The sequence below is a fragment of the Cornus florida genome, unplaced genomic scaffold (assembly GCF_030987335.1).
Source record: "Cornus florida cultivar Cherokee Brave unplaced genomic scaffold, ASM3098733v1 CherokeeBrave_3.0.0_Hap2_Chr11, whole genome shotgun sequence".
NCBI lineage: Eukaryota > Viridiplantae > Streptophyta > Magnoliopsida > Cornales > Cornaceae > Cornus > Cornus florida.
The window spans coordinates 92,054,524-92,198,702 of NW_026775581.1; the positions used below are offsets into that span (position 1 = coordinate 92,054,524).

General features: G+C 36.5%; 3 protein-coding genes, 1 long non-coding RNA gene and 1 pseudogene across 4 annotated transcripts; 3 read left to right on the forward strand and 2 right to left on the reverse strand.

The window, feature by feature from the left end:
* The first annotated feature begins 33,940 nt into the window (after positions 1-33,940).
* LOC132285090 ((S)-N-methylcoclaurine 3'-hydroxylase isozyme 1-like) lies at positions 33,941-35,926 on the forward strand. Its single transcript, XM_059787256.1, has 2 exons — positions 33,941-35,017; positions 35,113-35,926. Exons 1-2 carry the CDS (start codon positions 34,112-34,114, stop codon positions 35,716-35,718), a joined length of 1,512 nt encoding a protein of 503 aa, XP_059643239.1. The 5' UTR covers positions 33,941-34,111; the 3' UTR covers positions 35,719-35,926.
* A 5,744-nt stretch (positions 35,927-41,670) lies between these two features.
* LOC132286032 (uncharacterized) lies at positions 41,671-66,699 on the reverse strand. The gene is made up of 3 exons (XR_009472652.1): positions 66,357-66,699; positions 65,315-65,362; positions 41,671-41,893 (listed from the first exon to the last, which is right to left on the reverse strand). It is a non-coding gene; the product is annotated as an uncharacterized LOC132286032 (long non-coding RNA).
* On the reverse strand, positions 52,590-52,688 carry LOC132287543 (small nucleolar RNA R71; annotated as a pseudogene).
* Positions 66,700-67,931: 1,232 nt separating the features above from the next.
* LOC132286031 ((S)-N-methylcoclaurine 3'-hydroxylase isozyme 1-like) lies at positions 67,932-71,469 on the forward strand. Its single transcript, XM_059788286.1, has 2 exons — positions 67,932-69,120; positions 70,680-71,469. The coding sequence occupies exons 1-2, from the start codon at positions 68,221-68,223 to the stop codon at positions 71,283-71,285; spliced, it is 1,506 nt and encodes a 501-aa protein (XP_059644269.1). The 5' UTR covers positions 67,932-68,220; the 3' UTR covers positions 71,286-71,469.
* Positions 71,470-82,214: 10,745 nt separating this feature from the next.
* LOC132285813 ((S)-N-methylcoclaurine 3'-hydroxylase isozyme 1-like) lies at positions 82,215-84,711 on the forward strand. The gene is made up of 2 exons (XM_059788040.1): positions 82,215-83,233; positions 84,009-84,711. Exons 1-2 carry the CDS (start codon positions 82,334-82,336, stop codon positions 84,612-84,614), a joined length of 1,506 nt encoding a protein of 501 aa, XP_059644023.1. The 5' UTR covers positions 82,215-82,333; the 3' UTR covers positions 84,615-84,711.
* Positions 84,712-144,179: the final 59,468 nt, after the last annotated feature.

Below are 144,179 nucleotides of genomic sequence, written 5' to 3' on the forward strand. Positions count from 1 at the left end.
CCAGGTTGGAAGGACCATCCGAATTTTTCGTGGAGGCAACAAGCCCCACAAAATTCCCAACTTCAAAATCAAGGGCCTCAAAATCAGCCTTCTTCTCAATATCAAGGTAGGCCTTTCCAAGCCTCTTCAAGCTACCAACCTCCATACAATCCAAATGTCTCCACTCAACCTCCTGTGAATCCAATTGATGAGATAGTGGCTGCAAACAAGCAAATGATGGAATCATTAAATGTGCAAATGATGGAATCATTAAACAAGCAAATCATGGATTCCAACAAGCATCTCTTGACATCCTTGCAACCTACTCTCCAAATGGTTCACTCCCATACTCAATCCATAGCTAGGCTCGAAAATCAAATGGGACAAATAGCTAACCAAGTGAACCAACTTCTTCAAAAAGACAAGGGTAAGCTTCCCGCTCAACCATTTAAAAATCCTAGAGGAATGCATGTAATTGATGAAACCCCTCCTCCGAGTGGGCCGACTCATGAACAAGTTCAAGCTATCACCACACTTCGGAGTGGTAGAATGGTTGACAACAAGGTTGATGGAGACACAAGTGAGAAAAACCCTCCTTTGAAAAATCCAAATTCAAGCTCTTCTTATCCAAATACCATTCACGGAAAGCCCACTCATATCACCCCAAATGTGGAAACTTCTTATGAGCTAAAAGCTCCGTTTCCTCAACGTCTCCAAGAGTCGACACATTTTGGGAATAAGAATTGCAAAATTCAAGACATGTGGGAAGTTTTCAAGCAAGTAAAGATCAATCTTCCTCTCTTGGATGCTATCAAGCAAATTCCTCCCTATGCAAAATTCCTTAAGGATTTGTGCACTCAAAAGCGCACTTCCAGAAGTCATTTACCAAAGAAAGTGAGGTTAACCGAAAATGTTAGTGCGATCATTCAGTACAACACTCCTCCAAAGTATAAGGATCCGGGTGCCCCCACAATCTCTTGTGTAATTGGTGACAACAAAATCGAGAGGGCCCTCCTTGACTTAGGAGCTAGTGTGAATTTGATCCCATACTCGGTTTACTTACAACTTGGGTTGGGAGATCTAAAGCCAACTCTGATAGTGTTGCAATTTGCTGATCGATCTATTAAGCAACCACGGGGAATTATTGAAGATGTGATCATAAAAGTGGACAAATTCTACTTCCTGGTAGACTTTGTGGTTCTTGATACGGAACCAGTCCATGATCCAAGAAAACACATTCCCATAATTCTCGGACGTCCTTTTCTAGCTACAGCTAATGCTTCCATTAACTGTAGATCCGGATTGATGGATATCTCTTTTGGGAATATGAATGTTAAGCTCAATATTTTTAATGTTGTGCATCTTTCTCTGGATGAGAGTGAGTGTTTTGCAATCACTATTGCTGATGAACTCATTGAAAATCCAATTCCACCTCCTTTAACGGAGGATCCCCTACAAGCTTGCTTGGTCCACTCTGATTTTGAGGATTTTGGTGTGGACAAATCCATTCAGGAAGTCAACTCCTTGCTTGATATTCCATCACCATTTTCCTCTCCTTTATGGGAAGCACCAAATCCATCTCTATCTTGGGATTGTCCATGTCCTTCCATTTCTTCACCGGAGTTACCTCAACATTTTGAAGATGAACCACCGGACAAGGGTAAGGAGAATGTTGGCAAGTTGCTGGAAATTCTTCCAATCATTCCGGCCCAATCTAGAATCATTGTCCATGATACTCAACCTATGAACAAACCATTTGAGTACAATGAGGTATATGACTTGGAGATTGCAAATATGAAAGGTCATGATCCTCCCATTGTTAGTCAAGACAGTGACATTCAACGAGCCTCCATAATCTCGAACAAGCAACACCTTTGCTTAAATCTGAAAATAAAAGAAATGAGATTAAAAGCGATGCTCAAATCCTCTAAGACCAAACTTGTTTCTCTTCGGAAGGATCAATATCCCTCACCATTTATTGATCCAAGTTTGAGACCATATGAAAAAGGCAAGTTGCATACGGAGCGTTAAGGATCCATCTTTCCAATGGATCCCGATCCTGGTTCGTCTAGCTATCGACATTAAATTTAGCAAAGCAAGGGAAGAAATTCTTTCGATGTTCCAAGCTTCCCTACCTTCTCAAATTGCTCGTGCCTTGAAATTTTCTGGGAAACGGTTTAGAAAAGCCAAAAATTTGATTTTTCTTAGACCTTCTCAACTCTAATTTTCATTCCCGGAAACTTCATCGCTTCCTAGCAATTTCATCGGATCTTGGGAATGCTACTCATGTGCATAATGTCTCATTTGTAATACATTCTTGAAAATTTTCGCAAAATCATCCATGCATTGAAATTCTTGCACTGTTTAAAATTTTTCCATGCATTTGCAATGTTTGAAAATTTTTCAAAATTCCCCATGCATTGTCCCATGCAAAATTTCAATTTCTTTCCATGCATGCAAAGCTTCAAAAATCCATCCATGCATTAGATTGGAATAATGTGCAAAGTTTTAAAATTTTCCATACATGGCTTGAATTGAAGCTGCTGCTTGCAATGATTTTTCAATGCATGGGAATGACATGAAAAATTTTCGATGCATGGAATGGCATGCAAAGTTTTCAAATATTTTTCCCACTGCCATGCAAAGCTTTAAAAATCTTTCTATGCATGGGAATGGCATGCCAAGTTTAAAAATTTTCCATCCATGCATTGGAATGGAATGAATTTGCAAAGTTCAAAATTCATCTATACATTGGAAATGTGTTACATTTTGAAAAATTTTCCAATTATATTCATGCATTAGCAAGATGTTGCAAAGTTTGACACATTTGTTTCAGCAATTGCATCCACTCAAAATGCTCACTGGGCCAAGATTCTAGTGCTCGAATGATCTAACCAAAATTCCATGAGCTACTACCCATTTTGGAGCACTCTAAATTCCATTTGGATTGCTCCAAATGTCTTCATCATCAATCCCAAGCTCACTGCCCATTTTTGGAGCACTCTAGCTTCCATTTGGATTGCTCCAAATTACCATACCAACTTGCCGAAGTCACTGCCTTCATTTCGAGCAATCTAGATCCATTTTAGAGTGCTCCAATTGTGAACCAATCTTGCATGCACCACTGCCCAATTTTAGAGCGCTCTAAATTCCATTTAGATTGCTCCAAATTTCAGTCCTCACAGCCGAGCTCACCCCCTAGCCTACTGAGCCATTTTCGAGCACTCTAAATTCTAGTTTGAGTGCTCGAATTTCATGCACCAACCCACCCAACTCACTGCTCTCAGTTCGAGCACTCGTCGATCCTATTTGGAGTGCTCGAACTCCACCTTCTTTCTCTCTCCATAGCCAACCCCAACATACCCAACCTACTGGCTCCATTTCGAGCACTCGAGCTCCCCCTAGCGAGTGCTCGAACACCTCATGCCAACGCCCCGAGCACTCGTTGCCTCACCCTCATCGCCTTCTCTTCCTCTCGGCCATCTCATCCAGGCCAACCCAAGCATGCAACCACCCCTGCATGCCAACTAACCACCACCCTGCCACCAACCTACCCATACCAAGCAACCCAACTCCATCACTCCTCTCGGTTCACACCACCCTCCTCCAAAACCTCAACCATCCTCACCCCAACCCAACCAACTCTCGGCAACTCCTCCATCAACTATCCTCACTCCAACAACCCACTTCCACAACCCACCTTCCCAACCCAATCAACTCCAAACCATCACCTTTTAACAAACCCCAAACACCCACCATCCCTCTATCCTCACCACTCTCCAACACCAACGCATCACCACACACAACCCATCTCTCCACCTCACAACCATCCCAACAACCACCTCACAACCATCCTAACCAATCGGCATCCCTCACTTCACTACCCCAACTCAACCCAACCCTTCCCTCGGCCCTCTTCACCTCACCACTCTAACCAAACTACAACACCCCCCACAACCCCCCACACATCCAACCCTCATGCATGTTTTCATATACAAAAAAAAAAAAAAAAAAAAAAAAAAAAAAAAAAAAAAAAAAAAGAATGAAAAAAAAAGAAGAAAACTAAAATGACATACTTTTGGCATTCTTTTGCTATCCATTTTAAACTTGTGGCTAATGTGTGCCAATTTATGTTTTTGTATAGATTTCTATCTTTCAATAACATTCATGTTCGTATTATTTGTTCTGTTCCTGTTTTTCTTAAGAGACCTATGCTTTTACATGTATATTTTAGTTGTATTTTGATAGGTCTTCATGTCCAAGTTTGGGGGACGCAGTTGCGCACTCACATAGCTGAACATCTTCGCTTTTGTCACTCCACTTGGTATTATTGTTCCTTTCCCCCTTTTTTGCTCTTATTTTGATTTACTTGTCTTCTCACATTGAGGACAATGTGATATTTAAGTTTGGGGGTGCATTTATGCATTTTTGGTTTTGCATTTTTGCTAAGCAATGATAGTATAACTTGACACTAGTTGGAGATGAAGCATATGTTTAATACCTTGTGTATAGAAGCAATTGACATTTTTGAAAATAAAGAAAAATTTAAGTTGAAATGATCATGTGGATTCAAATTAGTCTGTATAAATGTCTCAATTAGATTCTTGCTGGATTTGACACTCTTTTAAGCTTCACAATGCACATATGCACAGTGGAAACTAAACTGTGAGGCATGCAACTTGATCGACCTTGACCTTGGCCTAGTTAATTTGATTTGATGAACCTGATAGATGAATATCTTTGGCATGATTTAAGTTGTCTAAAAAAAAAAAAAACTGAGAAAGAAAGAAAAAAATGACCAGTTGACGTTCGTAGCCTTTCCAACTCGAGCTATTAAGCCCTAGGAGTGTCTCTACACTTAGCACCCTAAAGCCGTCTGGTTTGGGAGTTGTTGGCCTAACACTTGCTACAAGGGTTGGTTAGAAAGCTTAAGGGACTTAAACATTGCATGGTTATTCAAAAAAATAAACTAGTAATAAACATGGTTCGTTGGAGTTCGTAGCCTTTCCAACTTGAGCTATTAAGCTCTAGGAGTGTCTCTACACTTAACACCCTAAAGCCATCTGGTTTGGGAGTTGTTGGCCTAACGCTTGCTGCATAAGTTGGTTAGAAAGCTTAAGGGACTTCAGCATTGCACAACCATTCTATGTTTCGCTTATGAGTTACAATAAATTGTCAATAAGCAATAAAAGTTGTCTTGTAAATAAAATCATGCCTTAAGGACCTCATTTAAAGGGGAATTCAATGATTTGAAAACTTGTGCTTTGGAATTGGAAAAGAAAGTAAAAGCCGCATGTTGAGAATCCAATTCACTTTCACTGAAGTTAGAGTTGATTTCCATTCAAAAGATGATAATTGAGTTATTTATATAGTCTATGATGTTGATACATACATGTTGAAATGTGTTTAGTATCAATGCTCCATATATGCAAGGTAGTCTTCCTAATGACCCCATCTCCAGTTCTTTGTTGTTTCAAATTGTATTTGAGCTATGTTTGCACTTCATTTCACCATGGATGATATTTTTGTGGTAGCATGCCCATGGTTGTATTTTCATTGAAGTATTCATTTTGGTTTTGCTAAGGGACTAGCAAAATGTAAGTTTGGGGGTGTGATAAGCGCCGAATATTGCATATTCAAGCGCCCTTAATTGCATTATTTAAGTCCATTGTTTGTTTAATTATGTAGATTACCTTCATATGCACGTTTTTGCGTATTTTTAGGTTCATTGGCCAAAAAGAAGCAAGAAGGATGCTTTGTGGAGTTTTGAACATCAAAGGTCACAATACTGAATTTCAGGCAGCAGTGGAACCTGGACTTTGCTCACCATTTTGACCTTGAAAATCGAGAACTGGACTTCCCTCATAACATGACATATTTAGAGCTCTGAATCAGCTTTCCAAATCTTTAAGTGGTTCATCATTCGAAGTTCGGAGCAGAGAGTTATGATCTTCTTATCATAGGTACTCAGAACTGCCTGGCAGCAATGAATTTCTGCCTTGCTCTTCAATTTCGACCAACCATCCTTAAGAATTGGATCTCCACCAAACATTAAGTTTTTAGAGCTCTGAATTAGCTTTCCAAATCTTCAAACGGTTCATCATTTGGAGTTCAGAGCGCAAAGTTATGGCCGTTTTACCAAAGTAGGTCCGGGCGGAGCAAACCAAGCATAAGGCATTCTGGCCAATTTTCGAGTGCTCGAGGCCTTATTTCGAGTGCTCGAAATTAGGGCAGATTGTTTCACGAGATCAGCAGTGGAGTCAGGACTTTGCTCGCCATTTTGACCCAGAAAGATCGAGAACTGGACTTCCATCATAACATGAAAGATTTAGAGCTTTGAATTAGCTTTCTAAATCTTCAAACGGTTCATCATTCGGAGCTCGGAGCAGAGAGTTATGGCCTTGTTACCAGAGGTGCGCAGAACTGCCTGGCAGCACTGAAGTACTGCCTTTCTCCCCATTTTTGACCAACCAGACTTGAGATTTGGGTCTTCATCAAAACATGAAGTTTTTAAAACTCTGAATCAGCTCTCTAAATCTTTAAACGGTTCATCATTCTGAGTTCGGAGCGCAAAGTTATGGCCATTTCATCAAAGTAGGTCTGGGCGGAGCAAGTGAAGCATGGAGCTTTTTACACTAAATTCGAGTGCTCGAGGCCCTATTTCGAGCACTCGAAATTTGGGCAGTTTGCTCTATGAGACAGCCCACTTGTGCTCTGAAATTTCCAACTTTGGATTTCCCTATTAATGAGGTGGTTGGGGATGTTTTTTTGGAGGAGAGAGAGGGTTTTGTTGGAGGACAAAAGGCAACCAAAGGCCACACATTTCATATCCTGGAATTTTGGCAAGATAGAGGAGAGAGAAGAGAGCAAGAAAGGTGTGTTCTTGGAGCTAGAAGAGGGGAGCACGAAAATGGAGTCTTGGATGGAGCTTCTTCCTTCTTCTAGCTTAGCAATGGGTAACTAACTCTTTCTCTAGGGAGGTGATGAAGTCCTTCCCTTGTAAGCATGTCCTAGGATAGTCTATTTTGGGGATTTGCCATGTATATTTTATGGTCTTTTCATAACCAAGAGCACCTCATTTGTTGTAATGAATGTTGATACATGTATGGATGATTTCTTTAAGTTGATTATCTTGTCTTAGATGATGTCTTAGGGTAATCATATTGCTTGAGTTTTTCATGGTGAGAGTGGAAGCAAGGTTATGAAATGGTTTCATGGCATGTCGATAGGTGACTTTAATAGACCATTGCTTAGGAAATCCTTTGATGGTGTATGCTTAATCTCTAACTCCATGTGCTTTATCATTTTGTCAAGAACTTGATAGTCTCTCATTTAAGTAAATGTGTATAAGCTACACCTTAGTTAGGTAGTCTAAGCATGTTTATCTTTTGATGGATTATACTTGTTTGAGACCTAATGTACCTCTTGATTACTTATATGGCAACCATGTGTTGCTATGTAAGTCTTGACCATCATATGTTGTGTTTCCCCTAATTTAGGTCTAATCTAGCATATGTATAGGGATGGAGGCGGATTCACTTCCCTAGTCTCCTCTTCTTAATCTTTTCATCCTAAATTCCTTGCAAATTAGTGTTTTATGCACTTTGAATTCCTAATTTAAGTGACAACAAACAAAACCTCTATGAACACCCCTTCATCATCCTAAGAATGACTCTAGACACTTAGGTTGCCTTAGACTAGCGCAGTCCCAGTGGTTCGACTTACCCGACCAATAGCCCTATTTTACAATGATTCGTGCTATTGCGAAAGTTGATGTTAATTGACCAACCGATCACTTGCTCATTAGGTTCACTTTGCACTTGTCCATGAGGACAATAAGAAGTAGAATGAAGAACACTAGAACAAGTCATACATGTTTCATTTGATGCACGATGAGAATGGTTAGGGAAGGAAGTTACTTGGTTCGCCGAGTTTTGGTTAATCAAAAATTGATCAAACCTTTGAGACAAAGACTTCATTTCGGCGGCTATTTCATTTGAATGTTCGACTTGATGTGGACACTTCCTCACTAAAGTTCCTTGGTTGAACTAATTGCCATTTGGGCATGTCATGATGTGGACACTTCCTTAGCAATTTATTGAAGCGTTCCCATGCCTCATGAAATGTTTCTCCATCCCCATGTGAAAATTCTCGAATTGAGGTCCTCATGGCATTGGTCTTAGAAACCGGATAGTACTTCTTCAAAAACTCTTGTTGCATTTCTGCCTTAAGACTTCTTCCGGCATGTCCGTGTATTTCACGGTAGAACAAACTTCAAGAAACTCATCCAAATGCTTGTAAGGTTCTTCACTAGGAAGTCCATGAAAGTTAAGAAGCATTTGAATGGTTTGTGCTTTAATTTCATAATGGTGTGCTCGAAATGGTGGCAAATTGAATGCATGTGGGTGCATTGTATTCATTAGGCACATAGTGATCTCTTAAAGCAAGAGGTGGATTAGCTACTTGAGGTGTAACATGAACACCTTGGTTATGAATTCCTTGATTAATGACGGGAGGTTGTGGAGCATACATCGGCCTTGGCATTCCATACAGAACTTGGCCTTGTTGTTGTGGTGGTTGGATGAATGGCCTTGGCATGTCTAATGGTACTTGAATGTTTTCATTGTGCACATTTGGATGAAGGATGCCTTGTTGGTCTATGTGACCAATGTCCTCAATATGGTCATCATTATGGTCATCCATTGAAAGATTGGCTCTATTCGAACTTCCTCTTCCCCTAGGATTTCTAACGATAGATTCAAGATGCAAATCAAGAAACACAAAGAATGACAAACACTATGCCTTCACAACAATGTAATGAAACTCCCTCCACAAACACTTAACCCATATTTGAAACAATAATAATGCAATGACAAGAAAAATGCCTCTACGCGGGCTCACGATTTAACTAAGGAGATTAAGTCAAGAAAGTCTCACAAAGGTCCTTTAGCACTTCAACTCCAAATTTTAAAGCTTAGCTTAGCAATTTTTTTTTTAAGTTTTTAGCATTTTTCCTTTCTTTGCTTGCTTGAATTGAATGCTCAATGGCTCCTTTGCTTGCTTCCTCTCCAATAATGCATCTAGTTAAGTAAGAACAACACAATAAGTAACCAAAAAGAAAAATAAAAATAAAGTAAAAACACGATCAAAAGAGTACTAATCCTAATCAATTCCACAAATACGACGTTGCCTAATCCCCGGCAACGGCGCCAAAAACTGATGGTTGTCGATTTACCATAAGCTTAAGAATGTGCAATTTAGGCGAGGGCCAAGTTTTACATTTATAAAGCCACTACTACCTTTACTAAAAATATAGCTAAGGCGAGTAGGGATCGTCCCAAGGGATTGGAGTCGTACTTGAATGTGGAATCGCAACTAGGGTTAGTAGGTCGAATGATCAAACAAATGATTGATTGGTTGTTTAAACTAGAAAACAACTAAATTAAATTAAGTAAGATGCAATGCTAAAGAGAGTAAGTAAGGGAGAGAGAGATCTTGAGGTTTAGAGATCACCACCAAGTAATGCATTTCTATATCATTGACAAGTGATTAATAAGGGCAAATAGTGGGTTGCAATAGTGGTGTGTTTGTATTTGGTTGATTCAATAAGCAAGGATGACTAGTTAAGCATGTATTGTCTAAACATCATGTGAAAGGCACAATATATCTAAGTTATGAAGCATATATTGTCTAAACAACATGTGAAAGACACAATAAATCAAAACAAGTTATTAATCCTTTCATTAAGCTCACAATCCAAATACAACATAAGGATAGAGACATATGCTAATTGCATTCACAAGCTTGGATCATCAAATAACAAGCATAGATTATCCTCCCATTTAACACTACACTACAACTACACTACATCTACACTACTAGCATGAAAATAAATTAGGGGAGAGGCACAATCCATCAAGAGGTAAGCATGAACCATCAAGAAAATCAGAAAAGCATTCTTTTAAGCACAATGTTTTGACAATCTCTAAATCTATAGCATCAATACACATAGACATGTATCAATAACACAAAATCTAGAGATAAACACATGAACATCTATTTTAGCATGCATAGACATATGGATAGAATGAAATGACCAATTGGAAGCATTAAACCACATAAGTCATTGAATAAACAAGATCTATATATATCAAAGTGTCAAAACATCAATTACAACATTAATCCCTCAATAATACACAAGATTAAGATATAGAAAGCATGCTTGGGGCTAACTCTAGCCCTAAGAGGATGCCTAGCCACTCATGGTGATGATGCTCCAACCCTCAAGGGCTAACTCCATGCAAGAGGTTTGCTCCTTGTTGATGAAGATCTCCAATGGTGTCTCTAACCTCCTCCTCCTCTAAACTTCCTCTCCAAGAGATGATATGAAAGTAATGTTGGCTCTCTTTTGAAAAAATAATCCTTATCCTTATATAGGTAGGTCAAAATGACACCCAAAATGAGCTAGGGCTGTGCACACAATATTCCCCAATGATTGGATAAAGGACAACTTTCAATGAGTTGGAATTTTAACTTTTTCGCACTGGAGGAAGTTCAATCGATCGAAAGGAAGTGAAATCGATCGAAAGTAAGTGAGATTGATCGAACTTAGGTTGGATCGATCCAACTGGCTGAGCTTTTTGGAAAAAGACAAATCCGAGATATTTATGGGAGATATTTATGGGAAAAGGACAAAAGTGGTTGGTGGGTGGTACAGCCGTGGATAGGATCAATCATTTGGATAAGGACAAAGGTGTTCGATCGATCGAAGAATGATGTTGGATCGATTGAACTTTTGGACTTAAGTGCTTTGGGTCAAAGCTTAGATCTATCTTGAAGTGCTGAGATCGATCAATGTTCGATCGATCGAACCTTGGACTTGGATCGATCGAACTTGCTGCTTTGCTTCATTTTGCTTCTTTCTTCCTCCACTTTGCTCCTTTCTTTGTTCAATCCCAGAATTGCTTCAATTAAGCTCTTATTTGGCTGAGTTAGCTTATTTTTGGGATAAGTGCCTGAAAATGGAAATAATACGAAATCAATCTAAAATGGTAAAGTAAGATAGATAAAGGTACTAGAATGCCTAAGCTTAAGGGGTTTAAATACGCACTTTTCAGTGCTCGTCACTGTTGCTCCAAAATCTTTATAAAGCTCCTTCGAAATAGCACTTTGCATCCATTATAATAGACATCAACATGCTATAACACCACTATCGCTGTACTATAGAACTACTATGAAGCTCTAAAATTGCCTCCAATTAATGTCCTCAAGCGAACTTTCTCAATCCATCATTCTTATTCCAAATGGAAAATTGAAATTCCAAATCAATGTCGATAATTCCCACCAACCGTTCACTCCTATTTAGTTTTACTTCCATATTTGTTATAGGAAGTGGCTAAAGATTCCTATGATATCCGATGATCAACTTTTCACCTTTCGAGTAGGTGTTACACTTAGGGCAATCATATACATATCCATATCCGTACCTGTTCACCAAAACCGATATTTGATGTCATGATGTACCTTTTGACCGTCTGAGTGCACCGAGAAAAATTATAGACTTTCCATTTCAGTCGCCCGACCATCATATCACTATTTACAAAAACTACTAAATCATTCTCTAGTACCTTAAACTCCATCTGAGTAGGGTAACATTGGCTCCAGGGTAAGCTCCAATATTTAAAGTTGACCTTCTCAACTACCTTAGTAATATCGAGTGTTATTATTACACATGCTATAAATTTATCTGATAACTCATCAACTAACCGAAAGATTTAAATATTCTATCGTTTGTTGAGAGCATCCATTTCCACCTTCGCTTCTACCAGACGGAACTTGATGCAAAATGTGAATCACCACCGTAATCCATCTAAACCGTCTCATAATCCATTCTATTCGTATGAACTGAAGTCCTGCCAGTTCAAAATAGACAAGAATTAAGCTAACCTAATTTAGCAGTCAACTAATATCCCATCCAGAATCCTAACCCTTGTGTAAAATCAGCAATCCCTCAACTAAATGTGTAAAATGCTCTCTCATTTCTACTTTAGTATAAGAAATGGCTGCAAGGATCCGGTGGTCTCTGATGGTCCATCTCTACTATCTAATAAATATTAGACTTGGAGAAAAATCACTATGTCCCTCGTCCTGTCTATCTTCCAAACATCTACTTCATATCGTGATACATCGTATCTCCACTTGGATGACCAGAGAACTAAGAGACAAGATTAAAAATGAATGTGTGAGGAGAATTTTAGGTGTAACACTTATAAATGATAAAATTAGAGAAAGTAGATTTAAGTTGTATGATTATATTCAATGCAGACCCGATAATGCACCGATTAAATGAGAAATAGTTATTTGCATAAAAAGGAAGCGACAAAAGGGCCGACCAAATCCATTTCGGATATGGCCCAGCGGTTTACTCACTGAACTTTGGAACTAAGTAAGTCCAAGGTCTGGGGTTCAAGTCCCGCTAGGTGTTCTTTGTGGCTAGCCTCCGCTGCCCCTGCAGTGACTTAACTGGCCCGGGTGGGGAGGTTCCCTTCTGAATCCTCGGGGATTAATCGGGTTGTTGAGAAGCCCTAAGGGTTCGTGACATCCCAGACACCTCAGGTTTACTAAAAAAAAAAAGGGCCGCCAAAACTTATATAACCAGAATGAAATAATAAAGAACCGTTGAAAAATACTAAATTTAAGAGAATAGATCTATTCATATAGAATAAAGACAAGAATGTCACCGCGACTTTCTAACAAGTTCAATAATTAATGTTTTGAAAGTAATAAAATTATACTACGTATACAACTTACTACTGAAGTGTTACGAATTTACATTTCCAAATTCGTGTTCACCACCACCTACCATCTCCATCTGTTGGCCAATTTTTTATCTGCCAAATGTCTTGAGCTACCTTTCTTCTTTGTCTACATGCCCTAATCGCTGGACTATATTTTCATCATAACTTATTATTTATATAACTGAACTTTACTAAATTATTTTTTAACATAGAAATTGACTTTTATTTATAAAATAGGATGTTTTACGGTTGGATTTTAAAAAATGACCCATTAAACTTTTGTTTTAAAATTACTATTTTCTTTTACAAATATGAAAAAGGAAATCTCCTTTACATACATACATAATAATAATAATAATAATAATAATAATAATAACAACAACAACAATTATAACTTCTGATTCCTCCATTTCTGAATCCATTTGGACTCCATACTTACCAAGTGAAGCAAGTTTGTATATATTTAAAAAAGTATGGTAAGTAAAGATACAAATGAGCCTACCTATTCATGAACACTAGTGTGTCTTGTAAGCATGCAAAAGACCCCGACTTTTCATCAACAGTTTGCACTTGATTTGAGTTCCATTACCTAGCAAAAGAAAAATATTGAGGTATGCATTTTATGGAAACTGAAAAAACCTACATTATAAGGTTCAACGATAATGTTTCTATTGTGGTTTGTGGAGTCTGATTATTTTTTGTGAATGTTTAATTATATGGAAACTCCAACACTGCTGAATTTTAGGAAAAATTTAGTTTCCTGATCTGATTTAACTTCCTTATTGGTTTAAGGAAAATTCAGTCTCCTGATCTGATTTAACTTCCTTATTGGTTTTGGATTCTACAAAAGGCAAGTTCTTGTAGGACAAGTTTGGGACTCTATAAATATCAACTCTAATAAGATTTTAGAGAGTGTAAAAAGTTATAGATAAATTTGTGTCAATACAAGAGAGAGCAATTAAGAAAGATTGAGAGAAAATTCTCCATTGTAATTATTCATCTTCTTCATATTAAATTTGTTCGGTGTGCTCCATGGACGTAGCCCTAAGATTTGGGTAAACCATGTATATCTTGTGTTCTTGTGTGTGATTTTTTTTTCTTCGTAATTGCTTGTTTATTCCTTGAATAGTGTTGTTTATTTTGCGTTTCCGCTACAACAACTGGTATCAAATTCAGTTGATTGTGAAATACAACTCCAACAACTGGTATCAGAGCCTTTGGTTGAGAACCTAGGGCATAAAAGGTATTTGACGAAAAGTCTTTCGATCAAATCTGTCCATTCGAGTGGGAGTAATGGCATCAGAAGATGTAAGACCCCTAATTTTAAAAGGATAGTCCTGGTATTTATTTAATTGTTTAATTGCATTTTTATTTTATTTAATTGGTTATTTGTTTGTGTGTTTATTTAATGGTTATTTTAATTGGATTTTGTTTTGCTTTAATTGATTAATTATTTTATTTAAATTGGTTTATTATTTTATTTGTATGTTTATTTTAGTTTCATGGTTTATTTTAGTTGGATTAAGTTAAATGTTTTATTTATTAAATTAGGTTAAAGTTTTAACTGTAGAATAAATTCACGTGTGTAGCCGTCACTGTTTTAAAATGTCGGTTTTGTTATGGGCCGACAAGGATTAGGATTAGGGCTCTGTCTCTACACATACAGGGAATAGGGTTTAGTTAAGTCTCTATATATATAGAACAGTACGTCCACTTAGGGTTTTGAGAATACACAACCCCTATTCACGTACCAAAGATACAAAGATAAAAGAGACTTGTGAGAGAATTGAGCGAGAGAAAACAGAACAAGGCTTAGAAGGAGAACAGAGAGGACTAAGGGAGAGTTGTGGTGGATTAAACCAAAACCATAGGAGGCTTGAAGGTGGTCAGTGTTTGCCAGAAATTAGGAAGACGGCGACAAAGTTTTGAGACCAAAACTGCAGGCAAGTTCTTTTCTTTCTCCTTCCCTTTGGCTCATGTTCTGTGCACCTAGATAACCTCTAGGGTTTTAATTAATCAGTAATCGGGATTTACGTGTTTAGTATATGCTATATTGATGATATGTTTGTATTAAAATCAAATCTACTTACAATTTGTGCATGTCTACTTCCGGTTTTGTTCCTTAAAGCATGTTAAGTTCTGCTATGATTTTTGTTATTGTACTTGCTTCCATCTTCTATAAACGAACCATGGGGATGTTAATGGGATGATATAAGATTTTAGGTTCAGTATTTATGAGGAACAGAGGGGTTGGAATGGAACTATTGTTACTAAAATAGTTTCAGTTTGTTCCTAAAGCATGTTTAGTTCGGTGGCAAATTTAATTTTTGTTTTTAATTCCAATTGTTGTTATTAAACCATTGGGATGCTATTTGGTATTAATAAGACCCTTAGGATTAGTTTTAGAAACCAACTGAAGGGTATAAAATGGCCAGGGTCGAAGCAGATCATCGGAAACGGAGAAAGAAGTGGAGCAGTGGGCTCCCCCTTTTTAGAGGCGGCTCCAAAGTGTTTTGGAGGCGGCTCCAAGCACTTTGAGCCTGCTACAAAAGTTTTTAGAGCCGGTTCAATGTTGATTTGAGCCTGCTCTATTTTTTTTTAGAGCAGGCTATTTCCATTTTGATGCGTACTGCTTGTTTTCAGCTACTGTTTAGGCTCTTGGGGTTTCTAAACAGTTTTAAAAATTTAATGGGGTTTTCAATAATTAATTTAGGATGTAATTAAGGTCTTGTATTGCATAAAATACCCCCTTTGTGTTAATAGAATTAATAATGCGCTATTTAACAACTATGCGTACGGTTAACGACTAGAAGGAAATTAATTGTCTAGTTTTAATTCGACAATTTAAGATACTATAACATGATTCTAAATTAAGTTTTAGGTGCACGGTGGAGTCTTTTAATTAACAAATTAGACTTGTGGCATAGTGTATGGCTCTGTGCTAAAAGATAGAACAGAATACAAGTATAGAACTTAGTACACTGTTACCAGATGGAAATAACTAAATTGCTTAAATTAATTTAGCAAATTTATTGGACTATATATGATTTTAAAACTTATTTATAAGCATGATAGAGTTGTTAATTTATTAAAACTGATCTGTTCATGCTCTGGATGCTAGTTGTTGAACTGTTAAACAATACATGGTTTAACTCTTGGATTTAAATTGCTGAACCTTTAAACATTTTTCTGCAATTATTTGGATATTGGTTTTGGACTGTAAATTGCTAAATGATTATATATATGTTGTAATTTACATAGATATGGAGGACTGTATGCACCGGTATGGGACGGTGACATACTAGGGATGGTTTAGCTCAAAACGCCTAAACCTAACCTAATGGATTAAAGCAATGGATTGAAAAATATTGAATCCTAATTGTGACTAAGTCAGATCAACTGCGACTAAGTTGAATGGCTTCCTGGATTAATTGGTTTGTAGTTAAGTCATATCAACTGAATAAGTTGAGTGACTAACTAGTTTGTGTATTGTATGTTAGCTCAATGAACTATTGAATGATATACTCTGTTGGATGGACTTTAAATATATGTTTATGGTACCACGAGATGAGCTTGAGTCTCAGACTCGTTGGTTAGGGTGCGTATATGCAGTGGATGCGTAGCTGGCTATAATAGGTTGAGGTGTACCCTGTTGGGTCTAGGTACTCATGCCCACCCTTGGATGCGTTTTCGCATGTTGCCTCTATTCAGGTTGAGACCCCTACTGTAGTCCAGTGAATGTCCCTTAGTGTGGATATATATATATATATAGACTAGGTGGATATTGTGAGGTATCTACGGTGTATCTGCGTATCGGGTCACTGTATGGATTGCAGTTAGATTAGAATTTGTTTATGGGCCTGACCCACTCTTACATTTTTCAGGTATCGGACATTACCAGTCTTTGGTTTGATCGTGCTGAGCAGAGACTATTATTCACTCTACCGACAATGTAGGATTTTGTTCCATGTTTTAGTTTTGGTTTTATGCCAGTTATTTTAAAAGTTCAGTTGGGATTTTATTTAGGGGTCCACTAGATGGATTCCCGAGTTGTATTCTTGGAGGATAATTTTTAAATTCTTTCGGTTTCATTATTTAATTCTTAATTCTTTATTATTCTGTGTTCGTTATAAAATACTTTAATTGTTTGATATTCCCTTGGGTTTGGGCCTGGGCCTAATCAACCCGTGTCTCGGATCCGAGGGTATCATAGAAGATAAGATATCCATATCCATGATCAAAAAGTTCGATGGCACAAACTTTAGTTTCTGGAATATGCAAATTGAAGACCTTTTGTTTCAGAAAAATCTGTATCAACCTTTGGGAGAGAAACCAGAGGATACAAAGGATGCTGAATGGGAATTACTTGATAGGAAGGCTCTTGGCATTGTCAGATTGACGTTGTCAAAGTCAATCGCCTTCAACATCAAGGACGAGAAAACGATGATGTCTCTCATGGCAGCCTTTTCTAGTATACATGAACAACCTTCTGCAGTGAATAAGGTACACTTAATCAAGAAGTTGTTCAACATGAAAATGGTCGAAGGTGGTAAGTTCAACGAACATCTAAATGCGTTTAACAAGATAGTTGGGCAATTAGAGTCTATTGATATCGACTTCAAAGACGAGGTCCAAGTACTGCTAATTCTAGGGCAGTTACCTGAGAGTTGGAGTGGCACAATTACAGCGATCAGTAGCTTTGCAGGGAAGACCAATTTGAAGTTTGATGAAGTTGTGAGTATGATTCTAACTGAAGAAATTAGAAGGCAAACAGCAGGGGTTTCCACCAGTGGTTTGGCGTTAAATGTTAAAAGCAGAGGCAGGGGTTCAAACAAGAAGAAGGGCAACAGTAATAGAAATAGAGACTGATCCAAGTCAAGGAATGGAAGGACACAGTCTCAAAATTTTAGGAATTCCACAAATCTCAGTGACGTTGAGTGTTGGAATTGTGGAAAGAAAGGACATTATCGTGTTGATTGTAGACTTCTAAAGAAAAGAACTGAAAGAAAAACTGAAGCAAACATTGTCTCAGAAGAATCAGATGATGCATTGATATGCTCTTTGGATAGCAAGGCGAAGTCATGGGTTTTAGATTCCGGCGCAACATTTCATGGCACCTTAAGCAAAGAACTATTTAATAGTTATGAACCGAGTAACCTTGGTAAGGTGTATCTTGGTGATGATTAGCTTTGCAACGTCGTTGGCAAGGGTGAAATGCAAATCAAGTTGAATGGATTAACTTGGAAGTTAAAAGATGTGAGACACATCCCTGACTTGAAAAAGAATCTGATTTTGGTGAGACAATTGTCATATGAAGGTTTTGTTATAACCTTCACTGGAGACTCGTGGCAAGTTTCCAGATACGTTATGACCATTGAACGTGGTAAGAAATCTGGCACTCTATACACAACTACCAATGCTTGTGGGTCTATAGCAGTTGTAGAAAACAGAGAAGATCATAACCTTTGGCACCAAAGACTAGGTCACATGAGTGAAAGGGGGCTCAAGATTATGCACTCAAAGGGAAAACTACTAGGCATACGGGCAATTGATATTAACTTCTGTGAGAGTTGCGTGATGGGCAAGCAGAAGAGGGTTAGTTTCAAGAAGAGTGGCAGAGATCTCAGAAAGGAGAAACTTAAGCTAGTTCACACAGACATTTGGGGGCCAGCTACTTCGTGACTTTCATTGATGATCACACAAGAAAGGTATGGTTTTATTTTTTGAAGCATAAATATGAAGTATTTGATGTGTTTAAGAAGTGGAAGGCATGGTAGAGAATGAGACAGGTTTGAAGATCAAGAGGTTGAGGTCAGACAATGGTGGTGAATATAAAGACATCGGATTCAAAAAGTTCTGTTTTGATAATGGGATCAGATTAGAGAGGACTGTGCAAGGAACCCCACAGCAGAATGGGGTTGCAAAACGGATGAACAGAACATTGACAGAGAGAGCCAAAAGTATGTGCATACATTCGGGTCTACCCAAACAGTTTTGGGCAGAAGCAGTCAATACAACATCCTACCTAATTAATCGTGGACCATCGGTGCCTTTGGAGCATCGAATACCAGAAAAAGGTATAGAGTGGCAAAGAGGTAAATCTTTCATGGTTGAAGTTGTTAGTTGTATTGCATATGCGCATATTAGTGACCATGGTAAGGGAAAGTTAGACCCCATGTCACTAAAATGCATCTTCATTGGGTATGGCAGAGATGAGTTTGGTTATCGACTCTGGGATATCAGAACAAAAAAATTATCAGAAGTAGAGATGTAATTTTCAATGAGAAGGTAATATACATGGATAGAGATGCAACACATTTAACTAGTCATGTATAGAGTAAGCATGAGTTTGTTGTGTTGGATGATGATCCAGAGAGCATTGACGCGGAGTAGACAGATGAGGGTTCTTGGAGAGAACTCACAGGAGCATAGTTCACCGTAGATTCTAACTCCTATACCTGCACCCAAAAGGTCTACGCGACCTCATGTACCGAATAGGATATATTTGGATTATATGTTGCTCACAGATGATGGTGAGCCTGAATGCTATGATAAAGCATGTCAGGTTGAAGATGCTAGCAAGTGGGAGCTTGCAATGGAAGATGAAATGAAGTCCCTTATCTCTAACAAAACATGGGAACTAGCCAAGTTGCCCATGGGGAAGAAAGTTCTTCACAACAAATGGGTGTACAGGGTGAAAGAGGAACATGATAGTTCCAAGAGATATAAGGCAAAAATGGTGGTCAAAGGCTTTTAGCAAAAGCAAGGCATTGACTACACAGACATTTTTTCCCCGTTTGCGAAACTGAGTACCATTCGCTCAGCTCTTAGCATTGTTGCAGTAAAGGGGTTGCACCTTGAGCAGTTAGATGTCAAAACTGTTTTCCTCCATAGTGACCTTGATGAGGAAATTTACATGCAACAACCGAAGGGTTCTCAGTCAAAGGGAAAGAGAAACTAGTATACAAGTTGAAGGAAAGCTTATATGGTTTAAAGTAAGCCCCGAGGCAGTGGTATAAGAAGTTTGATGGTTTTATGAAGCGACATGGCTACAACAAGTGCAACGCTGACCATTGCTACTACTTCAAGAGATTTAAGTCAAGTTTTATTATCATTCTACTTTATGTTGATGACATGTTAGTGGCATGTTCTGATTTTGAAGAAATCAGTAAATTGAAGAAGCAGTTGTCTAGTGAATTCAAGATGAAGGATCTTGGTGCAGTGAAGCAAATTCTTGGGATGAGGATTAGCAGAGACAAACAGAAAGGTACTTTGCAGTTGTCTCGGGCTGAGTACATTGAACGGGTTCTGAAAAGGTTCAACATGAATAATGCTAAGGCAGTGAGTACTCCTTTAGCTAATCACTTCCGATTATCTCAAGATTAGTGTCCGAAGACAGAGGATGAGAAAAACTTCATGACTAAAATTCTATATGCCTCAGCCATTGGAAGTTTGATGTATGCCATGGTATGCACAAAACCAAACATTGCATATGCAGTTGGAGCAGTAAATAGGTTCATGAAGGATCCGGGCAAACTACACTAGGAAGCAGTGAAGTGGATATTAAGATATCTACGGGGTACCACAAACAAATGCCTATGTTTCAAAAGGGGTGAAGTGAAGCTACATGGTTATGTAGATTTAGACTTTGCTAGTGAGATGGACCACAAAAGAAGTACTACCAGGTATGTGTTCATGGTGGGTACAACTGTAGTTAGTTGGGTTTCGCAAATACAGAGGATTATAGCGTTATTTACTACAGAGGCAGAGTATGTGGCGATGATAGAGGCTAGTAAAGAGATGATTTGGTTACAAGGTTTGTTGACATAGTTGGAATTCGAAACAGGTGAAGAATGTTTTGCATAGTGATAGTCATAGTGCGATACATATGGCAAAGAATTCAGCATTTCATTCAAGGACCAAGCATATAGGACTTTGGTATCACTTCATCAGATCTTTGTTAGAAGATAGGGTATTGACACTTGAGAAAATACTTGGCACCACGAAATCCGGCTAACATGTTGACCAAGACAGTGACTATGGAGAAACTGAAGTTGTGCGCAACTTCAGTCGGTCTTCTAGCTTGAAAACAAAAAGAAGCACACCGACATGCATGGGACATGCATGAGAAAAAGATGAAATGGGTTTACAAGTGTTCCAGTCTCCAAGTGGGAGATTGTTGTGGTTTGTGGAGTCTGATTATTTTTTAGGAATGTTTAATTATATGGAAACTCCAACACTACTGAATTTTAGGAAAAATTCAGTTTCCTGATCTGATTTAACTTCTTTATTGGTTTATGGAAAATTCAATTTCCTAATCTGATTTAACTTCCTTATTGGTTTTGGATTCTACAAAAGGCAAGTTCTTGTAAGACAAGTTTGGGACTCTATAAATATCAACTCTAATAAGATTTAGAGAGTGTAAAAAGTTAGAGATAAATTTGTGCCAATACAAGAAAAAGCAATTGAGAGAGATTAAGAGAAAAAATTTCCATTGTAATTCTTCATCTTCTTCATAGTGAATTTGTTCGGTGTGCTCTATGGACGTAGCCATAAGATTTGGGTGAACCATGTATATCTTGTGTTCTTGTGTGTGATTTTTTTTTCTTCGTGATTGCTTGTTTATTTCTTGAACAGTGTTGTTTATTTTGTATTTCCGCCACAACAACTGGTATCAAATCCGGTTGATTGTGCAGTTAAACTCTAATAGTTTCAAGTTATTAAAATTAACAGTTTTAACCTACATGGGTGGCTCAGTGCTAAGGGGTTCAATAATGGCATAGACGTAAGCTTTGACGTCCAGAGCTAGACTCTCACCCGGCACAAAAATATCCAAGTTTAAATAATTTGTATAATTCGTGATTAATTGCATATATTCAAAATTTACATTACAACTATAAGTTCAAAGTACTGACGATCAGATAAAGAAAAGAGTGACAACTTTAACCAATGCATCAGAAGTGAGCTACAATTTGAATTTCAGTTGCTTTGAAATCAAATATGCTTCTTTTCTCAATCTACAGGGAATTAATTTTCTTATTCGATAGTCGTCTTCCATGCCATCTAAGTCATCCGAACACACTTTTTGATATTCAATGCCATTGATAATTTATTTGACTTCCATGCCTCATCTTTATACATGTTTGGCATAACCACATATTTCAATTCATGTTAATATTCTTCGCTTTACGTATACATAATTCGTTTAACTCGTATAAATATCATCTACTTTGTATATTCTTATTTATGATATTATCTATATCTGTCACCATCTGTCTCAATTCATGTAGATATTATCTGCTTTGCACACTCTCTTCTTGATGTTTTATTCAAAAATGAGTTTGCATGGTTAATTATTTTTCATGATAGTTTAAAATATAATTCTTAACTAAAATTGTTAAGTATTTGTTTATACTTGATTTTTCTAAAATTGTATCATAAATTTATTCAAGATTAATTTTTTAAAAAAAGAGTATGCATAGCCCCGAATCCATCTGGGCTCCATTCCTACGAAGCAAAGTAGTGACGTAAGCGGAAGTCATAAATTTGTTCACAAAGAACTACTTATTTTGAATTCACAAAACAAGAGATAAATTCAGATAAATCTGATAACTATATTAATTGAATGAATGATTCTGATCTCTACATTACATATTTTTATAATAAAAGAAAACCATAATTCATACTGAAACTAACTGCAAACACGAATATCCTTATAATATAAAAAATCTAATCTCGAAAGGATACTAATACTCGAAAATAAGTCTAAAAATAAAATTTCTTTAAAAAATTTGAAAAAATAGAGAAAGAAACCTAGTCAAATAAAATATTAAATATAAAATATGAGTGCAATCCGAATTCGTTTATATAACGAACAAAAATCTCGAAATATTCAACAGGCTTTCTATAGGACAGAAAATCCCGTTTTAAGGCCCTAAATGATGTTATTTTACAAAAAATATGAGTTACATTATGACTTAGCGATGAGTCTTTAATCGTTGGGCCATTTCCAATAAAAAAAATAAAAAAATAAAAAAAAATAAAAACTTTCCTGTCAAAAATGAACACTTCAAAATCAATCCAAAACATCTTTATGCTCCAAGATGACTGGACTTCCTACTTTACATGGTTCAAAAGTGAGTAATTTTCAAGCTATTGAAACTAACAGCTTTGACCAATTAATGTACTAACTAGGAATAGTCAATTCATGAAATTGACAGTTTTCTAAGAATATCCCCATCTTTTCCTTTTAGGTTTTATTGGGGCGGCTGGACCCTTAGGGTCAGTTTGGTGCAATGGAAAATGAGGGAAAGAAAAAGGAAAGGTGATGGAGGGTGATTAAAAATATTCAGCAGGCTTTCTATAGGACAGAAAATCCCGTTTTAAGGCCCTAAATGATGTTATTTTACAAAAAATATGAGTTACATTATGACTTAGCGATGAGTCTTTAATTGTTGGGCCATTTCCAATAAATAAAAAATAAAAAAAAAAAACAAAAAAAAAAACTCTCCTGTCAAAAATGAACACTTCAAAATCAATCCAAAACATCTTTATGCTCCAAGATGACTGGACTTCCTACTTTACATGGTTCAAAAGTAAGTAATTTTCAAGCTATTGAAACTAACAGCTTTGACCAATTAATGTACTAACTAGGAATAGTCAATTCATGAAATTGATAGTTTTCTAAGAATATCCCCATCTTTTCCTTTTAGGTTTTATCGGGGCGGCTGGACCCTTAGGGTCAGTTTGGTGCAATGGAAAATGAGGGAAAGAAAAAGGAAAGGTGATGGAGGGTGATTAAAAATTTGTGTTTGGCATAAATGGTTAGAAGGAAAAGAAAGTGATGGTTTTGGAATTGACAGTTTTCTAGGAATATCCCCATCTTTGCCTTTTGGGTTTTATCAGGGCGCCTAGACCTTTATGGTCAGTTTGGTGCAATGGAAAAGGATGGAAAGAAAAGGAAAGGTGATGGAGGGTGATTAAAAATTTGTATTTGGCATAAATGATTGGAAGGAAAAGAAAATGATGGTTTTGGAAGGTTATCAATAGGCTTAAAAAGTAGCTTCTTTATCCTCCCAAAAATGGAAGAAAAGGAAAGGAGAGGCTTGATGTATTATTTCTGATGTCAAATTTACCCTTCCACAAAATTAATATTACACTTTATTTTAGTTTGCAAAACAAGAATTACAGACTTGAATAGTTGATTTAGAAAAAAATTTAAAATAAAACCCATACATACAAGTTATCAGTTGCACAGAGAGAGAGAGAGGGGGGCAAGCTTGAGAGTTGAGAGACAGCAGCTGAAGCTTGCGAACGGCGCACCTGAACTGGAACAATGGGCGATGGAAACTGAAAGATATGGATTTTGATTTTTTGAACAATCCGAAATTATATAATATAAGTAATAGGTTTTGAACTTATAGATAAACTGAAATATATGGGTTTTGAACTTCTGATTCCTATAAATTTTGTAGTTTGCAGTTGTAGAGAGGGGGGGGGGGGGGGTGTTGGTTTAGTGAGAACGAGAATAAAGATGGAGGCAGCGATTCGGGAGGGTGAAATGATTTGCCCTAAAAATTATTATTATTATTATTTTTCTGGTGGCCGTATAAATTACATAGTTAAGTCTATAAATATATCTTTTAAAATATAAAAAGGTATAATAATAATTTTATTAAAATAGTTTCATTTCCTTTCTTCTCTTTTCTTTTTCCAGACTTCATTATTATCTTTTCATTTCTTTTCCTTTATTAATCAACCAAATACGATAGAGGGTTAAAATAATTATTCCCTTTTCTTTCTTTTCTTTTCCTTCATAACTAATGTTATCCTTTCTTTTCTTTCCTACTGTACCAAACATAGCCTTAGGCAACCTAGGCGATTGCCTAAGCCCAACCAATAAGAATGCCTCAATTTTTTTTTTTATTTCTTTATATTATATTCTACCTAAAATTTTTATTTTCTTTCTATTATCACTTCAGCCAATATAAATGCCTCAAAATTTGTATTTCCTTATATTATAACTTTCAAAAAAATTATTTGTTTATATTATAACCTTCTTAAAAATGTTATTTCCTTCTTATTATTAAACTTTGCCCAATAAAAAGTCCCCAATTTTTTTTTATTTTATATTATAACTTCCTTAAAAATTTTATTTGTATCGATTATTAAACCCTAACCAATAGAGATTTAATAGGGGCCAAAATTTTTTTATCTTTATCTTATATCTTTTTTTCTCTCTTAGCTCCTCATTCATGTTTCTTTTTTCTCTAGAATTTGTAAAACTTTTCATATTCTTATTTTAACTTTTTATCTTCTTTATTTTTTTTTCTTTCTTATTTCTGACATATTTTTCCTCATTTAGTATTAATTGTATGACTCTAGAATTAATTATGTGACAAAAAATATTAATTAGATTGAATATATGTACTCCCTCCGTTCCTTATTAGTAGTCCATTTTTCTCTTTTTACATGTCCCAAATTAGTTGTCCTCTTTGAAAAGTCAAATCATCTTTTCTTTATATTTCCATCATTGTCCTTTTTCTTTTTAAAAAATTTCAAACTTTATAATTATATATATTTAAATTAAAAAGGACGATTTAGTAATTTTAAAAGATGACAATGCATTAATTGCATATCTTCTTAAAAAGTTATAAAATCAAGAATGGCTCATTAAAAAGGGACTAAGGTAGTATTAGATATTAAAAGGCCATTTTTATATTTTTTTCATAAGGCCAATTATGTTGAGTCGGCCTTAATTTTGTATGGTTGCCACTTTTGATAATTTTAAAAACCCTAATTTAATTGGACAACGTGTCTTCGATTTTTTTTGTATAGAATAATAGTTACGATTAAGACGGATGATCTGACTCCGTACATGTTTTAAGTCAATTTATGCACACACGTGCTGGCGTGCTGCCGACGAGGTAAGAAAAACAAGCGAAAGAAGACAATTTCATGTCATAAGCCATGACCGCATTTTTTCCAACACTTCATGTGATATTTTGTTACACTTTTGAGGCAAACCTATGTTTTTGAAGAAAATCCAGTATAGTAAACATAGTAAGAACGAACTATTCCAAAACACGTGGAGTACTCCAAGACACGTGTTTGATTCTCAGTATGTTTTTGAAGAAAGTCTAATAACAGTACTATCTCGTCCCTTTTCTTGTTGTCTGTTTTGTAAACTATGACAAACAATATATGAGGCACCGTTTACGAAACGGTATGTGAGTCATAGTTTACAAAGGGACGGAAGGAATAGCAATCATAGTAGGAACGACTTATTCCAAAACACGTGCAAAACTCCGTGGGACTGTTTGGTTAGAAAAAAAATTTTATGGAAAATAAAAGAAAGTGAAGTAAAAGAAAGAAAAATTAAGTTTTCATTCTGCATTTGGTTAGTATGAATTTTTTGAAGAAAGTTGTGAGAAATAATTATTTTGTTAGTTTTGATAGTATGAAAATGAAAAGAAAATGATTTTACTTACTGAAAATATCCTTATAATTTTAAATAATAAAAAAATAAATAAATTTATGTTAGATGAATATTATTTATATTTAATTATTTATTTATTTTAGGAAGGAAACAATGAAATATGAAATAGAATAATATGTAATATCATAATACAATCTTTTATCTTTTAAGGTAAGAAAAATAAGCTTTTGGAAAAATGGACAATTAAAGTTCAAGTATTTGTTTTCTCTTTTATGTTAGTTTTATTTTTATTATTTATTATTTTTTTTATAAATGATGTAATTGGATACTCAAGGCTGATAAAATTAAAAGTCATGGACGTAGACTATTTAAGAATCATCAATTATTTATTTTAAGATAATGTTTGATGTTAAGTATGAAACAAATTGTGTTAAGATAATGTAAATTAGTTTTCACCTAAACACTATTGCTATCAACAAATAGTTATGTATACATATAATAACATCATTATCAATTATAGAAAGAAAATATCTTACTTATTTAAGACGTTTCAAAAATTAAAAACAAAAATCAATAATAATAGGAAAAAATTAATTAATTTTGGATGCACACATAAAAAAAATACAAACATTTAAATTAGTAATATATGATTGTATAAAAAAGTAATTTACAAAACAAAGAAACTTTCATTTTTCAAGGAAGTCTATGTAATTAAGTAAAGAAGAAGATAGTCAACTAGCATGGGTATAATAGGAAAGTAAAATATAAAATGCATAATTTTTGTGAGAAAATGAATTTTCGTGTGTTTTTTGCATTAAAAATTTTGAGAAAAATTTTCAAATGCGGGAATCCTACTTTCTCCAAAACTTTCACTTTCTCTCTAATCAAACATTCGAAAAATTTAAATATTTTCTTCTTTTATTTCCCTTTCTGATTACTTGACGCTAACCAAATGGACCTAAGTGAAAATTCATGAAGCAGTTGTGATGGTAAACATTCATGAAATTGACAATTAGCTTTGACCAATTTTTTTTATGCTTACCATCACTACTCAAGTTTTAAATTATGTTGTTTCTAAGTATTTTAAATTATTGGGGTTTAAAATTCAACTTTTTATTTTTTCGATAAATATCTAAAATAGTAGCATAAACTATTGATGGAGTGACAAATTTTTTTGCTTGGTTAGAAGGAAAAATATAATTTTTATATATTTTTATCAATATACCCTCATCAATGAAGTTGATTTGCATCATACTGCTACCAAGTATTGCCACGTAAGAATTTTTATATACTTTTACTAATATACCTGCATTAATTAAGTTGATTTACATACTCCACCTACCAAGTATTTCGAAGTAGGTAGCATCAAAAATAATTTATTTTTGCATGACACATCATTTTTTTTAATAGAAACATTCGCAAGAAAAGAATAAAAATAATCTGCAACCAGTATCAAAAAAACGAGATGTAAAGTATCGCAATTACAACAAAACAAAACAAAACAATATAACCAGAACCAAATTTAATTCGGTAGAGTTAAAATTGATGGAGCTTAAAATAACTCATTTTGTAATTAAATAGAGGTCAAAATAGGTATTACACCATTATAAGAGCATCTACAATGTTAAAAGCTAAATTCGGATGCCAAATCTATATTTTGACAGGTGCTACAGTGTCAAAATACTACAAACTACAAAATCTCGTTCTCAACTTTGAGAACTTGCCCTCTCTCATCTCTCTCTGCAACTGCAAACTACAAAATCTACAAGAATCAGAAGTTCAAAACCCATATATTTCAGTTTATCTATCTGTCTGCGAGAATCCAAAGTTCAAAACCGTTCATTCCTCAGCCTACTCCCCAAGGAAATAAGCATCCAAAAACCATCCTGTTAAATGGCCAAATGCCCATAAACAAGAACAACAATTCAGCTCCAAATCATCAAATTTATGCCTAATAAAATAATTTTTTTTAAAAAAAGGAACATACAACAATCACACACATATACCAGCTACAAAAGGGTCAGCCGTTCGGCCAGATGGATTTCGGGCTATGCATACTCTTTTTTTAAAAAAATAATTTTGAGTAAATTTATGATAAAATTTTAGAAAAATCTAAGTATAAACAAATACTTGACAATTTTAGTTAAGAATTATATTTTAAACTATCATGAAAAATAATTAACCATGCAAACTCATTTTTGAATAAAATTGTGAATGCCAAGAGGATAGTGTGCAAAGTCGATAATATGTACATGGATTGCGACAAGTGGTGACAGATATGGATAATAACATAAATGAGAGTATACAAAGTAGACAATATCCATACGAGTTTATACGAATTAGAAGTATGTAAAGCAATGGTGGATCTAGGGTAGACTTGAGCTCCCCCTAAAAAATATATATATATATATATTAATATAGGCAATTTTAGCCCAGCTAAAAAAAAAAAATAATTATTACCATTCGCCCACCCAAATATTAGTTCACTTAAACAAGTTTAAGTCATCTAAATTTATGTTTAATATTAGCCTATTCATTAATAATTTGTAAATCTAAATCTAATAATATCAACATGAATTAAAACACGTGGTAATATCAAACATGTATAAGGGTGAGGCACGGAAGTCAAAGAAAATATCAATGGCATGGACTATCAAAAAGTGTACTAGGATGACTAAGATGGCATGGAAGACGGCTCACGAATAAGAAATTAAATGCCCCTGCAGATTGAGAAAATAAGCATACTTGATTTCAAAGCAACGTATGAAATTGAAATTATAGCTCACTTCTGATGCATTGGTCAAAGTTGCGTCTCTGTGTTTTTTTATAGGATTGTTAGTCCTTTGAACTCATAATTGTAAGGCTCACGAATAAGAAAATTAAATGCCCCTGCAGATTGAGAAAATAAGCATACTTGATTTCAAAGCAACGTATGAAATTGAAATTATAACTCACTTCTGATGCATTGGTCAAAGTTGTCTCTCTGTTTTTTTTATAGGATTGTTAGTCCTTTGAACTCATAATTGTAAGGTAAATTTTAGATCTATGTAATTAATCACAAACTATACTAGTTATTTAAATTTGAATGTTTTGTTGACTCATGAGAGTCTAGCTCATGACGTCAGAGTTTACATCTATGCCATTATTGAACCACTTGTGACCCTTAAACACTGAGCCACCCGTGCAGGTTAAAGCTGTTAATCTCAATAACTTGAACATCATCATTGAACCTTATACAGTAGGTTTTATCAACTTCCATAAAATGCCTACCTCAACATTTTTCTGTTGCTAGAAAACTGAACTCAAATCAAGCGCAAACTGCTGATGAAAAGTTAGGCTCTTTTGCATGCTTACATCTTTACATGTAAGTGTTCAAGAATAGTCCCGTTCATTTGCATCTTTACTTACCATACTTTCTTAGATATATACAAACTTGCTTCACTTCGTAAATATGGAGTCCAGATGGATTCAGAAATGGAGAAATCAAAAGTTATTATTATTATTATTATTATTATGTATGTTTGTAAAGGAGATTTCCTTTTTCATGTTTGTAAAAGAAAATGGTAATTTTAAACCAAAAGTTTAATGGGTCATTTTTTAAAATCCAACCTAAAACATCCTCTTTTATTAATAGAAGTCAATTTCTATGTTAAAAGATAATTAAGTTACTAAAGTTCTTAATAATAGGATAATTTACAGTGATACCCCTTGAGATTTGAGTTTATTACAAACAGATACAACTTGATCCTTTTTTAAACATGACATCCCTCAGATTTAATAAAGTTAACAAATACATCCCCAATGATATTATTGCCCTTTGACCAATTAGTTAACCTATTTAAATATTGAAATTAACTTTTTAACCTTTACAAGTTATTTTATTGAACCAAACTAACATTCTCCAACAACTTATTCTCTCATCAATTAATAGGGCAAATTACATAAACCACCCCCTCAAGTTTTCAATTCATACATCAAGATAGAATGTGGACCAATATTTTGGTCAACAACCCTTATAATTTCGCTGACCAAAATATATGATATGGGTGTTGGCTTCAAACTAAAATTTCAATAAACAAAAATCATATGGGTGTAACAATTTTTTATTTATTAATACAAATTCTTAAATTCAAAACATATGATATAGGGTTCCAAATGTTTAAATTATGAATTAAAGTTATTCTAATCATCTTATATTATAGCGGACTAAGCTAATTTAGGAGATCTCTAAATAGTCTAGTTGACTAATATATACTTGCTCCCATTCTTCTACAGTTCTAAAAGAAAATTAAGTCAAATTATTTTTCTTCCTTAAATTTCAATTATTTGTTGTTGATGTTATTTTAATATCATATTTTGTTTTTATATTTTTTTTCTACTTTTTTCCAGTATTTTCATCTTTAATAATTTAAGACCATTCTTTTATTTTATCTATATTTTTAGAAACATATGTGTGTGTGTGTGTGTGCGCGTGTATATATATATATATATGTGGTTCAACTTATTCTTTCAGCTTTTGTATTTTAATCTTGTGGCTCTGCTGGCTAGTGGGGATGTGTTGGCTTTAGTTTTGTTCTCTGTAATCGGAAGTTTCAGTCATGGTGGTAAATTGGATATCTCTCTCTCTATATATATAATACAGCAGTGGACTGGGTGTGGACGGCGATGGTGGGAGGTGGTTCCCTCGAGACTTGCTCACTAATCTAGAAATCAACTTCAATCTAGTTGGCTATGGTTTTGAATCTAGTTTTTTTTTTTTTTTTTTTTTTTTTTTTTTGTGACAATGCATTAATCTGGATCTATCATTGTCTTCAAAAATTACTTATATATATATATATATATATATATATATATATATATATATATATTAGATGTATATGTATATATTAGATGTATATGCATAGATCTACATCCTATGGGTGAGAGGAGGTAGAAAAGAGAAGGAGACAGTCTTTTCCCACCAACCAAAATGAGCTGCAAAGGGAAAATGGTTTTATGCATTAGGTGGGGCAAAAATGTAACTTACCAATACCAAACTCATTCTCAATTTTTCTCTTATTTAGCCTAAGGTCATATAGGTAAATTTATGTTGATTCACTAAGGTCAATTACTCAACTAGGACCTTCCTATTATATCTCGGCTACTACTTCTATCTTAATGTATGAATTGAAAATCTGAGGAGTGGTTTATGCAATTTGTCCTAAATAATAAGTTATGATGAAAATATAGTACTGTGATTAGGGCATGTAGACAAAGAGGAGAGGTAGCTCAAGACGGTTTGGCAGATAAAAAATTCACCAACAGATGGAGATGGTAGGTGGTGGTGAACGTGAATTTGGAAATGTAAATTCCCAACACGTTAGTATTAAGTTACATATGAATTATATTACTTTCAAAACATTAATTATTGAACTTGTTAGATTTTTGTCATTGTTCTATATGAATATCTGATCTCTTCTCTTAAATTTAGTGTTTTTCAATTGTTCTTTATTATTTTACTTCCGAAATGTAAATTTTGGAAATACGGATCCTCTCATGAGAGTATCTCTTTCCTCTCTCTCTCCTCAACCTCTTTCTCTCTATAAATATTAGATACACGACCAAAATTTTCGCTTCCCTTTTAATAATTTCTGTACATACCCAAATTTCGCTTGCCGAAATATGCTGCCGGGTTATTCTTGTGCTTGCTGTTTAAGATAATATATTTATAAAAATAACATACATATATATATATATATAAAAGAAAAAATATGATTAATTCTGGAAACAAAAATAATAATAATAAATAATAAATGGAGTCGACAACGATGTCTTCGACGAGATCAGACAATGTTGATGAACTTCCTCAGCCAAAAAAAAAAATTAAAAAAAAACTTCCTCACACCTCTTAAACATGTCTCCTTACTGTTACTGTCATTAATGATGTTCCTGAACGAATTGAAGATGGTTTTCCTCGTGCAGAGAGTGATCTAAGATTCTCATCTACCTTTTCATTATTTATTTTGTTTCCAGAATTAATCATTTTTTTTTTCTTTTATATATATATATTTGTGTATTATTATCTTTATAAATATATCATCAAGCACAATAAGAACCCCGGCGGCGGATTCCGAATGCGAAATTTGGGTACATATGGAAGTTATTAAAAAGAGAAGATAAAAATTTGGTCTTATATCTAAGATTTAGAGAGGAAAAGAGGTTAAGGAGAGAGAGAAAGAGGGAGATAGAAATGTGACAAATGACGTGCTTTAATGAATGACTGTCTTAATATTAGCACACATGAATAATAAAGAACGATTGAAAAATACTAAATTTAAGAGGAGATCTAGAATGTCACTGGTAAAAAAAAAAAAAAAAAGACAAGTGAAAGGAACCATTTTTATGGTTTTAACATTCCAGACAATTTTTATTTTTATTTTCATTTTTTTTTCGAAAATAAAAAATAAAAAATCTAAACAAATTAATAATATTAATGTGAATCATGCGCAATTGAATAGTGGGTGTACTAGGTTGGATTAGCAATGCAAGAGCCTGCTTTTGATGTTTTGCCTTTAATGGAGAGCTTCCCTACTGATCCTTTTTGTATATATTCATCATTGGATCTTCTTGTGCCATGTCCCCTTTCATAATTCAAGGTAATATATTGTATGCATAAATTTCTTTGTGTAATAAATAAATTTTATTGTTGCTGGATGGAGATTGTTGGGTTAATTAGAAAAAAAAACAAAGCATCCTTTGTATTTGAGCCCAATGGACCAATTAATGAACGGCCGGTAACGTGGGAATTGGTCTATTGACTTATTGTTTTGAGCCGAAGTGGACTACTGAATACTACAAGACTATTCTCCCTAGTGTTATCTTTAGGTTGCCAGAAAGAAAAAAATACTACAAGACAAAATTACCACACTAAATTTATGGTGGTGGGGAATCAAGTCTACCCCACTGTTTAAAAACTTGAACCAAGTCTGTACCTATTACTTGTCAAGACGTAATGCTTTCACTGTGATAGGGCCACCTCAACGTGTAATGTCCCCTTTCATAATTCAAGGTAATATATTGTATGCATAAATTTCTTTGTGTAATAAATAAATTTTATTGTTGCTGGATGGAGATTGTTGGGTTAATTAGAAAAAAAAACAAAGCATCCTTTGTATTTGAGCCCAATGGACCAATTAATGAACGGCCGGTAACGTGGGAATTGGTCTATTGACTTATTGTTTTGAGCCAAAGTGGACTACTGAATACTACAAGACTATTCTCCCTAGTGTTATCTTTAGGTTGCCAGAAAGAAAAAAATACTACAAGACAAAATTACCACACTAAATTTATGGTGGTGGGGAATCAAGTCTACCCCACTGTTTAAAAACTTGAACCAAGTCTGTACCTATTACTTGTCAAGACGTAATGCTTTCACTGTGATAGGGCCACCTCAACGTGTCGGTTGATAAATAATTTGCGCATTTACAATTATACCTATTACTTTTTTCAACCGAACTCGCAGCTCTCTCGTTGCTGTCGCGGGCCATCTTGCTTACTTGAAGTGGGAGGCCTGAATACCTCCGGACACGTTACGGTCAAGTCACCTTGTCTACTTGGAGCAGACAGACCTGAACACTTCATAGGCTGGATGCTTGATGCGTGACACCGAATTAATGATTGAATTAAGCTATTAAATAGTGCGAACTATCAACCCATACATACCCAATTATTTTTCCATCCGAATTGGACGACAAGACCCTCTAACAATAGTTTACTTGATCAACCAACCACGGCTATCCTAGCAGGAATTGCTGACTTTAAACATGCATGCATCCTCTGTATATGCTAGTAAAATTAAGGTAATTGATAACAATACAATTACACTGCAAAAAGCCAGTTCTTGTTAGTACTGCAAGTCATGGCTAAAACTATTGCAAGTGAAGCAACCAATCTCTTCTTTCCTATAGCACTCCTCTTACCCATCATCTTTCTCATCCTAAAGCATTTCAAATCTTATTTCCTATCAAAAACTACCCTACCACTTCCACCAGGACCAAGTCCATGGCCAATATTAGGCAATGTTCTCGAAATGGGAAAAAAGCCTCACATCTCTCTAGCAAACCTTGCTCAGTCATATGGTCCAATCATGTCACTGAGACTAGGAACTGGAACCATGATCATCGGATCATCGAGAACTGCTGCAGAGGAAATTCTCAAGACCCATGATCGTATGTTGTCTGGACGACATGTTCCTCATTCAGTACCAGCTAAGTTCTCAAAATTAAATGATGCATCTGTTGGGTGGGCAGTGGAGTGCAATGATAGATGGAAGAATCTAAGAACAATATGCCGAACTGAGCTCTTCTCGGCCAAGGCAATGGAGTCTCAAGCATGTTCGAGAGAAAAAAAGGTGTTGGACATGGTGCAGTTTTTGAGTGCAAAAGAGGGAAATGAAGTGAAAATTGGCGAAGTGGCTTTTGCCACTGTGTTTAACATATTGAGTAATCTTCTATTATCGAGTGATTTTATGAGCTTTGAGAAGGAGATTGTGGATAAAGGGATGAAGGCTCTTTTGGCAAAATATGTTGAGCTGATTGGAGCTCTAAATGTGTCCGACTTGTATCCAATTTTAGGTGCATTAGATCTTCAGGGTATAAACAAGAAGACAATGGAAGTGTTTATGAGCGTCTGTTCCATGTGGGAGCCCATTATCAAAGACAGAAGAGAAGGAAGAAGCAGAGGCAATGCTTCAAGCCAAACGGACTTCTTGGACGCCCTCATTGACATTTCTTGCACCAATGAACAAATCAATTATCTGCTCCTGGTTTGCTCTCTTTTCTCCTCTCTCTCTCTCTCTATATATATGCATTTATTTATGCACAATCAATTATTCACACGTATGATGCGTCATTGTCACAGGAGCTATTCGCTGCTGGTACAGACTCTAGTACCAATGCTATTGAGTGGGCGATGGCAGAACTGATAAAAAGTCCAGAATCCATGAAGAAAGTCCGCGAAGAAATGACGAGAGAAATCAAACAAGATGTGCTAAAAGAATCACATCTACCTCAGCTACATTACCTACAAGCCGTTTTCAAAGAAACTCTAAGGCTGCACCCTCCAGCACCACTTCTGATTCCTCGCCGTGCACCTGACTCGTACAAAGTGATGAATTACTCCATTCCTAAGAATTCTCAAGTAGTAGTAAACGTTTGGGCGATTGGGCGAGACCCCATGTATTGGGACGATCCATTGAAATTTAAGCCAGAGAGGTTCCTCAACTCGACTTTGGATTTCAAAGGGCATGATCTTGAGTTCTTACCCTTCGGTGCAGGAAGAAGAATCTGCCCTGCCTTACCCTTGGCAGCAAAGTTTGTTCCTTTCGTACTTGCTTCATTGATTCATACTTTTGATTGGTCACTTCCACATGGAAATGATCACAATGAGCTAGACATGAATGAAAAGATTTCTCTGTTATTGGTGAAGGAAATACCCTTGGTCCTCATTCCCACACTTAGGAAATAAGCAACGGATTGCTAGCTCCAATCTACCTTATCTTCCTAGCTATCATATACTACTATTACAATAATCACACTTGTTTGTGTTCATCAAAGATATGGCTCATTACATCAGTTTTCAACTATGAAAGCTTAAGTTTATTTCAATACATACTTCTTGTATCAATAAAAGATATATCATATGATCACTAGCATCAATGGTACTTTTGTGTGTTCATCAGGAAACTAAGCTCATGAGCAATTGTTTATCTCAGTTCAAATTTCAAGTGGTGAGTTTAAAAAAATCGTGTCTTAGAAGGTCAATTTGTATGCACTTGGTTGATCTGTGATGTTTCCAATTTTCCCATTTTTCATTTTTTGGAATTTTGTTGCCGTGAGGGTATTTCTGTCTTTTCACATTTTTCGTACGGGATTTTAGTTGGGTCCATTTGCATTTCACACATTTTATTTTAGTAGCAAAATTCACATGCGATGCAAGTGGTGAATTAATTATGATTTTTTTTTTTTTTTTTTTTTTTTTTTTTTTTTTTTGCACACACTAAAATCAAATTGAAATATACTTAAATCCTGAAATAAACACCATTACAAAATATTTGAAGTATAAAATCGAAATTGAACTCAATTTATACAATCATAATTTACACAAATCCATGTAATACAATGATATACTATGATTTCAATTCGAATAAACAATTAAAGAAAATACAAAAAAAAAAAAATTATTAATAAATACAAACATATGTATATTGAGTATTTTCGAACTGATTATAACTAACTTATTAAATATGATTATATAAATAACAAATGCAATGGGATTGAATATGGTTCACACCATGCACTAAAAAAATATTTTATTTTACAAATACTAAAATCAAATTGAAACACACTTAAATCCTCAAAAACTACCATCATGAAATATTTAAACTATAAGCTCCGAAATAAACTCAATCGATTCAATCAAAATTTACACAAACGCATACAATACAATGATGTTTTGATTTCAATTCATATAGACAATTAAAATGCGTATAAATAATTAAATTTTTAAAAAATACAATTATATATAAATTTAGTACCTTTAGAGTTGATTATAGCTGACTTCATGTTGATGGGTTAACTTGAATCCTTTGGTTGAGACTAATCCATTTGAACGTTATTCACATTCAATGTAAGTAAGGTTATATTCAACCATAAATGAAAAAATATTGAATGGAACCTAACTTTTTAAAGGCTTACCGAGATAATTGGATAATTAATTTATTCAGTTCTTAAAAAAATTAATCTGTAGCAAACAAGTATCAAAAATTCGATAATGAATTGAAAAGGCAAACACCATTCACTTGCATGACCAATATTTTTTCATAAACAATATCATATGAATAATTTTTTAAAAGACACTAACTGATAAAAGAAAAAAATGAAGAGTTTTAATAAATAACATATATAAAAAATGACTTGAATTAAGGGTAAGGTTACCTAATATTGATGTCATAGTTGGAGAGTTCTTCAAGAATATCCTGCAACAAATAAAATTTTATTTTCTTCAATTCCTTGTTTTAGGTAACAAAACTTCCAATTTTATTGGTTGGTTAGAGATCCAAATGAATCTATATATGTGCATTTTTTAAATCATATACCCAGTTTTTTATGGAGGAAGAATATGTACTCTGGGCAAAAGTGATGGGAGGTAGCTTGTTTTTGCCAAAAGAAAAAGGAAAAGAAATGAGAGATTTTATTTTAGTACTAATACATGAACATGTACAAATGTTCTTAAGCTAATGAAAACGAATATCAGATATATATATATAGCATTCTTCTTCCATTTTTCATATTCCAAATGAGGATGCCAAATACATTACTCCCATTGCTATAGAAGGCAGTAATGCATCATCTATATATATATATATAGCATTCTTCTTCCATTTTTCATATTCCAAATGAGGATGCCAAATACATTACTCCCATTGCTATAGGAGGCAGTAATGCATCATCTAACCCCAACTAAACAAAAAGATGAAGATTCTGGTAAATCACAAGACATACCTTGCAACAATGAACCATCACATAATTTAAGAAAAATAAATGTTAGAAAACTCTGTAGACAATGAACCATCACATAATTTAAAAATACTATTAATAATATTTTTTAAAATTAAAAATAGTATAAAAATGTATTGAAATAATTAACTTTTTACATTTTTATAAGTATTATAGATAGATAAGAATATTATATTGAAAATATAAGTGACTATGAAACTGAAGTTGGGTGGACGTCTGTTTTAAAAACAAAAATAGTAGTCGCTTCTCAGCCTTTTTAGTTTTTAATTTTAAAAACAAAAATGGTAATTTATTTTTCCATTTACATTTTTTTTTTCCTTTTTTGTTTTAACCTTTCTGGAGCCATTATAAACCATTATATATAGTTGATATATATGTTAATAAATTTTCTAAATTTAAAAAAAAAAAATTGGAGATAGAGAAATTTTTTGAAGTTGGGTGGACTGTGTTTTAAAAACAAAAAATGGTACAATTTGTTCTTTCCCTTTTATGTTTTCTTTTTCTTTTTGTTGTGTGTGTGTCTGTGTTTTTTTTTTTTTTTTTTTTTTTTTTTTTTTTTTTGGAATAATGTGAATTAGGCTCTAGAATTTTTTGGGAGGAAATTTTTGGGAAGGAACGGGTTTGTTTTTAAATAGTGGAAATATTATAATTTTTTTTTCCATGTAAGTTTTTTTTTCTTTTCTTTTTTATAGTGAAGAATATAAAGAATAAAAAGTATAATTAATTTGATTTAAAAATACTTTTAATATTCTTTTAATATAAAAATTATGGTTTAAATATATACATGTTGAAGAATCTGAACAATCCAATAGAGTAATTAATTGGATTAAAAAACATGTTCTTTTGGTCTTCCTCAACCTTTTTTTTTATAAAATATTAGGTCATATATAATATATACATTTATATATCGTTATCTATCTCTCAATAGGACTCAAGTGTTGTATTTACATATAATAAAAATAAAATTTAAAAAAATTATAACTTTATATGGAGAGAGTTGTCCTACCCAAAGAAAAATAAATTCTTAAACTATCACAAGCAGAAGAAATCCAATATTACCAACTTAACCATAACTTTAAACTAATTTATAGATAAAAAATACTATAAACTCCGATATTTTGTTCACAATTCATCCTCATCACAAAAGAATCGGAAATTGTGTCATACAAAAGATTTACATTGTGGAGTCACCCAATTTTTGTTTGCCATTTATATCGCTATAAATAAGGATCTCCACTTGCTCGCATCTACAAAATCAATTAAAAATCTTCTTATTCCAAAACACATAAATTCCAAAATATCAAATTTTGTACAAAATTCAGTATATGTACATGTATATACCTACCCCTGTAATCTTTACTTCATAAAAATTATTGACAATAATATCTTCATAAAATATATTGTGTCACATATGTGCGCCCTATATATACACACATACACAAGATAACATATACATGCATACATAGATATCTATATTATAGAAGAAAAATAAAAGAAATTGGTGAAAGTAAGCTTACAGTTTACTTACCAGAATAAAGTTGACAATAATATCTTCATAGAATATCTTGTGTCGTATTTATGCGCCCTATATACACACACACACACAAAGATAACATAGACATGTATATATAGATATCTACATAATATAGAAAAAATTTAAAAGAAATACAAAGATAACATAGGCATGCATACATAGATATCTACATAATATATATAGAAGAAAAAAAGAAAAAAAATTGGTGGAAGTAAGCTTACGATTTCATTACCAGAACGAAGTTTTTCTCATACCCAGGCCTTTCTCAAGCAGTATCGTCTTCTTTATAAAAGTAGGAAAAAATAATAATTATGCAAGTGAGAAATTCGAACGGAAAATGAGAGCAAATATATTCTTATGCATGTATGTGTAACACAATTTATTAAAATTAAATAGAAAGATGGAAAGTCAAGAGTTGTAACTCTTGAAATAAATACAAGATATTTTTTTATTTGAAATAAATAAAAATGTATAAATGTTATATATAGAGAGAGAGAAAGATATTCGTGTTTAAGTGTAAGACAATTTATAAAAATTAAATAGAGAGATGGAAAGTCAAGTAACTCTTGAAATAAATGCAAGATTTTTTTGATATAAAAAAAATGTAAAAATGTTAAGAAATTCACAAAATGGCTTACACTTTTAGAATAAAATTAAGATAAGATATATATTAAGAAGAAATTTAATAAAGGTAATTTACCTTTAAAATGTATTAATTCTTGATTTTAATAAATATAAAATAGACTTGTGATTTAGGAAAAAAATTAATAAAGTTAATTTAGTTTTTAAAGGTATTACCTTTTTGTTTTAATTCATATAAAATAATTTATAATTAATGAAAATGTATCTAAATAATTGTAGAAAAAAATGCTTACATATAAGTAGTATTAATGCTGGACGGGGCAACTCAAATGACATAACTGTTGAATGATTAAAAGATTTTAATGTAAAGTATTTAATAAAAATTATTTTGTATTTTTTAAAAATCTAAAAATGCTAATAAATTATCTACACTTTTAGAATAGTATCCTTTAAAATGTATTAATTCTTGATTTTAATAAATATAAAATAGACTTGTGATTTAGGAAAGAAATTAATAAAGGTAATTTAGTTTTTAAAGGTATTACCTTTTTGTTTTAATTCATATAAAATAATTTATAATTAATGAAAATGTACTCAAATGACATAAGTGTTGAATGATTAAAAGATTTTAATGTAAGGTATTTAATAAAAATTATTTTGTATTTTTTTAAAATAAAAAAATGTTAAGAAATTAGCTACACTTTTAGAATAGTATAGATGTGAATTAAGTGGCATTTACTTGGTGGTGCATGTATTTAAATGTGTGGTGTAATTTTGAGGAAAAAAAAAAAAAAAAAAAAAAAAAGAAAAAAAAAAGAAAAGAAAAGAAAATTGGTGGAACCCACCACTACCACATACGTGGTCTAGAGACCACACATGGTCTCTCGTCCTTTCTCTCTCCCTCTAGTTTTCTTTCTCACTCTCATTTCTCTTCATTTTTCTTTTCTCTTGGAAGCAAACTTCAAGCTTTGATTCCTCTCTCTGTACTTGGAAATTTTAAGTGTCGTTTGAGGTAAAACGGAGAGCACGACGAGCTCTACGCGTGAATACCAACAATTTCAGCTTTGAGTCTCCTTAGGGATTTCGAAATTGGAAACCCATTTTAAGGGTTTTGCATCAATTTGAGGTAGGGGTTCTTAATTCATGTTTTTCTTGCTCCTTAGTGAATCATATCTCATAAAGTGTTGCAAGTATGCTTAATTTGAATGGTAATTATCTTAAAGATCTTCTACATGTTGTTTAGAAAATGCATGATTATGAATATGGGTTGTTTGGTGTGAAAAGCATGCTTAGATGTTGATTTGTTATGTGTATTCTGTTAATACATTACTCTAGATGATGAATATGGAATATGCTTAATTGTGTAGTATAATTTCTCTAAATTCTATGACATTTAAAGCATGGGACATATACATGTGCATATCATTGGGTTTTTCATGAAGGAAATTGTTTTGAAATGAAAAAGGGAATTTTAGGGGAAATGTTTTGATGAATTGATTTTATAAAAACCCGGTCGCCACGGGGGTACCAAAAGGCCGGAGGGTTAATATAGCTTAGAGGGAATTAGGGAGATTGCCCTAGCGTGGTTGAGCTAGTTGGGCCCAAAATGACGCCGCAGGGGTATCAAGGGTCAGGGACACTAGTGTGATACCCCTCGATTCTAGAGCCACGGGTGATCAAGTCTGAGCACAGATCCGAAGGATACCAACTGTCAATATGTAAACAAGCAGGAATAAAAACTGAATTAAGAATAAAATAATAATACGCTAAAAGAAATCTAAAATAAAAATCCTCAAACTTTAAATAATAAATTAATATCATTTAAATCCTTCCAATCCGTACAACTCGGGAATCCATCTAGTGGACCCTTAATAATCCCCAAACAATAATTAAAATTACAGAATGTAAATACAAAGCTAAAAAGGAAGAATATCCTATGTAGTCAGAAGAGTGGGTGTCTGTATCTGCATCAACACGATCAAGCTCTACGCCTGGTACTGACGAGTACCTGAAAAATAGGAGTGGGTCAGGCCCACATGCAAGTTCCATTATATCACAATCCGTACATAAATCCGATACGCAGATACATCCTAGATAGCTCGATAATATCTAAAATAGTCCATATAGATATAGATACACACTATAAGATATTCACTAACCTATAGTCATCACACCTGAGTAGAAGGTAACACGCAAAACGCCGTAGCGTAGTCATGCACACCTAGACCTACCAGGGAATGCCATTAGGTCTAGTTATCCATCCAAGCGATATACGCACCTTAACCGTGATCAGGAGACTCAAGCTCGTACCACGGTACCATAAGTACATATATAATTTCCTTCCTAGTGTAGAAAAATAAAATAAATATCCATTATATCGTTCAACTGTTTTAGTTGACAAGACATGCATCCATGTAGGATTTAACTGTTTTAGTTAATCCATTCCGTATGTATGAATGGGTAGGGATTAGCGTTTTGATCTAATCCATCCCTCTGTATGCCACCGTCCTATACCGGTATCATGCAAATGATCCGTAAATGATGCAATATTTTTTAAGTAGTTCATCACATAAAATCCACATAATCCAAATAGTTGATAAATACAGAATTTAAACAGTTCATCAACTAAAAATCCAGAATCCATCCATGTACTAACGAGACAAAGTTTAATAAATCATCAAGCTAAAATCCAGCATCCATCCAGTTAATTGACAGAAAATATATATATAATTCTCCAATTAATTCCAGGCCACATTCAATAGTACTAGTTCAGCAATTTAAATCCAAACCCTAATCCAAATAATTGCAGTGTAATGCTTAATATTAGAGCAATTAAAATTCCAAGCTTAAATCCCTGCATTGTAGAAAAGAATTTAGTATTTCAACCACTAACATCCAATTATGCATAGACCAAACTTGTTAATTAAATGATCCTAGCATACAACCAAAACAAGATTTATAAATATATACATATTCCATTAAATTGCTAAAATTAAATTAGGCAATTTAACTCCTTCCATCCGTTAACCGCCTGTATCGTTATATACTTTCCTACGGTTAAATCCATGAGTACTAAGACCTTAATTTATTAAAGGTGGCTCTAATATAGCATGGTATAATGTTTGGGATCCATGTTCCAACCCTCTTTAATTGCTAGACACAGTTTGCACAATTAAATCCTTCCGGTCCGTTAAGTCCGTAAACCACATGCGACTCGGTTTAGACTTTCCTTCGGTTTAAAACATTAGCATATAAACAAATTAATGCATCCTAGGCTGTTAATACTCCATGATTTAATGTTTAAACCATCACATTAACCCAAACACAGTGGAAAAAACACAGTTTGAACCAAACAACACATAAATAGCTGCAGTACACACATAAGATCACAGAGCCTGCTCCCAAAACAAATGGAGCAGGCTCTAACCTGCCTAGAGCCGGCTCCCATAACCTTGGAGCAGGCTCTAATAGAGTGGGAGCCGGCTCTTTGCTTCCTAGAGCCGGCTCTCCCTCTTTGAGAGCCTTCTCTGCTTCAGACTTCTTCTCTGCTTCGTCCAGTTGCCTTCTATGTTTCCAGCGACGTCCAGTGTCCTATTCCAGACCTTTTTAAGATTTTTAGGGTTCAATTAAAGTTCTTAAATCCCTAGAGACTCCTCTTATTCCAGTGTGAACCGATTAACGAAAAGCTAAAACAACACACAACAGTTTATACAAGAAAAGCCAACTTCAGTTTAACGAAGCATACGAACAGTTTAAAGTCTGAAACATGTATCAACATTCTGTTTTAAAGTTTTCAGTGTTAAATTATAGTCCAAACCATCCTAGAAACTCCTTGGATTTCCTTACGAATTAATTTACAGAAGTCTAAAACCATAATCAACACAGTGTTATGCAAGAACTAATTTCAGTACTTTTAAACAAAAACATATTATAGTCTGGTATAATATGCATCAACCACCATGTTTTAACAGTTGAATTAATCCCTGGAGACTATAAAGAATACATAGAACACAAGTTTACAGGAAAGAAATAAAATGAAACTTGCCTTAAGATTCCAGTTTGAAACCTTCATCGCCATCTCTAAGTTTCAGAATTTCTCCAAGACTATTCCTTTCTCTACTCACTGCTTCAGTTCTATCTCACAGTAACCATACGACCTTCAGTTCCATAGCTGAAAGCCTTTCCCAGTTCTCCTTTCATGTTTTCCCTTCAACCTCTCTGTTTCTCTCTTTCTCTGGTTACGGGGAAAAGAGTTTTTGTTTTCAAACCCCCCTTGCAGAAAAACCACTTAGATATATATAGGCTCTATTACAACCCTAACCCTAATTCCACGACTAGTTATATGATGGCTAACTAATCCCCCTAAAAGAAAACCCTAAACCTACACTATATACAGCCAAATAAAACAAATAATTCATTTAAACCACAAATTAATCAAATAATTAAATTAACTCACAAATAAAACAATTATAGTTAAAACCACAAACTAATCAAATAATTAAATTAAAACAATTTCCATTCAATAATTAAATTAAACACATAAATAATAATTAAGTAATTAAGCAAATACATATAAAATAATTTCACCAAATAAAACAATTAATTTAAACAACTAAGTCATATAATCAAATAAAAATGAAATAAAAACCCAAATTTAAAATTAAATTCCAATTTTATCCTTTTAAAAACTAAGGGTATTACATTTTTCCCCCCTAACAAAAGGAATTCCGTCCTCGGAATTCATGAAACTCTGAATTAATGACTTTGCAAAATTCATTTCCGTTTTCGTGTGGCACAGCCATTTATATGAGCTCCACCAAATCCCAACACATCAAAAAATATCCAGGTTTTATGTGTAAAAACTCCCTAAATGTACAACTCCGAGGTTGTATCTAGCGACCATCCAATACTACCGAACATGTTAATGAAGGTAACGATCCCTATTCCTCCAAGTTCCAGAGAACAACCTCATAAAATCCCTATGCATCTAGCGCTTAACAATTTGGTAATGCTAAGCAATAGGCTACTGCCTAAATCGATAAAGAAAATCCGTGAAAAGTCAGCGCCATACGTAAAACTGACCTTCCTCCAAAACACATTGCTTCCGATACGGAAGACCTCCCAAACAACCATTTCCGAGTAGAAAACTCCTATATACGAGTTCAACTATCTACAAAATCCGACTATCGCCTCCAACCCGCGTGCAATCACTACCCAAAAGAGAGTACGTTTCTCTAATGTATCCTTAAAGAAAGACAAGGTCTTATTATATAATCTCGCCTCCATGCCAGATCAACCAGTGAGAGACCGATACAACATACTATCCAAAATCCCAAGCATTGTCGCACTAACCTCCTTGTGCCAACAATAGCACAGATAATAACAGACAAGCTAAGTACCGCTTTCAATTACCCATGCCAACCTAGGATATATATCCTAAGCATATTTGCTATGTGATCACACATTACATTGTGAACAAATTTCCCATCTAGGGATGTGAAGTGTAGTTGTTGCTTCAACACCTTCAAAATTCTGTTGATATAACAATGTTTAACCCCTATAAGAGGTAACCACATACTATAAATCCGTTATCAGTGCAATGTAGAACTGACACGACATGTCAAAACAAACCCGACACGTCAATCGAACTTACTTGATCCACGACTCTTAATCCATATGGAATTAAAATTCCAACCAATGTCGGTACTTTCGACCAACCATCCACTCCTGAGTAGTTCTACTTCCATGTTGATATAGGAAGTGGCTAAAACCTCCAATGATATCCAAGCCTCAATTTTCCACCTTGTTAGCAGGTGTTACCCGTAGAGATAGTGATATACGTGTCTCTATCCGTACCGCACCAAACTAAATTTGTATGTCGTGATGCAAATCATAACCATTTGACCGCACTGTAAAATTTTACTAATTTACATCTCAGTCACTCAGTCCTTCCTGGAATCAGTAAGAAAACTACCAATCCTCTTTCAGGACCCTAAACTCATCTGAGTATGGTACTACCTCCTGTGGGGTTAGCCCAAATATTCCAAGTTGACCGTCTCTATTTCCCTGGTAATAGCAAGTGTTATTATTCCCACGGGCTAAAATGCAACGGATGGCACAATAACCACCGCAGATTCAATTACCACACCAGTTGATACGATCTTCCTCCTCCCTATTACTTCCACAAGATGAAACTTAATGCAAATTGTGAACCATCACACCTATCCATCTAAGCCGTCTCGTGATCCGTGCTATGCGTAGGAACTGATATCTTTCCAGTTCCAAAATAGACAACATAAAGCTGATTTAATTGTAGCAGTCAACCAGAATCCTGACCCTTGTGTAGAATCAGCAATCTCTCATCTAGATTCGTCGAAACTACTCCGTCAGTCCTGCTCGAGTATGAGAAGTGGCTGCAAGGATCTAATGATCTCTGACGGTTCATCTCAATTATTTGCTAGATATCAGACTTTGAGACAAAATCACTATGTCCCTCCTCTGACCTACCTCCAAACATCTACTTCCCTTTGTGAAGTATCATGTTTCCTCCAGAACAAATAAAAACCAAGAGTTACAAACCTCAGTCCTTACATCCTCCTTCCAATTCGTCTAACGAAAGTATCGTTAGTCTACTAACACCAGCTTCTATAATTAGATGTTTGGCCTCACCTTCAATTTTTTTTTTTTTTTTTTTTTTTTAACACAGGTATGTGTCTACTAGACTTCCTGTCTAGCTTCGAGAAATATGAACTCGTTCCATCCTCCAATTAGTCAGAGATTTCCTAGTAACAACTAATTATTGCACTATGACCTAAAAAAAAATTTCCTCACCTTATTTGTGCAAATGAAGAAACTTTGCTTCCTTCTTGATATGGAACTCTGGTAACTTCTTCTAATGACACCTCCTCATGAATCAAATTCTTGATTTAAGAATAGACTGATGGGTAGTTAATCCGTCTACTATCCTTAGTCGGTGTCATCCTAATAAGTACTTAAACCAGTACCAAAATCCTCCTGCTGACTTGGAAACACTTGTTTAAAATTTCTGAGAAGATATTCAGCCAAGTCAGTTCCTCCGATAAACCATTGTGGTGTTACAGTTTATCAAATGAATCTATATCATTTGACTCGAACTGCCAGTTTACTTATAACATCCTGAAAACGTACTATAACTACGCATGTCAAACCCAAAATCCTAGCATAATCAACATTATTCCTCCAAAACGATAGTTGACTGATCACTCACTTGTGTCCCCAACCAAACCGTATTCCCGATCCTGACTAATTAACGAAAATGAAACACATAATGCACACACAATAAAACATGATAATACACAATAGAAACCTACGTAAAACATCGTTCCTCATAGCGAAGAAAATCTCTTTTAGAACCCAACTTTACCTGATTGGTTTAAAATCTCATTTTCCAATTCCAGAGGTAATCTTCCAACCTCAACACCTACGCTCAAACCATAGCTCAAAACAAAATCCATTTGCCTTAGCAAATGCCAAAGGCTTAACTTTCATCCTCCTTATACATGGAATGCAAACCGTCTAATGTAGCTGTATAAAGCAACTTACACCGTCACAACCTAATCCCCATACTCCCCAGAACGTGATATAAAATCATTGCTTCGTTCTGAGAAAAACTCCATCTGATTCCTGAACCCCTAAAGAGTTCTCTTTATTTACCTCGTTTAAAGGTAATACACAAGGTTAACTATATGTAGGTCAATCCCCACCAACACTTTTAGTATCATTCACTGTACTATCAGCGAACGAGATCACCTTTGCGCGATCCTTGATTGTTAAGATTCAATACCCTCTTCATGGGTATGTTGAATTCTCCTCCCCCATAATCCTCTTCGGACTCCCATTCCTCGGTTGTCTCCTTTACGAGAACAACTGAAATCGTGTTAGTCCCATTATGTGGTGACCTAAAACGCACTCCTATATCCCTCATTGGCTTATACTTCTAAAAGTAGTGCCAACCGGAACTAAACCTTCGATCTCAAGTTCTACTTCTGATAAAGAACCCGATAACATACTCCTCTACTCCTTTGGGTCTGAACCGCTGTCGCCTTGGACCCCATCCTCCTCCTAATGTCAACCATTCCATAATTATGAAACATAATTGACATCAGTTGTTTCTCCTAACGAATCGTAAACGAGTACGACAAATCCTAGAATGGCTCTAAGTTTTTAAGAGATGCAACATGGAAGACTTCTAACGAAAGACACTTCTAAGGACACTAGAACCTGGAGTGCTCTGATACCAACTATGATACCCCTCGATTCTAGAGCCAGGGGTGATCAAGTCTGAGCACAGATCCGAGGGATACCAACTGTTAATATGTAAACAAGCAGTCGTGTTGGCACTGATGTGTTTGAGACACTATTTGTGTGGTGATAGATTCGAGGTATTCTCGGATCACAAGAGTCTCAAGTACCTTTTCTCCCAAAAGGACTTGAATAACAGACAGAGACGATAGGTTGAATTCTTGGAAGATTACAATTTTGATTTGCAGTATCATCAGGGTAAGGCAAATATGGTAGCAGATGCCTTAAGCCAGAAATCTCATGGAACTTTGGCCGGATTTACTATTTGAAAATGGAAGATGCTTGAAGATCTGGCAGAAATGGGATTGCAGTGTTTTGATGATGATGTTGACAGTAAGCCAGCATTCTTGTTTAGTCTTGTGGCTCAGCCTACTCTTGTTGTACGAGTGATTGAGTCACAGAGATAAGACCCTGATTTAGATGTCGTTCACGCTTTGATCTCCAGTGGTGAGATAGTGAAAGATTAAACCTTGTATGCAGATGGGGGCCTACAGTTCAGGGATTTATTGGTGGTTCCCACAGTTTGTTGTGAGGACGTCTTACGGGAGTTTTACACTTCCTGCTTTGCAGTTCATCCAGGTGGTACTAAGATGTATCACAATTTAAGGCGTCAGCATTGGTGGAACGGGATGAAGAAGGATGTTACATAGTTTGTGGCTAGCTGCCTTACCTATCAACAGGTGAAGGCTGAGCATCAGAAATCAGCTAGATTGTTGCAACCATTGCCTGTAGCTCAATGGAAATGGGAGTAAAGTGCTATGGATTTTGTTACAGGTCTTCCACGGTCACGGAGGGGCAACGAGGCCGTATGGGTCATCATTGATAGACTGACCAAGACGGCTTACTTTTTTCCTATTAAGGCAACAGATGATGCATAGGCACTTGGTAATCTTTACGTGAAGGAGAATGTAAGGTTACATGGAGTCCCGGTAACCATTGTCTCAGATAGGGATGCCAAGTTCACTTCAAAGTTCTGGGAAGGACTTCAAGCAACGTTCGGTTCAGCGTTCCATTTTAGTACGGCATTCCATCCACAGACAGACGGCCAATCGGAGCGTACTATCCAGATGTTGGAAGATATGCTTCGGGCATGTGTGCTTGACTTGGGTGGTAGTTGGGAGGACTATCTTCCACTCATTGAGTTTGCATACAACAATAGTTATCAGGCGAGCATAGAGATGGCTCCTTTTGAGGCGTTGTATGGAACACCCTGTAGATCTCTAGTTTGTTGGACTGAGGTAGGCGAGACAGCTGCCTTAGGACCCGATGATGAGCACTAAAAATTGCGTATTTAAACCCCTTAAGCTTAGGCATTCTAGTACCTTTATCTATCTTACTTTACCATTTTAGATTGATTTTGTATTATTTCTATTTTCAGGCACTTATCCCGAAAATAAGCTAACACAGCCAAATAAGAGCTTAATTGAAGCAATTCTGGGATTAAACAAAGAAAGGAGCAAAGTGGAGAAAGAAGGAAGCAAATGAAGCCAAAGGTGGTAAACAGCAAAGTTCGATCGATCCAAGTTCAAGGTTCAATCGATCTCAGCACTTCAAGATAGGTCCAAGCCTTGACCCAAAAACATAAAGTTCCAAAAGTTCGATCGATCTAACACCATCCTTCAATCGATCGAACACTTTTGTCCTTATTCAAATGATTGATCCTATCCACAGTGGTACCACCCACTAATCACTTCTATCCTTTTCCCATAAATATCTCGTATTTGTCTTTTTTCAAAAAGCTCAGCCAGTTGGATCGATCCAGCCTAAGTTCGATCGATCTCACTTACTTTCGATCGATCCAAGTTCAAGGTTCAATCGATCGAACTTCCTCCAGTGCGAAAAAGTTAAAATTCCATCTCATTGAAAGTTGTCCTTTATCTAATCATTAGGGAATATTGTGTGCATGACCTCAGCTCATTTTGGGTGTCATTTTAACCTACCTATATAAGGATAAGGATTGCTTTTTACAAAGGAGAAAACATTTATTTTCATATCATCTCTTGGAGAGGAAGTTTAGAGGAGGAGGAAGCTAGAAACACCATTGGAGTTCTTCATCAACAAGGAACAGATTTCAACCATGGAATTAGCCCTTGAGGGTTGGAGCATTATCACTATGAGTGGCTAAACATCCTCTTGGGGCTAGAGTTAGCCCCAGTCATGCTTTCTATATCTTAATCTTGTGTATTATTGAGGGATTAGTGTTGTAGTTGATGTTTTGACACTTTGATTTATATAGATCTTGTTTATTCAATGATTTATGTGGTTTAATGCTTCCAATAAATCATTTCATTCGATCCATATGTCTATGTATGCTAGAATAGATGTTCATGTGCTTGCCTCTAGATTTTGTGTTATTGATGCATGTTTATGTGTATTGATGCTATAGATTTGGAGATTGTCAACACATAGTGCTTAAAGGAGTACTTTTGTGATTCTCTTGATGGTTCATGCTTATCTCTTGATGGATTGTGCCTCTCCCCTAGTTTATTTTCATGCTAGTAGTGTAGATGTAGTGTAGTTGTAGTGTAGTGTTAAATGGGAGGATAATCTATGCTTGTTGTTTGATGATCCAAGCTTTTGAATGCAATTAGCATATGTCTCTATCCTTGTGTTGTATTGGATTGTGAGTTTAATGAAAGGATTAATGACTTATTTTGATCTATTGTGCCTTTCACATGTTGTTTAGACAATATATGCTTTATTGCGTAGATATATTGTGCCTTTCACATGATATTTAGACAATACATGCTTAACTAGTCATCCTTGCTTGTTGAATCAACCAAACACACACACCATTTGCCCTCATTAATCACTTGTCAATGGTATAGAAATGCATTGCTTGGTGGTGATCTCTAAACCCCAAGATCTCTACCTCTTACTTACTCTTAATTGCATTATTTTGCTATCACTTAGTTTAATTTAGTTGCTCTTTAATCAACCAACAAATCTATTATTTGATCACTCGACCTACTAGCCCTAATTATGATTCCACGACATTGCTCGATCCTCATAATCCCTTGGGACGACCCCTTCTCACTCATACTACATAGTATAGGTGTTAAGCGGTTTATAAATTTAAGTATGATGCCCACTTGACACTAATTTCCAAACTCAAAGTGCTGTACATTATTTTGTGCACACGTTCGGGTCGCATCATAGTTTTTGGCGCCATTGTCAGGGATTGATTGATTAGATTAGGCAACGTTGGATTTGTGGAATTGATTAGGATTAGTACTATTTTGATCGTGTCATTACTTTATTTTTATTTTTCTTTTTGGTTACTTATTGTGTTGATTACTTAACTAGGTGCATTGTTGGAGAGGAAGCAAGCAAAAGAGCCATTGAGCATTCAATTCAAGCAAGCAAAGAAAGCAAAAAGCTAAAAATTCTAAAATTGCTAAGCTAAGCTTTAAATTTGGAGTTGAAATACTAAAGGACCTTTGTGAAACTTTCTTTACTCAATCCCTTAGTTAAATCGTCGGCCCGCGTGGAAGCTTATTTTTTATTGTCTTGCATCATTGTTGTTAAAGCATGGGAGTATGAATTAAGTGTTTGTGGAAGAAGTCTAATTACATTGTTGTGAAGGCATAGTGTTTGTCATTCTTTGTGTTTGTTGTGTTTTGCATTGTGTATGCATGGACGTCGTTCATTGAGACCAACTCTTGTCCCTCTTGATTTGCATCTTGAATCTATTGTTAGAAATCATAGGGGAAGAGGAAGTTCAAATAGAGCCAATCTTTCAATGGATGACTATAATGATAATTATGTTGAGGACATTGGTCACATAGACCAACAAGGTATCCTTCATCCCAATGTGCACAATGAGAACATACAAATACCATTAGGCATACCTAGGCCATTCATTCACCAACCACCACAACAACAAGGCTAAGTTCCATATGGAATGCCAAGGCCAATGTATGCTCCACAACCTCCCATCAACAATCAAGGAATTCAAAACCAAGGTGTTCATGTTGTACCTCAAGTAGCTAATCCACCTCTTGCTTTAAGAGACCATTATGTGCCTAATGAGTATAATGCACCTACATGCATCCAATTGCCTCCATTTAGAGCACATCATTATGAAATTAAGCCACAAACCATTCAAATTCTTCCTAACTATCATGAACTTCCAAGTGAAGAACCTTACAAGCATTTGGATGAGTTTCTTGAAGTATGTTCCACCGTAAAATATACGGACATGCCGGAAGAGGTTTTAAGACTAAAACTTTTCCATTCACCTTAAAAGACAAGGCAAAGTATTGGTTTAACAATCTTAGGCGTTTTTCAATCACTTCTTGGGCAGAAATGCAACAAGAGTTCTTGAAAAAGTACTATCCAGTTTCTAAGACCAATGCTATGAGAACCTCAATTCAAGAATTTTCACATGGGGATAGAGAAACATTTTATGAGGCATGGGAACCCTTCAATGAATTGCTTAGGAAGTGTCCACATCATGACATGCCCAAATGGCAATTAGTTCAATATTTCTTTGAGAGCTTATCGGACAACTATAAGGGTATGGTTGATACTTCTATGGGTGGCTCATACATTGATAGGCATAAGGATGACGTGTGGCGTCTCTATGAAAGCATGAGTGAAAATTCTTTGAATAGAACACTATCATCTAAGAATGGTAGAAATTCACAAGGTAGGAAGAGTGTTGGCTTACATCAAGTCGACCATTCAAATGAAATAGCCGCCGAAATGAAGTCTTTATCTCAAAGGTTTGATCAATTTTTGATTAACCAAAACTCGGCGAACCAAGTATCTTCCTTCCCTAACCATTCTCATCGTGCATCAAATGAAACATGTATAACTTGTTCTAGTATTCTTCATTCTACTTCTCATTGTCCTCACGGACAAGTGCAAAGTGAACCTAATGAACAAGTCAATGCGGCTTTTGTGAATGAAGGGAACAATTCTTATGGTACTCATTATAATCCAAGTTGGAGGAATCATCCGAATTTCTCTTGGAAAAACCAAGGAGAGGGCTCAAACCCTTCCCAAGGTGGTTTTCAAAGGAAGTACATTCCACATCCACTTCAAAACCAAGGATCCCAAGGTTATAGACCTTATCAATCACAAGGGAATCAATTCGCTAATTCTCATTTTCCCAACCAAACTTATTCCCAAGGTAATACTAGAAGTCCCACCTTTGAAGAGAAAGTTTTGAATGCTTTGGGCACTTTAAAGGCTAACACTCAATTACTTCATTCTCATTCTCAATCTATTGCAAAGTTAATAACCCAAGTAGGGCAAATAGCAAGCACTCTCAATGTGTTGTGGAAACCCATTCCTCATCGGAAGGCCACACCATTGAACATGTTAATGCGGTGACTACCTTGCGGAGTGGTAGGATTCTGGACAATCAAGTTGGAATGTCCAATGAAGAGAGTGAACCGGTGCAACCTCAAGTTGTCACCTGTCCCGTTTCACATCCCATTCCTCCTTCATTGCATATACATGACCTTGTAAATGAGAAAGTCTTGAAAGATGTGTTTGAAAAGGTTTTGTTAAAAAATGATTTGAAAACCTCTTGTGTTGAAGAGAGTTCAAAAGAAAATTTTGAAAAAGTGTTTGAACCAAAGGTTCCATTTCCGGATGCTTTAAAAGGATCCATTTCAAAAGACAAGCAAAAGGCAAAAACCAATGAAATCATGGAAATGTTTAGGCAAGTGAAAGTTAATCTTCCACTATTGGATGTAATCAAGCAAATTCTGGCTTATGTCAAATTCTTGAAAGACTTGTGCACCCAAAATAAACAAAAGCCAAGCACCAGGAAAAGTGATTTTGACCGAGCATGTAAGCTCAATTTTGCAACATAACACTCTTCCAAAGTTTAAGGACGCCGGTTGACCCACTACATCATGCATCATTGGTGATCATATCATTAATCGGGCGTTTCTTGACTCAGGAGCAAGTGTTAACCTTCTTCCATACTCAATTTATGTCAAATTGGGCCTAGGTGAATTGAAACTGACGTCGGTAGTTTTGCAACTTGCCGACCGATCCATTAAGAAGCCTAGGGGTATAATTGAGGATGTTTTGATAAAGATTAACAAATTCTTCTTCCCGGTTGATTTTGTTGTCATAGACACGGAACCGGTTCCCAATCCTAAGAGCCAAATTCCCATTATCATTGGACGTCCTTTCTTGGCAACCGCTAATGCTAACATCAATTGTAGGACGGGGATAATGAAGATCTCATTTGGCCACATAAAGGTGAAGTTGAATATCTTTAATACCACACCCAATTCATTTGGCAAATATGAGGGAGAAGTTAATGTTGTAGATGAATGTCATGATCTTCAATGCCAAGGAAATGAGCTTTTGTGTAAAACCAAAACTTCTAAAGGATCATCTTCAACCTTGTATTCTCAAAATCTTGTTTCAAATTCTTGCTTTGAAAGGGCATGGAAGCCCAAGGGTTGTAATTGCATGGATAAGGGACCAAAGATTTCTTTTGAGCTTAATCCAACAAGTTCTTCAAAGAACCATTTGTTGGGAGGAGTTCAAAACATCTATCACCCCAACAAGGAGGGGATGCATTATAAGATCTTTGATCCGGGCTAAAAGAACCCAATGTCTTGCTAGAGACGTTAAAGACTAGCAAAAGCATTCGTAGGGTGTCAAAACCGTATTCCTCCCCCATTTCTATCTTAAATTTCATTTCTTGCGAAGTCTAGATACTTGTTTTTGGTTCTCATATGCATTGAAAAGAACTTTGGTGAGGATTGCATGAGCTTTCATGTCATTATTAAGCATTCTGCATTGTTCGATCGATCTCAAACCTGAGTTCGATCGATCGAACTCCATTCTGCATCCAACACTTAGAAAAATTTTCGACCTACAGAAACCTGCATCCAAATCACCTCTCTGTCTCATCGTTCAAACTAACTCTTAGATCGATCAGGAGACCTTCGATCGATCCAACTTCAAAGTTTGATCGATCTCATGATTCAACACTTAGAAAAATTTTGAGCCTACATAAACCTGCATATTTCACCTCTCTGTCTCATCGATCGAAACATTCCATGATTGGTTTGAAAGTTCTTCGATTGATCCAACTTCCCAGTTCGATCGATCTCATGTTCCAACACTTAGCCAAAATTTTGAACCAAAAACCTACATATTTTTGCTCTCTGTCTGATCGATCGAACTCTTGTTTCGATCGATTTCAATCTTCAGTTCATTATTTTGACTTTTCAAATTTTCAAAAATCCAAAAATATTTTCATTTTTATTTTATTTTATTTCATTTTACTTTATTTTATTTTCATTTTATTTTATTATATTTTATTTTATTTTTTAAAAAGTTTTCAAAAAAAACCCAAAATATCTTAATTAAGTTTTAATTATTAGTGTTTATTCAATTTAATTTGATTAAAAAAAAAAAAAAACTTTGAAGAGAGTTCATCAAAGTTCGATCGATCACAGTTGAGTTCGATCGATCGAACTCTGTCGGGAATGTTTTTAAAAATAGAACCGAGGGTTTGTAAGATCGATCACAAAGATTGATCTAACTCACCCTCATCCTCAAAACCTTAACCTCTCTTCATCGCCGTCACCGTCCAACCACTTCACCATCTCCGGCGAAGCTTTCCAGCGAGCATTTAAGCATCAATCTCTCTCTCCCTTCTCGGATTCATCTCCATTCTTCCACATCTACACTTCTCTCATTGTTTGAGGTAAGATCCGAGAATGTCCCCATGATTTAAGCTTCAATCTTGTGCATACATGCTTAATATGTTGAATACATGCTATAGACATGACAAAATCCTCCATTGTTGAAGCTTGAAGCATTTGTATATATATGTATATATATGTGTATATATGTGTATATATTTTTGATGATTTAATTCGATTTGGGAGTATGGGCCTCGATTTGTGATGGGATTGGATGATTTGTTGTGTTGATGGGCCCACGAACACGTTCGTGTGGGCCCCATGCTTCTAAGGTCACAGATCTGTGACCTTTGAGTTTTCAATGTCGTACAGTTCGATAGATCGAACTAGTATCTCTGATCGATCTTGAGAGATCGATCGAACTCATGTCTCTGATCGATCGAAGTAGTGAGATCGATCTCACTTACTTTCGATCGATCCAACTTTTGGGATTGATCTCACTTCTTTTTATGATCGATCGAACTTCACAGATCTCACACACACACTTAATTCATTATATCTTATGTTCATGCTATCATATCTATACCCAATGCCTGTGATATTCCACATTGGATGCATTTTATACTTACATTGTTTAGCATGTTTCATATTAAACCACTTGCATAGATTCATGTCATATTTGTTTTGTCTATTTTACTTGACATACATGATTTTATTTTGTGTTTTTAAATTTCTTATTCTGGCACTAACTCCCATTGCAAGTTTTTCTTTTTCTTTTTGCAGGCCATGGTAAAGAGGAAGACCGTTGCCAACAGGTAACACGGGCCCACCCGACATACTAGGCCACGGACAGAGGAGCCAACAGAGCTCTCTTATGCACAGCGGGAGCCAACACAGGCTACCCCACCTCAGTCACCATCTCATGAGCCTGAGGATGACCACATACCATCCATTTTTGCGGCTCATCCTGCTTTTACTCCATCACCATCTCCACCGCAGATTGGAGCTGAGCATTCATATATACCACCTCAGCCAGCTCAGCCAGCCCATCTGCTACGTGATAGGCCCACGACTCGATATGTGCACATGACACTCGACCATGAGTCAGAGTTTGACACGGCCTTCTTCTCTCGATCGGTGCTGACCCGATCCGCCTACCAGGATATTATTCAGAGGGGCCTAGCCGCTATTCTTACCCCCGTTACAGAGCCGGTCTACCCATGGCTGGTTCGGTTGTTCTACCAGAACCTTCGACCATCGTCACGTACCACAGCCGAGATGTTCACTTTTATCAATGGTCATCCGATCACCATTACAGTGGACACTTTAGCCCGCTCTTGCCGCTGTCCACACAGATGTCCTCCAGAGCTTCAGGACACATATCCGAGGCTATTCGGGCCTTCATATGCCAACATGACAGTTTTCCTCACAGGTCACCATGCTAGTGGCGAGACCTTCGCCACCCGGATATTCCTTCCCGACGACCTTTGGTTTACTGATTCCATTCTCTATCAGAATATCTACATGGCGGGGCACAAGATTCAGAGGAGGGGCGATTATCTGACAGCCTTTTACTCTTTCTACACCGAGCACTAGGTGTCCATTCCCGCGCTCATCTGGAGCGTGATGAGGAAGCTGTATGACGAGTACATCGGCAAGGAGATGCCTAGACGGGCTAGGTCTCTTCCTTTCAGCCACCTCATCACCCAGATTCTCATTGACCAACGCTACCCCATCCATCCTCGGGAGCACCCTGAGAGAGGTTCCTATTACTACCTCAAGAAGGACTGGAACAAGACCTACCACTCCCTTATTACCAGGTTTTGGGACCACGCAGTATTGGTTACAGCGGAGTTGGAGTTGGAGGAGGCACAAGTACAGGCCCAGGCCCAGGCACCGGCAGAGGCAGCAGCAGCACATCCCGTAGCAGACGACGCACCAGTCAATCCAACTGCAGAGCATTTAGACATCGACTTAGAGTGCCCTGCAGACGATGCAGAGCAGGACTCTCCAGCCAAGTTGCCCATTCATGAGCAGGAGCAGACTCAGGAGCTTTCTTCTGATTCATCTATGCTTGAGACTCCAGATATGACCCCTGCCTTTAGAGTACGTCTGCAAACGCTTGAGGACGCTGTTGTTTCCATCCGAGCTGACCTCACAGCCCACAGAGATGATTTTACTGCCTTCCGCATGGATGTCGCAACCATGTTCAGAGATTTATCCAGAGACATCCGCGGAGCCAGACCTGCCCGCCCTACCTCATCCTCCTGAGCTCCCAGTCTTTTCTATCTTATGATATCTCTCTCCTTTTGATACTTTACTATTGTCACATTATCATTTTTACAGCCGGTCTGTTGGTTTTGGTATTTTTGTTGTACCTGCACTTTATCCGTTTTATATATATCTATTTTTGCTATGGATGTCATATGATTGTATTCTCATATCTGTATGTTTGACTCCATCAGGTGCATCACTGTGACTTCAGTGAGAGAGTGCTACCCAATTTCTAGGACCACCCTTATACCTCTCTCATTTCTTTATCTATTTATCCCATTTACACTTACATGTCCACTGTGCACTAATTATCCCATTTTGTTATCTGATAAGTTTATCCAAGTGCCAATTTTCAGGACCACAGTTCATCCTAAGTTTGAGGAGGCCATGCCACCCACTTCGGATACTTCAGTCCCGATCATTCTTGCTTAGTTGCACTGGTATACTCTTTCCTTTGTTCGCTTTGCACATTGAGGACATTGTGCAATTTAAGTTTGGGGGGAATGGTGCTTTACAGTGTTAGTTTTAAATTCAAATTTTGAGCATGACTTGTGTATTTGAGGGATATTTCTATGATTGGTCCATATTTAACTATGATTTTGATCTTTTGAGGACTATATTGCTTAAAATTTAAAAATTGCTTGACTTGAGAGTCCAATACTCCTTGTATGCCTTGTGGATGCCATTTAGGAGTAAATTTTTTAAAAAATTGATATCATGCTTGCACTTGTGGTCCACATCATCTTGATTTTGTGATTATTTTAAGATTCATTCTGAGATTCTACAGTAGCACCGGCGCACACTAGCATTCATTTGTGGGGTACATGCTTTGTTAATTATTGAATTGGTTATATCCCAATTGAGCTAGCAATGCATTGAAAGTTTTCATTCTTGATAAAGGTGGATAACAACCCCTTTTCACTAAGTAGCCGGGATTCTAGCCTCATCAAGCATTGAACTTCTCGCACCGAAAGGTGGAGGGCCCAAACTCTAGGTTAATAATTGAATTAAAAAAAAAAAAAAAGCAATAAGAAGTGAAGACTTCTCCCAAAAGGTGAGAAGTGGGAAATGATTAGATGGTTGTTGTCTTGATTTGTAGTCTAGTTGATTTGAGCTTGTAAGTCCGTAGGGGTGTTTGAACACCTAGTGCCCTAAAGCCGTCTGGTTTGGAAGTCATTGACCTAACGCTCGACCTCATGAACCTCTAGAAAGCTTAATAGATCAACACATTGCACCATACTTCCATCTTTGATCCTATAAAAAAAATAATAATAAATAAATAAATAAATAAAAATCGAGTGAAAAGAATAAGCCCACCTAGATGATAAAGCTTTAATAAAAGGTCCACTTTTTGTCTTGATGATCGGTACTAGATTTGTGTGCTAGTTTGAGGGTAAGGATGTGATTAATTCTTTAGTTGGATTAGATAGCAACACATTTGATGCCGGTCCACTCAAAAGGATTCTAGAGTTATTTTGCTTTGCATGATCATTTTCTTAATGTGTGGAGAACCATACTTGCTTGCTTGATGTTGAAATTTTGGGAGATTGCTTGGAAATGTTTGAAAAGTTGCACACTTGAGGTAGTTTTCTCCTAATGCTTGTTTGCAATATTGGTACCTCTTTTGAAAGAATGAGCTTAATGTTTGTGGATACCATTTCTGGAAACCCTTACGAGACTTCACTCGTCTGCTAGGGATAACCTAGGGGTTTAAAAGACTTGTTACATATGCTAAGTGCAATCGTGTTCCCTACGAAAGTGGCGTTATCCATTTATTGTTTTCTAGGTCATACTTGTATAGTTGTTCATTTCATTCCTTTACTTTCCAGTTCATTGCTAGGGACTAGCAATACTTAAGTTTGGGGGTGTGATGAGCACTGAAAAGTGCGTATTTAAACCCCTAAAACTTAGACATTCTAGTACCTTTATCTATCTTACTTTACCGTTTTAGATTGATTTCGTATTATTTCCATTTTCAGGCACTTATCCCGAAAATAAGCTAACTCGGCCAAATAAGAGCTTAATTAAAGCAATTCTGGGATTAAACAAAGAAAGGAGCAAAGTGGAGAAAGAAGGAAGCAAATGAAGCCAGAGGTGGCAAGCAGCAAAGTTTGATTGATCCAAGTTCAAGGTTCGATCGATCTCAGCACTTCAAGATAAATCCAAGCCTTGACCCAAAAGCATAAAGTTCCAAAAGTTCGATCGATCCAACATTATCCTTCGATCGATCGAACACTTTTGTCCTTATTCAAATGATTGATCCTATCCACAACTGTACCACCCACTAACTATTTTTATCCTTTTCCCATAAATATCTCCCATAAATATCTCGGATTTGTCTTTTTCCAAAAAGCTCAGCCAGTTGGATCGATCCAGCCTAAGTTTGATCGATCTCACTTACTTTCGATCGATCCAAGTTCAAGGTTCGATCAATCGAACTTCCTCCAGTGCAAAAAAGTTAAAATTCCTTCCCATTGAAAGTTGTCCTTTTATCCAATCATTAGGGAATATTGTGTGCACAACCCCAGTTCATTTTGGGTGTCATTTTGACCTACCTATATAAGGATAAGGATTACTTTTTATAAAGGAGAAAACATTTATTTTCATATCATCTCTGGGAGAGGAAGTTTAGAGGAGGAGAAGGCTAGAGACATCATTGAAGTTTTTCATCAACAAGTAGCAGATTTCAACCATGGAATTAGCCTTTGAGGGTTGGAGTATCATCACCATGAGTGGCTAGACATCCTCTTGGGGCTAGAGTTAGCCCCAAGCATGCTTTCTATATCTTAATCTTGTGTATTATTGAGGGATTAGTGTTGTAGTTGATGTTTTGACACTTTGATTTACATAGATCTTGTTTATTCAATGATTTATGTGGTTTAATGCTTCCAATTGATCATTTCATTCTATCCATATGTCTATGTATGCTAGAATAGATGTTCATGTGCTTGTCTCTAGATTTTGTGTTATTGATGCATGTCTATATGTATTGATGCTATAGATTTGGAGATTGTCAAAACATAGTGCTTAAAGGAGTGCTTTTGTGATTCTCTTGATGGTTGATTCTTATCTCTTGATGGATTGTGCCTCTCCCCTAGTTTATTTTCATGCTAGTAGTGTAGATGTAGTGTAGTTGTAGTGTAGTGTTAAATGGGAGGACAATCTATGCTTGTTGTTTGATGATCCAAGCTTTTGAATGCAATTAGCATATGTTTCTATCCTTGTGTTGTATTTGGATTGTGAGCTTAATGAAAGGATTAATGACTTGTTTTGATCTATTGTGCCTTTCACATGTTGTTTAGACAATATATGCTTTATTGCTTAGATATATTGTGCCTTTCACATGATGTTTAGACAATACATGATTAACTAGTCATCCTTGCTTGTTGAATCAATCAACCAAACACACACACACCAATATTGTAACACACTATTTGCCCTCATTAATCACTTGTCAATGGTATAAAAATGCATTGCTTGGTGGTGATCTCTAAACCCCAAGATCTCTCTCTCTTACTTACTCTTAATTGCATTCTTTTGCTACCACTTAATTTAATTTAGTTGCTCTTTAATCAACCAACAAACCTATTGTTTGATCACTCGACCTATTAGCCCTAATTGTGATTCCACAACATTGCTCGATCCTCATAATCCCTTGGGACGACCCCTTCTCACTTATACTACATAGTATAGGTGTTAAGCGGTTTATAAATTTAAGTATGATGCCCACTTGACACTAATTTTCAAACTCAAAGTGTTGTGCATTATTTTTTGCACACGTTCGAGTCGCATCACCCGACATGGTACTCGAGACTACCGAGAAGATTAAATTGATCAGACAGAGATTGCTCACAGCTCAGAGCTGACAAAAGAGCTATGCAGATAGGCGGAGACGATCGCTATCTTTTAAGATGGGTGACCATGTTTTTTTGCGAGTTTCTCCACGGAAGGGTTTGATGAGGTTCGGGAAGAGTGGCAAGTTGTTGCCACGATTCATTGGACCGTTTGAGATTTTGGACCGTGTAGGAGAAGTTGCCTACAGACTTGCTTTGCCACCACAGATGGATAGGGTTCGCAATGTTTTTCATGTGTCGATGCTACGGAAATATGAACCAGATCCATCTCATGTTTTGGATTGGATTGAGGTAAATGTTGATGAGGATGTCTCCTATGAAGAGGGTCCAGTACAGATCCTTGACACTCGGCAGATGGTGTTAAGGGGCAAAACAGTACAGTTAGTGAAAGTTCTTTGGAGGCACCACGGAGTCGAGGAGGCTACTTGGGAGTTTGAACAACAGGTTCGCTCCAGGTACCCAGAGTTGTTTCCATTCCCAGGTATGGCTTGATTTTGGGGACGAAATCCTTTTAAGTTGGGGAGATTGTGATGTTTCTAATTTTCAGTATTTTTCATTTTTTGGAATTTCGTCGCCGCGAGGGTATTTCTGTCTTTTCACATTTTTTGTACGGGATTTTAGTTGGGTCCATTTGCATTTCACACATTTTATTTTATGTGAATTAAGTGGCATTTACTTGGTGGTGCATGTATTTAAATGTGTGGTGTAATTTTGAGAGAAAAAAAAAAGAAAAAATAAAAGAAAATTGGTGGGACCCACCACTACCACATAAGTGGTCTAGAGACCACACATGGTCTCTCATCCTTTCTCTCTCCCGCTAATTTTCTTTCTCACTCTCATTTCTCTTTATTTTTCTTTTCTCTTGGAAGCAAACTTCAAGCTTTGATTCCTTTCTCTATACTTGGAAATTTTAAGTGCCGTTTGAGGCAAAACGGAGAGCACGACGAGCTCTATGCGTGAGTACCAACAATTTTAGCTTTGAGTCTCCTTAGGGATTTCAAAATTGGAGACCCATTTTAAGGGTTTTGCATCAATTTGAGGTAGGGGTTCTTAATTAATGTTTTTCTTGTTCCTTGGTGAATCATATCTCATAAAGTGTTGCAAGTATGCTTAATTTGAATGGTAATTATCTTAAAGATCTTCTACATATTGTTTAGAAAACGCATGATTCTGAATATGGGTTGCTTGGTGTGAAAAACATGCTTAGTTGTTGATTTGTTATGTGTATTGTGTTGATACATTACTCTAGATGATGAATATAGAATATACTTAATTGTGTAGTATAATTTCTCTAAATTCTATGACATTTAAAGCATGGGACATATACATGTGCATATCATTGGGTTTTCATGAAGGGAATTGTTTTGAAATGAAAAAGGGAATTTTGGGGGAAATGTTTTGATGAATTGGTTTTATGAAAACCCGGTCGTCATGGGGGTACCAAAGGGCCGGAGGGTTAATATAGCCTAGAGGGAATTAGGGAGATTGCTCTAGCGTGGTTGAACTAGCTGAGCCCAAAATGAAGCCGCAGGGGTACCAAGGGTCAGGGACACTAGCTAATCCTTCTCTTGTGTTACTGCGGGGTCACCAAAGGGCGGGTTATATTAACCATTTGAAAGTAATGGTTTTAAATGTTGAAATTGGGGAGAGACATCGGTATGCATTGCATTCCATTGCATTACATTGTTTATACTTGAGATTGATTAGTATATTGATATATCCCGACATGATATGATCCCCATTCCCATTGTTCTATTCTTTGTTGTGGGTTCATGGGGACACAAGAGACGTGTCTTAAGTGCCATCTACTGAGCAAATTGCTCACCCCATATACTTATCATTTTTCAGGTCTTGGCCAAAAGTTGGCAGATGACAATCCACCACAAAATTGACGGAGTGTTGGAAGCTTTTCATCTTGCTATTTTGTACTTAGGCCATTATTTCGTATGTCTATTGTTTTGGAAATGTAACTAAGTTAACATTTACGACCTTGTAACTTAAATGATGAATTCTATCCTTTATTTGGTGTAAATGAAACTAATGCAATCGTTGTGTATATCTTCATGTAATTGTAGCAAGTGATATTGTAAGGTGATTATATGATGGCACATTAGTTCATGAGCGTTGAATGTTTATAATTAATGGCTTAGTTCAGGTCCGGGTCATTTTAAAGTTTCCCTTAACCATTTCAGTTCATTTTCCAAGTGCAGCAGGTTAATTGCAGGATCAGGACTCGAAGGAGTCATTTCAGTCAACCGAAATGGCTCATCGGTCGATCGAACTGATTGCAACTCTCGGGATCTCCTATTTCGGTAGACTGAACCATCCTCTTGCTCTCAATATCTCACCTTCGGTGGACCGAAGAAGAGTATCGGTTGACCGGTTCTTGAGGGCTTGCTTCGGCCGACCGAAGCTCCACTTCGATCGACCGAAGTGCACATGTTGGATTTGTTTTGCTCTTCTTTCCTTATCATCCTACTCTTGACTCTTGGGTTATGTTTAGAACCTTTGGGAGAACTTAGTTTGATCTTACATAAGATGTTTTGACGTTGGAAATGATAGGTTTGACGCAGATGACCTCGGGTTCGAGTAAGGACTCGGCTAACGCTTCAGGACTCTAGGTTCGGGTCGTCACATGATCTAATTCCCTCGTCAATCCTCAAATGATGTAAAGTGACCAATCCATTGGATGTCTACATATTTAATTACTTGGAATATTATTTTTACCGTTACAACTGTATGGGCTCAACTCCTACTCAAGCTTGGATAGTCAAAAGCTCAGTTGGACTCTTTGTTAGAAATTTGTCTAAAATTCATTTATGACATGGCAAAAATCTTTTGGCTAAAGAAGTATGATGGTGAAGCTTCCAAAATTAGCTTCCGAAGGAAGCTTTGAAATTCTTGGGCAGCAAGAATTATTTTTGGGCAACAAGTGTTATTTGGCTTCTAAATGAAGCTTTGTAATATACTTGGACACTAAGTATATTTTTGGCGATAAATAGCCTTGCACTCATTTGATGAAAAATATCTGAAAGTCATCCAAGAGTAAGATAATATTCGGATCAAGAGAGTATATTAGTTTTGTGTGTACAATCTTCAAGAGAGTTGAAGTTTGTATTTGGGTGGGTTTTTTGTAACGACCCCGACTCAAGGGTCCGAATCGCTAACCGGGTCCTTACCCGAACCCGAGGTCAACTAAAGACGTTACCGTTCTTTCCTATGTCAATACTTAATATACGTGTCATCCTAAGGTTTATAAATAAAATAAAATAAATAAATAACAATAATAAAATGAGACCATGGCTACAAAGTATATCAAAACAGTCCACTAACCTATCAAAACCTGTGGAGGAGCGTCGTCCACCACTTCCTTCCCGTATCCTGAAAAATGTTAAAATAATGGAGTGAGCTAAACGCTCAGTAGAAAGTGTCTAAGACACACTTCTTACGACCCCGTGAATCCACATAAGGAATAGAGTACAAGTAAATGGGATCATGCCTCGGGGAAAACAAGTAAAACAACGATAATATCAACAAATATATACGTAAGTCGTCTAACCACCAAATGTACAATGTATGCCAATGAAATACCTTGCTATGCCATGTCGCTCCCCATTTTCGAAACAATACCGTTTTAACTTCCAAACCGTTAGTGAAATCCGACCCAAGGCACCTTCAAGGCGTTACGAATGGAGGGTTGACTAACTATCCACGACCATAAGGCATCTCCAAGGCGTCGCATCCGGCCTAGTTAGCTCAACGATACTCCCTTATAGACTACACTAACAACACGGACTGCTAGGCGCCTCCTAGGCGTCCGGTTTTTACAAACACTTTTCAAAAAAAAAAAAAAAATTCCCAAAAACAATTTCATTTGTTTTTAAAACAAACTTTTCCCTTTACTTTCCCAATGGTAATGCATGAATTATGCAAATCCTTCAATGCCATGACAATATAAAAATTTCATACATATCATTCACATCATTCAAGCATTTTTAAAACATAAATTTCCACACAATATCACATTCTCATATTTCTAATTCATAACATTTTACATACTTCCAATTCGCAAGTCCAACAACTTAAATACATAAGGCATAAAATAAAGTCATTTATTTTCATAACTACAACATCATTTTTCGTAGTAATTTAAAATCATAGAACATAAAATTACATCAACACTAAGCATGCTTCTTTACTACAATAATTTAATCATATTCATAAGTTCACTTAACACATAACATGCCTTTATCTCCTTAAATACCAATAACCACAACAAACATAATCAAAATAATTACAATTAAGCATGCTTAGAGTCAAATTAAAGGAAAATTTCACAAGAAATCTAATAAATTGTGGATTAGAGCACCCCTACCTCAAATTGATGAAAAGTCCCAATTTTTCCCAAATTCAAGCCTTAGAATTTCGAAATCCCAAGGTGCACCAAACGAGGAATTGCTCCGATCAAATCAAAGATCACGATGCGCTTTTTAATTTGCCGCAAACGGCACTTTAAAACTCTAAAAGATGAAGAAGAGATCAAAGTTTGAATCTTTGATGAAGGAAAAAAAAAAAAAAATCAAGAAATGAGGGAGAGAGAATACATACGGGAGAGAGAGAAAATGGAGACCAAACTTGGTCTCAAAGCCCTTTAAGGATAAGTGGTGGGTCCACCATTATTCCTTTTGAATTTTTCAACTTAATTTTCCACCACACTTAATTATATACATACACACACAATAAATTACAACCACACATAACACATTAAATAAATAAATGCGATGCAATTAGACTCAACCAAAACCCCCGTAGGCGACAGTTCCGGCAACGGGTCCCACAAGGAACTGTCCTGCCTAAAAAACGGAAAAATGCAAAAATGGCAACCTTAGCATTTCGAAGAGTCCTGGACTCAATGAAATATCCTAACCAACTCTCGAACACAACCGGCACGCCAAACAAGAAAAGACAAGAATGCCCTTGCATGAACGAAAAATTCCAAAAAAATGGAAAATGGTGAGATTCACAAATATTACATTTTTTTCTATTTGTGTAAACCATATACTATTTGGGGTATTTCTTGAGTATTGAATGAGTCTTCTTTATTAGTGAGTGAATGGTGTGAGAGAGAGATTATTGTGAGGAAGAACCAAAACGTTCTTCAGTTTATAATCTTCTTCTTTATAGTGATACAAACCATCATCGCCTGTGGATGTAACCCAATTTATGAGGGTGAACCACATATAAATCCTTATCTCATTTGTGTATGCCTATTTATTTTCTTGTCATTATTTTTCTCTTTATCTTTATTCCATAACACTCTTTACTCAAGCTTGGACTCAAAAAGTAAAATAATAAAAAAAAAATCATAATTCTTACATGATCGATTAAATTTAATCTTTATTCTTTATTCTTTATTCTTTATTCAACTGTGAGACAATTTAAATCAACACCATTAATGTTATAACAGAGTATTATTTTTGACGTAAAGGAGATCATGGATATATATATATATATATTCCCGGAGAAATTATAGGATATTAGTATAATGGATCATATTCTAAAACCCAACGGTGAAAGATAATGTTTTATAAATAGAAGTCACTTTTTATGCAATCATATGAGAGCTTGAGGAATATGACGATCTCAAAGTGCTTCAAGAGAGGAGCAACTCTATGGACAGGCTATATAATCTAATAGTATCTCGTCTTAAGAAAAAAAAATAGGGGCAGTTGGGGCAATTTGTAAATTGGGCAAGTCAACTTTGCAATCAAGATTGCTGTATATATATATATATATATATATATATATATATTTTTCCCGGGGAAATTATAGGATATTAGTATAATGGATCATATTCTAAAACCCGACGGTGAAAGATAATGTTTTATAAATAGAAGTCACTTTTTATGCAATCATATGAGAGCTTGAGGAATATGACGATCTCAAAGTGCTTCAAGAGAGGAGCAATTCTATGGACAGGCTATATAATCTAACAGTATCTCGTCTTAAGAAAAAAAAATAGGGGCAGTTGGGGCAATTTGTAAATTGGGCAAGTCAACTTTGCAATCAAGATTGCCGGCTTAACAAACATATACACAGAGAGAGGATAGGGTACGTAACCTAAATTTTTCTTTGCATCAGTTGGTTGACCACCAAATATGCATCCTCTGTAGACAATATAAGCTATTTGACAACAATACAATCACACTGCAAAAAGCCAGATCTTGATACTGCAAGTCATGACTGAGACTATTGCAAGAGAAGCAACCTATCTCTTCTTTCGTATACTCCTCTTGCCTATCATCTTCTTCATCCTGAAGCATTTCAAATCTTATTTCTTATCAAAAACTAGTCTACCACTTCCACCAGGACCAAGTCCATGGCCAATATTGGGCAATATTCCTCATATGGGAAAAAAGCCTCACATCACCCTGACAAACTTTGCTCGGTCGTATGGCCCTCTCATGTCGCTGAGACTAGGAACTCAAATCATGATCATCGGATCATCCACAACTGCTGCAGAGGAAATTCTCAAGACCCATGATCGGAGCTTATCTGCGCGAAATGTTCCTAGTGCAGTACCAGCTAAAAGCTCAAAATTCAATCACTTATCACTTGGATGGGCACTGGAGTGCAATGATAGATGGAAGAATTTAAGAACAATATGCAGAAGTGAGCTGTTCTCGGGCAAGGCAATGGAGTCTCAAGCATGTTTGAGAGAGAAAAAGGCAATGGACATGGTGAAGTTTGTGTGGGCGAAGGAAGGAAAGGAAGTGAAAGTTGGAGAATTGGTTTTTGTCACTGTGTTTAACATGTTGAGTAATGCTTTGATATCAAGAGATTTAATTAGCTTGGAGAAAGAGGGTGTGGATGGAGGGATGAAGGGCTTTATAAGAAAATATATTGAGTTGATTTCAGCTCCAAATCTGTCTGATTTTTATCCAATTTTAGGTGCATTAGATCTTCAGGGATTGAACAAGAAGGCAAAGGAAGCGTTTATGAGGATCTGTGCTACGTGGGAGCCCATTATCGAAGACAGAAGAGACGGAAGAAGAGGCAATGCTTCAAGCCAAAAGGACTTCTTGGACGCCCTCATTGACAATTCTTGTAGCAATGATCAAATCAACTATCTGCTCCTGGTTTGCTCTATTCTCTCCTCTCTATGCATATTATATATACACAAATTAATACAAGGCTATATACCATTTTGGGGAGATACTAGCTAGAGTCATAAGGAAAGCTTGGTCACTACATTTGATCTTTTTATCAGGGCTGGTAAACAAGCAAGCTTATTCCGTGAAATTTGAGGTCAATTTTTTTTTGTTCATGATCATCTGATGAAGTTGAGATAACATAACCCTCTAAGAAAATCACCATAAGGGAAATGTTCAAGCTTTGAACTCTAATGTAGAAATAATAAAAAATTACAGGTTAGTTTTGCATTTTGTGAAGTAATTTCTTTCAACTGAAATCATATGGAAACCATCTTTGCTGTCAAAAGCAAGAAGGCAATACTAAAATGTAAACTGACTGGTGCCAGGTTAGAGAACTATGTAATGAGAGTCAGATTTTAAGTCTTTGACATGAATAGAATGCAGATTAATTAATTAGAGGAAAATGGTAAGTGAGCAGAGCCAAACAACCGAATAAAATGTCGAATTTAACGTGGCTAAGCCACGTCAGATTATTTTCTAAAAACATAACTCCTACCTCTTTCCTTCTCTCTCCTCTCTTCCTACCTCTTTCCTTCTCTCTCCTCCGATTTTTCTTCTTTCTTCTGTATTCAATATTATCTTTGATTTTGGTTTTGTCTCTTCTTTCGATTTTGTAAAATTGGAGATAAAATAAATAAAAAAATGAAATTTCTTCATGTTTTGCAAATATAGAAGCACAAAACCAAAATAGAACAAAAAAGAAAAAGAAAATAAAAGCTACAATTTCTCTTATTCAGATTTTGTATTCATAAAAATCAAACAGAAATTTTGAGAAGATTCATCGGTTTCTCTTCTCTTGTGTGTGTGTGTGTGTTTTTTTTTTTTTTGTAAGAGATTAATGTATATTGTAATGGCCACTCTTGTGTGGATATTTACTTATCCAAAAAAAAAAAAAAAATTTCTTCTGCATATTTTTCATCTGGGATTGGAAAGATTTATTTTTTGAAGATTTATGAATAGAAAAAAGTAGGTGATCTTGAAAAAGGAGCGAGGATAAAGAATTTTGGATCTTGTCTCTAGAATACTTTGGACATGTGTATATCAAGAGAGAGGATGTATAAGAAGAATTGGTGAAGAACCAGACACGGAGAGGAGAGAGAAAATAAGAGAAGAGAGAGAAAAAGGAAAAACTAGGAGAGAAAAAATCGATAATAAAGAGTTAGGTAATGAAATTATTTAACGTGGACAAAGCCACGTAAGATTCGGCGATTATTTCGGTAGAAACATTCGGGTTCTCTATCACTGCTCTTAATTAGAACGAGGCACAACTAGCCTTGTCAAGCTTCAACAGGACTAGTTTGGCTTGATTCAGACTCAAGTTTTTCCATACTATTCTTAGCTGTGGTAGGGTCAGTGACTCCACAAATTACATCGATATGGAGATAACTAGCATTGCATTAGTTTTTTCGTTTTCTATTGAGGTTTCAGCCCCAATTGTTTGGCATATAATCTAAAAATCAATCATTCACATGATGCATTCTCAGGAGCTATTCGCTGCTGGTACAGACACTAGTACCTCAACGATTGAATGGGCGATGGCAGAATTGATAAAAAATCCAGAATCCATGAAGAAAGTCCACAACGAATTGACAAGAGAAACCAAACAAGATTTGCTAAAAGAAACCCATCTACCACAACTACATTACCTACAAGCCTGTTTCAAAGAAACTCTAAGGTTGCACCCTCCAGGACCATTTCTGCTTCCTCACAGTTCACCTAACTCGTGCAAAGTGATGAATTACGCCATTCCTAAGAATTCTCAAGTACTACTAAACGTTTGGGCGATTGGGCGAGACCCCATGATTTGGGAAGATCCATTGAAATTTAAGCCAGAGCGGTTCCTCAACTCGACTTTGGATTTCAAAGGGAATGATTTTGAGTTCCTACCCTTTGGTGCAGGGAGAAGAATTTGCCCTGGCCTACCCATGGCAGCAAAGCTTGTTCCTTTGATAGTTGCTTCATTGATTCATTGTTTTGATTGGTCACTTCCACATGGAAATGATCCCATTGAGCTAGACATGAATGAGAAGGTTGCTGTGACATTGCAGAAGGAACATCCCTTGGTCCTCATTCCCAAAGTTAAGAAATGATCAACAGATTGCTCCAATCTTCCTACCATGTATACTATTATAATCACTTTCATATATTTATCTCAAAGATGGCTCATTATATCAGTTGTCAACAATGAGAGCTTACTTTTAAATTTCAGTACACACTTGTTTCAATAAAAGAAGGCTCATTATGATCACTTGTATCAATGGTTCTCTGTGTTAATGAGCAGTAGATGATTTTTTTTATTTATTGATTTATTTATTTATTTATTTATTTATTTTATCTTAAATTAAATTTAAAGTTGTGTGTTTCAAAACTCATTCACCTCTTTAGAAGGTCAATTAGTGTGCATTTAGTTATATTTCTCTCCTCAATCTCAAATGATGTAAAGTGACAACTAAACTGAAAACTAATCCATTGGTTTGTTCACATCTTTACACTAAATCAGAATACCGAGGGAAAATCAAAAATAAAAAATACATTAAATATTGTGCTACAAACAAGTTTAGAATGAATTGGAGACCTATTTATTGAGTTGGCTATAAACTTATGAACTTGACCATTTCTCCTAGTATGCTTCTAGTGCTTCATTAGCTATAAATAAATTCTTAGCAGCCATAAAAATCTCACACTTTTGCCATTGTACTTCTTTTCTTCTCATTCTAAAAACAGATCTATAAAACATGAAAAAGGAAGGATAAGAATATTTAAGTAATAAAAAAATTAATTAAATATTTATTTTTTAGTATAAAATTATAAGTTTTATGCACTTATCACCTTCCTTTTAAAGATAAGCACATTGCTGTCTACAACACCACCAATTTTCAAGAGGATGTGACCATGCACGGTATGGTCTGCAATGCAAGTTGTCCTTTCTTTGCCAAATATCAGAATATATCAATAAAGTAAAGACAACATCACATTCAGGCACGGACTAGACTTCAATTTTTTTTTAGAATTAACTAAGATACCCCACTAAAATTAAAATTCGTCCCACTTAATTAATTTTTCTTGGCATCTTATATTTTAAAATTTTAAAATTACAATTCGCCCTACTAAATTAATTTTTTTGCATTTTATATTTAAAATTTTTAAAAATTTATGAAGAAAACCCCATTAAAATTACAAAAATAGACCTATTATATAAATTTGCCCCACAAATTAAAAAACCATTCCCCTCACAAAATTTTCTGAGTCCGTTACTGATCACATTAAAAAAATTTGATCGTTCTAAAAGGACTTTGAGATTAAGATTAAAATTGCTTAAACAAGCAACAAACGAAACTCAAAGTTAAAAAGTAATTCTCCAGTATTTGATTGCCCGACTCGACTCATTTGCAATCCATAGGAATCCGGTTACCATGAAAGGGTTAAGCAATTTATATACATATAGGTAAACTTTCAAGGCTCAACGTGGGCCAAAAGAAAAGCCCAACATGCCAGGCTAACCGAAGAGTAAAGTTCAAACAATCAACCAGCCCAACAATAATCCCACTTTAACAAATGAAATAACCATTAATAAAAACCACTGGTCATCAGGTAGTTAGCAATGGCTAATTCAGGTCAATCCCGAAGAGACGAGGGGACAATCAGGGATAGCACTCGATCACCCCCATGGAGCTCAATCTGTAGGCGTTGGTGGTGAGCGATTACCAATCGTAACAAGTGACCATTCAGTTGATAGAGCAGAAATGTATTCCCCGTTCGAAGATCTTAGGGTTCCGGCGATGGGTGGCCACCAGTTTCAGAACCGCCGGTTGTGATAAGTGTGAGTTCCTGAATATTCTATTGTTTGAAGAAATATTTCCCAGCTGATATTCGTTAAAGATATATAAACTTAAAATGCTATCTATATATATATATCTATATATATACATATATATTTTTTTTTATAAAACTTTCATCCTACCATTTTTTGACGACTTGGACATAGACGTATGCGAACAACTTTACCTTTGACAGAGACCTCTTTTCTATTTTTGGCCATATATACGTCTAAGTAATAACAATATCATATAGACCTTCTAAATCATTTGTAAATGCAAATTTGTAATCTCTATAGACTAAAGCGACTTTCAACAAGTTGAATTACTATTTTGCCCATATAATGTGAATCATTAAGTTCTTTGGGCCAAGTCAATGATTCTAGAGATCTTAAGATGATATTACCAATTGTAGACTTGAGCTTTCAAATCAAATGTAACGTAAATTACCATACAAAAATGGTAACCAATACTACCCAATGTCTGAAACTCGATCTTCAATAATTTGAGCTTTTCAGTGAATATTTGAAATTTCCCATTGAGCTTTTGATTTTTGAGTTTATAAATAATTTAAAATTAATCACATTCAAGCAGAACATTAATTTTTCACATTAATAGATTTTTACCGGCAAACAAATCCTACTTACTGCATTAAATTTTCCCTTGAGTTGAAATCTGGGTTAACAAATCCTACTTGCTGCATCACCATCTATCTCTCCATCTTTTTGTACTATTGATCCTAGGTAACGACAAAAAGCAGTTTTGTGTAAATTTTTGGTCTTAGAATTGTAACATTTATATTTTCATCAGCTCTAACTCTATCAAATTCACATTTCCATATATTGTGTCTTAGTTTTGCTAATTTTTAAGACTCTTGCCTCTAATGTCTTTCTCCATAATTCTAGTTTTAAGCTTCCTTAGATCACATTTCTTGTCACATTTCGGACCAGCTTTGTGTTTGATTATAATTACCTGTGGGATTGGAAAAAATATTTTCTTAAACACCTTCAATAATTTGTAACGACCCAAATGGATACCAAAATAATAATAAAAATTTATAAAAATTTCGGCATGACCTCCGCAGAAAATGTCTCTAAACAACCTGTTGAAATACAAAAAATAAATACAATGGCCTCACTGGGCCTTAAATCTAACATATCCTGTCCCAATGCAACATACATATATTATATCACATCTCCAAAGTGACTACATACATACAAAATCCCATTCTTCCATCTCATCCAACAAGGAACATACTTTGGTTACATCAAGTTACAGTCCAAAAAGCGTAATTAGAATTTAAAAGTCCATGGCTTACAACATTATACTAATTAAACTAAAGTTTTACGAGTTAGTTAATATTACATTTACAAAATATTAGAGAGTTTTAATACAAAAGATAGCAAAAAAAAATAAAATAAAATAGGTCTCCGTGCTCGTCTAAAATCGGGGTGGATCGTCGTCCGCCACCTCTTTTCCATGTTCTGAAAAATGTTAGAAATAATGGGGTGAGCATAAGCTCAGTAGGAACTGTCTAAGACACACTTCTTATATCCCCGTGAATCCATACAATGAATGGATAAAAAAGTGAAAGGGATCATGCTATAAGGAAACACACACTCTCAAATACAATAACAAGTATGTAACAAATACCACCCAATCACAAGTTTACCACAATGTCATGAAGTGCAATATGCAAATGTTACTCCCCATTTTCCGAAACATTTCCGTTTCAACTTCCAAAGCCGTTAGTGTAATCCAACCCAAGGCACCTCCAAGGCGTCACGAATGGAGGGTTGACTAACTATCCACGACCACAAGGCACCTCCAAGGCGTCGCATCCAGCCTAGTTAGCTCAACCATGATCCCTTTTAGACTACACTAACACCACGGACCACTAGGCGCCTCCTAGGCATCCGGTTTTCGCAAACTCCTTTAAAAAAAATATTTTCCCCAAAATAATTTCGTTTGTTCAAAAAAAACATTTTTTTTTCCCCCTTTCTCTTTCCCAATGAATGCATGAATGCGCATGCTTCAATTTACCAATTCAACCATAGGCTTTCATACATTCCATTTACATCATCATCACAATTTAATAGAAATTTATAAGCATTCATTTCTTTTATTTATTTATTTATTTATTGACCATAGCATCATTTTCTTTCAAAGCAATAAATAAATACATAATCTTAGGACATACAAAATGTCAACACCAAACATGCTCAATCACCGTAATAAATCTAGTCATATATATGAATTCAAATAATACATGGAACACATTTAGCATTTTAGTTAAACATGCTTCAACCACAAACTAGATAATCAAAATTAGCATGCTTAGGATCAAATTTAAGGGGCAAAATTCACAAAAAGAGTTAAGAAGTTGTAGATTAGAACACCCCTACCTCAAATTGATGAAAACCCCCAATTTGAGCCCAAGAACCCTAGAATTTTGAACTCCCTAGAGTGCACCAAATGATGATTGGCTCCTATCAAATTAACGGGCTCGACGAGCTCAACAACTTTGCTTCACAATGTTCTACCAAAATCCAATTGGTGAAGATGAGATCAAAGCTTAAAATTACAAAAAGAGAAAAAGAAAAGAGATGCCGAGAGAAGGCCGGAAGCAGAGAGAGAGAGAGAAATATATGTCTGCATAATGGCCTTATGGCCTTTAGTCATGTTTTTAAGTTATTGGTGGGGCCCACCTACTTTTTTAAAAAAAAAATCTTAACTTTAATATATATACATACACATATATATAAGCATAACTATTACATTCTCCCTAACTTTAAAAGATTTCGTCCCCGAAATCAAGTCATACCTGAGGAAGAAAACAACTCTGGATACTTGGAGCGAACCTCCTGTTCAAGCTCTCAAGTAGCCTCCTCAACTCCATGATGCCTCCAAAGAACCTTTACCAATGGTATCGTCTTTTTCCTCAACACCTTCTGCTGTGTGTCAAGGATCTGAACTGGTCCCTCCTTGTAAGAAACATCCTCATCAATGTCTACATCAACCTAACTCAAAATGTGAGACGGATCCGGCTCGTACTTCCGTAGCATTGATACATGAAAGACATTATGAACTTTGTCCATCTGCGGTGGCAAAGCAAGTCTGTAGGCAACCTCTCCTACACGGTCCAAGATCTCAAAAGGCCCAATGAATCATGGTGACAACTTGCCACTCTTTCCGAACCTCATCAACCCTTTCCGTGGAGAAACCCGAAGAAAAACGTGATCTCCCACCTCAAAGGATAACGGTCGCCTCCGCCTATCTGCATAGCTCTTTTATCGGCTCTGAGCCGTGAGCAGCCTCTGTCTAATCAACTTAATTTTCTCGGTAGTCTCGAGTACAATGTCGGGTCCTAAGGCGGCTGTCTCGCCCACCTCAGTCCAACAGACAGGAGACCTACAAGGTCTACCATACAACGCCTCAAATGGAGCCATTTGAATACTTGCCTGATAACTGTTGTTGTAGGCAAACTCAATAAGTGGAAGGTGATCCTCCCAACTACCACCCAAGTCAAGTACACAGGCCCGAAGCATATCCTCCAAGATCTGGATAGTACGCTCCGACTGGCCGTCCGTCTGTGGATGGAATGCCGTGCTAAGGTGCAACGCTGAGCCAAACGCTGCTTGAAGTCCTTCCCAAAACTTCGAGGTGAACTTGGCATCTCTATCCGACACAATAGTCACTGGAACTCCGTGCAATCTCACAATCTCCTTCACATAAAGTACACCAAGTGCCTCTGCATCATTTGTTGCCTTAATAGGCAAAAAGTGAGCAGTCTTGGTCAACCTATCAATAATGACCCATATGGCTTCATTTCCCCTCCGTGACCTAGGAAGACCTGTCACAAAATCCATGGCAATCTCCTCCCATTTCCACTGCGCTACCGGCAATGGTTGCAATAAACCAGCTGGTCTCTGGTGCTCGGCCTTCACCTGCTGACAGGTAAGGCACTTAGCCACAAATTGTGCAACATCCTTCTTCATTCCACTCCACCAATACTGACGTCTTAGATTGTGATACATTTTGGTACCACCCGGATGAACTGCAAAGCGGGAAGTATGAAACTCCCGTAAGACGTCCTCACGACAAACTGTAGGAACAACCAACAAACCCCTAAACCGTAGACCTCCATCTGCATATAAGGTCCAATCCTTCACGATCTCGCCACTGGAGATCAAAGTCTAAATGGCATCCAAATCTGAATCCTGTCTCTGTGACTCAATCACCCATCTAACAAGAGTGGGTTGAGCCACGAGACTAAACAAGAATGCTGACTCACTGCCATCATCATCATCATCAAAACAATACAATCCCATTTCAGCCAAATTTTCCAGCATTTTCCATTTCCGAATGGCTAAACTAGCCAAAGTCCCACGAGATTTCCGGCTTAAAGCATCAGCTACCACATTTGCCTTGCCAGGATGATACTGCAAATCAAAGTTATAGTCTTCTAAGAATTCAACCCATCGCCTCTGTCTGTTGTTCAAGTCCTTTTGGGAGAAAAGGTACTTGAGACTCTTGTGGTCCGAGAACACCTCAAATCTCTCACCATACAAATAGTGTCTCCAACACTTCAAAGCAAATACAACTGCCGCTAACTCTAAGTCATGAGTAGGGTAGTTAAGCTCGTGAGTCTTCAACTGTCGAGACTCATAAGCCACTACTCTATCATCTTGCATTAGTACATAACCCAAACCATCACGTGAGGCGTCGCAATAGATCACATAACCCAAGCCACGCTCAGGTGTCACCAACACCGGAGCCGTAGTCAACCTTGTTTTCAACTCTTGAAAGGATGACTCACAGGCCTCATTCCATGCAAACTTGATCCCTTTCCTGGTCAATCTGGTCATAGGAGCTGCCAAACGGGAAAAATCCTTCACAAATCTCCGATAATAACCCGCTAGGCCAAGGAAACTCCGGATCTCAAAGACATTCTTGGGTTGCTCCTAACTCAAAACTGCCTCTATTTTTGAAGGATCAACTGAAACCCCACCTTTCGAGACAACATGTCCCAAAAATTTCACCTTTTGTAGCCAAAACTCACATTTTTCATACTTGGCGTACAAACGGTGCTCCCGTAGAATCTGCAACACTATACCCAAATGGACCTCATGCTCTCCCGAGTCCGTGAATACACAAGAATATCATCCACAAAAACTACCACAAACTGATCCAAGTAATCGTGGAAGACACGGTTCATTAAATCCATGAATGCCGCCGGCGCATTGGTTAAACCAAAAGGCATAACAAGAAACTCGTAATGTCCATACCGCGTACGAAACACGGTCTTTAGAATATCCTCCTCTCTAACCCGTAACTGATAATAGCCTGACCTCAAGTCAATCTTCGAAAAACAACTAGCTCCCCTCAACTAATCAAATAAATCATCTATCCTTGGTAAAGGATACTTGTTTTTGATGGTGGCATGATTCAACTTTCGGTAATCAATGCACAACCTCAAAGAACCATCTTTCTTCTTAGCGAACAAGACCGGTGCACCCCACGGTGACACACTCGGTCGGATAAAGCCTTTCATCCTCAAATCATCAAGTTGCTTCTTCAATTCTTCTAATTCAATCGGTGCCATACGATACGGTGTCATAGAGATTGGTGCGGTACCAGGCATCAAATCAATAGCAAATTCCACCTCTCGGTGTGGAGGCAACTTAGTCAAGTCCTCCGGAAACACATCCAGAAAATCACGCACAACTGCTGGATAATCAACCCCATAAAACTCAACGTCATCATCGGCGAAAAGACTAGCCAAGAAGAATGTCTGCCGATCTCGACCCCTAACACCATAAAATGAATGAGTGAGAGGATCACACCGATCTCCCACAAAACAGAAACAATCCCCATCCGGGGTACACACTGAAACTCTGCCCCTGAAACAATCAATGACAGCTCTGAAGGATGACAACCAGTCCATCCCAAGAATGACATCAAATCCCGTCATCTCGAGAAGGATGAGATCGAACTCAAGAACACGTCCGGCAATTGTGATGGAACAACTCCTACAAACTCTACTAAGAGCAACTGAACCCCCGATAGGCGTGTCAACACAAAGCGGTCTGTCTAACTGACTGACCTCTAAACCCAATGCCCGTGCAAATGATGAAGCAATGAATGAATAAAAAGTACCAGAATCAAACAATACACGAGCCTAAGAATAGGACACAAGAAACATACCCCTAACAACTGAAGGACTGGATGGTGACTCGACTGGAGTGAGTGCGAACACGCGACCCTGGGTCCTCTGCCCCTGGGAATTGCCTGCCTGATAGCCAGACTGCTGAGTAGGTGCACTCGAAGAAGCTCCCCTACCAGGTCGAGAACTCTGGGTTGACATAGCTGGCTGAGACGGCTGAGGTGGTGGTGGTGGTCGAAACCCTGACTGAACTGTGGCAGACTGCATCTGCCTCTGCTGTGAACCTCCACCTCTGCCCAAACCACTGCCCCGCTGTGGACAATCTTTCACCCTATGGCCCTGCTGGCCACACCCGAAACATCCACCAGACGCCACCTGAATCTGAGTACACTGGGACTTGTGATGCCCTGGCTGCCCACACTTGAAACAAATCATCCGAGCTACCTGTGTCTGAGTGCATTGGGACTTGTAATGTCCCAACTGCCCGCATCTGAAACAAGTAACATTCGGTCTAGAAGACCCCATGGACACTGAAGCTGTGGGTGCAGATCTAACTGGCTGCTATCCCCTGAACCCTGACTGCTCATGCTTCTGCTTCTTACTTGATTGACCTTCGAAGAAAGTACTCATACCCCTGTTGTGCTTGTAAGACTCCCTGATAGCCTTGTTATCCTTACTCTCAGCCTCAACCACTAAAGCCTTTCGCACTGCTTTTGCATACTCTGTCGGTTCTGAAGCAGCTACAATTGGCCTAATGGTAAGATCAAGGCCATTAACAAATTTCTCTATCTTTCCTTCTTCATCATTAGCAATTCCCGGTGCAAATCTCAAAAGTGATGTAAACTTGTTTTCATACTCTGTAACTGTCATACTTCCTTGCTTTAACCCATCAAACTCCTTCTTTAGTTCCCTCCGCTTAGGCGCTGGAAAGTACTTCTCATAATACAACTTCTTGAATGTAGCATATGTCATAGTATCCAGATTATGGGTGTGAGAAACGGTCTTCCACCAAATCTCAGCATCACCCACAAAATTGTAAGTCGCCAATGTGATCTTCAACTTGTCCGTTGCCAAATTCATGGCATTAATATGCTTCTCCACCCTATCCAGGAAACTGTCCGCAACAAGCGGATCTGGACCACCCTCAAACAAGGTTGGCATCAACTTCACGAACCTGGCAATGTGAGAAAGAGTATCATCTAGCTCATTTGTCTTCGGAGGTGGTGGTGGTGGAGCCGGTGGTGGCACAAACTGTGACGAAAACGCACCTGTCGGTCGATACGCATCAAAAATAGCCTCTTGAATGGCTAACCTAATTTGTTCCCTATTCATCTGAAAAGGTGGATCAACAGTCCCCTTCGCTTGTCCCCCTCTTGGTGGGACCAAATCACGCAACAAGATATCTTCCTCAACTTGCTCCTGATCCCTTTCCACGGGATTGGAGCTAGAACTTTCCCCGGGATCCCTTCGTGTTACCATGACGCTATAAGAAAAAGGAAACAGATCAAAAACGATGACACTAAAATACGAACGAGAACGAAGTCCTCACACGAATGACTTGACAAGAATGGAAACACATAAGCACCTTTCATAGTCCCAGAATACCCAACTAATGATAAACATGATCATGCTAATCATATACAACAACATTAAGCACTTAGCACGTAGTCATATAAGCAGTTAAACGAATAAGCACGTCTTTCAAATAATTAAGCACCTTAACACATAAGCATATAAGCATGCCATCACGTAAACAATTAAGCAAGTAAGCAAATAACTCAACTCCCCATGCAATCCTAGGTAAGCCTCTACCCGTCGTCCTAATGGTATTCGAACCATGGCTCTGATACCAAATTTGTAACGACCCAAATGGATACCAAAATAATAATAAAAATCTATAAAAATTTCGGCATGACCTCCGCAGAAAATGTCTCTAAACAACCTGTTGAAATACAAAAAATAAATACAATGGCCTCACTGGGCCTTAAATCTAACATATCCTGTCCCAACGCAACATACATATATTATATCACATCTCCAAAGTGACTACATACATACAAAATCCCATTCCTCCATCTCATCCAACAAGGAACATACTTTGGTTACATCAAGTTACAGTCCAAAAAGCGTAATTAGAATTTAAAAGTCCATGGCTTACAACATTATACTAATTAAACTAAAGTTTTACGAGTTAGTTAATATTACATTTACAAAATATTAGAGAGTTTTAATACAAAAGATAACAAAAAAAAATAAAATAAAATAGGTCTCCGTGCTCGTCTAAAATCGGGGTGGATCGTCGTCCGCCACCTCTTTTTCATGTTCTGAAAAATGTTAGAAATAATGTGGTGAGCATAAGCTCAGTAGGAAGTGTCTAAGACACACTTCTTATATCCCCGTGAATCCATACAATGAATAGATAAAAAAGTGAAAGGGATCATGCTATAAGGAAACACACACTCTCAAATACAATAACAAGTATGTAACAAATACCACCCAATCACAAGTTTACCACACTGTCATGAAGTGCAATATGCAAATGTTACTCCCCATTTTCCGAAACATTTCCGTTTCAACTTCCAAAGTCGTTAGTGTAATCCGACCCAAGGCACCTCCAAGGCGTCACGAATGGAGGGTTGACTAACTATCCACGACCACAAGGCACCTCCAAGGCGTCGCATCCGGCCTAGTTAGCTCAACCATGATTCCTTCTAGACTACACTAACACCACGGACCACTAGGCGCCTCCTAGGCGTCCGGTTTTCGCAAACTCCTTTAAAAAAAATATTTTCCCCAAAATAATTTCGTTTGTTCAAAAAAAACATTTTTTTTTCCCCCTCTCTCTTTCCCAATGAATGCATGAATGCGCATGCTTCAATTTACCAATTCAACCATAGGCTTTCATACATTCCATTTACATCATCATCACATAATTCCCTTCTGATATAGTGGCTTTACTTGATCCACCATGCAATCAAAGCAATCCCAGTGGCTTTGATTGTCAACAAACATAATCTAAATTTTCTTTATATAGTTGTGTCTACAGAACATCAGTTGTTGACCTTTAAACATGCATGCTCTCTATATATAGAAAAATTAAGCTAATTGACAACAGTACCATTACACTGCAAAAAGCCAGATCTTGATACTGCAAGTCATGGCTGATACTATTGCAAGTGAAGCAAGCTCTCTCTTCTTTCCTGTAGTACTCTTGCCCATCATCTTTCTCATCCTAAAGCATTTCAAATCATATTTCCTATCAAAAAGTACTCTACCACTTCCACCAGGACCAAGTCCATGGCCAATCTTGGGCAATATTCCTCATATGGGAAAAAAGCCTCACATCACTCTAGCAAACTTTGCTCAGACTTATGGTTCACTCATGTCACTGAGACTAGGAACTCAAATCATGATCATCGGATCATCGGCAACTGCTGCGGAGGAAATTCTCAAGACCCATGATCGAATCTTATCTGCACGATATGTTCCTCATGCAGTACCAGCTAAGAGCCCAAAATTCAATCACTTATCACTCGGGTGGGCACTGGAGTGCAATGATAGATGGAAGAATTTAAGAACAATATGCAGAAGTGAGCTCTTCTCGGGCAAGGCAATGGAGTCTCAAGCATGTTTGAGAGAGAGAAAGGCAATGGACATGGTGAATTTTTTGGGTGCAAAGGAGGGAAAGGAAGTGAAGGTTGGAGAACTGGTTTTTGCCACTGTTTTTAATATGTTGAGTAATGTTCTTATATCAAGAGATTTTATCATATTGGAGAAGCAGAGTGTGGATGGAGGGATGAAGGGTCTTCTAGGAAAATATATTGATTTTATTTCAGCTCCAAATCTGCCTGATTTTTATCCAATTTTAGGTGCATTAGATCTTCAGGGTTTAAACAAGAAGGCAAAGGAAGCGTTTATGAGGATGTGTGCTATGTGGGAGCCCATTATCGAAGACAGAAGAGAAGGAAGAAAAGGCAATGCTTCAGGCCAAAAGGACTTCTTGGACACCCTCATCGACAATTCTTGTACCAATGATCAAATCAACTATCTGCTCCAGGTTTGCCCTCTTGTCTCCTCACTTATATATACACACAGATTAATATAGGGGTATATAGTTGGGGCAAAAATAGCAATTCATTTTCCTACACTTACAAACAGCCACAGAAGGGTCCTGGTTTGGGGGGAGATAATATTATCCTCCGGTGTGGTAAGGAATGCTTGGTCATTGCATATTTTTTGTTTTATCTGTGCTGGTGAACAAACAGGCTTATTACGAGCAATTTGAGGTCAATTTTTGTTAAATTGTTCATTAATTGGATGTGGTTCACCAGTCTAGATTCAAGTTTCAGTTTTGTTAAATACTGGGCATGGATTGAATTAGTTTATGATCATCTGATGCAAATGGCATGCAGTTGAGATAACATAACCCTCTTAGTAAATTACAATAGGGAAAATGTTCAAGGAAAATCAGGCTGTACTATAAACTAAAAGCTATGAACTCTACGAAGGATTCCATCGAAATTAGAGGTAAGTTTTTACATTTTGGAAGTAATTTTCTTTCAATTGAAATCATATCGAAACCATCTTTGAACCGAATGCCAGATTAATTAGAACAAGGCACAACTAGCCTTGTTAAGCTTGAACAGGACTAGTTTGGCTTTATTCGGACTCAAGTTATCCCATACTGTTAATTGTGGTATGCTCTGTGACTTCAGAAATAAAAATGATGTGGAGAAAATTAATATGGCATAGTTTCGTTTTCAAATAAGGTTTCAATTGCAATTGTTTGTCATATAATCTGAAAATCTTTCATTCACACAATGCATTCTCAGGAGCTATTCGCTGCTGGTACAGAAACTAGTGCCTCAACGATTGAATGGGTGATGGCAGAACTGATAAAAAATCCAGAATCCATGAAGAAAGTCCGCGAAGAAATGACAAGAGAAATCAAACAAGATTTGCTAAAAGAATCCCATCTACCTCACCTACATTACCTTCAAGCCTGTTTCAAAGAAACTCTGAGATTGCATCCTTCAGCACCATTTATGCTTCCTCACCGTGCACCTGACTCATGCAAAGTGATGAATTACACCATTCCTAAGAATTCTCAAGTACTAGTAAATGTTTGGGCGATTGGGCGAGACCCCATGATTTGGGAAGATCCATTGAACTTCAAGCCAGAACGGTTCCTCAACTCGACTCTAGATTTTAAAGGGACTGATTTTGAGTTCTTACCGTTTGGTGCAGGGAGAAGAATCTGCCCTGCCCTACCCATGGCAGCAAAGCTTGTTCCTTTGATTGTTGCTTCATTGATTCATTATTTTGATTGGTCACTTCCAAATGGAAATGATCCCATTAAGCTAGACATGAATGAGAAGGTTGCTGTAACATTGCAGAAGGAACATCCCTTGGTCCTCATTCCCAAACTTAAGAAATGACCAACAGATTGTGCCAATCTTTCTACCATGTATACTATTATAATCACTTTCATATATTTATCTCAAAGAGTGCTCATTATATCAGTTTTCAGCAGTGAAAGCTTTACTTTTAAATTTCAATACATTTTTGTATCAAGAAAAGATAGCTCATTATGATCACTTATATCCATGGGTTCTCTGTGTTCGTCATCAGGAAATCTCATGAGCAGTAGATTTTTATCTCAGATTAAATTTAAAGTGGTGAGTTTCTAAACTCAATTCATTTCTTAGAAGGTCAATTAGTGTGCATTTAGTTCTATTTCCCTCCTCAATCCTCAAATGATGTAAAGTGACAACTAAACTGAAAACCAATCTTGGTTATTTACGTCTTTATACTACTATTTCTTTATACCATTTCCTACATAGGATGATTAGTGTAGTTTAGAACATTATTTTTACCACTATAACTGTAAACAAAATTTGATTTTAAGGACCTAGCATAATTTGTAGAAGCCTAAAACAGACTGTTGTTTCTGCTTTCATTGGCTTGAAAAATCTAAGCAAATGAATTTAGTTCAAACTTGTTTTCTAATCTCGTGTGATAAACGAGCCGCCTCAAATAATAATCGAGGATTCGGTTTGCAAACTGATTCTATTTTTCTCCTTGAAAATCTAGATCTCTAGCTTGAGTTCTAGAAGGAGTTTGACATTAAGACTGAACAAGCAAATAAATCAAGCCTGAGCTTGACAAATAATGTTTGATACGGCAATAAATGGATTGAGCTCGAACGGCCGAAGACTAGCTTGCAACCCATTGCGTCTTTTCATCCTTGGGCCCCCATTGTAGGCTCACCCCAGTTGATATTATTAATTATTTAAAGATATTTTACTTTTAAAATGGAAATAAAAAATCTACAAGCTTCAATTCTGAACCACATCTTACATATCTAAGTCGTAAGTAAAACCACGTGCTTTTTTTTTAGTCAAAAGTAAACCATGTGTTCATGACATATTTCGCGACACTATTCTTCGAATTATTTGGAGTCCTAAACGTCACTGATATTGGAAAACTTCAAACAAATTACAAAAAAACATTCTAGATACACGGGGCGGATCCGGGGCATCGTATTAAAGAGGATATATTATATATTTTTTTAAGTTAATAGTGTTGCAAGATAATAAATCAAAAAATAGAACTATGATGGTGAAATAATAATATTTAATAATTTAAAAAATAATTATTTAAAAAATAAATAAAAACATAAAATACCGAACTTAAGAGTCCTTTTAACAATAAATTTATTTTGCAAACTTTAAAGGGAAAAAATATAGTTTGAATAAAGGAATGCAACATTTTTTTTTTTTGAAAAGAATATAAAGAAGAAGAAGAAGAAGAAGAAGAAGAGTAAGAGTGAAAAGAAAGGAAAAATTAAAGAGATTTTTAGAAAATAATAATTTTAGTGGGCATTTTTGTAAAATTTTATAAATTATAGGCCTATTTGTAATAAAATTTAATTGGCCAGGTGTAAATAATTTTTTTAGGGGGCATTTTTTACTTTTTTATAAATTATTGCCCTATGTGTAATAAAAATTAATGACCAGGGGTAGAGAGTTTTTTAGAAAAAAATTATTTTAGTGGGAGCATTTTGAAAACTTTCGTAAGTTATAGGCTAATGTGTAATTAAGATGACCCAAGATTAAGGAAAATGCAAAACAACACGCAAGACTTTAGAAAATGATATACTTTATAGACATTTAAGTAGACTAGCAAAAGAGCACACATATGCACATGGTGTAAATCCAAGTTATTAATAAGATTGTAATAAATTATAAAAAAAAATTATTTGATCAATGGTTAAGAAAACTTTGATAAACTGATTTATTTGATTTGATACTTTTCAATGTGAAAGGAATTTGAAATTATATCTTCATATGTTATCCATATCACAAATGAGCTTCTATTTTTTAATTTGTTTTTTTGTTACTCGGATTAAATATTTTTTTAGTTTTATCACACTTCTATCTATAATCATTTTATGTAGAAATCTCTCAGTATTTTAGTAAAGCAATTCTCATATATTTTCACGGATCATCATGCCAACCAAAAGATATTTTATTTGCTTCTTGGGCTTTAAACTCAAAATTATATATATTAAGATATATTCTAAAATATAGATTCTAATCAATTATATATATATAGCATTTTGTAATCCACATGGATCAAGCACAAAGAGAATAACCTTCCAGTATTTTGCATTGCAAGAAAGAATATACTTCTTCTTTTTATAACATTTTTATTAAGACTTTCCTTTTTATGGACTCAAATTTCTCGAGATGACGAACTTTCAAAAAATAAATACAATGGAGAAAGAAAAGGAAAAATCACAATTCAAAATTCACAGAAACAAGTTGACATACAAATACTATCTAAATTTTTCCAAGAAACAGGACCAAGGAAGATTAAACAAAAATATTTTAAAAATTGAATTAACAAATCCAAATCAAATGAAAATCAAAACAATTGAAGGCTCTGGATAACATCAACAACCAAACTCAAGCCTTCATTAGGAAAAAAAAAAAAATGGTATATGTAATCCAAAGGAAGAATACAACAAAATACTCACATTCAAATAAATACTTTAACATAAGTACAAGAAAACTCAATAATTGTTAATTTGATGAACGAAACCTAACAATTATTTGATCATTACTACGCCAAATATTAAAACAATTTAATCACTATAAGTTAAACTGAGTAGATGATTCAAAACATGCAAATAACTTAACTAAGCTAATTGATGCTCCTGGTTTATTGCACATGAATTCTCATCTTCACCACCAAAGCTAATTGACGAAAAATACTCCTTGATACTTCTTCTTCTTGTGATCCCTACTTGTAATGCTCTTGTTGACATCTAATCTTGCTACTCCCTTAATATTAGAGCTTGATCTTATAATTTTTACCTTTATTTATATAATAGACCTTTATTTATATAACAGACCTTTATGTTATTGTTGAAAATTTTAAGAGACATCAAATATTATTAAAGGTTGGAAATTTCAAGAGTTACAAAAGTTTTGCATTAAACATAAAAATAATAAATTTTTAATGAAATTTAAGGTTAAAAATTCCAAGAGGTTAAGCATATTTTGTAGTCCACTTTTAATGACATTTTTGTAGGTTGAAAATCCCAAAGGTTATTAACCATTAAAAAAATGAAATGAAATTCAAGTAATTAATGTCTACTAATACTTTTTAATAAAATTGGATTTAATTTAAAGTGAAAAAAAAAGAGTTAAAGAAATACTTGGTTGGAGATTTCAAGTATCAAAATAAAAATAATACAGTTTTAATAAAATTTAAGGTTGAAAATTCCAAGGGTACCATTTCACTTTTATTCGAATTAAAAACATATTCTTTTGGTCTTCCTCATAAAATATTTGGTCATATATAATGTATACATTTATAAGCTATACTATTAATGAATGAGGCATGATTCATTATGCTTTAATGTACTTTTTTTGTTTTAACCTTTCTGGAGGCATTATAAACTATTATATATAGTTGATATATACGTTAATAAAATTTTTAAATTTAAAATAAGAAAAAAATATTTGGAAATAGAGAAAATGTCTGAAGTTGGGTGGACATGTGTTTTTTAAAAAAAAAATGGTACATTTTTTCCTTTCCCTTTTTCGTTTTCTTTTTCCGTTTGTTGTGCATTTTTTTTTTAAATTTTTTTAAACAAAGTTGGTACGATTTTTTTTTTTCCTTTTATAATATATTTTTTTTCCTTTTGGAATAATGTGAATTAGGCTCTAGAATTTTTTGGGAGGAAATTTTTGGGAAGGAACACGTTTGCTTTTAAATAGTGGGAATATTATATATATATATATATATATATATATATATATATATATATTTTTTTTTTTTTTCCTTTTTTAGAAAAAGTATAATTAATTTGATTTAAAAATACTTTTAATATCCTTTTAATATAAAAATTATGGTTTAAATATATACATATATAAAAGAGTTGAAGAATCTGAACAATCAAATAGTATAATCAATCGGATTAAAAATATGTTCTTTTGATCTTCCTCAACTTTTTCATAAAATATTAGGTCATATATAATATATACACTTATAATTTATACTGAGGCATGAATTATTATGCTTTAATGAACTTTTTTATGTGTCCAAAAAAAAAAAATGTTAAATTCTCTACACTTTTAAAAGGATACCTAAAAACTTATATACTATCATTTGCAATTATTATGGAATTTCCTCATGAGTTTACACATCATAAATCAAATGTCAAATTTAGTTCAATAGTCTATAATTTTTAAATCATTTACTAAAATTCTAGATATGAAATGACCTTATTTAAGATTTTAAATCTTTCAAGTTGAGGAGGACCATCCTGATCCCATGGATGTCAACACCAATTTCATAATCCTTCCATCAACAGGTTCCATGGCTTTCACGCAATCCTTAATTCCTGCAAAACCATAAAAGAGGACTAAGAAAAATAAAATAAATAAATAGTCAAGTGCAAACAAGAGATTAGTAAAAGATTTACATGGAAAAAAGCTTAAAATGCTAATATTTGATTATAAATTTGTCATGATTAAAAGCATGTACTAACCGTTAATGCTCATTATCTACTTCCCCTCCAAAATTCCAATCAAAACCTTGAGGGTTGGTCAACAAGGTCCATTTTCATTTGTTGAAGCAATGTCTCCTAAAAGTTCAAGGCAGAAATGTTAGAATATATTGTTCCCATGTATAAGAAAGAATATACAAGTCTCACAACAATAAAGAATTGGTAATGAATAGTTGGATAAAAACATCATAGCTATAAAACATCAAAGAGGGAAGCAAATAAAACATCAAAGAGAGAAGCTTTGCTTTCCTTTTCGGCCAATCACAAGATATAGATAATTTTCCATTACTGCAACTCCAGACAACCTCTCAAATTCATAAACAGTTTTGTGCAATTCAAGCTAGCAGACTATTTACAACTTCTTTGGTTCAGTGTAGGAAATGAATTCAGAAATGAAAATGGTATATTACCACTTTTCCGTTAAAACAATGAAAAAAAATCTCAAAAGGCACAAGTGTTAAATCATAATTAAAAACAATTGAATTGCAATTATTATGATTAAAAACTATATTTAATCAAATAATAAATTGTATTAGAAAATATTTTGTAGACTTTGAATCAAATCAAAAACCTTATTTTTATAATTTTAAAAAATATGAAAAAAGTTTAGAAATTCAAAAAATTCTTTACACTTTTAGAATAAAAAAAATATTATTTTAGGTATAGATATATAACCAAAAAGATACAGTTAACAAAATTATTTTATTTAACAAATATAAAAAATGTTTTTCAAAAAATTCTTTACATTTTTAGAATAAAAAATATATTATTTTAGGTATAAATATATGTAACAAAAAAAAAAAAAAAGAAAAAAAACGGGAGAGAAATTCTATGTGTATATATTAATATATGAAAGTAATAAATTAAAGTATATATATCAAATAAAACAATCCAAAATGTTAAGAAATTCTCTACACTTTTAGAATAGTATAGAATATAAATGCAATCTTTAAAGATTAAAGTCATTTTCAATAAGTTGAATTACTATTTTGCCCATATAATTATTTGAATCATATAAGTTCTTTGAGCCAAGTCGACGATTCCAGATGATATATTATCAATTGAAGAGTTCGGTCCTATATTTAATTATTTGAGTCCTAGACTTAATAAGCTTTTAAATCAAATTCAAACATAAATTATTTTACTAAAGAATCATATACTACAGTGTTTGGTGTGCAGGATTGAAATAGGGTGTGCAGGAATAAAATAGAATAGAATGTTTATTCCAACCATACCATTGTTTAATATGTAATTTAAAGTGGGAATCAAAATTTATTTCACAACTAAACCTATGGAATGACATTCCATTCCCAAGTAATTTTTTAAAAAAAATTAACTTCCCAAAAAACCTTCTTATTCCAAGTCCAAAAATTACCACTACCTTCCATCACAACCACTTCCGCTTTTCACTACCTTCCTTTGCTGCAACCGCCACCACCTTTCACCACTGCCACCACTGTAACAACCATCATCCTAGTCAGACACAATATTATCCGCTTTTGGCTCCCCGAGACCATAGACTTCTCGGGGGGTCACCCATCCTGGTACTACTCCAAGTTACGCAGAGAGAGAGAGAAACCAGTTTCCACAATTTGCCTATTGATTAGAGTTGCAGTTTAGTTCGTGATTAAAAGATTTGGATGTTGGACTTAATCTTAATAAGGTTTGATATCATGAATCGAGGTATGTATATCTAACTATATATATTTATGCGTTATAAGGATGTGAAATTAATTGAACTTCTAAGATCTAGGGATTTATGATTAGAAGAGTATTGAATCTACATATAGTACTTGACCACAAGGTTGCCACAATCACCCCCTTTGGGACCCAACATTCTCGTTGGCCATACTTTCGGCTGGGCAAACTCTGATACCATTCGTAACGACCCTTACCTTAGCCAGACACAATATTGTCCGTTTTTAGCTTTCCGAGACCAGAGACTTCCCAAAAGGTCACCCATCCCGGTACTACTCCAGGTTAAGCACGCTTAACTCTGGTGTTCTAGTGGATTCACGGTCTGCACTGCTTTAAAACACGTTGTGTCATAGAAGGGTGTTGAATTTACATATAGCACTTGCCCTATCTACACTCAGATGATGTGGGATTATGCACTTATAGCTCGCCCAGTGTAGTAGCCTACTGGTGCCACCTGCACACGCTTACACACACCTATTCACAAGGTTACCACAGTCACTGCCTTCTACCACCACCGCCATCGCCTTTTACCATCTCCACCACCTTCCACCACCGTCGCCATTGGCTTCCTCCACCGCTACCACCTTCTACCACCATCCCCGCCACAATCTTCCACCACCGCTACCACTACTACCTTCCACCACCGCCATAATCACCTCCATTGGCTTCCACCACCATCACTTACACCATTATCTCCTTCCATCGCCACCACCACACAACTGCCACCGCCTTCCACCAACACCACTGCTGCCTTCCACCATTGCCACTTTCCATCATAGCTACCTTCCACGATTGCTACCGCTGGTGCCTTCGAATACCACCACCTACACCATAACCACTTTCCAACTCCACCACCACCTACACCATAACCACTTTCCACCTTCACCACCACCACTGCCACCATTTATTTTTAAAATATTATTAGAGAATCTCATTTTGTTAATTTAATTTATTTGTGTAACAACCTGAACCCGTGGGTCCGTATCTTTAACCGGGTCCTTACTCGAAATTGAGGTCAACTAAGGGCACCATCATCAATTGGTATACTGAGACACCTTCCATACACCACCACAACTCAATACAAGCGTTAAAGAACCACAAAAGGGTAAGGGAATAGCTCCAAGGGAGATGAAACAAGAGCAGTGGAAACCTGGCATTTCGGTCGGCCGAAATGCCTATTCCAGTTGACTGAAGTGTAGTGTCCTGATTTTTTACAAATTTTTTGGCATTTATTTTCATTTATTTTATGTGCATCATTTTGCTTGTCGTGTGGGTCCCAGTGTTATTTTCCCATTACCATGCATTTATCTATTTGTAAGTTAATGTATTAATTATGTATATGTATATATATATGTGTATGTCATGTGGGTGGAGATGGATATTATGTGGCATGGTGTAGTTTTAGTGAGTTTTGAAGGGCATTTATGGTATTGGTGTGAGGTGGACTTTTGACTCATTTTTAACCACTGAATATAGATGAAGGATGGCTAAACAAAGACCACCACCTCACTTCCTCTTCCTTCCATTTTCATCTCTCTCTCTCTCTCCTCCATTGCATTTTCTCTCTCTAAAATCTCAAGCTTTTCTCTAAGATTTGAGCTAGTTAAAGAAAGATCTAGGTGGGGAGCAAAGAAGGAAAGGTTGTTCTACTCTTCAAGGTCTACATTTCTCTACCGGTCTTGCATGTATTTAGGTATTTTCGAGCTTAGGAGCTAGGGGCTTTGGGTTGTGTCTTTGAGGTAGGGATGTTTAAAATACCATGCTTTATCTCTTGTTGAGTTTCTTTTCTTGATTCCATGTTTTACTTACTCTAAATATTACATTTTAAGTTTAATTGGTGTTGTATGTTGAATAGAAAAAAGCATGTCTAAATGTGATGTTGATTATATGTGTAATTTGGTTGCATGTGATCTGAAAATTTGTAAGCTTACTGGTCCATTCATCTACTTGGTTAGGAGAAATCTCTCCTCACCACTTAGATGAACTGATGTTTGCACAGTGACCTGATAATTAATATAATTATCCAATGACTTCCAGACCCTAACCAAAGTGCAGAATGACCATAAAAAATGACAGAATTGCCCCTGAAGGGTATAAATGTTGTATTTTGACCAGAAAATGACTATTTTGCCCCCAAGGACTTTTATATCACCATTTGAATATGGTAAAGGTCCCATTATGCCCTTATGAACTCTAAAACCGTTAGAAGGACGTGGTATGACTACAAAGCCTCCAGACCTCATTTAATTTATGGAATGACTCTAGTAAATGACAGTTTTACCCTTAGTGGACCTTAAATCATTAAATTAATATGAAATGACCATAATACCCCTGTGTCACATCGGGTGTAGGTAAGGATCCAGTTAGCGATCCGGACCCCCGGGTTTGGGTCGTTACAGATTTGGTATCAGAGTAATGGTTTGGAAACTATTAGGACGATGGGTAGAGGCCAACCTAGGGTTGTTTAGGAAGTCATTTGCATTATTTATGTGATTATTTGTTAAAGTGTTTTGCTATGTGAAAAAACATGCTTAACTTGTTTACTTGCTTATGTGCTTATGTGCTTATATGCTTATGTTGATGTACTTATTGCATAGTCTTGCATGCTAAGTGTTAGAACAGTATCATTTTGTGTTGAGTCATTCACAGTTGAGCCTTAGCTTCATTGTTGTTGAACCATTTTCTCATTTTATAGTATGATGCCACCACGAAAGGAACCAAGGGGAGTTGGCCCTAGGCCAACAAGGGGTGACGTTGGTGAAAGCTCTAGCTCCAATCCTGCAGAGCAAGTTGAGGAGGACATACTTCTTAGGGACTTGGTTTCCCTTAGAAGTGTGTCCACACGAAGGGATAATGTTGAGGTACCCATTGAAAAGGGTGAAAGTTCAGCTGAGTTAACACTAAACCGCTTATTGTAGAGCACCTTGAGGGCTATAATTGTTACTCTTCCGCAACTAGTACCATAACCGATGGTTCAGGTAGAGGAGACGCCAGCACAGAAGCATCTCAAGTTGATTACAGGGTTTTCTAAGTTGATGCCAGTAATGTTTGAGGGTGATGCAGATCCAATGGCAGCGGATGACTACATGGACCAAGTAAAACCCATTTGACTTCTATGGATGTGACAGATGATCACTTAAAAATCATCCTAGCCATTTACAAGTTTTCAAAGGATGCTAAGCTTTGGTGGAAGTCAATCACTTATTAGCATGAGGTTGAAGAGATGAGTTGGGAGATGTTCAAGGAGCTGTTCTACGAGAAATATTTTCCGGTTACCAAGAGATGGGAGCTAAAGGAATAGTTTAATGGCCTCATCCAAGGCAATATGTCAGTGACGGAATATGAAAACAAGTTCACATCTCTTTCTCGCTTTGCCCTAGAGATAGTGAAAAGTGAGGTTGACAAGACAAGGAAGTTTGTTTTGGGCCTTCATTACCAAATGAGGTCGTTGGTCACAACTCAGTATTTCAAAGTTTATGCAAAGGCAGTTGAAAAGGGCATTAATGTTAGAAGCGGAAACAAATGACAGAAATGAAGGAAATGAATAGTGGAAGCAAAAGAGAAATGCAGGATCATCTTTAGAGGGGCCGTCATGGAAGAAAAATAAGGGTGGTCCATCTTAGTCTCAGGGACAACAGTTTGCACGATCCGCTCCTACTACCCCTATGCTAGCAGGGTCTGCTAGGAGTGGTGTTGTCTGCTATCATTACTATCAGCCAGGTCACGTACTATAAGGCAGAGTGTCCCCAGACATTGGTTAATACTGGAGCTTGCTTTGGTTATGGCCAGCAAGCCATAGGGTGAAGGACTATCCGAATTGGGGAGCAGGCACAGGTAATGGCAGAGGGTCACAACAGAGGCCGTCACAGTCGACTACAGCTCAGTCAAGTTTCAGGCCACTGCCACTACCACAGCCTGCCATGTCTTCACAGGGTTCACGGCCAGCTAGGAGGGATACTCCTACTATGTCAGTACAGTAGTCAGGTGTCTAGGTTGGCAGTTCATAGGCACAGGCACCGCAGGGACATGTCTTTGTACTGGCACAGGCTAATACATCTTTTGGTCCATCAGTTCTCGGAGGTATCTTTCCAGTATTTGGTTCTTGGGCCCGTGTTTTGTTTGACTCTGGTGTATCTCATTCATTCATATCATCATCATTTACACTTGCATCGGGGTTAGAGGTCAGTTTCATGGATTGGACGTTGTGTGTTGACACACCAGTTGGGGTTTCAGTGTCTTTGAGCAGAGTTGTGAGAGATTGTTCCATTGTGATAGCTGGACAAATTTTGTGTTTGATCTCATCCTCTTTGAGATAACTAACTTTGATATCATTCTCGGGATGGATTGGTTAGCTTCGTTTCGTGCTACGATCGATTGTTTCAGAGGCAGGATCACCGTTTGTACTCCCGAGGGTGATTGTTTCATCTTCTTGGGAGATCGGAGTGATTCACAGACTTCATCATTTTATGGAATTCGTGGATGAGGTTATGGTGATTTCTTCTTAGCTAGTCTTTTAGCCAAAGAAGATGGGGTCGTAGAAGAGGTTTATCCAGCAGTTGTTCGAGGCTTCTTGGATATTTTTCTGGAGGACTTGACAGAGTTGCCTCCACATAGAGAGGTTGAGTTTACTATTGATTTGATGCCCAATATCACGTCAATTTCTATGGCACTGTATCGTATGACACCTATTGAATTGGAAGAATTGAAAAAACAACTTGATGATTTAAAGATGAAATGTTTTATTCGATCGAGTGTGTCACCGTGGGGCGCACCGGTCTTATTTGCTAAGAAGAAAAATAGTTCTTTGAGGTTGTGATTAATTACCGGAAGTTGAATCATGCCACCATCAGGAACAAGTATCATTTACCAATGATAAATGATTTATTTGACCAGTTGAAGGGAGTTAGTTGTTTTTCAAAGACTGACTTGAGGTCAAGTTATTATCAGTTATGGGTTAGGGATGAGGATATCCCAAAGACAGAGTTCTATACACGGTATGGACATTACGAGTTTTTTGTTATGCCCTTTGGCTTGACTAATGCACCAGTGGCATTTATGGACTTAATGAATCGCGTCTTTCACGATTACTTGGACCAATTTGTGGTAGTTTTTGGGGATGACATTCTTGTATATTCACAATCTCGGGAGGAGCACGAGATCCATTTGAGTATTCTAGAGCCACGGGTGAATAAGTCCGAGCACAGATCTGAGGGATACCATACAATTAATATGTAATTGAACACAGAATACAAAATGAAATAATAAATAATTAATAAAGCTAGAAAGATATCTAAACTAAAATCCTTAAAATTAAATGATATAAAATCCAATAAACCAAATCCTCCATAAATATCCTTCAATCATTAAACAACTCGGGAATCCATCTCTGGTGGACCCCTAATAAAAACCCAAACTGGAATGTAAACTACTAGAATAAAATCCAAAGGTAAAACAGAAATATAAGAAGCAGTCTTACATAATCAAAAGAATGAGTGACTGTCTCTGCTCAACTCGATCATGCTCTAACACTGGAACCACCTGATACCTGAAAAATAAGAGTGGGTCAGGCCCACGCGCAAGTTCTATACTATTACAATCCAAGCAGAAACCCGATACACATGTACATCCTAAACAATTCAACAATAACTATATAGTCCGTATATATATATATATATATATATATATATATGTCCACAGTAAAGGACTCTCACTGGATTACAGGCCGGTCTCAACCTGACTAGTAGGCTACATGCAAAATGCACTTGAAGTGGGCAAGAGTACCTATACCTAATAGGGTACACCTCCAACTATCATAGCCAGCTATGCATCCCAATGCATATACGCTCTCTAACCGTCGATCTTGAGACTCATGCTCATATCAAGGTACCATAATTTTACATATTTAAAATCCATCCAGAAACCATATCAGTGCTGCTTAACTATTCGTTGTCTTGACACGATAAATCAATAGGACTTAACTTAATATTTAATCCTCTCCTTAATCCTAGAGTAGGTAGGACTTAGCGTTTTTGAGCTAATCCCCTTAGTATACCACCGTCCCATACCGATGCATATAATCCATCAATCCAGTAGTTGATAACACGGATGATAATATAAATATCAATATCAACCAATCCATAACAAGAATATATAATTAACGTGCTTGTTCTATACTACTGATACATGATCCTCCAACAATTTAAAACGCAGAGAGTAAGTGTAGTCATCCCTTAGACCGCGATAAGCATAATAAAAATAATATCAGAGTTAACATGCTTACTTGAAACTACACCACAATATCCACTAAGTTGATAATAGACAATAATTTGTAAACATCAACTAATTTCCTATTAAGCATAACAAAAATTATATAAATTGACATGTTTATTTTTATACCACTGTGACCTGATTTAAACATAAAATCCCTAGGTCAATTGCTAAATTAAAAATAAGCAACTTGAATCATCCGCATCAAAGCCAACATGCAAACTTTCTTAAGAGTTTCATATTGTTCCATATATTAACCTCCTATGGTATGTTATGTATTTCCATACCCTTTGAAGTTTTAATAAGGTTCTAAACATCACTGAAAACCCCTAGTTTAGCCCTCAGTTGAACCTGGAAATTCAATAATCCAAGCACAGTAGCCAAACAATCGTAGAAAACCAAAAAAAATAAAAAATTGACGAAAGAGCCGGCTCCTTCAAAGAGGGAGCCGCCTCCAAACATCATGGAGCTAGCTCCCTCTTTGAGAGAGCTGCCTCCAAGCCCCATAGAGCTGCCTCCAAACATCATGGAGCCTGCTCTTTGCTTAGGGGAGCCTGCTCCCTTCAAAAGGGAGCCTGCTCTTCCCCTGCTTCATCGTCTTCTTCAACTCCGGCGGTGTCCGGCTACTCTGTTCCTCCAATCCAAGTTTCCCACTGGTTAATACTAAGCCCCAGTGTGTTCAAGAATTATTTAAATTCATTATTCATTATTCAACATTAATTAGAACAAGAATTATGCAAGACAGTTTAAAACAACCAAAATACCAATTCATAAACACATACTGTTTTTAATCGAATAACATGCAAACCAGATTAATTTAATTATTATTTCTTCCTGGAATTGTATTATGCATGTAAAGAACACAGGTCAAAGGGAGTGAGATAGTTATAAAACTTGCCTATGAGATTTTGGTTCAAAATCTCAGCGTCGTCTTCCTAAAGTTTCCGGCAATCTTTATGTTTTCTCTCTCTATTTTCTCCCAGACTTCGTATACGTGAATAGGATTTCCTTACCCTTGGCAGACATATAATGTTATATTTATAGGCTACACTTAAACCTAATTCTAGTTATATTAAGAGACCAAAAACTCAACTAATTATAACTAGTCGGCCGCCCATGATTTCATAAAAGAATCTAAAACCCTAAACCATTATATGACATATACTTCAGTTTTTTTAAACTAAATCCACCTAAGCATAAATATAAATAAAACAAATAAATTAAATAAGCAATTAAATAAACAAACGCAGTTAACTAATTAATGAAATTAAATAAACAATTCATCAATTAATTTAAATAAATAAACAATTAAACCATTACTATAAATAAACAAGTAAACAATTAATTCAAATAAATAAACAATTAACAATTAAGTAAATAGGCAAATAAAAATGCAATAAAATCATTAATTAAATACCGAGACTATCCTTTTAAAATTAAGGGTATTATATATTGTATTGCAGATTTTGCGGGAGTACTGTTTGTACGCCAATGATGAAAAGTGTGAGTTTTGGCTACAGGAGGTGAAATTTTTGTGACACGTTGTCTCGGAAAGCGGAGTATCAGTGGATCCATTAAAGATAAAAACGGTTTTAAATCGGGAGCCTCCCAAGAATGTTTTTGAGATCCGGAGTTTTATGGCCTAGCGGGTTATTATCGTTGGTTTGTGAAGGATTTTTCCCGTTTAACAGCACCTATGACTCGCTTAACCCGGAAGGGGATCAAGTTTACATGGAATGAAGCATGTGAGTCTTCCTTTCAGGAGTTGAAGACAAGGTTGACTACGGCTCCAATGTTGGTGATACCCGAGCGTGGCTTGGGTTATGTGACCTATTAGGATGCTTCACGTGATGGTCTGGGTCGTGTACTGATGTATGATGGTCGAATAGTGGCTTATGGGTTTCGACAGTTGAAGACTCATGAGTTCAACTACCCTACTCATGATCTGGAATTGGCGGCAGTTGTGTTTACCTTGAAGTGTTAGAGACACTATTTGTATGGTGAGAGATTCGAAGTGTTCTCGGATCACAAGAGCCTCAAGTACCTTTTTTCCCAAAAGGACTTGAACAACATACAGAGGCGCTAGGTTGAATTCTTGGAGGACTATAATTTTGATTTGCAGTATCATCCAGGCAAGGCAAATGTGGTAGCTGATGCCTTAAGCAGAAAATCTCGTGGGACTTTGGTTGGCTTAGCCATTCGAAAGTGGAAGATGCTTGAGGATATGGCAGAGATGGGATTGTTTTGCTCTGATGATGATGATGGCAGTGAGTTGGCATTCTTGTTTAGTCTAATGGCTCAACCTACTCTTATCGTATGAGTAATTGAGTCATAGAGACAGGATTCGGATTTGGATGCCATTTACACTTTGATCTCCGACAGTGAGAAAGTAAAGGATTGGACTTTGCATGCAGATGGAGATCTGCGGTTTAAGGATTTATTAGTTTTTCCCACAGTTTTGAGGACGTTCTATGGGAGTTTCACACTTCTCGCTTTGCAGTTCATCCAGGTGGTACCAAGATGTATCACAATTTAAGACGTCAGTATTAGTAGAATAGAATAAAAAAGGATGTTGCATAGTTTTTGGCTATATGTCTTATTTGTCAACAGGTGAAGGCTGAGCATCAAAGATCAGCTGGTTTGTTGCAGCCATTGCCAGTAACGCAGTGGAAATGGGAACAGATTGCCATGGATTTTGTGATAGGTCTTCTTAGGTCACGGAGGGGAAATGAAGCTGTATGGGTCATTATTGATAGATTGACCAAGATGGCTCACTTTTTGCCTATCAAGGCAACAGATGACGCAGAAACACTTAGCGCTCTGTATATGAAAGAGATTGTAAGGTTGCACGGAGTTTTAATGGCTATTGTTTCAGATAGGAATGCCAAGTTCATTTCGAAGTTTTGGGAGTTCATCGTTGCACCTTAGTACGACATTCCATCTACAGACGGACGGCCAGTCGGAGCGTACCATCTAGATCTTGGAGGATATGCTTCAGGCCTGTGTACTTGATTTGGGAGGTAGTTGGGAGGATCACTTTCCATTAATTGAGTTTGCCTACTACAACAGTTATCACGTGAGCATTGAGATGGCTCCATTTGAAGTGTTGTATGGCAGACTATGTAGGTCTCCAGTTTATTGAATTGAGGTGGGCGAGACAGCCGCCTTAGGACCCGACATTGTACTCGAGACTACTGAGAAGATTAAGCTGATCAGGCAGAGATTGTTTACAGCTCAGAGCCGACAAAAGAGTTATGCGGATAAGGAGAGACGACCGTTGTCTTTTGAGGTGGGAGACCACGTTTTTCTATGGGTTTTTCCACGGAAAAGGTTGATGAGATTCGAGAAAAGTGGCAAGTTGTCGCCACAATTTATTGGGCAGTTTGAGATCTTGGACCACGTAGGAGAGGTTGTCTACAGACTTGCATTACCACTATGGATGGACAGAGTCCATAATGTTTTCCATGTATTGATGCTATGGAAGTATGAGCCAGATCCGTCTCACATTTTTGAGTTGGGTTGATGTGGATATTGATGAGGATGTTTCCTATAAAGAGGGACCAGTTCAGATCCTTGACACACGGCAGAAGGTGCTAAGGGACAAGACAATACCATTAGTGAAAGTTCTTTAGAGACATCACGGAGTTGAGGAAGCTACATGGGAGCTCGAACATGAGGTTCGCTCCAAGTATCTAGCAGTGTTTTCTCCCCCAGGTATGGTTTAATTTCGAAGATGAAATCCTTTTAAGTTGGGGAGATTGTAATGTCCCGGTTTTTTTCAAATTTTTTGACATTTATTTTCTGTGCATCGTTTTGCATGTTGTGTGGGTCCCGGTTTTATTTTTCCATTACCATGCATTTTTCTATTTGTGAGTTAATGTATTAATTATGTATATGTATATATATATGTGTGTGTCATGTGGGTGGAGATGGATATTATGTGGCATGGTGTAGTTTTAGTGAGTTTTGAAGGGCATTTATGGTATTGGTGTGAGGTGGACTTTTGACTCATTTTTAACCACTCAATATGGATGAAGGATGGCTAAACAAAGACCACCACCTCACTTCCTCTTCCTTCCATTTTCGTCTCTCCCTCTCTCCTCTATTGCATTTTCTCTCTCTAAAATCTCAAGTTTCTCTTTATGATTGAGCTAGTTAAGGGAAGATCTAGGTGGGGTGCAAAAAAGGAAAGGTTGTTCTACTTTTCAAGGTCTATATTTCTCTACCGGTCTTGCATGTATTTAGGGATTTTCGAGCTTGGGAGCTAGGGGCTTTGGGTTGTATCTTTAAGGTATAGATGTTTAAAGTACCATGCTTTATTTCTTGTTGAGTTTCTTTTCTTGATTCCATGTTTTACTTGCTCTAAATGTTAAATTTTAAGTTGAATTGGTGTTGTATGTTGAATAGAAAAAGCATGTCTAAATGTGATGTTGATTATATGTGTAATTTGGTAGCATGTGATCTGAAAATTGGTAAGTTTACTAGACCATTCATCTACTCGGTTAGGAGATTTCTCCTAACCGGTTAGATGAACTGATTTTTGCATAGTGACTAGATAATTCAATATAATTACCCAATGATCCGCAGACTCTAACCAAAGTACAGAATGACCCTAGAAAATGACAGAATTACCCTTGAAGGGTATGCATGTTGTATTTTGACCAGAAAATGACTATTTTGCCCCCAAGAACTTTTATATCACCATTTGAATACGATAAAGGTTTATTTTACCCTTTTTGGTTTAATATTATTATTTGACCATGCAAAAAGACCATTATGCCCCTATAAACTCTAGGACCATTAGAAGGACGTGGTATGACTACAAGGCCTCCAGGCCTCATTTAATTCATGGAATAACTCTAGTAAATTACAATTTTACCCTTAGTGGACCTTAAATCATTAAATTAATGTGGAATGACCATAGTACCCCCTGTGTCACCTCGGGCCTGGGTAAGGACCCGGTTAGCGATCCGGACCCCCGGGTTTGGGTTGTTACACAAAGTGGACAAACCGATTGACCCGTTGTGGCCCAAAAATTTGGGGAGGCCACTAGAAGTTTCGGACAATTGAAACAGTCATTTCGGTCGGCTGAAATGACCCTCGAGCTGGAGACCTGATTCTAAATTTGCTGTAATTGTGAAAGTAAAGAAAGGCTTTGGTAGGAACCTTGAAACTGACCTAAAACTTTTCCCAACATAATGCAAAATAATGTACTACGTTCCATGGTTACATTCATCACAAATTGATACAATGCAACTTCATTTCCCATTCATTTCATATGAAAACATTGTCATTACGCCTAATCCAATTTACATCAAAATAATGTCAAGGTTTGTAGTTATATTACAAGGCCATGCTTTACAGCTTGATACTTTTACAAAAGAAAGGCTCAATATACAAAAGATTACAAAACACCTTTCTAATCCCTTCATGCTTGTGGTGGATTGTCATCCTCCACCTCCTTCCCGTGACCTGAAAAATATTAATATAAGGGGTGCGCAAATTGCTCAGTAGGTGGTGCCTAAGACACACCTCTTGTGACCCTGTGAATTTAAACAATGAATAGAAATAAGAGAAATGGGATCATGCTATGCCGGGGAAAAACTTAGCAACAAAATCATCAACCACGTATCAAAGTCGTAATGAAATATGCTATGCAATGGGATGCAATGACATGCAATGTCGCTTCCTGTTTTCCAAAAACATTTCCGTCATCATTTCCAAACCGTTAGTGAAACCGTCCCATGGCAACTCCATGGCGGCACAAGAGGAGGATTGGCTAACTGTCCTTGACCCATGGTAACTCTATGGCGTCATTTGGGGCCCAAGTAACTCAACCACGCAAAGGCAATCTCCCTAGTCCCCTCTAGGTCGCAACAACGCCACGGACCCTAGGCAACTCCTAGGCGCTCGGGTTTTCGCAAAACCTTTGTCTAAACTTTTTTCCAAAAATCCTTTTTTTCTATTTCAAATTAATTTTTCCCATTTTCCTTACCCAATGTCATGCATGAATGCATCATGCTTCTCTAATGATATGTCAGGAAATTTTTTTATATAATACAAGTCAACAACCACCATACACAAGACTTAGAGGAAATCTCAAAAGAAAAGTAATCCACATGCTTCATATTATAAAATCTAGCAAATTAAACACAATAGGCATTGAAATTTACCACTTAAGCATGATTTCTCATACAGCATCAATTAACACACATAATCATATACTTCATATACACAGTTACGTCATTTTAAAGTAAAATCAACACAATTTAGCATGCTAGGCAACAAATAATAAGGAATTAACTCACAAAAGTCCAAGAATGTATGGATTAGAGACCTCTACCTCACTTAGATGCAAAAACCCCCAAAAATTGTCAAAATTTCAAAAATCAAAGGTTTACCAAACAAGGAATTGCTTCTATCAAAATGAAGGCCTCGACGAGTTTTCCAATTTGCCACAAACGGCAACAACAAACTCACAAAATTGAGAGAGTAATCAAAGCTTGAATTTGCTTGAAAAGAAAAACAAAAAAGAGATAAGAGAATGAGAGAGAGAGAGTGCCGGGGAGAGAGAAGAAAAGTGAGGCCAAGAATTAGCTTCTTGGTTATTAAAATCAAAAGTAAGCGGTGGTGGGTCCCATGTAACGACCTGAACGCAGGGGTCCGAATCGTTAACTGGGTCCTTACTAGAACCCGAGGTCTACTAGGTCATACTGTCAATTTCCTGTGTCCTTATCTGTCATACAAGTTAATCCAGGTCCCTAAAACATTCCAAGATATAACCTTACACTGAGGGTTAGATGATATAGGTCCAAAAGGGAGAATCAGCCAACTGATGGCCCTTGATCAGCCTGCTGACAGTGCAGGATTGGCCGGCTGAAACGGTTTCAAAATCTGTATGCTCTCGGGACTTTCCAAAGTGGCCTGTCGGTCAGCTAATGGAGGGGGTTCGATTGGCCGAACCTGGGTTTTGGTCGGCTGATGGTGAGGATCAGCCAGCCGAAACATGGTTTTTCACAGTCCAACTCCCTAGGATGATTCCTGACTATGCACATTTCAAGCCTAACTTATGTTAAACCTGTTATAAAATGAAGTTTCGAATTCACGGCAACAAAGCACGACATTAATCAATTGAAAGGTATTCAATAATTGTTTAAATTACACCTCATTCCCCATTCATCATGAAATAATTACATAGTTTCATTTGTATCTAAATACCAATAAAAGTTATAGTTTACAATACATGGCCATGCTTGCAAAAGGAATACACTTCACTATGGTTTTGGGACTTTACAAAAGTATGATAATTATACAAGAGGTGGCAAAAATAGGTTCCTAGTCCTTCTCACGCTTGTGAAGGGTTAGCGTCCACTACTTCCTTCCCAAGTCCTGAAAAATGTATAATAAAACTGGGTGAGCGTAAAGCTCAGTAGGTGGTGCCTAAGACACACATCTTGTGGCCACGTGAATCCAAATAATGAATAGGGATAGAGGATAGGGGTCATACTATACCGGTAAAGAGTACACCATCAAATCTAATTTCAAAATAAATAATGTTGTGCCATGAAATGCGATGCCATGTATGCCGCACCCCTTTTCTAATTCACATCAATTCTTCACTTTTCAAACCGTTAACGTAACCCGTCCCTCGGTACCCCTTTGGCGACACGAGAGAATGATTGGCTACTGTCCCTGACCCTTGGTAAACCTGCGGCATTAGTTGGGGCCTAGATAGCTCAACCACGCTAGGGCGATCTCCCTAATTCCCTCTAGGCTACATTAATGCCATGGACCCTTGGTACCCCCTTGGCGTCCGGGTTTTCACAAAATCCTTTTCTCAAATATTTTTCCCAAAAACCCCTTTTTCATTCATTTCAAATCATTCCCCTTCATTCATGCCCAATGACATGCATGTATGCCTCATATTTTCAATACTATGGAAATAAGAGATTTTCATATAACACATTTAAGCATTCTTTACCAAAAATTTCAAGGAAAATCATACATGTTTACATATATCATTTCTAGCAAACTAACAATACAATAGACATAGAAAATCAACACTTAGGCATGCTTTTCATACGAATCAACTAATACATATGATCATGAACTTTATACACCACAATAAAATCATTTTAGGTGTAATTAATATCAATTAAATATGTTAGCAACAACTAACAAGAAATTAACTCACAAAGGAACAAGAAAATATGAATTAGAGACCCTTACCTCAAGACAAGCAAAAACCCCCAAATTTGCCCTAGATCTCGAATTCCCTAGAGTGCACCAAACAAGGAATTGGTCCGATCAACTTGTAGATCTCGTTGTGATCTTTAATTTGCCACAAATAGCTCCCAAAAATACCAAGGATTGAGGGAGAGATCAAGGTTCAAAGTCTTGAAGTAAAAAGAAAAAGAAAAAGAAAGTTTGAGAGGAAGAGAGAGAGACCAGCGGGAGAGGAAGAAAGATAGAGACCAAAAATGTGGTCTCATGACCACTTAAAGTGGTAGTGGGACCCACCTAAAAAAAAAAAATTTATTTCCCTTTAATTTTATTTTCTTTTTACACCACACACATATATATTTATACACATTTAATTCATAATCATTTAAAATACATTAAATAAAATAGATATGATGCAAATAGACCCAATTAAAATCATTGTATGCAACAATTCTGGTAGCGGGTCCCACACGGGACCGTCCGGCCCGAAAAATGAAAAAATGCAAAAATGATCACCTTTATATTTCAAAGAGTTCCGAACTCAATGAAATGCTCTAAACAACTCTCAAACACAATCGGCACACTCCGCAGTGTCCGATACACAAAACGACAAAAGACGAAAATGCCCTTGCAACGATAAAAATTCTGAAAAAATGAAAAATGTCAAAAAATGGAAACATCACAATCTCCCCAACTTAAAAGGATTTCGTCCCCGAAATCAAGCCATACTTGGGGAAGAAAACAACGTTGGATACTTGGAGCGAACCTCCTGCTCAAGCTTCCAATTAGCTTCTTCAACTCTGTGGTATCTCCAAAGAACCTTCACCACCGGTATCGTCTTGTCTCTTAACAACTTCTTCCATGTGTTAAGGATCTGAACTGGTCCCTCTTTGTAGGAGACATCCTCATTAATGTCCATATCAACCCAACTCAAAATATGAGACGGATCCATCTCATACTTCCGTAGCATTTACACATAAAAAACATTGTGAACTCTGTCCATCTGTGGTGGCAAAACAAGTCTGTAGGCAACCTCTCCTACTTAGTGCAAGATCTTAAATGGTCTAATGAATCGTGGCAACAACTTGCCACTTTTCTCGAATCTTATCAATTCCTTTCGTGAAGAAACACGTAGAAAAATATGGTGTCCCACCTCAAAAGATAGCGGTCGTCTCCGACTATCTGCATAGCTCTTTTATCGGCTCTGAGCTGTAAGCAATCTCTGCCGAATTAACTTAATCTTCTCAGTAGTCTCGAGTATTATGTCGGGTCCTAAGGCGGCTGTCTCGCCCACCTCAGTCCAACAGACTGGAGACCTATAAGGTCTGCCATACAACGCCTCAAATGGAGCCATCTCAATACTTGCCTGATAACTGTTGTTGTAGGCAAACTCAATAAGCAGTAGATGATCTTCCCAACTACTACCTAAATCGAGCACCCAAGCCCCAAGCTCCAAAATCTGAATGGTACATTCTGACTGGATGTTCGTCTGTGGATAGAATGCCGTACTAAGGTGCAACTCGAGCCAAATGCTGCTTGAAGTCATTCCCAGAACTTTGAAGTGAACTTGGCATCCCTGTCCAAAACAATGGTTACCGGAACTCCATGCAACCTCACAATCTCTTTCACATACAGTTCACCAAGTGTTTCTGCATCATCTATTGCTTTAATAGGCAAAAGGTGAGCCATCTTGGTCAGTTTATCAATGATGATCCATACGGCTTCATTGCACCTCCGGGACTTAGGAAGACCTGTCACAAAATCCATAGCAATCTGTTCCCATTTTCACTGTGGCACAGGCAATGGTTGCAATAAACCGGCTGGTCTTTGATGTTTGGCCTTCACCTGTTGACAGGTAAGGCACTTAGCCACAAACTATGTAACATCTTTCTTCATCTCGTTCCACCAATACTGGCGACTCAAATTGTGATACATTTTAGTATACCTAGATGAACTGCGAAGCGGGAAGTGTAAAACTCCCATAGAATATGCTCACGACAAACTGTAGGGACAACTAACAAATCTTTGTATCATAAACCTCCTTCTGCATGTAGTGTCCAGTCCTTCACTGTCTCATCACTGGAGATCAAGGTGTGAATGGCATCCAAATTCGGATCCTGTCTCTATGACTCAATCACTCGTTCGACAAGAGTAGGCTGAGCCACGAGACTAAACAAGAATGCCGACTCATTGCTATCATCATCATAACAACACAATCCCATCTCTGCCAGGTCTTCAAGCATTTTCCATTTTCAAATACCCAAACCGGCCAAAGTTCTATGAGATTTCCGGCTTTAAGGCATCAGCTACCACATTTGCCTTGCCCGGATGATACTGAGAGACAAAGTTATAATCTTCTAAGAATTTGGCCTATCACTTCTGTCTGTTGTTCAAGTCCTTTTGGGAGAAAAGGTACTTGAGACTTTTGTGATCCGAGAACACCTCGAATCTCTCACCATACAAGTAGTGTCTTCAATACTTCAAAGCAAACACAATTGCCGCTAATTCCAAATTATTAGTAGGGTAGTTGTACTCATGAGTCTTCAACTGTCGAGATCCATAAGCCACTACTCTACCATCCTGCATTAGTACACATCCTAAACTATCACGTGAAGCATCACAATAGATTACATAACCCAAGCCATGCTCGGGTATCGCCAACACTGGAGCCGTAGTCAACCTTGTCTTCAATTCCTGAAATGATGACTCACAGGCTTCATTCTACACAAACTTGATCCCCTTCCGGGTCAAGCGAGTCATAGGCGCTGCCAAATGGGAGAAATCTTTCACAAATCTCCGATAGTAATCGGTTAGGCCAAGAAAACTCCAGATCTCAAAAACATTCTTGGGCCGCTTCAATATTTGATGGATCCACTAACACTTCACCCTCCGAGACAACATGTCACAAAAATTTCACCTCTCGTAGCCAAAACTCACACTTCTCATTTTTGGCATACAATCGGTGCTTCTACAAAATCTGCAATATAATACTCAAATGGACCTCGTGCTCCTCCCGAGTCCGTGAGTACTGATGAACGCTGAAAAGTGCGTATTTAAACCCCTTAAGCTTTGGTATTCTAAGACCTTTATCTATCTTACTTTCCCGTTTTAGACTAATTTCGTGTTATTGCCCTTTTTAGGTGCTTATCCCCAAAATAAGTTAATTCAGCCAAATAAAAGCTTAAAAGAAGCAATCTCAAGTTGAATGGAAGAAAAGAGCAAAGTGGAAGCAGAATGAAGTAAAGTGTGGAAAATCAACAAGTTTGATCGATCTCAACATCACTTTGATCGATCGAAGCAACATTGATCTGGACATTTCAAGATGGATCCAAGCTTTTGTCCTTATCCAAAAGATCTCATCATCTTCGATCGATCCAACCTTTTTTTGATCAATCGAAAATATTCGATCTTATTCTTACCTACCACCTCACCTACCACTTTTGTCTCTTTCTTAAAATATCCCAAAATATCTCAGAGATTTGTCTTTATTCAAAAAGGCGCCGCCAAGGATGATCAATCTCTGTAGTATTCAATAGATCTCAGCAATGTTCGATCGATCTCAAAATAGTTCGATCGATCGAACCTCCTCAAGTCGACAAAAAAAAAAAAAAAAAAAAAAACCCAGCTCATTAAAAGTTGGCTCATGGTGCAATCAATTCAAGGACCATAGTGCACGAATCCAGATCATTGGGTGTGACACTTGAGCCTCCTATATAAGGATTTTGAGCCTCTTTTACATATATATCATCATAGATCATTATAACTGAGACGAGACAATATCATATCATATCTTATTCTTAGAGAGGAAGAAAATAGAGGAGGAGAGGCTAGAGACTAGAGAGAGCTTTTACACATCTTTGGGAGTTCTTCCATTCTTTTAGGGTTTCCATTCAGAAGGAGGTTATTTTCTACCATGGAGATAGCCCTTGAAGGTTGGATGACTACTTCAATGAGTGGCTAAACATCTTCTTGGGGCTAGAGTTAGCCCTAAGCATGCCTTCTAGATTCTAATGCTTTGTATTTTCAAAGGATTTGTGTTGTAATATCTTCTTGACATTTATTTTATATATGAATCTTGTTTATTCAATTATTTGTGTGGTTTAATACTTCCAATTGATCATTTCATTCTATCCATATGTCTATGTATGCTTGAATAGATGTTCATGTGTTTATCTCTAGTTTTTGTGTTATTGATGTATGTCTATGTGTGTTGATACTATGGATCTACAGATTGTCAAGGCATTGTGCTGACTAGAATACTATTGTGGTTTATTTGATGGTTCATACTCATGTCTTGATGGGTTGTGCCTCTCCCTTAGTTTCTTTAGTTTAATTTTCATGCCCTTAGCTTAGTTGTAGTGTAGATACCTTAGTTATTAGATGGGAGGACAATCCATACTTGTTGTTTGATGTTCCATGCTTATGAATGCAAGTAGTTTTATTCTCTAACCATGTGATGTGTTTGAATTGTGAGCGTAAAGGAAGGATTAATGGCTTAATTTGATGTATTGTGCTATTCACTAGATTGCTTAGACAATATATGCTTGATTAGTCATCCATACTTGTTGAAGCAATCAATCACACACTTTCAAATTGCGACACATGTTTCCCCTTATTAATTATGCATTGAATGTCTAGAATGGTGATGTTTAGTGGTGATCTCTAGACCCCAAGACCTCACTCTCTTGGTTTCTCTAAATTTCATCTAAATTGTTTATGTTACATTAAACTTGTTTAGTTTAGCTTGTAGTTTAATAAACCAAACACACAATCTCTTGATCATTCAACCTACTAACCCTATACATTGTTTCTATAACTAGTGCACCCATAATCCCTTAGGACGATTCCTACTCACCCTAGCTATTTTTTTAGTTAGAGGTAGTAGTGGCATTTATAGATTTAAAACTTGGCTACATTGCACTCACACACTCTTAGTGCACATATTTTAGACGTTGGTGCGATGACACACCAAGTTTTTGGCGCCGTTGCTGGGGATCCAAATTGGCAACGCCGTGTTTTGGAAACAAATAGGAATTAATACTCTTTTGATTGTGTCTTTACTTTATTTTCTTTCTCATTACTTATTGTGTTTGTTCATATTTGATTAGGTGAATTGAGCAAAGAAAGTTGAGCAAAGGAGAATTGAAAGCAAGGAAGACAAGTGAAGCTAAGCAAAAGCAAAAAGGAGCTAAAATCTAAAAAATTTGCAAAGCATAGCAAGGCTTGAAACTTAAAAATGAATTGAAGTTGCTTAAGGACCCTTTGTGAGATCTTTCTAACTCAATCTCTAGTTAAATTGTCGGCCCACGTGGTGGCAAGTTTTTTAATTCTTAGATAAATTGTGAGCCCACGTGGAGGTAATTTACTTTTCTTTGCATGTTGTTCAAGCATGGGAGTACGGGATCAATGTATGTGGAAAATATTTGTTGATTGATTTGTTGTGGGGGCGAAGTGATTGTTATTTGTTTAGCTAGTGTATGCATGGTCGTAGGTCATTAATTCCTACTCTTGTCCCTTCTAATTTGCATCTTGAATCGGTTGTTCGTAATCCTAGGGGAATAGGTAGTTCTCATCACTCCATTTTACCAATGGAGGAATTGAATGACGACCATGTGAAGGACTTTGGTCACATAGACCAACAAGGCATCCTCCACCCTAATGTACATCATGAAAATATTCAAGTACCATTAGGCATGCCTAGACCATTCATTCCACCACAACAACAAGGCCAAATTCCATTGGGAATGCCTCGGCCAATTTTTGCTCCACAACCTCCCATTATGCAAGGCAATCAAGGTGTCTGAGTAACACCGCTGGTTGTGAATCCTCCCACTGCTTTAGGAGACCATTATGTGCCTAATGAATATAATGCACCCACTTGCATTCAATTACCCCCATTTAGAGCACATCACTATGAGATTAAACTGCAAACCATTCAAATGCTTCCTAACTATCATGGACTTCCAAGTGAAGAACCTTACAAGCATTTGGATGAGTTTCTTGAAGTATGTTCCACCGTGAAATACACAGATATGCTGGAAGAGGTTTTAAGACTTAAACTTTTTTCTTTCACCCTTAAAGACAAGGCAAAATATTGGTTCAACAATCTTAGGCCTTTCTCGATAACTTTTTGGGCAGAAATGCAACAAGAGTTCTTGAAGAAGTACTATCCGGTTTCTAAGACCAATGCCATGAGAACTTTTATTCGTGAATTTTCTCAAGGGGATGGGAAAATGTTTCATGAGGTACGGGAAAGGTTTAATGACTTGTTTAGGAAGTGCCCTCATCATGACATACCTAAGTGGCAACTAGTCCAATATTTCTTTGAAAGTTTGTCGGATAATCACAAGGGTATAGTTAATGCATCTATGGGTGGTTCTTACCTTGACAAGCATGAAAATGATGTGTGGTAATTGTATGAAAGCATGAGTAAAAATTCAATGCATAGATCCTTATCTTCTAAAAATGGTAGAAATCTAGGTGGAAGGAAGAATGTTGGCTTATATCAAGTTGACAATTCCAATAACATAGCTGCCGAGATAAAATCCTTATCTCATAGGTTTGATCAATTTTTGACTAACCAAACTTCAGCGAATCAAGTATCTTCCTCCCCTAATCATGTTCATCATCGTGCATCTAATGAATCATGTATCACTTGTTCAAGTGTTTTACATTCTACTTCCAGTTGTCCCCATGGACATGTGCCAAGTGAAAACCATGAGCAAGTCAATACTTGTAATACCCCTAATTTTAAAAGGATAGTCTCGGTATTTATTTATTTATTTTTATTATATTTTTTTTAATTGTTTAATTGATTATTTGACTAATTGTTTATGTGTTTAATTGAATTAAGTATTACTTGATTAATTGGCTACTTATCTATGTGTTATTTGTACTTTGTCTAGGTGTTATTTGTATTATTTGTTTAATTAGATTGTGTGCTTAAATGATGTATTTGATTAATTGTAATTAATTGTAAATTAAATGATTAAATGTTTTATTTTATTTTATTTTATGGTTATGGTTAGTGGTATTGGGCTAACTAATTGGGTCCCATGAACTACTTGGATAGGAAGTTGGATGGGTATGGATAATTACCCATGGATAGTTGTATATGTATATATATAGATATATATGTATATACATATATATAAAAAGGAAAGAAATTTATTAATATTATAGTAACTTTAGTGTTAATAAATAATCTGATGTATATATTGTATATATTTATATAATAAGGATATACATATATTTTATACGTAACATGTCTTAAGTTACCTTTTTAATATTATGGTAACTTTAATATAAATAAATAATCTGATGTATATATTTTATTTATTTAATGAAGATACAGATAGATTATATACGTAACATATTTTAAGTTACTTTTTAATATTATGGTAACTTTAGTATAAATAAATAATCTGATGTATATATTTTATTTATTTAATGAGGATATAGATAGATTATATACGTAACATGTTTTAAGTTACCTTTTAATATTATGGTAACTTTAGTATTAATAAATAATCTGATGTATATATTTTATTTAATTAATAAGGATATACATAGATTATATACGTAACATATTTTAAGTTACCTTTTTAATATTTTCATTTTTTTTATTTTTCTTTATTAAGTTAACTTGGATTGGGAAAAGGAATAGGGTTATTATTTAGCCTATAAATACACAACTATAGGTTGAAAAAGGAGTGAAAATATATCACGTAATATATTCTAGAGAGAGAGAGTTAGAGAGAGAAGGAGAAAGAGGAAGGAATGAGGAAAAAAACCCTTTAGAGAGAAGATTAAGGAAAAAGAAGTTTAACTTTCAATCCGAAAGTTTAAGGCAAGTTCTTCTTCTATCTCTGTCCCTTTGATTCTACTTGCCTAGGAAATTTCAGGATTTATTAAACACATAAAATTAAATAATTATGCATGTTTAATTGGATTAGAACATAGGTTTTATGAATTTGGTTCATATATGTTCTTGTGTTATGAATTGATAAATGCATGATTTTGATTTGATTTCCGGTGTGAATTTTTACATGTTTAAATTATGTATATTTCATATATGTGGAATGATGGAACGTAGAAACATGCCTAGGATTCCTGAACATTAAATAGGAACTAGGTTTGGGTTTAAATAAATTTAAATAGACTCAATCATAATGATGCTTGCTATTTGAATGTTTTAAACAAACGAATGAATTTAATCTTTTAATATGTTTTAACAATTGAGATTAAATGTGTAGGATGAATTGGATATAGAGAATGCTTATTTGACGGTATAATAAAATATCATCATATGTATAAGAATCAGTTTATATAGGACATATGATATAGGAAGCTTAAATAAATAATAAGTCATTCCTATTTTGTGATAACTTGATATCATATTATCACAGTTATTTCTGGATTGTTTGATGTATTTCCTTAATCGTTACATTAATTGTTGGATTGTGTGGTTTAATGCACCGGTATGGGATGGTGGCATTCTAGGGACGGATTAACTTATCAGTTAAGTCCTACCTATTTTATATAAGGGAATGGATTAACTAAAATGTTAAGTCCTACTTATATTCAAGTCAGGTCAGCTGAACAAGTTAAATGACTTATAAAGGATTAATTTATTATATAAGGGAATGGATTAACTAAAATATTAAGTCCTACTTATATTCAAGTCAGGTCAGTTGAACAAGTTGAATGACTTATGGAGGATTAATTTATACTGAATAGGATGGTTACTAGATTATATATATATAAGTATGGTGCCATGATATGAGCTTGAGTCTCAGGATCAGTGATTAGGGTGCGTATATCGCCAGGGATGTGTAGCTAGAAATAGTGTAGTTGTGTACCCTGGTAGGTCTAGGTACTCATGCCCACTATATGTGCGTTTTGCATGTTGCCTACTATTCAGGTTGAGACAACCCTATAGTCTAGTGAGGTTTCTTTAGTGTGTGTATATATATATACGGACAATTAGTTACTATTGGATTGACTAGGATGTATACATGTATCGAATCTCTGGTTGGACTGTAGTAGAGTAGAACTTGTTTGTGGGCCTGACCCACCATTATTTTTCAGGTGTTCATCAGGAGTAGAGGTTGTTCGTGATGAGCGGGGATCAATCTACTTCATTCTTCTGATGTTACATAAGAGTTCCTTTATGATTCAGTTTCCTGATTTAGACAATTATTGCTGTCATTTGTTTAGTTTGGATTTTCTAGGGGTCCATACAATATGAATTCCCGAGTTGTATTTTGGAGGATCAATTGTATCAGAAGAGTTTATTAATTAAAGGAAATATATTATGAGGTTTATTATTAGATTATCATTTTAGTTTATTGTCAGCATTTTATTTATTCTTCTTTATTCTTTTGTACTCTGTGTTCGTTTATTGCCGATTTATTTTGGATATCCTCGGGTATTCGAGCGTGGGCCTAGCCAACCCGCATTCAGAAATTCGGGGGTATCACAATGCTACATTTGTCAACCGAGGGAATAATCCCTATGGCACTCATTACAATTCAAGTTAGAGGAACCATCCAAACTTCTCTTGGAAAAGCCAAGGGGAAGGCTCAAACCCTCCCCAAGGTGGTTTTTAAAACAAGTATGTTCCACCTCCAATGCAAGGCCAAGGTTCCCAAGGTTTTAGATCATCATCATTTCAATCGCATGGTAATCAATTTTCTAATTCTCATTTTCCTAACCAATCGTCATATTCTCCAGGAAATTCTAGGAGTCCTGCTTTTAAGGAAAAAGTGTTGACAACTTTAGGTACTCTAGAGGCGAACACTCAATTGCTTCATTCCCGTTCTCAATCCATAGCTAAGCTAGAAACCCAAGTTGGGTAAATAGCTAGTACTTTAAATGCACCACCAAAGCAACAATGTGTTGTGGAGACTCATTCCTCATCGGAAGGTCACACAATCAAACATGTCAATGCGGTGACAACCTTGAGAAGTGGGAGAATTGTCGACAACCAAGTGAGTATGTCCAATGAAGAGAGTGATAAACGGTTTGTATTCCCTTATAAGGAGGATAAGGGGTAAGCTTTTGGTATTTGCTTAGGCAAAAGAATGTTGCTTTTAAGCTATGGTTACAGATGGGTTTCAAGGGTGCATGATTGCCAACTAAACTACGAAATGAACTTTTGTGACATAATTTGGGAACTTGAGTTCAAAGGAGGCATTCTTCTCTGGAATGGAGGATGTTTTAAGTAGAAATTATATTTTGGTTGTTTTGTTGTATTGTGTATATCTATGTGTTTGATTTTGTTATTTTATGTTGCATTTTGTTGTTACGTATTTCATTTTTGTTAATTGGTTCAGGATTTGGAATAGGATTTAGTTGGGGCATAAGTATGTCAGCCAACTATTATTGTAATAACATGGAGTAATAACGCTATATGCGCTAGGATTGGTGGATATAGGGTCAAAGGATTGGGTAGAAATACAAACTTTTAGCCAATCTATTAGACCTGGATATGCATCATTATGTTATGCTACTTGGGAGGGGATAGTTCAACTACCCATGAGAGTCAAATAATCTATAATTATTAGTTGGATATGCTCTATGCTAGGTAGGGATTTGTTTTTACAACGCTATGAGAATGGTCGTTGTGAATGTCTTGGGGGATTCGTAGGGTTGTGGTAGGTAAATATCACTGTAATGCTGCTAGGGTTAAGATAGAGGATTTTGTGCTGGTAGGTACTTATTAGAATAACGCCGAGGGAGGATAGTGGACTGATGCAAGCTTTATCAGTCTATTCGTGATCTACGCATTATTTTACGAGGGTGTCATTTGGAGGGTTTGCTGGTGTTGCACTTGGAGGAGGAACCAAAGTTTCTACACTGTATAAATGTGGGAAATTTTTTAGGGGTATCTTTTGCAACAATTAGCTATTGCTCTGATATTGATGACTATATGGAGGATGGGAACGGTTTCATATTCAATTGAAACGAGACAAGGAGTTAACTGGAAACTTACCTATATTAGAGAATTAGGATGTGTCAAGGACAGGAAGGAGAGACTGAATGTCTGTATAAGGAAGTGGTGCACGGTGTGTGTGGAAAGTCATCGTGAATTGACTTTCGCTGAATGGAAGTGCTCGTTGATTTTATTATTGGTATGCTTATCACTAACCTGTAATGCATAGTTATAGTTGAGGGTTAACTTTTGAGGATGCTTCGATGTAAACAATGGGTGTAAGCAAAAGCTGGTGCTACTAGACCAGTTGGTACGTCCTGCAGACAAATGGGAATAAGGATACAAAGACTGAGTTTTACACCTTTTAGTTCTTTATTCATCCTAGTGCAAAACAAAATGCTTCATGGTATGAAGCAATTGTTTGGAGGATCGGCAAGGAGAGGGATGTGGTAATTTGGATACCATTTCTAATATGATCGAAATGGACCATTCGAGATTACGATACCCTTGTAGACATTTTCTATGTTCCATTGATAGACCCTTTTCACGGATTCGGATGAGGGGTTGTTAACTTTTACAAAGGGTCAAGATGTGGTTGGGATGTTGGTTCGTTTCTTTATTAAATCAGTTGAATTCTGGTTTATTGCGAACTGGTGGGTCATCAGTTTTTATAAATAGAGGGGATTACAAGGCGACTTAGATGCCTCAATGTGGTGATTCACATTTTGCGTTAAGTTCTGTTCGAAAAAAAGGAATAGGGAGGTGGATGCTCTCAACAACTGATCAGATATTCATATCTTGCGATTCATTGTTCAGTTCATAGTGGCTGTTTCGCTTCTATAATAATGACACAGGCTGTTATCACGAGAAATCAGGAAGTCAACTGCACCTTTCGGGGTTGATCTTCGTGGAGGTTTACCGTACTCAGTTAGAGCTTAAGGTACTGACGTGCGATCAGTAGTTTTGTTAGTGCTGTCAGAATGAATGCGATTTCACAATCGACACTTCTTCTCAATGCACTCGGATAGTTATCCGGAACATCAAGACATCAACTGTCAGTTCTAGGGATCAGGTTTGGGAAGAGACATGTATATTACTGTTTATACAAGTAACACTTGTTTGAAAAGAGGACGATGGATAACCGGAGCTTATTGGAGTTTTTTTTGCTACTACCTAAATCGAAATAGAAGTGGGAAACAGTTGATTTGGGGATATCTTCTATATTAGAAATAATGTGCGTTATTAAGGAAAGTCAGTTTTTATATATTATATTGCCGTTCATGAAGGGTGTTTCTCCATTTAGGCGGTAGCCTATAAATTCATGATTTACAACGTTAGGATGAGACGCATAGAAGTTTTACACATTTATGCTTTGTTCCAGGGAGGAATATGGATCTGTACCCTGTTAAAACAATTTGGGTAAGGATAGGAAGTTGCTCACTACAGCTTACGTGTTGCATAACTTTTATGTTTCTTTGATATAGAACTCATAAGTTTCCTTGGAGGATTTGAAATTCAGTGGAGCTCATGCATAGCGGCAGCATCCACAATGGAATGGAAATGACTTTTAACAAAAATAATTTAGAGTTTCGTGAATTCCGAGGACGGAATTCCGTTTGTTGGGGGGGGGGGGGGGGGGTGGGGAATGTATTACCCCTAGTTTTAAAAGAGTTATAATTACAATTTTAATATTTAGTTTATTGCTTTTATTATTTATTTTATTTGCTTTTGGTATTTACGTGGCTAGGTGTTTTTCTGAATTAAAGTAAGTGTTGGGTGAATTTAAATGTTTATGACTTAAATTGATTTGTTAATTGTTTTATTTTTATTTCATTTAATGGTTAATTGTATTTGACGTTGCCATATTTGGTTATTTGTTCTATTTAATTTAAGTTAATTTTTATTTTTCTGTAATTGAATTAAATTCATTTTAAATGGATTAAATGCTGTGTAATTTAAAGGATTTAAAGGAGTTTAACTTATTAATGAATTAAATTATAATGTTAAATTAGGATTGTAGTCTGGTATCTCACGCCGACTAGAATTAGGGTTTTGTTTCAATCGTGGAATATGATTTAGCTTAGGATTTCTTGGTGCTTATATATATATAATAGTGCGTCACCTTTGGGTTGGTTGCAAACACAGACCCTATTTACATTCAGAATTATAGAGAGAAAACTGAGAGGAATAGAGAAAGATTGTGAGAAACAAACAGAGCCACTTTGGTGAGGGTTTGGCCGTGGCTTGAAGGACGGACGTAGGAGAAGGGAAGATGGAGCAATAGGAGATTTAACAGTGAATTGGATCGCCGGAAAAACGTAGAACGACGGCAACAGAATTTTGAATCCAAAACTGTAAAGGCAAGTTCTTTCCTTTCTCTCTCCCGTTGCCTGTGTTCTGTGCATCCTTAGACTGTCTCTAGAGTTTTAATTGATCAATAATTAAATTATACATGTTTGTTATATGCTAAATTAGATGTCTATATGTGTGAAATTATTCTGTTAAAGTTCTTGTACCTCTAGTTTGCAGTTTGGAGTGGAAGCATGTTTAATCGGTTAAGGTTTTAAACACTGTAATTGAATTGATCTATTATGAACAAGTCATGGGGATTTTAATGGGATGTTATAAGACCTTAGGTTCAGTTTTAAAGAGGAATGGAATGGAACTGTAGTTGCAAGATTGTATTCAGTGTTTGATCGTAAAAGCGTGTTAAGACGATTGTTGTTTTTGTTGTTGTTTAAATTCCTACTGTTATAAAAAACTGATGGGATGCTACTGGGTGTTAATTAAACTCCTAAGATCAGTTTTAAAGACCAACAGAGTTTTAGGAATAGACCAGTAATGAAGAGGACGGACTGAAACAAAGTAGGAACGGACAGAAGCTCGCAAAGGGGGAAAGAGACGGCTCCATGGAGGGAGGAGACGGCTCCCCCATGAGTAGAGCCTGCTCTAGAGGAAGTAGAGTAGGCTTTACCTCTAAAAGAGGCGGCTTTAGGAAGGTTAGAGCATGCTCCACTTATTTGGAGAAGGCTCTGTGATCCTATTTGTGTTCTGGGGCTGTTTGTGTGTTGTTTAGTTCGATGGTGGTTTTTCTGAGCTGTGTTTGGGTTAGAGAGATGGATTTATATATTAATTCAAGAAATATTAAAGCCCTAGGATGCATTAATTTATTTATATGCTAAGGTTTTAAACCGTAGGAAAATCTAAGGCAAGACGCAGGCAGTTTACGGACTTAACGGACCGAAAGGACTTAATTGTGCAAACTGCGTCTAGAAATTAAAAAGAGTTGGAACATGGATTCCAAGCATTATATTATGCTATACTAGAGCCATTTTTAATAAATTAAGGTCTTTATACTCAGGGGTTTAATCGTGGGAAGGTATACAGCAGTGCAGGTTGTTAACCGATGAAAGAAGTTTAATTGTTTTTTTCAGTTTAGCAATTTAACGGAGTATGTATATATTTGTAACTCTTGTTGTGGTTGTATGCTAGGATCACTTAATTAACAAGTTTGGTCTATGCATATCCTGGATGTTAATTGTTGAAATACTAAATGCTTTTCTGCAATTCATGAATTTAAGCTTGGAATTTTAAATTGCTGTAATGTTAAGCATTACATTGCAATTATTTGGATTAGTGTCTGGACATTAATTATTGGACTTGTACTTTGGTTCTGCCAATCTAATTAGACGTTGGCCTGGAATTAATTGAAGAAATAAATGTATATTTTCTGTCAATTACCTGGATGAATGCTAGAATTTAACTTGATGAATTTGTAAACTTTGTCTCGTTTAATTACATAAATGGATTCTGGATTTTTAGTTGATGACTTGTTTAAATTCTGTGTTTATCAACTATATGGATTCTGTGGACTTTATTTGATGTACAACCTAAATGTTGCATCATTTACTGATCATTTGCATGTATGCACTGGTATGGGACGGTGTTATACGGCGGGAAGGATTAGGTCACAACGCTAATTCCTACCCATTCATACATACGGAATGGATTAACTAAAATAGTTAAATCCTACATGATTTCATGTCCTGTCAACTAACACAGTTGAACGACATACTGGATGATTGTTTATATTTCTGTATTAGGAAGGATAGGGTTTTAACTAAAACGTTTAAATCCTAATTTTATGTCGTGTCATGGCAACGAACAGTTGAACAGCACTACATTGGTTTGGATGGGAAGTTATATATATAAATTATGGTACCGTGATCTGAGCTTGGATCTCATAGTCGACGGTCAGGGTGCGTATATGCAGTAGGATGCGTAGCTAGCTATGTTGGTTGAGGTATACCCTATTAGGCTTAGGTAGTCATACCCACTCAGGTGCATATTGCATGTTGCCTTCTATTCAGGTTGAGACCCTCAGCATAGTTTAGTGAGAGTCCTGTAGTGTGGTTATATGTATATATCTATTTATAAACTATATAGATATGGTTGAGGCATCTAGGATGTATCTGCGTATCGGGTCTCTGTTTGGATTGTAGTTAGGACAGAACTAGTTCGTGGGCCTGACCCACTATTATTTTTCAGGTAACGAACGGTTCCAGGTCTTAGATCTTGTTCGTGCTGAGCAGAGACGACTTCTCATTCTTCCGACGACGTAGGCGGTTCCTGGATGGTTTAGCATTGGAATCTTTTCCGGTGGTTCATTTCTCAGTGAGGATTTTATTAGGGGTCCACCAGATGGATTCCCCAATTGTATTAGAAATGGAGAATTTGGATGTGTCAGAATAATTCTTTATTAATTAAATTTTATTCTAAGGTTTCAGTATTTGGTTTCTCATTCTAGTTTCTTTTCAGCAAATTTTTATTTATTCCTTTTTCCTTAATTGTATTCTGTATTCGTTTATTGCTAATTGGTTTGATATCCTCGAGTCATCGGCTGTGGGCCTAGCCAACCCGCATCTGAAAATCCGGGGGTATCACAGTTAGTATCAGAGCAACTCCAAGTTCTAGTGTCCTTAGGAGTGTTTTCGTTATAAGACTTCTGCGTTGCGTCTCTTAAAACATAGAACCATGTTAGAATTCGTTGTACTTTATTTGCGGTTCGTTAGGAGGAGTTGATGTCAATTGAATTCTGTAGAAATAAAATGGTTGATAGTAGGAGGAGGATGGGATTCACGGTGAAAGCGATACGGACCCAACGACGTAAAGGAGTACGTTGTCGAGTTCTTTGCCAGAAGCAGAACTTGGGATCGAAGGTAGTTTCGAGGTTGGCATTACTTAGGAAGTATACGCCAAGAACAGATTAAGGTGTAGGTGTTAGGTCACCGCATAACGGGGCCAACAAAACTTCAGTTGTTCTAAAAAAGAAGGTAAGCGAATAGTAGGATTCTGAAGAGGATCCTAAAGGAGGAGATATTAGCGTCTCCAAGAAAGGGGATATTGAAGCTTGAAGATAAAGGATCGCACGAGGGTGCTCTCGTTCACCAGTAATATAGTGAATGGTACTAGTGGAATTGGTGTGAACCAATCTACATATAGTTAAAGTTTCGTATCATCTCTCCGGGAGTTAGTTGCAAAGTACTCTTTAGGAGTTTGGGAATAGGACGAAGTTCTTACCAGAACAAAGACGTGATTTTATGTTACATTACGGAGAGTATGGGGATTAGGTTGTGACATTCTACGTTACATTGCAAAGCCGTGATAGACGGTTTGCATTCCGCGTATAAGAAGGATAAGGGGTAAGCTTTTGGTATTTGCTTAGGCAAAAGAATGTTGCTTTTAAGCTATGGTTACAGATGAGTTTTAAGGTTGGATGATTACCAACGAAACTACGAAATGAACTTTTGTGACATAATTTGGGAACTTGAGTTCAAATGAGGCTTTCTTCTCTAGAATGGAGGATGTTTTAAGTAGAAATTATATTTTGGTTGTTTTGTTGTATTGTGTATATCTATGTGTTTGATTTTGCAATTTTATGTTGCATTTTGTTGTTACGTGTTTCATTTTTGTTAATTGGTTCAGGATTTGGAATAGGATTTAGTTAGGGTACAAGTATGTCAGCCAATTATTATTGTAATAACATGGAGTAATAACACTATATGCGCTAGGATTGGTGGATATAGGGTATTAGGATTGGGTAGAGATACAAACTTCTAGCCAATCTATTAGACCTGGATATGCATCATTATGTTTTGCTACTTGGGAAGGGATAGTTTAACTACCCATGAGAGTCAAATAATTTACAATGATTAGTTGGATATGCTCTACGCTAGGTAGAGATTTGTTTTTACAATACTATGAGAATGGTGGTTGTGAATGTCTTGGGGGATTCGTGGGGTTGTGGTAGGTAAATATCACTGTAATGCCGCTAGGGTTTGGATAGAGGATTTTGTGCTGGTAGGTACTTATTAGAATGACGCCGAGGGAGGATAGTGGACTAATGCAAGCTTTATCAGTCTATTCGTGATCTACGCATTATTTTACGAGGGTGTCATTTGGAGGGTTTTCTGGTGTTGCACTTGGAGAAGGAACCAAAGTTTCTACACAGTATAAATGTGGGAAATTTTTTAGGGGTATCTTTTGCAACAATTAGCTATTGCTCTGATATTGATGACTATATGGAGGATGGGAACGGTTTCATATTCAATTGAAACGAGATAAGGAGTTAACTGGACACTTACCTATATTAGAGAAATAGGATGTGTCAAGGACCGGAAGGAGAGACTGAACATCTGTATATGGAAGTGGTGCACGGTGTGTGTGGAAAGTCATTGTGAATTGACTTTCGCTGAATGGAAGTGCTGATTGATTTTATTATTGGTATGCTTATCACTAACTGGTAATGCATAGTTATAGTTGTAGGGTTAACTTTTGAGTATGCTTCGATGTAAGCAATGGGTGTAAGCAAAAGCTGGTGCTACTAGACTAGTTGGTACGTCCTGCAGACAAATTGGAAGAAGGATATAAGGACTGAGTTTTACTCCTCTTAGTTCTTTATTCATCCCGGTGCAAAACAAAATGCTTCATGGTATGAAGCAGTTGTTTTGAGGATCGGCAAGCAGAGGGATGCGGTGATTTGGATGCCATTTCTAATATGATCGAAATGGACCATTCGAGATTACGAGACCCTTGTAGACATTTTCTATGTTCCACTGATAGACCCTTTTCGTGGATTTGGATGAGGGGTTGCTAACTTTTACAAAGGGTCAGGATGTGGTTGGGATGTTGGTTCGTTTATTTATTAAATCAGCTGAATTCCGGTTTATTGCGAACTGGGGGGTCATCAGTTTTTATGAATAGAGGGGATTACAAGACACTTAGATTCCTCAATGTGGTGATTCACATTTTGCATTAAGTTCTGTTCGGAAAAAAGGAATAGGGAGATGGATGCTCTCAACAACTGATCGGATATTCATATCTTGCGATTCATTGTTGAGTTCATAGTGGCAGTTTCGCTTGTATAACAATGACACGGGCTGTTATCACGAGAAATCAGGAAGTCAATTGCACCTTTTGGGGTTGATCTTCGTAGAGGTGTACCGTACTCAGTTAGAGCTTAAGGTACTGACGTGCGATTTGTAGTTTTGTTAGTGCTGTCAGAATGAATGCGATTTCACAATCGACACTTCTTCTCAATGCACTCGGATGGTTATCCTGAACATTAAGACATCAACTGTCAGTTCTAGGGATCAGGTTTAGGAATAAACATGTATATAACTGTCTATACAAGTAACACTTGTTTGAAAGGTGGACGATGGATAACCGGAGCTCATTGGAGTTTTTTTTTGCACTGCCTAAATCGAAATGGAAGTGGGAAACAGTTGATTTAGGGATGTCTTCTATATTAGAAGCAAGGTGTGTTATTGAGGAAGGTCAGTTTTTATATATTATATTGCCGTTCATGAAGGGTGTTTCTCCATTTAGGAGGTAGCCTATAAATTCGTGATTTACAACGTTAGGATGAGACGCATAAAAGTTTTACACATTTATACTTTGTTCCTGGGAGGAATATGGATCTGTACCCTGTTAAAACAATTTTGGTAAGGATAGAAAGTTGTTCACTACAACTTACGTGTTGCATAACTTTTATGTTTATTTGATATAGAACTCATAAGTTTCCTTGGAGGATTTGACATTCAGTGGAGCTCATGCATAGCGTCAGGGTCCACAATGGAATGGAAATGACTTTTCACAAAAATAATTCAGAGTTTCATGAATTCCGAGGACGGAATTTCGTTTGTTGGGGGGCAAGAATGTAATACCCCTAGTTTTAAAAGGGTTATAATTGGAATTTTAATATTTAGTTTATTGTTTTTATTATTTATTTTATTTGTTTTTGGTATTTATGTGGCTAGGTGTTTTTCTGAATTAAAGTAACTGTTGGGTGAATTTAAATGTTTATGACTTAAATTTATTTGTTAATTGTTTTATTTTTATTTGATTTAATGGTTAATTGTATTTGACGTTGCCTTATTTAGTTATTTGTTCTATTTAATTTAATTGTATTTTTATTTTTCTGTAATTGACTTAAATTCATTTTAAATGGATTAAATGCTGTGTAATTTAAAGGATTTAAAGGAGTTTAACTTATTAATGAATTAAATTATAATGTTAAATTAGGATTGTAGTCTGGTATCTCACGCCGACTACATTTAGGGTTTTGTTTCAATCGTGGAGTAGGGTTTGGCTTAGGATTTCTTGGTGCTTATATATATATAACAGTGTGTCACCTTAGGGTTGGTAGCAAACACAGACCCTATTTACGTTCAGAATTATAGAGAGAAAACTGAGAGGAACAGAGAGAGATTGTGAGAAACAAACAGAGCCATTTTGGTGAGGGTTTGGCCGTGGCTTGAAGGACAGACGTAGGAGAAGGGAAGATGGAGCAATAGGAGATTTAACAATTAATTGGATTGCCGAAAAAACTTAGAACGACGGCAACAGAGTTTTGAATCCAAAACTGTAAAGGCAAGTTCTTTCCTTTATTTCTTTCGTTGCCTGTGTTCTGTGCATCCTTAGACTGTCTCTAGGGTTTTAATTAATCAATAATTAGATTATACATGTTTGTTATATGCTAAATCAGATGTCTATATTTGTGGAATTATTCTGTTAAAGTTCTCTTACCTCTAGTTTGCAGTTTGGAGTGGACGCATGTTGAATTGGTTAAGGTTTTAAACACTGTAATTGAATTGATATGAACAAGTCAAGGGGATGTTAATGGGATGTTATAAGACCTTAGTTTCAGTTTTGAAGAGGAGCAAAGGGGTTGGAATGGAACTGTAGTTGCAAGATTGTATTCAGTGTTTGATCGTAAAAGCGTGTTAAGACGATTGTTGTTTTTGTTGTTGTTTGAATTCCTATTGTTATAAAAAACTGATGGGATGCTACTGGGTGTTAATTAAACTCCTAAGATTAGTTTTAAAGACCAACAGAGTGTTATGAATAGACCAGAGGTGAAGAGGACGGACTGAAACAAAGCAGGAACGGACTGAAGCTCGCAGAGGGGGAAAGAGACGGCTCCCCCATGAGTAGAGCCTGCTCTAGAGGAAGTAGAGTAGGCTCTACCTTTAAAAGAGGTGGCTCTAGGAAGGTTAGAGCCTGCTCCACTTATTTAGGGAAGGCTCTATGATCCTATTTGTGTTCTGTGGCTGTTTGTGTGTTGTTTGGTTCGATGGTGGTTTTTCTGAGCTGTTTTGGGGTTAGAGAGATGGATTTATATATTAATTCAAGAAATATTAAAGCCCTAGGATGAATTAATTTATTTATATGCTAAGGTTTTAAACCGTAGGAAAATCTAAGGCAAGACGCAGGCAGCTTACGGACTTAGCGGACCGAAATGACTTAATTGTGCAAACTGCATCTAGAAATTAAAAAGAGTTGGAACTTGGATTCTAAGCATTATATTATGCTATACTAGAGCCATTTTTAATAAATTAAGGTCTTTATACTCAGGGGTTTAATCGTGGGAAGGCATACAGCAGTGCAGGCTGTTAACGGATGAAAGAAGTTTAATTGTTTTTTTTAGTTTAGCAATTTAACGGAGTATGTATATATTTGTAACTCTTGTTATGGTTGTATGCTAGGATCACTTAATTAACAAGTTTGGTCTATGCATATCTTGGATGTTAATTGTTGAAATACTAAATGCTTTTCTGCAATGCATGATTTTAAGCTTGGAATTTTAAATTGCTATAATATTAAGCATTACACTGCAATTATTTGGAATAGGGTTTGGACTTTAATTGTTGAACTTGTACTTAGGTTCTGCCAATCTAATTAGATGTTGGCCTGGAATTAATTGAAGAAATAAATGTATATTTTCTGTTAATTACCTGGATGAATGCTGGAATATAACTTGACGAATTTGTAAACTTTGTCTCGTTTAATTACATAAATGGATTCTGGATTTTTAGTTGATGACTTGTTTAAATTATGTGTTTATCAACCATATGGATACTGTGGACTTTATTTGATGTACTGCCTAAATGTTGCATCATTTACGGATCATTTGCATTTATGCACCGGTATGGGACGGTGTTATACGGAGGGATGGATTAGGTCACAACGCTAATTCCTACCCATTCATACATACGGAATATATTAACTAAAATAGTTAAATCCTACATGGTTTCATGTCCTGTCAACTAACATAGTTGAACGACATACTGGATGATTGTTTATATTTCTGTATTAGGAAGGATAGGGTTTTAACTAAAACGTTTAAATCCTAATTTTATGTCATGTCATGGCAACGAACAGTTGAACGGCACTACATTAGTTTGGATGGGAATTTATATATATAAATTATGGTACCGTGATCTTAGCTTGGGTCTCATAGTCGACGGTCAGGGTGTGTATATGCAGTAGGATGCGTTGCTAGCTATGTTGGTTGAGGTATACCCTATTAGGCTTAGGTAGTCATACCCACTCAGGTGCGTATTGCATGTTGCCTTCTATTCAGGTTGAGACCCTCAGCATAGTTTAGTGAGAGTCCTGTAGTGTGGTTATATGTATATATCTATTTACAAATTATGTAGATATGGTTGAGACATCTAGGATGTATCTGCGTATCGGGTCTCTGTTTGGCTTGTAGTTAGGATAGAACTTGTTCGTGGGCTTGACCCACTTTTATTTTTTAGGTAACGGACGGTTCCAGGTCTTAGATCTTGTTCGTGCTGAGTAGAGACGACTTCTCATTCTTCCGACGACATAGGCGGTTCCTGTATGGTTTAGCATTGGATTCTTTTCCAGTGGTTCATTTCTCAGTGAGGATTTTATTAGGGGTCCACCATGTGGATTCCCGAGTTGAATTCGAAATAGAGAATTTGGATATATCAGAATAATTCTTTATTAATTTAATTTTATTCTGAGGTTTCAGTATTTGGTTTCTCATTCTAGTTTCTTTTCAGCAAATTTTTATTTATTCATGTTTCCTTAATTGTATTCTGTTTTCGTTTATTGCTAATTGGTTTGATATCCTTGGGTAATCGGGTGTGGGCCTGGCCAAACCGCATCCAGAAATCCGGGGGTATCACAGTTGGTATCAGAGCAACTCCAGGTTCTAGTGTCCTTAGGAGTGTTTTCGTTATAAGACTTCCGCATTGCGTCTCTTAAAACTTAGAGCCATGTTAGGATTCGTTGTACTCTATTTGCGGTTCGTTAGGAGGAGTTGATGTAAATTGAGTTCTGCAGAAATAGAATGGTTGACAGTAGTAGGAGGATGGGATTCACGGTGAAAGCGATACGGACCCAACGACGTAAAGGAGTACGTTGTCGAGTTTTTTGCCAGAAGCAGAACTTGGGATCGAAGGTAGTTTCGAGGTTGGCATTACTTAGGAAGTATACGCCAAGAATAGATTAAGGTGTAGGTGTTAGGTCACCGTATAACGGGGTCAACACAACTTCAGTTGTTCTCAAAAAGGAGGTAAACGAAGAGTAGGATTCTGAAGGGGATCCTAAAGGAGGAGATATTAGTGTCTCCAAGAAAGGGGATATTGAAGCTTGAAGATAAAGGATCGCACGAGGGTGCTCTCATTCACCAGTAGTATAGTGAATGGTATTAATGGAGTTGGTGTGAACCAATCTACATATAGTTAAACTTCTGTATCATCTCTCCGGGAGTTAGTTGCAGAGTACTCTTGAGGAGTTTGGGAATCGGATGAAGTTCTTACCAGAACAAAGACATGATTTTATATCACATTCCGAAGAGTATGGGGATTAGGTTGTGACGTTCTACGTTGCAATGCAAAGTCGTGATAGACGATTTGCATTCCGCGTATAAGGAGGATAAGGGGTAAGCTTTTGGTATTTGCTTAGGCAAAATAATGTTGCTTTTAAGCTACGGTTACAGATGGGTTTCAAGGTTAGATGATTACCAACAAAACTACGAAATGAACTTTTGCGACATAATTTTGGGAACTTGAGTTCAAATGAGGCTTTCTTCTTTGGAATGGAGGATGTTTTATGTAGAAATTATATTTTGGTTGTTTTATTGTATTGTGAATATCTATGTGTTTGATTTTGTTATTTTATGTTGCATTTTGTTGTTACGTATTTCATTTTTGTTAATTGGTTCAGGATTTGGAATAGGATTTAGTTGGGGCACAAGTATGTTAGCCAACTAATATTGTAATAACATGGAGTAATAACGCTATATGCGATAGGATTGGTGGATACAGGGGTCATAGGATTGGGTAGAGATACAAACTTCTAGCCAATCTATTAGACCTGGATATGCATCATTATGTTATGCTACTTGGGAAGGGATACTTCTACTACCCATGAGAGTCAAATAATCTACAAAGATTAGTTGGATATGCTCTACGCTAGGTAGGGATTTGTTTTTACAACGCTATGAGAATTGATAAGCACCGAATATTGCATATTCAAGCGCCCTAAATTACATTAGTTAAGTCCATTATTTGATTTTATTATGTAGATTATCTTCATTTGTGCATTTTTGTTTATTTTCAGGTTCATTGGCTTAAAAGAAGCAAGAATGATGTTTTGTTGAAATTTTGAATGGAAAGGCACAATGCTGAAGTTTGGCAGCAATGGAACCTGACTTTTGTCACCATTTTCGACCTAGTAAACTCAAGAACTGGACTTCCATAATAGCCTAAAAGATTTAGAGCTCTGAATCAGCTTTCCAAATCTTCAAGCGGTTCGTTATTTGGAGTTTGGAGCAGAGAGTTATGATCTCTTTATCAGAGGTGCTCAGAACTGCCTGGCAGCAATGAAAGTCTTCTTTGTTCTTCAATTTCGACCAACCAGCCTTGAGAATTGGATCTCCACCAAAACATAAAGTTTTTATAACTCTGAATTAGCTTTCCAAATCTTCAAACGGTTCATCATTCGGAGTTTAGAACGCAAAGTTATGGCCATTTTACCAAAGTAGGTCCGGGCGGAGCAAGGCAAGAATAGAGCATTCTGCTCCAATTTCAAGTGCTCGAGCCCTTATTGCGAGTGCTCGAAATTGGGGCAGAATTGCATCCGGAAATGGCCCATTTTCAGCCACTTGCATCTTGGGTTCCTCAATTCTAATTTTCCTCTTTAATGGTTGGTTGGAGATGTTGGTTGGTGGGGGTTTTTAGAGCCTTATCTATACAAGAGAAGAGGAGGGAGGTGGGACATTGATTATTAAGCTTCATTTTGAGAAGATAGAGGAGAGGGAAGAGAGAAAGAAGGAAGTGTTCTTCAAGCAAAAAGAGGGGAGCACGAAAATGGAGTTGGAGGCCTTGTTTCTTCCTTCATCTAGAGCTACCATGGGTAACTAACTCTTCCTCTTGGGAGGTGATGAAGTCCCTCCCTTGTAAGCATGTCCTAGGGTAATCTATTTTGGGGGATTGCAATGTATATTTCTATGGTCTTTTTCATAACTAAGAGCCTTTCATTTGTTGTAATGAATGTTTATATATGTATGGTTGATTTCTTCAAGTTTATTATCTTGATTGTTAGGTGATGTCTTGTATGAATCTTATTGCTTGAGTTTTCATGGTGAGAATGGGAACAAGGTTATGAAATGGTTTCATGGCATGTTGATAGGTGACTTTGATAGACCATTGCTTAGGAAATCCTTTGATGGTGTATGTTTAATCTCTAGCTCCATGTGCTTCATCATTTTGTCAAGAACTTGATAGTCTTTCATTTAAGTAAATGTGTATAAGCTACACCTTAGTTAGGTAGTCTATGCATGTTTACCCTTTTGATAGATTATACTTGTTTGAGACTTAATGTACTTCTTGATCAATTACATGGCAACCATGTGTTGTTATGTAATTCTTGACCATTATACGTTATTTTTCCCTTTAATTAGTTCTAATCTAGCATGTGTATTGGGATGGAGACGGATTCATCTCCCTAGTCTTCTCAACTTGCATTTCACCTCTTTACATTCATTGCAATCTACTAGTTTATGCATCTTTACATTTCTAGTTTAGTGACCATCAAACAAACCCTTATTACTCCTTATCATTCTAAGAACAATTCTAGACACTTAGGTTGCCATAGACTAGCGCAGTCCCAGTGGTTCGACTTACCCGACCAATAGCCCTATTTTACAATGATTCGTGCTGTTGCGAAGGTTGATGTATAGTTGATCAACCGATCAATTTTTGGCGCCGTTGTCGGGGACTGCAAACGGTTTAGCAACCAAAGTTTAGGGTTAATTTTAGTTTGATTGTGAATATTGTGTCTTGTGAATATTCCTTGTGTGTTTTGACCATCTTTATGTTTTAAGTGTTGTAAGATTCAAGAGACTCGAAGCTCGCCGTGGGAATGCTAGCAAATTGTAAGTCTAGAGGACCCCAGGTAAGTCTCGTGACTTCTAGTTTCGAGTTGTGAATATTGTGCAAGTGTTAAATTTAGTTTTAGTTTAGTTGTGAAGCCCTTGTTGAGGCTCTTATCCTGTTTAAATTTCGTGTTCAAGCATCGGTCCTTGTCGTGGCCAATTTAATTTTTGTCTTGATAATTGAGGAGAAAGGGAATATCATATGTGGAGGTTATGGTGATGAAGTGTTGTATTGATTGCTTTGTGTGTTGTTGAATTACTCCTAGATGGAGAATAATTATCTCCCAACTCAATTCTACACACCACATGAGTTTTGTGCCTTTTGCTCTAGTCATACACATCATACAAGAGAATGTCTTCTAACGAGACAATTCTCGGACTTCTATCTAGAGCAACCAAATGAAAATTTCTTTGAACCGGGTAGTGATCCATACTTCAATGGTTATAACTCGGGTTGGGGAGATCAACAAAACTTCTTGTGGCGTGACATAGGAAATTCAGCCCCATAATCTCATGAGCAACATTTCCAAACCAATTTTCAGCCCCATGATCATCATGTTCAGCCCTCATTTCAAACACCCTCTCCATTTGAAGAAGTGATTGCCAATAACAACAAAGAAATGATGGGGTCCATGATGGACTCCAACAATCAACTATTGGCTTCCCTTGCTAGCATGCAATCCACAGTCGAGTCTATCAATCAAGTGGTACCATATCACCAGTCCCAAGTTAGTGCAATGATAGATGACCAAATATCTCAAATTCAACAAAGGATTAATGCTAAAAATCATGAAGAGAAGGAAACATTTTCATTTGAATTTATGGCCAATCCAAAAGAAAATTCTATGAATGATGAGATTACTCCTAGTAATTTTCATCATGAGAATGATCAAGTGGTTATTACATGTGAAAATGATGAAATGGTGGTTGAAGATCAAATTGTTGCCCCACATGAAAATGGAGCAATTGTGGTTCAAAATGGGAAAAATAATGATGCAGAGATTGTCTACCCTACTCCCAAACAGCCCCTACAAAATCCTTTAGTTGATGCACCTCCTTTAATGGAGGATCCTCTAATTATGAGGATTTTGATGTTGATAAGTTTATTTGGGAGGTAAATTCTCTGTTTAATATTCCTCCACCCATTCACTCTCTTCCTTGGGCAACATCAAATGTATCCCTCTCTTGGGAGCTTGCACCTCCTCTCATTCCTTCACTTGAGTTATCTCAAGCTATTGAGCCTGAGCCGCCGGATAAGTGTGAGGAGGATGTTGAAATTCTGAAGGATAATTGGTCGAGCATACCCGTGCTCAATATGGCCTTTCACAAGTCTTTGCTTGATGTGCCTTCATTTGATCCACCTTTCCCTCATCCAAATCAGCCCCTAAATAATCCAAAGTTCTTCATTGAGGATGAAAAGTGGATTGAGGTCTTTCCATTACCTCTTTCCAACTTTTGTCTTCAAGCTCTTTTCCTTCCGTTTCCAAAAGAACTTTCTTACTTAGGGAAACATGACTCTCTAGAGAGACATAGTATAGGGTGATAAAGACTAACCTGATCTCGGTGCGTCTAGCTATCGACGTTAACTTTAGCACTCATGGGAAGTAATTCTTTCAATTTCCAAGCTTCCCTCCTTTCAATTGCCTGAGCCTTGAAATTTTCTAGGAAATGGTTTCGAAAAGCCAAAAATTTGATTTTTCTGGAATGCTCTTCAATTGTGTTTCACAATTTTAGACCGGCTTATTAGACCTTCTCAACTCCTGTTTTCATTCCCGCAAGTTTCCGGCTCTATCAGACAATTTTCTCGGACTTTCGACATGGCACTCACATGCATAGCCTCTCATCTTCAATGCATTGTTGGATCATGGTTCCTCAAAATCATCCATGCATTTGTGTGATGTTGCAAAAGTTTGAAAAGTTTCTTAAATTCATTCATGCAGTAGAGAGTAGTTGCAAGGTCTCAAAATTTTCCCAAATTTCATCCATGCATTTGAGATGAAGTGCAAAGTTTAAATTTTTCCATGCATTGAATTAAAATGGAGTTGCTAAGTTTTAAAAAAAAATTCCATGTATTTGAGATGATGTGCAATTTCAATTTTTTTTTTTTTTTTTTTTTTTTTTTTTTTTTTTTTTTTCTCCTAAATTCATCCAAGCATTGGAGAAAAATTGCTCAGTCTGAAAAATTTTCAAAATTTTCCATGCATTGCATTGAAGCTTAGAGCTTGGCAATTTTTCCATCCCTGCAATTGCAAAGTTTTTGAAAAATTTTTTCCCACAAGTCCATCCATGCATTGCATTAGAATAATGTGCCAAGTTTCATAATTTTCCATGCCAAGTTTCACTTTCTATCCATGCATGCAAGGTGAAACTATTCTATCCATGCATTGATTTGGAAGCATATTGTAAGGTTTTATCAATTCTTCAGCTCTCAGTTGATCATATTCACATTCACAATGCATAAGAATGAAGCACATAATGTTACAATGCATGCAAAAATTCATCTCTCAACCTCAATGCTCACTGCCGAGTGTTCCAAGGCTTTAACCAAGATTCCATGAGCCTACTGCCTTCATTTAGAGCACTCTAGCTCCCATTTGGAGTGCTCTAAATGTGAACCATCAATCCCAAGCTCACTGCCTTCATTTAGAGCACTCTAGCGTCCAATTTGAGTGCTCCAAATTCTTCAACCCACAATGCCGAACCTACTGCCCTCATTTCGAGCACTCTAAATTCTGGTTTGAGTGCTCGAATTCCACAAACCAACCAACCCTCTCTCTCAGCAACCTCAACAACAAACCACCCAACCCACCCCCTGCAACCCCCACTCAACCTCGGCAGCAACCACAACCCCACCACCTCACAATACTTTATCTTCCTCACTCCAACATCACCTCACCATCCATGCACCAACCTTCCTCATCTCATTTCTCTCTCTCCACAGCACAACCACCCCCTCAACACCATGCACACACCACCCCCAAACAACCAACTCCCATAACCCACAAACCTTCCCCACCCCTCTCAGCCACCCTATGCATGCCCCTCTTACCCCTCTCAAACCAACCATGCCAACCACTTAACCAACCCCACTCATCAACCCAACAACCATGCCAACACCATGCAAACCAACACCATCACCCAACAGCCGAGCCCTCTGCTTGTTTTTCGAGCACACGTCGCGCCTAGCTCGAGTGCTTGAACCACTTCAAGTCCCACTCCTCATCCTCTCGGCTCCAACCAAACAACCCATCTCCTCCATGCATAACCACCACACCTCATATCCCTCGAGCCCATGCCATCCCTCACCCCCCCTCTCGGCCGAAACTAACCCACCAAAACCCATCAACCACCATCAACATCCAAACCCTGCATGCACCTCCAACCACCTCCAAACTTCTCCTCCCTCTCGGCTACCTCACCCACAAGCCAACCAAACCCATACAAACCAACCTCATGCATGCACCCAAACCATCCTAACAACCTCTCCTTCACCTTCCTCTAGAACCTAAAACCATCTCTGCAACACACCATGCACGACCAACCTCTCACCCTGCATGCCCACAAACCCACCAATACCATCACCTCCCGGCATCTCTCTCTCTCACCCTCATGTCATGCAAACCATGCATAAAAAAAAAAAGAATACAAACCACCCTCTTCCTCTAACCCCCTCGGCACCAAACCACCCTCATGCATGCTTCACAAAAAAAAAAAAAAAAAAAATAAAAAATAAAAAATAAAAATAAAAAAAGAGAAGAAGAAGAATTTGTATCGATCTCTATCTTGCATTAACCTTCATGTTTGTATTCTTATTTATGTTTTGATTTTTCTTAAAAGACTTGTGCTTTTACCTGTGTACATTAGTTGTGTTTGGATAGGTCTTCATGTCCAAGTTTGGGGGACGCTTCTGCGCATTCATATCGATGGACATCTTTTGTCTTCGTCACTCCACTTGGTATTATTGTTCCTTTTCCCTTCTATGCTCTTTATTTCTGCATCTTTGTCTTCACACATTGAGGACAATGTGCCATTCAAGTTTGGGGGTATAGTGTACAATATTGTATATTGTAGAGTGTTTGCATTTGCTATTTTGTTTAAATAGATTTGTATAAAACTGAAAATTTAAAAAAAAAAAAAATGGAAGCAATGATTTTGGAATTTGTTGGAGATTAAAGCATGTGTTGAATACTTTGTGTATAGAGGTAAATGATAGTTTTGAATTGAGAAAAATCTGAAATGAACATATGGATTCAAAAAGGTTTGTATAAATGCTTCAATTAGATTATCTTCAAGTATCATTCTCTTGCATGCTTCACAATGCACAGATGCACATTGGAAACTTAACTGTGAGGCATGCAACTTGATTGACCTTGACCTTAGCCTAGTTAATCTGATTTGATGAACCTGATAGATGGATACCTTTGGCATGTATTTTGAAAAAAAAGAAAAAAAAAAACTGAGAAAGAAAGAAAATAATGACCAGTTGACGTTCGTAGCCTTTCCAACTCGAGTTATTAAGCCCTAGGAGTGTCTCTACACTTAGTACCCTAAAGCCGTCTGGTTTGGGAGTGTTGGCCTAACGCTCGCTACAAAGGTTGGTTAGAAAACTTAAAGGACTTAAACATTGCACGGTCATTCAAAAAAATTGTAATAAGCATGGTTCGCTGGAGTTCGTAGCCTTTCCAACTTGAGTTATTAAGCCCTTTGGAGTGTCTCTTCACTTAACACCCTAAAGCCATCTGGTTTGGGAGTTATTGGCCTAACGCTTGCTACATAGGTTGGTTAGAAAGCTTAAGGGACTTCAGCATTGCACAACCATCTTATGTTTCAATCCTGAGTTACAATAAATTGTCAGCTTTGTTCTGTAATAAATTCATGCCTTAGGGACTTCATTTAAAAGGGAATTCAATGATTTGAAAATTTGTACCTTGGAATTGGAAAAGAAAGTAAAAGCCGCATGTTGAGAATCCAATCCACTTTCACTAAAGCTTGAGATGATTTCTATTATAGATATGACAATTGAAGTATTTATATAGACTATGATGCTAATGCATAAAAGTTGAAACTTGAATAACCATTTTGTTCTATCAATGCTTCATATACACAAGGTAGTCTTCATAATGATTCCATCTCCAGTGTTCTCTATATTCTAAGTTTTCAAATGAGGTTTGTGCATCTTCATGCACCATGTTTGATGTTTGTAGGTATCATTTCTGTTAAACCCTCACGAGACTTCACTCGTCTTCTAGGGATGCCTAGGGGTTTAAAAGGCTTGTTGCATATGCTAAATGCAACCGTTGCTCTCACAAAAGAGGAGATTTGTTGTCATTCCATTGAGTTTTCCATTTTGGTTTTGCTAAGGGACTAGCAAAATGTAAGTTTGGGGGTGTGATAAGCACCGAATATTGCATATTCAAGTGCCCTAAATTGCATTAGTTAAGTCCATTATTTGATTTTATTATGTAGATTATCTTCATTTGTGCATTTTTGTTTATTTTCAGGTTCATTGGCTTAAAAGAAGCAAGAATGATGTTTTGTTGAAATTTTGAATGCAAAGGCACAATGCTGAAGCTTGGCAGCAGTGGAACTTGACTTTTGTCACCATTTTTGACCTAGCAAACTCAAGAACTGGACTTCCATCATAACATAAAAGATTTAGAACTCTGAATCAGCTTTCCAAATCTTCAAGCATTTTGTCATTTGGGGTTTGGAGCAGAGAGTTATGATCTCTTTATCAGAGGTGCTCAGAACTACCTGGCAGCAATGAAAGTCTGCCTTGTTCTTCAATTTCGACCAACCATACTTGAGAATTGGATCTCCACTAAAACATAAAGTTTTTAGAGCTCTGAACTAGCTTTCCAAATCTTCAAACGGTTCATCATTCGGAGTTTGGAAAGAAAAGTTATGGCCGTTTTACCAAAGTAGATTCGGGCGGAGCAAGGCAAGAATGGAGCATTCTGCTCCAATTTCAAGTGCTCGAGCCCTTATTGCGAGTGCTCGAAATTGGGGCAGAATTCCATCCAGAAATGGCCCATTTTCAGCCACTTGCATCTTGGGTTCCTCAATTCTAATTTTCCTCTTTAATGGTTGGTTGGAGATGTTGGTTGGTGGGGGTTTTTAGAGCCTTATCTATACAAGAGAAGAGGAGGGAGGTGGGACATTGATTATTAAGCTTCATTTTGAGAAGATAGAGGAGAGGGAAGAGAGAAAGAAGGAAGTGTTCTTCAAGCAAAAAGAGGGGAGCACGAAAATGAAGTTGGAGGCCTTGCTTCTTCCTTCATCTAGAGTTACCATGGGTAACTAACTCTTCCTCTAGGGAGGTGATGAAGTCCCTCCCTTGTAAGCATGTCCTAGGGTAGTCTATTTTGGAGGATTGCAATGTATATTTCTATGGTCTTTTTCATAACTAAGAGCCTTTCATTTATTGTAATGAATGTTTATATATGTATGGTTGATTTCTTCAAGTTCATTATCTTGATTGTTAGGTGATGTCTTGTATGAATCTTATTGCTTGAGTTTTCATGGTGAGAATGGGAACAAGGTTATGAAATGGTTTCATGGCATGTTGATAGGTGACTTTGACAGACCATTGCTTAGGAAATCCTTTGATGGTGTATGCTTAATCTCTAGCTCCATGTGCTTCATCATTTTGTCAAGAACTTGATAGTCTTTCATTTAAGTAAATGTGTATAAGCCACACCTTAGTTAGGTAGTCTAAGCATGTTTACCCTTTTGATAGATTATACTTGTTTGAGACTTAATGTACTTCTTGATCAATTACATGGCAACCATGTGTTGTGATGTAATTCTTGACCATTATATATTATTTTTCCCTTTAATTATTTCTAATCTAGCATGTGTATTGGGATGGAGACGGATTCATCTCCCTAGTTTTCTCTACTTGCATTTCACCTCTTTACATTCCTTGCAATCTACTAGTTTATGCATCTTTACATTTCTAGTTTAGTGACCATCAAACAAACCCTTATTACTCCTTATCATTCTAAGAATAATTCTAGACACTTAGGTTGCCATAGACTAGCGCAGTCCCAGTGGTTCGACTTACCCGACCAATAGCCCTATTTTACAATGATTCGTGCTATTGCGAAGGTTGATGTATAGTTGATCAACCAATCAAGAATGGTGGTTGAGAATGTCTTGGGGGATTCGTGGGGTTGTGGTAGGTAAATATCACTATAATGCCGCTAGGGTTCGAATAGAGGATTTTGTGCTGGTAGGTACTTATTAGAATGACGCCGAGGGAGGATAGTGGACTGATGCAAGCTTTATCAGTCTATTCATGATCTACGCATTATTTTAGGAGGGTGTCATTTGGAGGGTTTGCTGGTGTTGCACTTGGAGGAGGAACCAAAGTTTCTACACTGTATAAAATGTGGGAAATTTTTTAGGGGTATCTTTTGCAACAATTAGCTGTTGCTCTGATATTGATGACTATATGAAGGATGGGAACGGTTTCATATTCAATTGAAATGAGACAAGGAGTTAACTGGACACTAACCTATATTAGAGAAATATGATGTATCAAGGACAGGAAGGAGAGACTGAACGTTTGTATAAGAAAGTGGTACACGGTGTGTGTGGAAAGTCATTGTGAATTGACTTTCACTGAATGGAAGTGCTGGTTGATTTTATTATTGGTATGCTTATCCCTAACTAGTAATGCATAGTTACAGTTCCAGGGTTAACTTTTGAGGATGCTTCGATGTAAGCAATGGGTGTAAGCAAAAGCTGGTGCTACTAGACCAGTTGGTACAACCTACAGACAAATGGGAAGAAAGATATAAGGACTGAGTTTTACACCTCTTAGTTCTTTATTCATCCCGGTGCAAAACAAAATGCTTCATGGTATGAAACAGTTGTTTGGAGGATCGGCAAGTAGAGGGATGTGGTGATTTGGATACCATTTCTAATATGATCGAAATGGACCATTCAAGATTACGAGACCCTTGTAGACATTTTCTATGTTCCACTGATAGACCCTTTTCACGGATTTGGATGAGGGGTTGCTAACTTTTACAAAGGGTCAGGATGTGGTTGGGATGTTGGTTCGTTTCTTTATTAAATAAGCTGAATTCTGGTTTACTGCGAAATGGTGGGTCATTAATTTTTATGAATAAAGGGGATTACAAGACGACTTAGATGCCTCAATGTGGTGATTCCCATTTTGTATTAAGTTCTGTCCGGAAAAAAAGGAATAGGGAGGTGGATGCTCTCAACAACATATCGGATATTCATATCTTGTGATTCATTGTTGAGTTCATAGTGGCAGTTTCGTTTGTATAATAATGACACGGGCTGTTATCACTAGAAATTAGGAAGTCAACTGCACCTTTTGGGGTTGATCTTCATAGAGGTGTATCGTACTCAATTAGAGCTTAAAGTACTGACGAGCGATTTATATCTTTGTTAGTGCTGTCAAAATGAATACGATTTCACAATCGACACTTCTTCTCAATGCACTCGGATGGTTATCCGGAACATCAAGACATCAACTGTCAGTTCTAGGGATTAGGTTTAGGAAGAGACATGTATATAACTGTCTATACGAGTAACACTTGTTTGAAAGGTGGACGATGGATAACCGGAGCTTATTGGAGTTTTTTTTTCCACTACCTAAATCGAAATGGAAGTGCGAAACAGTTGATTTGTGGATGTCTTCTATATCATAAGCAAGGTGCGTTATTGAAGAAGGTCAAATTTTATATATTATATTGCCGTTCATGGAGGGTGTTTCTCCATTTAGGCGGTAGCCTATAAATTCGTGATTTACAACATTAGGATGAGACGCATAGAAGTTTTACACATTTATGCTATGTACTTGGGAGGAATATGGATCGGTACCCAGTTAAAATAATTTGGGTAAGGATAGGAAGTTGCTCACTACAACTTACGTGTTGCATAACTTTTATGTTTCTTTGATATAGAACTCATAAGTTTCCTTGGAGGATTTGAAATTCAGTGGAGCTCATGCATAGCGGCAGCATCCACAATGGAATGGAAATGACTTTTAACAAAAACAATTCAGAGTTTCGTGAATTTCGAGGATGGAATTCCGTTTGTTGGGGGGCAAGAATGTAATATCCCTAGTTTTAAAAGGGTTATAATTGGAATTTTAATATTTAGTTTATTGTTTTTATTATTTATTTTATTTGTTTTTGGTATTTATGTGGCTAGGTGTTTTTTTAAATGAAAATAAGTGTTCGGTGAATTTAAATGTTTATGACTTAAATTGATTTGTTAATTGTTTTATTTTTATTTGATTTAATGGTTAATTGTATTTGACGTTGCCTTATTTGGTTATTTGTTCTATTTAATTTAATTGTATTTTTATTTTTCTGTAATTGAATTAAATTCATTTTAAATGGATTAAATGCCGTGTAATTTAAAGGATTTAAAGGAGTTTAACTTATTAATGAATTAAATTATAATGTAAAATTAGGATTGTAGTCTGGTATCTCACGCCGACTAGAATTAGGGTTTTGTTTCAATCGTGGAATAGGATTTGGCTTAGGATTTCTTGGTGCTTATATATATATAACAGTGTGTCACCTTAAGGTTGGTAGCAAACACAGACCCTATTAACGTTCAGAATTATAGAGAGAAAACAGAGAGGAACAGAGAGAGATTGTGAGAAACAAACAGAGCCACTTTAGTGAGGGTTTGGCCGTGGCTTGAAGGACGGACGTAGGAGAAAGGAAGATGGAGCAATAGGAGATTTAACAGTGAATTGGATCGCCGAAAAAACATAGAATGACGGCAACAGAATTCTGAATCCAAAACTGTAAAGGCAAGTTCTTTCCTTTCTCTCTCCCGTTGCCTGTGTTCTGTGCATCCTTAGACTGTCTCTAGGGTTTTAATTGATCAATAATTAAATTATACATGCTTGTTATATGCTAAATCAGATGTCTATATGTGTGGAATTATTCTGTTAAAGTTCTTGTACCTCTAGTTTGCAGTTTGGAGTGGAAGCATAATCGGTTAAGGTTTTAAACACTGTAATTGAATTGATCTATTATGAACAAGTCATGGGGATTTTATAAGACCTTAGGTTGAGTTTTGAAGAGGAACAGAGGGGTTAGAATTGAACTGTAGTTGCAAGGTTGTATTCAGTGTTTGATCATAAAAGCGTGTTAAGACGATTATTGTTTTTGTTGTTGTTTTAATTCCTACTGTTGTAACAAACTGATGGGATGCTACTGTGTGTTAACTAAACTCCTAAGATCAGTTTTAAAGACCAGCAGAGTGTTAGGAATAGACCATAGGTGAAGAGGACGGACTGAAACAAAGCAGGAACGGATTGAAGCTCGCAGAAGGGGAAAGACGATTCCACGGAGGGAGGAGACGGCTCCCCCACGAGTGGAGCCTGCTCTAGAGGAAGTAGAGCAGGCTCTATCTCTAAAAGAGGCGGCTCTAGGAAGGTTAGAGCCTGCTCCACTTATTTGGAGAAGGCTCTGTGATCCTATTTGTGTTCTGTGACTATTTGTGTGTTATTTGGTTCGATGGTGGTTAGTCTGAGCTGTGTTTGGGCTAGGGAGATGGATTTATAGATTAATTCAAGAAATATTAAAGCCCTATGATGCATTAATTTATTTATATGCTAAGGTTTTAAATCGTAGGAGAATCTAAGGCAAGACGCAGGCAGTTTACGGACTTAGTGGACCGAAAGGACTTAATTGTGCAAACTGCGTCTAGAAATTAAAAAGAGTTGGAACATGGATTCCAAGCATTATATTATGCTATACTAGAGCCATTTTTAATAAATTAAGGTCTTTATACTCAGGGGTTTAATCGTGGGAAGGTATACCGCAGTGCAGGTTGTTAACGGATGAAAGAAGTTTAATTGTTTTTTTTAGTTTAGCAATTTGACGGAGTATGAATATATTTGTAACTCTTGTTGTGGTTGTATGCTCGGATCACTTAATTAACAAGTTTGGTCTATGCATATCATGGATGTTAATTGTTGAAATACTAAATGCTTTTCTGCAATGCATGAATTTAAGCTTGGAATTTTAAATTGCTGTAATATTAAGCATTACACTGCAATTATTTGGATTAGGGTTTGGACTTTAATTGTTGGACTTGTACTTAGGTTCTGCCAATCTAATTAGACGTTGGCCTGGAATTAATTGAAGAAATAAATGTATATTTTATGTCAATTATTTGGATGAATGCTGGAATTTAACTTGACGAATTTGTAAACTTTGTCTCGTTTAATTACATGGATGGATTCTGGATTTTTAGTTGATGACTTATTTAAATTTTGTGTTTATCAACTATATGGGTACTGTGGACTTTATTTGATGTACTGCCTAAATGTTGCATCATTTACGGATCATTTGCATGTATGCGCCGGTATGGGACAGTGTTATACGGAGGGATGGATTAGGTCACAACGCTAATTCCTACCCATTCATACATACGGAATGCATTAACTAAAACAGTTAAATCCTACATGGTTTCATGTCCTGTCAACTAACACAGTTGAATGACATAATTGATGATTGTTTATTTTTCTATATTAGGAAGGATAGGGTTTTAACTAAAATGTTTAAATCCTAATTTTATGTCGTGTCATGGCAACGAACAGTTGAGCGGCACTACATTGGTTTGGATGGGAATTTATATATATAAATTATGGTACCGCGATCTGAGCTTGGGTCTTATAGTCGACGGTTAGGGTGCGTATATGCATTAAGATGCGTAGCTAGCTATGTTGGTTGAGGTGTATCCTGTTAGGCTTAGGTAGTCATGCCCACTCAGGTGCATATTGCATGTTGCCTTCTACTCAGGTTGAGACCCTCAGCATAGTTTAGTGAGAGTCTTGTAGTGTGGTTATATGTATATATCTTTTTACGGACTATATAGATATGGTTGAGACATCTAGGATGTATCTGAGTATCAGGTCTCTGTTTGGAATGTAGTTAGGATAGAACTTGTTTGTGGGCCTGACCCACTATTATTTTTCAGGTAACGGACGGTTCCAGGTCTTATATCTTGTTCGTGCTGAGCAGAGACGACTTCTCATTCTTCCAACGACATAGGCGGTTCCTGTATGGTTTAGCATTGGATTCTTTTCCGGTGGTTCATTTCTCAATGAGGATTTTATTAGGGGTCCACCAGATGGATTCCCTAGTTGTATTAGAAATGGAGAATTTGGATGCATCAGAATAATTCTTTATTAATTTAATTTTACTCTGAGTTTCAGTATTTGGTTTCTCATTCTAGTTTCTTTTTAGCAAATTTTTGTTTATTCCTGTTTCCTTAATTGTATTCTGTGTTCGTTTATTGCTAATTAGTTTGATATCCTCGGGTAATCGGGTGTGGGCCTGGCCAACCCGCATCCAGAAATCTGGGGGTATCACAGTTGGTATCAGAGCAACTCCAGGTTCTAGTGTCCTTAGGAGTGTTTTCGTTATAAGACTTCTGCGTTGCGTCTCTTAAAACTTAGAACCATGCTAGGATTCATTGTACTCTATTTGCGATTCGTTAGGAGGAGTTGATGTCAATTGAATTCTGTAGAAACAGAATGGTTGATAGTAGTAGGAGGATGGGATTCATGGTGAAAGCTATATGGACCCAATGACGTAAAGGAGTACGTTGTCGAGTTCTTTGCCAGAAGCAGAACTTAAGATCGAAGGTAGTTCCGAGGTTGGCAATACTTAGAAAGTATACGCCAAGAACAGATTAAGGTGTAAGTGTTAGGTCACCGCATAACGGGGCTAACACAACTTCAGTTGTTCTCAAAAAGGAGGTAAGCGAAGAGTAAAATTCTGAAGAGGATCCTAAAGGAGGAGATATTAACGTCTCCAAGAAAGGGGATATTGAAGCTTGAAGATAAAGGATCGCACGAGGGTGCTCTCATTCACCAGTAGTATAGTGAATGGTACTAGTGGAGTTAGTGTGAACCAATCTACATATAGTTAAAGTTTCGTATCATCTCTCCGGGAGTTAGTTGCAAAGTACTCTTTCGGAGTTTGGGAATCGGACGAAGTTCTTACCAGAACAAAGATGTGATTTTATATCAC

What these genes read in the sequence shown, in the direction of transcription:
- LOC132285090 (XM_059787256.1), top strand. Translation starts at nt 34,112, where the DNA reads ATGGCTAAAACTATTGCAAGTGAAGCAACCAATCTCTTCTTTCCTATA. An exon ending in AAATCAATTATCTGCTCCTG is followed by an intron (nt 35,018 to 35,112) that starts GTTTGCTCTCTT and finishes TCATTGTCACAG; the next exon opens with GAGCTATTCGCTGCTGGTAC.
- LOC132286031 (XM_059788286.1), top strand. Translation starts at nt 68,221, where the DNA reads ATGACTGAGACTATTGCAAGAGAAGCAACCTATCTCTTCTTTCGTATA. An exon ending in AAATCAACTATCTGCTCCTG is followed by an intron (nt 69,121 to 70,679) that starts GTTTGCTCTATT and finishes ATGCATTCTCAG; the next exon opens with GAGCTATTCGCTGCTGGTAC.
- LOC132285813 (XM_059788040.1), top strand. Translation starts at nt 82,334, where the DNA reads ATGGCTGATACTATTGCAAGTGAAGCAAGCTCTCTCTTCTTTCCTGTA. An exon ending in AAATCAACTATCTGCTCCAG is followed by an intron (nt 83,234 to 84,008) that starts GTTTGCCCTCTT and finishes ATGCATTCTCAG; the next exon opens with GAGCTATTCGCTGCTGGTAC.